A 144,179-nucleotide genomic window follows, 5' to 3' on the forward strand; every position below is an offset into this window, starting at 1 on the left:
ATTGTTTTATTTATGATGTAGGCTGTTGTTTTGTAGTGATGTAATTGTTTAATTTATGATGTAGGCTGTTGTTTTGTTGTGATGTAATTGTTTAATTTATGATGTAGGCTGTTGTTTTGTTGTGATGTAAATGTTTTATTTATGATGTAGGCTGTTGTTTTGTTGTGATGTAATTGTTTAATTTATGATGTAGGCTGTTGTTTGTTGTGATGTGAATGTTTTACTCTGGTTTGGAACCCAGTAAGAGGAGCTGCTAAATACTACAAATACAAAATACTTTTGCCAAAGTGATACACTGCTATTAATTTAAAATCAAATCAAATATTATTCGTCACATGTGCTGAATACAACGGTGTTGACTTTACCATGAAATGCTTGCTCATGAACCCTTCCCAACAATGCAGAGTAAAAAATAGTTTTTATTAAAATAGTAACACAAAAGGAATAAAATACACAAACATGAAGCAATATACAGGGGTACTAGTACCAGATCAATGTGCAGAGGTACAAGGTATTTGAGTTAGATATGTACATAAAGGCAGGGTAAAGTGACTAGGCATCAGGATAGATAATAATAAGGTATGTGGTGTATATATTTACACAAAGGCAGGATAAAGTGACTAGGTATCAGGATAGATAATAATAAGGTATTTGAGGGAGATGTGTACATGAAGGCAGGGTAAAGTGACTAGGCATCAGGATAGATAATAATAAGGTATTTGAGGTAGATGTGTACATGAAGGCAGGGTAAAGTGACTAGGCATCAGGATAGATAATAATAAGGTATTTGAGGTAGATGTGTACATGAAGGCAGGGTAAAGTGACTAGGCATCAGGATAGATAACAATAAGGTATTTGAGGTAGATACGTACATGAAGGCAGGGTAAAGTGACTAGGCATCAGGATAGATAATAATAAGGTATTTGAGGTAGATGTGTACATAAAGGCAGGGTAAAGTGACTAGGCATCAGGATAGATAACAATAAGGTAAAAAAGAAGGGAGTAGGAGCAGCATATTGTGTGTGTGTGTGTGTGTGTGTGTGTGTGTGTGTGTGTGTGTGTGTGTGTGTGTGTGTGTGTGTGTGTGTGTGTGTGTGTGTGTGTGTGTGTGTGTGTGTGTGTGTGTGTGTGTGTGGTGCATGTGAATGTGTGTGTGTTTTGTGTCAGTTCGCCTTGTATAAAGTGTGTATATAAAGTCTTGTCAGTTTCATGTGATACTGAAGATATACAAAACGTAGCAGAGAGAATATCCAACTGACAATCTCTTAGAAACAAATATTGTAACCATGACTTAAAAAGAACTGATGTTGGCACAAGATGGATGGAAAGTTGGAGCATAACTAACACAGTTAGAGTTAACTAAAATGTACACTTAATCCAGTATAAACTAATGTATAGAATTTATTATGCAAGAGACAAATTCTACAGCACAACAGCAGGGGGTCATGTCTTAAGTGTAAAACTAATAATGACTCAATAAACCATGCTTTCAGAACCAATAGAACTAACATGGCTGAGCTTGCTTTATGCAGGGTTGTATCATGTAGGTCTATAGTGCCTTCAGAAAGTATTCAGACCCCTTGACTTTTTCCACTTTTTGTTAGGTTATAGCCTTATTCTAAAATTGATTTTAAAAAACATGTTTTTTTTAATCAATCTACACACAATACCCCATAATGACAAAGCAAAAACAGGTTTTTATAAATGTTAGCTAATTTATAAAAAATATAAAACAGAAATATCACAAATATTCAGACCCTTTACTCAGTACTTTGTTGAAGCACCTTTGGCAGCAATTACAGCCTCAAGTCTTCTTGGGTATGACACTACAAGCTTGGCATACTGGTATTTGGGGAGTTCCTTCCATTCTTCTCTGCAGATCCTCTCAAACTCTGTCAGGGTGGGGAGCATCGCTGCACAGCTATTTTCAGGTCCCTCCAGAGATGTTCAATCGGGTTCAAGTCCGGGCTCTGGCTGGGCCGCTAAAGGACATTCCGAGACTTGTCCCGAAGCCACTCCTGCATTGTCTTTGCTGTGTGCTTAGGGTCGTTGTCCTGTTGGAAGGTGTACCTTCATCCCAGTCTGAGGTCCTGAGTGCTCTGGAGCATGTTTTCATCAAGCACCTCTCTGTACTTTGCTTCGTTCATCTTTCCCTCGATCCTGACTAGTCTCCCAGTCCCTTCCTGCTGAAAAACCTCCCCACAACATGATGCTGCCATGCTTCACCGTAGGGATGGTGCCAGGTTTCCTCCAGCCGTGACGCTTGGCGTTCAGGCCAAAGGTTTCAATCTTAGTTTCATCAGACCAGAGAATATTATTTCTCATGGTTTGACAGTCTTTTGATGCCTTTTGGCAAACTCCAAGCAGGCTATCATGTGCCTTTTACTGAGGAGTGGCTTCCGTCTGGCCACTCTACCATAAAGGCCTGATTGTGGAATGCTGCAGAGATGGTTGTCTTTCTGGAATGTTCTCCCATCTATAGGAACTCTAGAGCTCTGTCAGAGTGACCATCCGGTTCTTGGCCACCTCCCTGACCAAGGCCCTCCTCCCCTGATTGCTCAGTTTGGCCAGGCTGCCAGCTTTAGGAAGAGTCTTGATGGTTCCAAACTTCTTTTAAAAAAACATTTTAAAAAAGGAAAGTTGGTAGGTGCACATTGCACTGTTGGGATGCTGGATTCCCCTAAAGTAAATGTATGTTTTGCCAAAATTCTATATTTACTCCTGTCTAAATAAAATAATTCAAAATACTCATTAGCTTCTTTAAAAATATATATCTCTGCATTGTTTCAAATTACAGGTGCGTAGGACATGCCTATTTTGTTGGGAAGCCCGACATTTTGTTACCACGCGTGGCAATATAAATACTTGATTATCGAATTATGGCTGTCATTGAAAAGCGACTAAAATATGTGTGAAGATAACGTGTTTTGAGTATAATTAAACATTTTGAGATGAAGAAGGGGAGGGGTGTGGCCAAGATATGGCGCGTTTCATTCCAGAATTCATGCACTCAGCTCTCCAGAATGTGCTCAGCTCTCCCAACAATTCTTGCACATTCATTGTTTCATTGTGTGAATTGTTTGCCCTTTGTTAATTTTGATAAATTCTCCATTACATATGTACCAGTAGGCCTAGTAATTGTACTGTTAATGGCCATCGTTAGGTTACATATATATTTCTGTTAATGCAGGTAGTAATTACATTAATTTACCGTTCTCACTCTCAAACTTGAAACATTATTTGCAGAGTTCAACCTGCTACACTTGATTTAATAACCATAATTTACGAGTTTTGTCATTTTTTTCATTTAACTTTGTTTGGAGTGCCCCATGTGCGCAATGAGCACGTGTCTGGTTTCTCTCTCCTGATAATGTTGAGTGAGCGCGCACCTGAGCGTGCATAAAAGTAAGCCTAACTGACCTGCTGTGGGCAGATGTAGGAAAGTTCCCATTAGGGGATATCGGATTTCTGATTGTCTTAATTAACTCACCACGTCCACCACTAATAAGCTGAGCTTCTTCACCTCACACAGTAGACCTGAGTCAACGAAGTCCGTTTTTTTAAACATCCATTACAAAAAATAATAGTTCTTCACAGTATTTGAAAAATCTTTCCAACGCTCGATATTCACCAAGCCTCGATGTGAAAAAGCAACATATCATGATCTGATGATCCCATATATCCAGTGGAAACGAAATTTAAAAATAAAGCTGTCTGTCCGGAGCTCACTGGTTCGGGATACTCTGAGGGCCCAGAATAGGCCTTCTCTAGTTGAAACAATGTTGCAAGTTCACTAGCAACAGCTTCGGCCCAGACCCAGTTGATTTATTTGGTAGCCTACAATGTTGCACTTCACCAGCTATGGCTCAAGTAAAGACAGATAGAAAGTGGGGCAGACAGGCAGAGAAGAGAGATTCATGTGATTGAAAGAACCTGCATTTTCAGCAGGATATTTTCTTCTGTTTTTATTTGTTGAATTTTAATTCTGACGTTTATGATTAACCAAGTGAAAACATTTAGAAAAACAAAAAGGTTATTATTGAAATCGAACTTTTCCACGAAATTCTGTTATAAAAATAATCAACTGGTAGACAGATCGGTAGAAGTTGTAGGATAAGTTGTAAGCTTCCCCAAACTTGAAACTCACGAGCGGCCTGTGGTCTTTACTCTAACACCCATTAAAAAAATGTGTGCACGCGCTTGAGTTGCGTGAAAAACGCACCATAACGTGCATTCCCAGCTAGCACATAACGTTCTGAGAACCATATGTTTGTTAGATGGGAATTTCAGTACTTAAGCATAACGTTTCCTACAGGTTTGCTCATGGTTCTATTAAAAGTAATGTTCTCAAATTGTTCAGGGAACATTAAGAAACAACGTTCTTCTGTGGGAATTGCAGTACTTCAACATAGCTTTTTCTACAGGTTTCCTCAAATTTCTATTTAAAATAATGTTCTAAGAACATTCAGAGAACGTAAAGAAACAATGTTCTTCTATGGAATTTCAGTACTACAGCATAACATTTTCTGCAGGTTTCCTCATGGTTCTATATAAAGTAATGTTCTCAGCACATTAAGAAAACTTTCTATAAAAACCACAAGAAAACATTGGTAACGCTCAAAGAACGTTCTAAGAATGTTATTTAAAAACATATACATTTTGTTCTCAGCGTCAACAAAACTATCTATCCTGTGTGTGTGTCCAGGTGTGTTGCCCGTACCCACTAATTGTCCACACCTTATCTTAATGAGTGTTGTTTTCCTTTGAAAGGGGTCTGTTTGAATAGACTAAAATGAACAGCATTGTATGAGTTAAAAATACATGGCATACTAGCTCCATCCTGGTGGTGCAGTGGTCTAATTCTATGGATAGATAACAGAGCATGTGAGCGGAGCTGGAGCATTCTCAAATCTGACTGAAGCGCGGAGCAAGTTGCCCAAAGGCTGGAGCATCGGCCTTCTCTCCGCCTCCAATTTTGCTCCAGTACCGCTCCAGTAACGCTCACTTTACGAGCTCAGTGCATGCCCGTCCCAGCATGCATTTGTAGTCTACTTGTGTGCTGCTTTAGCCCCTTGCTTTAGCTACTGTCATGGAGTTCGCTAAATATTTTCATTAAGAAACTGATAAAACACAAAGGTGTGAAATCAAGGTGACTTACAAAGATGAGGAGGACCAAGAGCAAGAGAGGGAGTGTGGTGATGTAGTGTCCACAACTAAATAATCATTTTGAAATCTGAAAAGACATCCTGAAAGCATGATGGTGTACTACGTGCACATTCTAACAGAAAGGAACGCGGTGGGTAGCTAGCTAAGTGTGTCATTATAGCAAAGTATTTATAAACAAAAAATAAGTTTGTTCTATCATCTTTACAATAGGCTATTGTTGATTTTGGCCCAATAGGCCTGGCATGTTATCTCTTTCAAAGAGCTTTCCATTTTGATAGGGTTATTTTACCATGAAATCTTTAGGCCTACCTATGAAATAAAAGTTCAAAAAATCTGCATCCCTGCCCAGCCTGGCAGGAGTGGCCCAAAAGGTGTTTTGCATCCTCAGTGGCTCTGCAAGGTCTGAGAGGGTATTCCCCGCTGTTGGCCTGCTCTACAGGCACCATCACATGAGCCTGAAGCCAAACTTGTGTTTCTAAAAGTGAATTCAAAGGCACTGTAGACTTTGTATATAAGTCTAGTAATTCATGTCTGGCTCCTGACCTATTGTCACAACTTCCACTGAAGTCAGTCCCTCTCCTTGTTCAGGCAGCATTTGACATCACTGGCTTTCTAGCCGTCGCCACAATGATGGCCTAGGAACAGTGGGTTAACTGTCTGTTCAGGGGTAGAACCACAGATTCGTACCTTGTCAGCTCAGGAACTTGAACTTGTAACCTTTTGGTTACTAATCCAACGCTCTAACCACTAGGCTACCCTGCCACCCCGTTATTGTGGGCTTGGTATATTGTATTTTATTTTGCAATTACTTGAGTAAATCCGTTGATTACTCTTATCTGCTGTCCTGCGCCTGACTCTCTACACCAGCTTCACACAGGCCGATTACACCTGTTTTGAGTGTTTATGTGCTGTTTAATACTACATGGCCTATTTGAAATTATGAGCGCTTCCTTTTCATGTTGTTTACTAAAATACTTTTCATTCAAATCATATGGTTTGGTTTCGATACTTCCAAACCAAATGGTAGGTCCAGGTAGTCACTACAAATAGATGGGTGTTTGTGATTTGAATGAATGGAGTGAATTTGGAACTGCAGTTTCTTTTCCTATGAGGAGTGGTTTTTAGCACTCAATTCCACTCACATGCTCTGATAGAGAACAGAAGATGCCACATTGAAAAATAAATGTGTTTGTATGATTAATGCCTAAGCAAATTAATTTCCATGTGTCCTTTCTGTGCTTGGTTCAACATTTAACCCAAAATAAGCAAGCAGTGATTTTAAAAATCGTATGGAAACATTTTCTCAGAATGTTCATTAATTACCTTCAAATAACCTAAAATCTAATTCCCAGAACAGGTGAAATGTTCACTACCGTTCTCAGACGTAAAAAAAAACATTTAAAAAAGTTAACGGTCAGGAAACGTATGGTTTCCTTTCCAGAACCAATGGGAAACCAAAAACCTTGCATTCCCACAACTTCCAAGGAACCAAATGTGCTAGCTGGGAGGCTTTCAAATGGCACTTCAGACAAACAGATTGCAATTTTGGTGCACATAGAATGGAGTCTTGAGTATATTCAAGTGCGTGTTCCATGGCAAATCTTCTGTTCAGGACAACCCAGGGCATAATCCATGTCACCCTAGTACGTGTGGATTAAACATAGAGTTCATGAACGTTGACACTGTAAATGACATGACTTTTCAAATATGGAAATGTTAATCCAGAACCACAGCAACTCCATTTGGAAAAATACCCTGCTTAAAGGGACAACCACAGAACAGGCTCAACTTGCCTGGTTGACATAAATTCCATAAATTGTTTGTCTTTCGCCTAAACAATGGCGATGAAACAGAAAGATCAATTTTAGGATATGCCTATTTGAAATTCTTTTTTTAAACACCTGGGGCAACTTTAAAGCAGGCTCAACTTGCCCTACTGCTCAGTTCAGTTCACTTGCCCTAGGCCCCTCAAACTCAACTCTGGACCTCGACGTGAAGCCAGTGCCACTGCATTTTTTTATTGTTCCCCTTTAATCAGGGACTGATTTTGACCAGGGACACAAGGTGGGTGCAATTCGTTATCAGGTAGAACAGAAAACTAGCATGCTCCTGAGCACCATGCACAACAAGAAGATGCCCCGTCCCCCGCTAATTGGGCTACTTTTGCACATTTATTATTGTATGAGTGAGGTTTGATGATGAATACTACCTCCAAACGAATGGAACATCGAGGGCTCTACATTCGCTCCAAGCTATGCTAACCTCTATGTGGGTCTTTTTGAGGAACGGAAAATGAGCTGTCAGATTTTATGGCACTACTCAGTGACATTGACCCCAATCTCAAATTCACTATTGAATGTGACGCTCGACGTGTTCGTTACCTCGATATGTGGATTGAGAAATCAAATGGAACCCTGTTTACAACTCTGTATAGAAAAGACACGGCCAGAAATACTCTATTACAGGGGGACAGCTTCCATCCTGAGCCATTAAAAAGAGGACTTCCTAGAAGCCAGTTTTCCAGACCGTGTAGCCACTCCACAGAGGATTATCTACAAAAAGCAGTGGAGATCCACACTAGTTTTCTAAGAAGAGTCTATTCGCCACAATGTGTGGATGAAGCTCTTAATTTGGCATTGGGAAAAACACGAGATGAACTGCTAAAGCTAAAGAACACTCCGTAATGTTCACAACCACATATACTTTGAACTCGCGAAAAGTGGGAGATGTGGTCAAGAAACACTGGCATATTTTATCATCAGACCCGGCTTTTCAGGCTCAATTTAAAAATCCACCACTTATTGTGTATCGGATCGGTCGCAATTTACGCAATAAATTGGTTCATGCCAACTTTCAGCCACAAAAGAAAATCAGCCGGGCTCTTTTACGCCCTCTTCCAAATGGATGCAGAGGATGCGCACAGTGCAACAATATGATGAAGTGTGAATATTTCTGCCACCCACACACAGGAAAACGGGTACAAATAAATGACATTATTACGTGTTCCACCACCCATGTTATTTACATTATTAAATGTCCATGTGGGCTCTGCTATGTCGGTAAAACCTCTCGTTCTCTCAAACAGAGAATTAGTGAACATAAAAATTAAATCAGGAGAAACGACAGGGATTATCCAGTCGCAGTACATTTTAATGACCTAAAGCATGACATTAGATTCTGTGGAGAAGAGAAAGTTAAGATATCAGACAGGGGAGGTGAGTCGGGGAAATGCTTTAAATCGAGAGGAGTCGATGTGTTCTGAAAGATGAGACCTTGAGGATCATAAGCAATAACGCTTTGATGTCATACAAGCAAACCACACACCTTGAATCCGAATGTGCACTTAATAGAACGCTCAGCCTACCACTGGCTTGGTTCTGACTGGGGAGGAGCTCACAGCCTGCAATAAAAACGGGCTGATTACATCGAAGGGAAAACAGATTTCTAGGTGTTAGTCTGTCTGGGAACATCTTTGAATGTTCTAGTGTGGTTTACAATACAACTGTTCTTTAGCTCCTGGAGTAAACATATCTTACGCGATACATTGTTGATAGATATTTTCCAAAATGACTTGGTCTATAAGCAGTTGTTTCATCACTCTGGTCGTTTTGTTCCTTTGGCGGATCGAAGACGTTGCAGAAGCTTGCAGATGCGCTCCTGTCCATCTTCAACAGGCTTTTTGCAGCGCAGACGTCGGTAAGGAAACTGCCAATATTTCTGACTTCTCAGGTTCTCAACTCCGGTCCTCGAGTTACTCCAACGGTACACATTTTTGTTGTATCCCTGGACAAGAACACCTGATTCAACTAATCATCCCTCAATGAGTTGAATCAGGTATTTTTGTCCGGGGATACAACAAAAAGTGTGCTGTTGGGTGTACTCGAAGGCTGGAGTTGGCAACCACTGGGCTACTACACTGTATCAATGCGCAACATGACCACAGAATTCTTCATGTTTATAATAATAACCATGACATGATCATTATATTTACATAATTAAGTAGGCAACAGTAAGATGGGCTACAGCCAGGGCTCTCCAACCCTGTTCCTGGAGAGCTGCCATCCTGTAGGTTTTTGATCCAACCCTAATGTGCTCACCTGATTCTAATAATTAGTTGGTTGATAAACTGAATCAGGTCTGTTACAACTGGGTTTGGATTGAGAACCTGCAGGAGGGTACCTCTCCAGGAACAGGGTTTGAGAGCCCTGGCTGTAGCCCTGGATGAGACCCTACTACACCAAGTGTTATATTTGCTTCTAGGCCTACACATTATGCCTACAGTTGAATTGTTTCATTTTATATACTACAATTAAGTAAATACATTCTTTCTACATTTAAGCCAAGGCATTCAGTTGTAGTGTAGACTATTTATTTAAATCAAATAGTGGTAGGCTACAGATCACATATCTTAATTTGAGCCAGTTTCACGCATCAGGAACATAATCCTGCAGCAACGTGAATTGTTATGCGATTATAATGAATTGATTTTTAGTTGTTAGGGTTGATATAATTTTCATTCGGGCAAATCAAGTCTGGCATTTTTTTTTGTGGAAATTAATAACTTTAGTTGGCTTTCTAAACCTTGAATACGCTACAAGTTTGCAGTTCCTGATGTGCAGGAAAATCCCTGCAACAGGATGATAAAATTAAGATTTGGCAACTGTCACTTTTCTTGGAGACTTCATTTATTTCATGTGCTCCTTAAAATGAATATCTCTACCTGACTTGTACTTGCATTAAGGAAACGCATATGCTCTGCGCAACTGTGGGCTGTGGCGCCATCTTGAGGTCTGAAACATTTGCCAAATGGTTTTGGAGACTAATGTCCTTTAGCTGGTAAAGCTGTTAGTAAAAACCCATTCTACTGTAGTTTCATTAGATCAGTATGTCTGCAAAACAAACTGTAATTCCAGTGATAAAAGCAACAAGTACTACTCTGGTGTACTGGTTCTGATGATGATGATGATAGACAACATCTGCAGACCAGGCGGGGCAGCATGGTTAACCAAGGTGTTGAATTAAAGGCAGATGACCAGAGTTAGGAATCTAGGACCTGGGGGGGAAACTGACTCGTTTGTTTAGCCCAAACAGTGTGAACTTATCCACAAACATTTTTATGACTGTAAAATCTTGTCTGAAGGATTCTACTGTTTTATTTGATCTCATTACACCCTTAAACAATCAGTGACTGACTGTCCATTAAAGGGAAAATGATGTCAGTAGTTAAACCAAGTTTCTCTCTTCCAGTGATCAGGGCAAAGGTGGTTGGAGTGAAAGCTGTGTCTGGTAACACCAACTATGATGTCCAACAGATCAAGGTATGATCAGCCTTTTTATTAAGTTGTTGTTCCTGACTACATTGAAGCACACTGAACCCCAGTCTGACAGCTTCACTCCTTTCCCCTGGGCTCCAACCCTTCAATGTTTGCAGATCTGGGCTGGCATAAGCAGTGTAGTTGTGGAGCTTCCATCGTATGAAAAGGAGCTTCTGTAGAAATGGCTCATGCCTCTTGCTGGAAAGCACATTATTCAGTCGCCGTTCCTACCAGTCCTAGACTATGGTGACATCTATATGAATGCAGCTGCCATTTCATTAAAGCTTTTAAATGCAGTTTATATTACGCACTGCACTTTATTGCTGGTGATGGGGGTTTGGTAATCATCACTGCATTCCCTACCAGGAAGTTGGCTGGCTCTGTTACATTGGTTGATATATTGCCAGATTTTCATTTACAAAGCCCTTTTACTAAAACTCTCACTGTGGTTAACATTACTACTGACCTTTTAGACTGTCACGTTGTGGCAGAAGTCTGTGTATGTGTGTTCTGGGATGTCTGTTTCGATGTTTGTCTGTTTGGCTCCTGATCAGGGACAGCTGGTTATCGTTGTTCCTGATTGGGAGTCATATATATTAGGAGTGTGTTTGTCATCTGGGTTTGTGGGTTGTTTTCCTTAGCACTGCTATTATTGTAAGTATAGCCTGTTAACCTGTCTTTAGTCGTTCTTGTTTATTGTTTTCCGTGTTTGCTTTATTCATCATTAAAGATGAGTATTCACATCCCGCCTGCGTTTTGGTCTATTCAACAAGGCTACACCTGTGACAGACACTTTAGTTAGTCTGTCTCAGATCAGGATGGTTGACTCTGGATATTACATTGGTCTCTACTGAGTTGGATGAATCTGCCTGAAATATTTTACCATTATTTGTGGAATGATCTTCAAAATGTTCTGAATGTGATGTTGAGTCAGAATTGTTCGACTGTTCTGCTTACATTTTCTAACTTGATGTTTGTAATACGGGGATCTGTAAAAAATACCTTGGTCTTTTTATGACACTCTGATAAAATAAAGGTTAGATGAATAAATATTTGTTGCTCTGCAAACATCAAAAGCTGAGGGGATGGGGTATAGGGAGGGAATTAGGAAAGACTGACAGTGCCTGTGTCATGTCCTGACCCTAGTAAGATGTCATTTTCTATAGTAGATTAGGTCAGGGTGTGATGGGGGGCTGTTGTGGGTTTTCTATGTTTGAGTTCTGGTTCTAGTGTTTCTATGTTGAGGTTGTTTGGGTTGATCTCCAATTGGAGGCAGCTGATCCTCGTTGCCTCTGATTGGAGATCATATTTAAGTGGGGTTTTTTTCTTCCTGTTTTTGTGTGTGATTATCTTTTGAGTAGTGTTTTTGTATTGCATTTAGCTTCACTATAAGTAAAATATGAACACGCTGCATTTTGGTCCGATCCTTGTGACAGCTGCAGTCTGTTAGGTTCCAAACTGTAGATGTTTGACAGATCTTCCTTTCTCTCCTTGTGATTGGCTAGATGTTCAAAGGTCCTGACCGGGTTATCCACACCATCTTCACTTCATCCTCTTCAGCCTCGTGCGGCGTGACTCTGGAACTCACCAAGGAGTATCTCTTCACAGGTGTGGATCTCACTACATTACCCAGGTTCATTGCTATCACTGGTTAAACTGCTCCACCTATGCTTGTAGCATCATGGCCTATTCTAAACTATTACTTCATCTTGTACAAGAAATCAATTGCTTTAAAGAAAATACTTCATCTTTAACCATTTTAATTGAATCTATAACTAGGCAAGTCAGTTAAACATTCTTGTTTGCATTGACGGCCAAACGCAGACGAAGCTGTGCCAATTATGCGCCGCCCTATGGGACTCCCAACCACAGCCGGCTGTGATACAGCCTGGATCTTCAAGTTACGCTTTACAATACCAAATGTTATGAATTTAAATGTTTACAACTAATGCATCACTTATTTATTACGATAAATTCTAGTGTTCCAGGCTGCATCGTTATGTCTTCCTGCTCCAGGGTAAAGTTTCCATAAGGGACAGATTTAGGATCTGTTTTCCCCCTCCCCCAATCCTAATCTTAACCATTTGTGGGGGGGAAAGGGGTAACGGATCCAATATCAGCATCTGGGTTGATCAGCATCTGGGGTTGTTGACTCACTGTCTTCTGTCTTCAGGCAGGATGAATACTGATGGCAGGATGCGCATAGTCATGTGTGACTTTATTCAGTACTGGGAGGACTTGAATCACACACAAAGGAAGAGCTTGACTCAACGCTACCAAAGCGGCTGCGATTGCACGGTGTGTGTGATAGGAATTATAGTAAAATTGCATTACACCACTTTTGTTCAGTTTTCACTTTGTCACATTGAGTATTGGGGTAATGATCAGTCAGTGATCTGGATCTTTCTCTCTCCCTGCTCTGATCTACAGATCATCCGCTGCTCTTCCCTCCCGTGTCCCGTCAGCGCCCCAGATGAGTGTCTTTGGACGGACTGGTTGTTGGCCGATGGCCAAAGCGGACCCCAGGCCAAGTACTCTGCCTGTCTCAAGAGGAGTGACGGGTCCTGTGCGTGGTACAGGGAGATGGCTCCATCCAGGAAGTAGTTCCTGGATATTGAAGACTCCTAAACTCTATAGGCCTTCCTCTCACTGCTCCCTGACTAAAGATGCCTGCAATTTAAAAGCTGGTCACTTCTTGTGCAATAAAATTATAGTGCTCCAAGTGTTAATTTCTTGTGCTTGTCAGTTTTTAAACTGGAACCAAAGGTGTTATTGAAACCCAAAAGGGTGATCTGTGTTGGCCGACATGGTTGTGTTTCTAACTAGACCATTATTCCTGAGAAATGCCATCCTAAAACCTGGGGCATGTTCAGCTGGGCACAATATATTAGAATGAATGTTATAAACATGAGAAGGCTTTGACAAATGCAGGTGTGGTTCCCTTCTGCTCATTGAATGCATTTTAATTAAATTGCTGAGAACCCTCATGCTTGCTGACCAAAAGATTGTCGGAGTTTTCACAACATTTATCTTAAATTAAAAAAAATACTTTTTTCTCAGACTCACTACCCACTGGGGAATGTTTTCCATGTAATTTAACACTTGCATCAAAGTGAAACTGATTTTGGATTTGAGAAGTTAAATCTTTTTAACCTGACTCATTGACATTTGACAACTCAACCAAATGTCAATGAAATCTAGACGTTGAACTGATACATGCTGAGTGGGTAGACTATATGGAGAACCGTTCAGAATATTTTGTAAAGCTATGGAACGCATTTAACTAGGTGAGCAAGTTCAGAACAAATTCTTAATTACAATGATGGCCTAACCCGGACAATGCTGGGACAATCATGGCCGGTTGTGATTCAGCCTGGAATCAAACCATGGTCTGTAGTGACGCCTTTAGCACAGATGCATTGCCATTAGACCGCTGCGCCACTCGGGAGCCCTAATACATGCATAGTTGTCTCCTTTTCAGCACCAGTTGGTAATATGCAAATACTGAATTGTATATTTAAGGTTTAGAAAGTATTTAATAGTAAAGTGTTTTAGACTTGGTGAATTAAAAATACTGTTCTGGATTGACTGGCGGTGTCTGAAAGTAATGATGGACTATCATTTCTCTTTTCTTATTTGAGCTGGTCTTGCGATAATATGGATTTGGTCTTTTACCAAATAGAGCTATCTTCTGTATACCACCCCTACCTTGTCACAACACACCTGATTGGCTTAAATGCATTAGGATGGAAATTAATTAACACCTGTTAATTGAAATGCATTCCAGGTGACTACCTCAAGAAGCTGGTTAAGAGTGTGCAACGCTGTCATCAAGGCAAAGGGTGGCTACATTGAATCTGAAATATAAAATATTTGTTTAAAGCTTTTTTGGTTACTACATGATTCCATATGTGCTATTTCATAGTTTTGATGTCTTCACTATTATTCTACAATGTAGAAAATAGTAAAAATAAAGAAACCCTGGAATTAGGTGTCCAAACTTTTGACTGGTACTGTACATCTGTCCAAATGAAAAATAACATATAGCTGGCTAAGTCAAAATTGTCCAAACCGAAACGGTCACAACTGCAACAATTGACACCATACACTGCTCAAAAAAATAAAGGGAACACTTAAACACAATGAAACTCCAAGTCATTCACACTTCTGTGAAATCAAACTGTCCACTTAGGAAGCAACACTGATTGACAATAAATTTCACATGCTGTTGTGCAAATGGAATAGACAACAGGTGGAAATTATAGGCAATTAGCAAGACACCCCCAATAAAGGAGTGGTTCTGCAGGTGGTGACCACAGACCACTTCTCATTTCCTATCCTTCCTGGCTGATGTTTTGGCCACTTTTGAATGCTGGCGGTGCTTTCACTCTAGTGGTAGCATGAGACGGAGTCTACAACTCACACAAGTGGCTCAGGTAGTGCAGCTCATCCAGGATGGCACATCAATGCGAGCTGTGGCAAGAAGGTTTGCTGTGTCTGTCAGCGTAGTGTCCAGAGCATGGAGGCGCTACCAGGAGACAGGCCAGTACATCAGGAGACGTGGAGGAGGCCGTAGGAGGGCAACAACCCAGCAGCAGGACCGCTACCTCCGCCTTTGTGCAAGGAGGAGCAGGAGGAGCACTGCCAGAGCCCTGCAAAATGACCTCCAGCAGGCCACAAATGTGCATGTGTCTGCTCAAACGGTCAGAAACAGACTCCATGAGGGTGGTATGAGGGCCCGACGTCTACAGGTGGGGGTTGTGCTTACAGCCCAACACCGTGCAGGACGTTTGGCATTTGCCAGAGAACACCAAGATTGGCAAATTCGCCACTGGCGCCCTGTGCTCTTCACAGATGAAGCAGGTTCACACTGAGCACATGTGACAGACGTGACAGAGTCTGGAGACGCCGTGGAGAACGTTCTGCTGCCTGCAACATCCTCCAGCATGACCGGTTTGGCGGTGGGTCAGTCATGGTGTGGGGTGGCATTTCTTTGGGGGGCCGCACAGCCCTCCATGTGCTCGCCAGAGGTAGCATCATGTCTCGCTCCATCCACCAACACCACGTTGCACCACAGACTGTCCAGGAGTTGGCGGATGCTTTAGTCCAGGTCTGGGAGGAGATCCCTCAGGAGACCATCCGCCACCTCATCAGGAGCATGCCCAGGCGTTGTAGGGAGGTCATACAGGCACGTGGAGGCCACACACACTACTGAGCCTCATTTTGACTTGTTTTAAGGACATTACATCAAAGTTGGATCAGCCTGTAGTGTGGTTTTCCACTTTAATTTTCCGGGCAGTCTGGCCGGCTCTGGCGGCTCCGGGCAATCTGGGCAGCTCTGGCGGCTCCGGGCAGTCTGGGCGGCTCTGGCGACTCCTGACTGACGGGCGGCTCTGGCGACTCCTGACTGACGGGCGGCTCTGGCGACTCCTGACTGACGGGCGGCTCGGGCGACTCCTGACTGACGGGCGGCTCGGGCGACTCCTGACTGACGGGCGGCTCGGGCGACTCCTGACTGACGGGCGGCTCGGGCGACTCCTGACTGACGGGCGGCTCGGGCGACTCCTGACTGACGGGCGGCTCGGGCGACTCCTGACTGACGGGCGGCTCGGGCGACTCCTGACTGACGGGCGGCTCGGGCGACTCCTGACTGACGGGCGGCTCGGGCGACTCCTGACTGACGGGCGGCTCGGGCGACTCCTGACTGACGGGCGGCTCGGGCGACTCCTGACTGACGGGCGGCTCGGGCGACTCCTGACTGACGGGCGGCTCGGGCGTCTCTTGACTGACGGCAGCTCGGGCGACTCTTGACTGACGGGCAGCTCGGGCGACTCTTGACTGACGGGAAGCTCGGGCGACTCTTGACTGACGGGAAGCTCGGGCGACTCTTGACTGACGGGAAGCTCGGGCGACTCTTGACTGACGGGCAGCTCGGGCGACTCTTGACTGACGGGCAGCTCGGGCGACTCTTGACTGACGGGCAGCTCGGGCGACTCTTGACTGACGGGCAGCTCGGGCGACTCTTGACTGACGGGCAGCTCGGGCGACTCTTGACTGACGGGCAGCTCGGGCGACTCTTGACTGACGGGCAGCTCGGGTGACTCTTGACTGGGATGACGCACTTGAAGCCTGGTGCGTGGTGCTGGTACTGGAGGTATCGGCTTGGGAACACACACCTCAGAGCTAGTGCGGGGAGCGGGAACAGGACGAGTCAGACTGGGCTGACGCACTAAAAGCCCGATGCGTGGCGCTGGTACTGGAGGTATCGGCTTGGGAACACGCACCTCCAGGCTAGTGCGGGGAGCGGGAACAGGACGAGTCGGACTGGGCTGACGAACTGGATGCCTGGTGCGTGGTGCTGGTATTATCTTCACCAGACAGCTAGCACGCACCTCAGGACTATTAATAAACGCTACTCCAGGTGATAACATTAGGACACGCTCTGTAGGGCGAATGTCGTGCCTAAAACACCAACACAGTAGCTCTCTCATCCTTTTCTCCTCCAATTTTCCCATCAACTCCCTTATAGTCTCTGTTTCTCTTTCCTCCACTTTTCCCCTCACTAGCTCTGGTTCAATCCTCGGCTCCGCCGATCTGTCCGTGTGCCCCCCCCAAAAAAAATTCTTGGGGCTGCCTCTCCGGTTTAAACGCCAGTCGCGTTCCTCGGTAGCGTTCCCGGTCCTCACCGAATTCCCCTTGCTCCTTCCTCTGCTGCTGGGTCCATTTTTGGTGGTGGGAGATTCTGTCACGGTTGTCATTGGTAAAGGAGGACCAAAATGCAGCAGGTATGTGTATGCTCATCTTGACGTTTTAATAAATTCAAAATGAACACAAAAATAACAAAAGAACGAACGATCAACAAAACAGTCTGGTAAGGCACAAGGCTAAACACAGAACAATCTCCCACAAATGACAAACACAAACACACCCTAATATATGGGACTCTCAATCAAAGGCAAATAGACAACACCTGCCTTCAACTGAGAGTCCCAACCCCAATTAACCAAACATAGAAACAGACTCACTAGACTAAACATAGAATACATGAATATCAAACAGTGCCCAAACACCCCGGAATACTTAAATCAAATGCCCCTTCAACAAACACACAACCCCGAACCACATAAAACGAATACCCTCTGCCACGTCCTGACCAAACTACAATGACAATTAACCCTTATACTGGCCAGGACATGACAGTAACGAATAATATTTGATTTGATTTTAAATTAATAGGAGTGTATCACTTTGGCAAAAGTATTTTGTAATTTTAGTATTTAGCAGCTCCTCTTATTGGGTTCCAAACAGGAATAAAACATTCACATAACAACAAAACAACAGCCTACATCATAAATAAACAATTACATCACAACAAAAGAACAGCCTACATCATAAATTAAACAATTACATCACAACAAAATAACAGCCTACATCATAAATAAGACAATTGCATCACAACAAAACAACAGCCTACATCATAAATAAAACAATTACATCACAACAAAATAACAGCCTACATCATAAATAAGACAATTACATCACAACAAAACAACAGCCTACATCATAAATAAAACAATTACATCACAACAAAATAACAGCCTACATCATAAATAAGACAATTACATCACAACAAAACAACAGCCTACATCATAAATAAGACAATTACATCACAACAAAACAACAGCCTACATCATAAATAAACTATTACATCACAACAAAACAACAGCCTACATCATAAATAAAACAATTGCATCAAACAAAACAACAGCCTACATCATAAATAAAACAATATATCATACAAGACATTACTACATTATTACTCTAATATTACACATTTACAATATAAAATGTACAATACTACATTACTACATTTTACAATGTGTGCATGTGTGTCCTCACAGTCCGGGTTGTACCGTGAGGTGTTGTTTTATCTGCTTTTTAATCTGATTTTACTGCTCGCTTGAGTTACTTGATGTGGAATAGTGTTCCATGTAGCCATGGCTCTATGTAGTACTGTGCATTTCCCATAGTCTGTTCTAGCTATGGGGACTGTGAAGAGACCTCTAGTGGCATGTTTTGTGGGGTATGCATGGATGTCTGAGCTGTGTGCTAGTAATTTAAACAGACAGCTTAGTATATTTAACACATCAACACCTCTCACAAATACAGGTAGTGATGAAGTCAATCTCTCCTCCACTTTAGCCAGGAGAGATTGACATGCATATTATTAATGCTAGCTCTCCATGTACTTTTAAGGGCCAGCTGTGCTGCTCTGTTCTGGGCCAATTGTAAGTTGCCAATGTCCCTCTTTGTGCACTTGACTATATGACTGGGCAGTAGTCCAGGTGTGACAAAACTAGGGCCTGTAGGACTTGTTTTGTTGATGGTGATGTCAAGAAAGCAGAGCGGCACTTTATTACAGACAGAACTCTGGTGTATAACACAGTCTAGCCTATGTCATCACTATTTATTGATTTAATATATTTTGGATGAAAGAAGGCTCTTCAGTAAGGTCATTCCACTATCAATGTTTGTCTATGGAGATTGCATGGCTGTGTGCTCGATTTTATACACCTGTTAGCAATGAGTGTGGCTGAAATAGCCCAATCCACAAATTTGAAGGGGTGTCCCCATACTTTTGTATATATAGTGTAGTTGTACTAGGGACTTTAAGGGTTACCCCCTTGCCGCAGGTGATTGGAGAGTGAAAAACTGTGAGGAATTCCAGTAGGCGTAGCATAAAGCTGATCTTTCTGGTTCATCCCTATTGTTTAAGTGAACGATGGACAATTTATGGCATTTATGGCAGCCGGGCAAGTGGAGCCTGTTCTGTGGTTGTCCCAATAGGCAGGGGAATTTTTCAAACTGAAAACAACCAACCTGCAAAGAATTCAAGTAGGGGTGCTGCATAGTACGTAAAATGTCCTGAGCGCTCCTCGTCTCCTGCCTCAGATGAAATAATCGCTCACCCGCCGCCTTTCCCATCCAATATCCTTTCCCATCCAATATCTCCTCCCAAGTCCATTTGTCCTGCTGCTCCATTCCCCGCTGCTTGGTCCTTTGGTGGTGGGTTATTCTGTCACGGCTGTTTGAAGGATCGTACCAAAATGCAGCGTGTTCGTAGTTCCACATATTAATTTATTGTGAAACTAAATTCAATACACGAAAAATACTTGAATACACAAAAAAAAAAACGTGACGCAGAGAGGAAAACACACTACTCAAAAGACAATAACCCACAAAACAGGAAGAGAAAAAACCCTACTTCAATATGATCTCGAATCAGAGGCAACGAGGATCTGCTGCCTCCAATTAGAGATCAACCCCAACAATCCCAACATAGACATAGAAAAACTAGAACTTAAACATAGAAATAGAAAATATAGAACAACCCAAAACACCCCCTGTTACGCCCTGCCCTACTCTACTATAGAAAATGACATCTTACTAGGGTCAGGACGTGACACAGGGTAAAACAATTATTATAAAAATAGTAACACAAGAGGAATGAAATACACAAGAATGGAGCTATATACAGGGAGTACCAGTACCAGATCAATGTGGAGCTATATACAGGGCTACTAGTACCAGATCAATGTGGAGCTATATACAGGGAGTACCAGTACCAGATCAATGTGGAGCTATGTACAGGGAGTACCAGTACCAGATCAATGTGGAGCTATATACAGGGGGTACCAGTACCAGGTCAATGTGGAGCTATATACAGGGAGTACCAGTACCAGATCAATGTGGAGCTATATACAGGGAGTACCAGTATCAGATCAATGTGGAGCTATATACGGGGGGTACCAGTACCAGATCAATGTGGAACTATATACAGGGAGTACCAGTACCAGATCAATGTGGAGCTATATACAGGGAGTACCAGTATCAGATCAATGTGGAGCTATATACAGGGGGTACCAGTACCAGGTCAATGTGGAGCTATATACAGGGAGTACCAGTACCAGATCAATGTGGAGCTATATACAGGGAGTACCAGTATCAGATCAATGTGGAGCTATATACGGGGGGTCCCAGTACCAGATCAATGTGGAGCTATATACAGGGAGTACCAGTATCAGATCAATGTGGAGCTATATACATGGGGTACCAGTACCAGATCAATGTGGAGCTATATACAGGGAGTACCAGTACCAGATCAATGTGGAGCTATATACAGGGAGTACCAGTACCAGATCAATGTGGAGCTATATACAGGGACTACCAGTACCAGATCAATGTGGAGCTATATACAGGGAGTACCAGTACCAGATCAATGTGGAGCTATATACAGGGAGTACCAGTACCAGATCAATGTGGAGCTATATACAGGGAGTACCAGTACCAGATCAATGTGGAGCTATATACAGGGAGTACCAGTACCAGATCAATGTGGAGCTATATACAGGGAGTACCAGTACCAGATCAATTTGGAGCTATATACAGGGAGTACCAGTACCAGATCAATGTGGAGCTATATACAGGGACTACCAGTACCAGATCAATGTGGAGCTATATACAGGGACTACCAGTACCAGATCAATGTGGAGCTATATACAGGGAGTACCAGTACCAGATCAGTGTGGATCTATATACAGGGAGTACCAGTACCAGATCAGTGTGCAGAGGTATGAGGTATTTATGTACATACATGAAGACAGGGTAATGTGACTTGGCATCAGGATAGATAATAATAAGAGTATAATAAAGAGCAGAGTAGCAGCAGCATATGATTAGTGTGAAAGTTTTGTGCGTGTAGTGTATGTCAGTATGTGTGGGTTTTGTGTGAGAGTGCACATTCAGTGTGTATATACTGTAGAGTCATGTGGGTGTGCATATACTCATTGCATGATAGGATCAATGTATGTTGTCCAGGTCACCAATTAATTTACTATTTAGTAGTCTTATGCCTATTAATCAGTTTTATGACTTGGGTGTAGAAGCTGTCTCACAGCCTGTTGGTCCAAGAGCTGATGCATGGACTTTAAGGGTTACAGGGTTAGAATGACCCAAGTGTTGTTTTCTACAGAAAACCACAAAATTGTAAGGAATTCCAGTAGACATAGCCTAAAACTGAACTTTCTGGTTCATACCCATTTTTAAGTGAAAGATGGACAATTTATGGCATTTTTGGCAGCTAGGCAAGTTGAGCCTGCCCTGTTGTTGTCCCATTAGGCAGGGAGGTTTTAACAGAAAACAACCAAACCGCAAAGAATTCCAGTAGGGGCGTCACAAAATACGTTTGTTTTTTTACCTGCTACACTGGAAGTGTAACTTTTAGTCAGGGCGAGCAGAGCTGAGACACATTTATCCTATTACTCCAGCTGAGATACACTATTTAGTGGTAACTCACCTAACCACGCCAGCTTCACCCTCATGTGGGTGCTAACAAACTAGCAAGCATGCTATGTACATGCTACACATTGTCAGTCAATCCAGTAGGGGTTGGAAGCTATGGTGGTTTTTGATTGGTTACTTGCACCATGACCATGACTCAGGGCTTGTAGGCCTGTTGTAAAGCAGGTCCTCATCAGACATCACCAGCAACAACGGTGGGTGTTCCCTATGGGAACAAACCCACCGTCGCTGGACCAGACAGGACTGGCAAAAAGTGCTCTTCACTGACAAGTTGCGGTTTTGTCTCATCAGGGGTGATGGTCGGATTCGCGTTTATCATCGAAGGAATGAGCGTTACACCGAGGCCTGTACTCTGGAGCGGGATCGATTTGGAGGTGGAGGGTCCGTCATGGTCTGGGGCGTCATTGGACTGAGCTTATTGTCATTGCAGGCAAACTCAACGCTGTGCGTTACAGGGAAGACATCCTCCTCCCTCATGTGGTACCCTTCCTGCAGGCTCTTCCCGACATGACCCTCCAGCATGACAATGCCACCAGCCATACTGCTCATTCTGTGTGTGATTTCCTGCAAGACAGGAATGTCAGTGTTCTGCCATGGCCAGCGAAGAGCCCGGATCTCAATCCCATTGAGCATGTCTGAGACCTGTTGGATCGGAGGGTGAGGGCTAAGGCCATTCCCCCCAGAAATGTCCGGGAACTTACAGGTGCCTTGGTGGAAGAGTGGGGTAACACCTCACAGCAAGAACTGGCAGATCTGGTGCAGTCCATGAGGAGGAGATGCACTGCAGTACTTAATGCAGCTGGTGGCCACACCAAATATTGACTGTTACTTTTGATTTTGACCCCCCTTTTTGTTCAGGGACACGTTATTCCATTTCTGTTAGTCAAATGTCTGTGGAACTTGTTCAGTTTATGTATGTTGTTGAATCTTATGTTCATACAAATATTTACACGTTAAGTTTGCTGAAAATAATCGCAGTTGACAGTGAGAGGACGTTTCTTTTTTTGCTGAGTTTAGTACCAGAGCGTGAGTTGAAGCTTGAGCAGCGCAAGCCTCCTGTGGAGCCAGCGTGATCACACCTGGGTTTAATTGAAATTAATAGGCTTCCTTCCTGTTGTATAATTAAGAGACCGACAAGTTATGGCATTTCTGTGTGTAAACAACAATTTTCCCTTTTTCAGGCAAGTTACCAAAATCATTGGTTAACCAAGAAAGACTGCTGGTTTGGCCGATGGGAAAGTCCCTTTCAGACCTTATCAATATCTGTGTAGGGTATGACAGTGATTAGTCAGTTGCTAAACGGTTTTATATAGGCTATAATGAGAACAGAGTTTGTCTAATCAGGTCACCTATGAAATGTATTTTAAAAAAACTAGAAAAGGACATTTACTGAAGTAAATGTGGTGTGCTTGCTAGTCTAGAAGTATTTATTGTGAAGTAGTAGTAGTAGTAGTATTGGTAGCTGGATTTGCTCGAAACATAATGCTTTGTATTTAGATCAAAAAGTGTATTCATTCAAGATGTTTTTTGCAGTATTACTTTAGTGCCTTGTTGCATACAAGATGCATGTTTTGGAATATTTTTATTTTCACTGTCATTTAGGTCATTATTGTAGAGTCACTACGATGTTGATCCATCCTCAGTTTTCTCCCATCACAGCCATTGAAGTCCATAATCATTTTAAAATCCCCAATGGCCTCATGGTGACACCCCTGATCAGTTTCCTTCCTGTCCTGCAGCTCAGTTCATAAAGACGACTATCTTTTATGTCTGGGTGGTGTTATACATAATCCACAGTATAATTGTTAACTTTGTTACCCATCCACCAATCACTGCCCTTCTTTATAAGCCTTTCAAAAAGCTCCCTGGTCTTTGAGGAACCTTGCAGATGTATAAGGAACAGAGGAAGGGTAGTCACTCAAAAATCATGTAAGCCACTCTTTCAGTCCATGTCATTTATGTGATTGGTTAAACCAGATGCTTTTCCTTAACCTAATTTAGACTCGCCTAAACAAAGGCGGTTAATACTTCACAACTATATTTTATTCATTTGTCGGCATTTTTGGATGGGGATTCCTATTTAAAATCTATTTTAATCCCGCTAACAAAATGTAAAAAAATCCAAGGGGTGGTGAATACACTGAACAGGTTGATGTTTGTCATGAGTCTTGTCCTGGAGGCAGACCTGGGCGATTTCCCCTTAGGCCAGCTGCACAGTCAAAATTATAACAATTCATGAAGGAAAAATTGCTTTTTTGTCTTAATTTAAGGTTAGCAGTGTAGTGAAAGTGAAGTTTAAAATCAGATTTTAGGCCGGTGCCCATCTGCAATGTGGTACAAGAATGACGAAAAATGCTAACCTGCACTGTGAACCAAATCAACCAGGTTTACCATCTACGCTGCAGAGAAATTGAATATTTTTGTCCATAGTAAGATAAGCAGATAAGCCATTCAATTGAATAAAGCAGTTATAGTGAATTCAACCCAGTGATGTCAGCCAGTGTGGCACTTTGACCACTCCTGTGCTAATAAAATAATAATCCAACTGGCTAAATATGGCAATTGTATAACAACCAGTTAGCAAGATAACATCAGTTTCCTAATTCAATTAGCACATGAACACAGCATTGTGCATAAGAATTAACAGAATATTCATCCACTGAATATACACCAAGAATAATGTTCTGACTTATAAAGCAAGGAAGAATCGAAGTGGTTTAAATTGGTCAATGTCATTACAGACCCAAACTACTAAAGAGCCATATTCAGTAGACAAATGTAGAATGTTCCAGATAGAAATGCCATTAGGGCCGACATGATTCCTTTCTTCCTGTCAGAGAAGACAATTTGTTCTTCATCTGAACTTTCTACATTGTGCGCTGTTGAACACACCCCAGGATTTAGGATGCCATTTTTCAGGAACTGTTCTATTTATAAACAACCACATGGGCCAACACCACAGAACCATTTTGGGTTTCAATAACACATTTTGTTCTTTTAAAATACTAGTAACAAATGAACAGCAGATGAAAATTAATACTTAGAGCGTTATAATTCATTTGTAGTTTATTTTTATTGCACTTTTAGAAGGGACCAGTAAGCACTTTTAATTCATTTAAATCATAATATATATATATTTTAGCTATTGCAGGCATCTTTAAATCACAATGCAAATAGCCTGTAAACTATAAGGATTGTCAATATCCAGGAACTACTTCCAGGCACAGGAACCATGTCTCTTGATACAGGCAAGGTTTTGGCCGTTGTCAGTCCACAGGCACGCATCTGTGGTGCTGATCGGACAGGGGAGGGAAGTGCAGTGGATGATCTGTGGAGCAGAGAGCGAAAGACCAACATCACTGATCATTATCCCAATACGCCAGCGCATGTGTTTTGACAATGTGACCAGAGTAATATAATCCCTTTTAGAAAATGTGTTGTGTAAATATTGGTGTACAGTAATATGACTATAATTCCCATCACACACACCTTGCAATCGCAGCCGCTTTGGTAGCGGTGAGTCAAGCTGTTCTTTTGTGCAGCACTCAAGTCCTCCCAGGGCGGATTATAGCCACACAGTGTTACGTCCATCCTTCCAGTCTCCAGCTTGCCTACAGACAGAGGAGATAGTGAGTCAATGTGCTGTGGGGAAAACATGGTGGAGTGACATTCGACAATTCTGTGCTTCCATATGTGGCAATAGTTTTTGGGGAAGGCCCTTTCCTGTTTCAGCATGACACTGCCCCAGTGCACAAAGTGAGGTCAGTACAGAAACAGTTTGTCTAGATCAGTGTGGAAGAACTTGACCGGCTTGCTCAGCGTCCTGACCACAAACACTTTTGGGATGAATTGAAAGAGCAATTGCAAGCCAGGCCTAGTCACCCAACAACAGATCAAGCCTCCCTAATACTCTTGTGGATGAATGGTAGTCCCCGCAGCAGTGTTCCAACATCTAGTGGAAAGCCTTCCCAGAAGAGTAGAGGCTGTTATAGCAGGGGGGGTGGGGACCAACTCCATATTATTGAGAATGATTTTGGAATGAGATGTTAGACGAGCAGGTGTCCACATAATTGGTCATGTAGTGTACATGCTTTGTAAATGTCTGAGTGTTGGAATAATAAAACAGCTGCCGTCTGGTTTGCTTAATATAAAGGAATTTGAAATGGTTTATACGTGATACTTAATTATATTTACTTTTGATACATAAGTACATTTAAAACCAAATAGACTTTTCTTCAAGTATTATTTTACTGGTGGCTGTCACTAGAGTAAAAGTACAGATAATGGAGTCATGTTCTTTTCAGCTTTGACAATTGGGTACTTTTTCCACCACTGCTAATTAGTAAGGAACGCTCCTCACCTGGTTGTCTAGGTCTTAATTGAAAGGAAAAACCTGCAGAAACTCAGACCTCCGTGGTATGAGTTTAACACCCCTGCTTTAAGGCAACACATGAACACTTTGAAAGAAGGTGTAGACTTTATAAGCATTATAAACATGTGTAAATTGTTATAACGTGTAACTCCATGTACAGAGAATGTATTGTTTCTATAACACTTGTACAAGGTGAAGAGAATGGTTTAGAGTGGGCCGTGATGCTGGGAGCATTATGTGAAGCAGTTTAACCCAATGAGTCCCAGTTTATGGACTTCTAATCCCTTTTAAAAAGTGTGTTTGAGCTACACACTTCTAGCTTGTAACGTTGGATTAGTCCATGTCTACTGCATCCGTTGGTACCAGCCATTAGTTTGTAATTAACGGGGGCTGAGGTAGAGGGAGGTTTGAGACAAGGGCAGATCTCGAAGGGGCCAAGTGCAGAGTCATTTACAAAAATGTCTGTAGAGTCTGAATGGGTTGAGGTACTACTAAATGCCATTTATGAAAAGCTGACACGCACATCTAATATTTTGCTCTATGACGCTCACAAGCTACACAAGTGTCATTAGAAGGTCAGGGTTATTCTACATTGAAGACCATAGGAAATCCAAGGATAGTGTCTTTAGTACTGTAATATGCGCACATAGTAGCTGTCAAACACCAAACAGTTGTCACTGACTAGTTGCATATTCATTTCCCAGTGAGCAAACACTTTCTGTACTTACAGCATTCCTATAAATTCCTTTTTAAAAATCAGGTTTTTGCTCTGGCAGACCAATTATTTTTCTAATTTGTCAATAAGGGCTGGACATGCAGATAAACGAAAAGCAGATTTTTGCTTGGGTCTCAGAACTGATAAGGTTAACCAGAAAACGCATACGACAGTTTCTATTAGAAAAATGCAGGTAGGTCCCTTCGTTAGCTCTTTAATGAACACACCCCAGGTGTAACCCATTTTACTGTTACAGTTATTTACATAAGTAGGTGAGAGAAGATGTAAAAATAGACCTAATGATCAGGTCTTAAAAATGTTAACATTACAATAACCACAGAGAATTCATAACATGTTTGCATGATGTGCATTGATAGTGTAGTACACAGACCCATCAACATGTGAAGAAACTCTAGATGTAAGAAATGTTGCCAAATTTGCCTTAACGACGGCTGCATTGCAAAAAGCCTGTTGAGGATGTACAATCATGCAAGTGCAAGCTTCTGCGATGTCATCGACCCGCCAGAGGAACAGAACGACCAGAGTAATGAAACAAACTACTTATGGACCAAGTCATTATAGAAATGTATAATTTTACTGTCGACTTTATACAAGAAAAAAACTATTGTGTGGAAGGAAAATGTTTACCCCACAACAATTCACTCCATAACTACGAGAAACCAATTAACACTTCTAAATACTACAAGGAATCAGCTGCCTTTTAATTGCAGGCTGTTAGCTCCTCCCCCATCAGAACCAAGCCAGTGGTAGGTTGATCATTCTATTAATCCAGAACCACAGCCACTCCCCTGCCTAACGGGACATAAATTGTCCGTCTTTCAATTAAACAATGGGGATGAATCAGAAAGATACATTTCATTCCAGACTGCCCGGAGCTGCCAGAGCCGGCCAGACTGCCCGGAGCTGCCAGAGCCGGCCAGACTGCCTGGAGCTGCCAGACTGCCCCAGCGGCCAGGATCTGCCAGAGTGGCCCATCTGCCCAGAGTCTGCCGATGACCAAAACCCAAGGGAGTCTAGCAGCAACCTTGAACTGAGTAAGCCTGACAATTCAGAACTTAAAGAGATTAACTGTTTAATTGCTGAGTCTGCATACAGGGTGGAGAGGTGGAGGTCTGCCCATGATCCGGAGCAGGGGGAGTCTGCCTACGGTCCGAGGCTGATCGGGTCGGTCGGCACTCTGGAGTACAATAGGCCGGAGCCTGAACCGCCACCTGCATAGGTGGGTTGGGGAGGGGGGGTGTAGCACAAGTGCCGTCGGTGACGGCAGCCACCCTCCCTTCCCTCCCTTTAGTTTAGGGGGATTTTTGTTGTTGTTTGGGGTTTTTGTTTTTCTTAAGGGGGGGGGGGGGGGGGTACTGTCACGTCCTGGCCAGTATAAGGGTTAATTGTCATTGTAGTTTGGTCAGGACGTGGCAGAGGGTATTCGTTTTATGTGGTTCGGGGTGGTGTGTTTGTTGAAGGGGCATTTGATTTAAGTATTCCGGGATAGATAATAATAAGGTATTTGGGGTAGATATGTACTGTACATGAAGGCAGAGTAAAGTGACTAGGCATCAGGATAGATAATAATAAGGTATTTGAGAGGTAGATATGTACTGTACATGAAGGCAGGGTAAAGTGACTAGGCATCAGGATAGATAATAATAAGGCATTTGAGGTAGATGTGTACTGTACATGAAGGCAGGGTAAAGTGACTAGGCATCAGGATAGATAATAATGAGGTATTTGAGGTAGATGTGTACATGAAGGCAGGGAAAAGTGACTAGGCATCAGGATAGATAATAACAAGGTATTTGAGGTAGATATGTACATGAAGGCAGTGTAAAGCTACTAGGCATCAGGATAGATAATAATAAGGTATTTGAGGTAGATATGTACATGAAGGCAGGGTAAAGTGACTAGGCATCAGGATAGATAATAATAAGGTATTTGAGGTAGATATGTACATAAAAGCAGGGTAAAGTGACTAGGCATCAGGATAGATAATAAAACGAGTAAAATAAAGAACGGAATAGGAGCAGCATATGGTGTGTGTGTGTGTTTGTGTGTGTGTGTGTGTGTGCGTATGTAGTGCATGTGAATGTGTGTGGGTTTTGTGTCAGTTCACCGTGTATAAAGTGTGTATATAAAGTCTTGTCAGTTTCATGTGATACTGAAGATATACAAAACGTAGCAGAGAGAATATCCAACTGACAATCTCTTAGAAACAAATATTGTAACCATGACTTAAAAAGAACTGATGTTGGCACAAGATGGATGGAAAGTTGGAGCATAACTAACACAGTTACAGTTAACTAAAATGTACACTTAATCCAGTATAAACTAATGTATAGAATTTATTATGCAAGAGACAAATTCTACAGCACAACAGCAGGGGGTCATGTCCTAAGTGTAAAACTAATGACTCAATAAACCATGCTTTCAGAACCAATAGAACTAACAGGGCTGAGCTTGCTTTATGCAGGGTTGTATCATGTAGGTCTATAGTGCCTTCAGAAAGTATTTGTCACGTCCTGACCAGTATAAGGGTTATTTGTTATTGTAGTTTGGTCAGGACGTGGCAGAGGGTATTTTGTTTATGTGGTTCGGGATGGTGTTTCATGTAGTAGGGTGTTTGATTTATTATTTCCGGGTTTTTGGGGTTATGTTCTAGGTTTGTATTTCTATGTGGTCTCTAGTCTTTTGTATTTCTTTGTCTAGTTTATTGGGGTTGGACTCTCAATTGGAGGCAGGTGTTTTCTAGTTGCCTCTGATTGAGAGTCCTATATATGGGTATGTGTTTGGTTAAGTGTTTGTGGGAGATTGTTTCTTGTTTTGCTGTGTGAGCCTGACAAGACTGTTTTGTTGTCCGTGCGTTCTTCATTTTGTTATTTTGGTGTTCGCTTTATTTAAAATAAATAACAAGATGAGCATCCACATTCCTGCTGCGTTTTGGTCCTCTATTCCCGACGACAACCGTTACAGTATTCAGACCCCTTGACTTTTTCCACTTTTTTTAGGTTATAGCCTTATACTAAAATTGATTTAAAAAAACATATTTTCATCAATCTATACACAATACCCCATAATGACAAAGCAAAAACAGGTTTTTAGAAATGCTAGCTAATTTATAAAAAAAAATGTAAAACATTAATATCACATTTACACAAGTATTCAGACCCTTTACTCAGTACTTTGTTGAAGCACCTTTGGCAGCAATTACAGCCTCAAGTCTTCTTGGGTATGGTACTACAAGCTTGGCACACTGGTATTTGGGGAGTTTCTTCCATTCTTCTCTGCAGATCCTCTCAAACTCTGTCAGGGTGGGGAGCATTGCTGCACAGCTATTTTCAGGTCCCTCCAGAGATGTTCAAGTCCGGGCTCTGGCTGGGCCACTCAAGGACATTCACAGACTTGTCCCGAAGCCACTCCTGCATTGTCTTGGCTGTGTGCTTAGGGTCGTTGTCCTGTTGGAAGGTGAACCTTCATCCCAGTCTGAGGTCCTGAGTGCTCTGGAGCAAGTTTTCATCAAGCATCTCTCTGTACTTTGCTTCGTTCATCTTTCCCTTGATTGAAACAAGTCTCCACGTCCTTTCCTGCTGAAAAACCTCCCCACAACATGATGCTGCCACCACGATGCTTCACCGTAGGGATGGTGCCAGGTTTCCACCAGACGTGATGCTTGGTGTTCAGGCCAAAGGTTTCAATCTTGGTTTTATCAGACCAGAGAATATTATTTCTCATGGTTTGACAGTCTTTTGATGCTTTTTGGCAAACTCCATGCAAGCTATCATGTGCTTTTTACTGTGGAGTGGCTTCCATCTGGCCACTCTACCATAAAGGCCTGATTGGTGGAGTGCTGCAGAGATGGTTGTCTTTCTGGAATGTTCTCCCATCTAGAGGAACTCTGGAGCTCTGTCAGAGTGACCATCCGGTTCTTGGTCACCTCCCTGACCAAGGCACTCCCCCCCCGATTGCCCAGTTTGTCCTGGCGGCCAGCTCTAGGAAGAGTCTTGATGGTTCCAAACTTCTTCCATTCAAGAAGGATGGAGGCCACTGTGTACTTGGGACACTTCAATTCTGCAGAAATGTTTTGGTACCCATCACCAGATCTGTGCCTCGACACAATCCTGTTTTGGAGTTCTACGGAGAATTCCTTTGACCTCATCGCTTGGTTTTTGCTCTTACATGCACTGTCAACTGTGGGACCTTATATAGACAGGTGTGTGCCTTTCTAAATCATGTCCAATCAATGGAATTTACCTCAGGTGAACTCCAATCAAGTTCTAGAAATATCTCAAGGATGATCAATGGAAACAGGATGCACCTGAGCTTAAAGTCTTTTAGCGAATGGTCTGAATACTTATGTAAGTAAGGTATTTCTGTTTTTAATTTTTTATAAATGTGAAAAAATGTGCAAAAAAACAGTTTTTGCTTTGTCATTATGGGTTATTGTGTGTAGATTGATGAGAATTTTTATTTATTTAATCCATTTTAGTGTGTAACGTAACAAAATGTGGAAAAAGTCAAGGGGTCTGAATACTTTCCGAATGCACTGTATCTCTTTTCTCAAGTGACAGAACATTCACATTTGTATTCCTAGGCATTAATTAAGCTCTGCACAAACAGACATCAATGGAGCACACAGATGATCGTATTATCACATTCACATTAGTTATTAAAATATTACCTATGATTCTGTATTAATACCAGTGGTAAGAAAAAAGGTGGATCATGGATCATTTAAAAAAAAAATGTATTGTTTGCCTTTTGATTGCTTTTTAATGTAGGCCTATAGGGTAGATAGGCCACGTCCAATGTTCATATTGAAACATACAGTATAAAAATAAAAATAAATCCTAACTTGTTTGATAAGATTAGTACAGATTGTCTCTCGGGACCACACATGAAGCCCCAACCCCAAGTTTGGGACCACTGTACTAACCTCTCTCTCTCAACATGCAACAATTTCAAACATTTGACTGAGTTACAGTTCATTTAAGGAAATCAGTCAATTGAAATAAATAAATTAGGCCCTAATTTATGGATTTCACATGACTGGGCAGAGGTACAGACATGGGTGAGCCTGGGATAGAAATAAGCTTTTTGTGTGTATGGAACATTTCTGTGATCTTTTATTTCAGCTCATGAAACATACTGTAGGACCAACACTTTACATGTTGCATATATATTTTTGTTCAGTGTATTTACAGTCATGATTGGAGACTCTCACTTTGTCAAATGACAAACAAAAGGACACACTTAAACATGTCATTCCCTGTTAGTTGTGCACTTCAGAAGTGTATGCTTCAGTTGATGACATTGTTAGACTCCTTTCCCTCTTCAGGAAGTCCACAATGTGTGATTTGTCCATTACACGAAGAGGACGTACTGTAGCTAACTAACAGGTTTTGACAAAAGGTTGAGGTTGTTTTCACAAAGATTGTTGTCTCTGACAAATTCTGACATTAAAAACATTTGTATCCTTTACATTTTTTTGGGCAACTTCGAGAATGATGAAATGCTCAGTGTGTACCAGTTACTTGGCAGAAAAATAAGAAGTACAGTGTATAAATTAAGATGGATAATATCCGTGTTAATAGCCACCCAAGCAACCTCTTGCAATACTGATTGTGAAATCTGTGTTTTTTTGCTTTGACACATCAAACCACATTTTCCTTTTTCTCAAACATGTCTGAAATCATCCGTCTCTATTTTAAAAAGTTCACATATTTAAAAAATAAATGCACAACAACGATATAAAAAGAGAACTGGCTGAACTTTAAGCCATATAAGGTGCTTTGGTTGTCTCAGCTACACAAAAACAAAATGGTATCTTATTGCTTCACCAATCATCTTGCCTATATCTCTGGGACTTTATTATTTTGGTTGTAGGTTAACATCTGATTTCCTGTGATAACCACTCAACATGTCTTAGTAGAGAGTGAAATATATTTATCGTCATGTGTGCCAGATCAAACCTCTTGATACTGGGCCCAATATGAGATCTCTCTGCAGGAAAAGGCTGTGAGATGGCTGTAGGCCTATTGTACAGTGGCTCTAGGAGAACGTGCCTGTCTTGATAGTGGCGTACTCTGTTTCTCCACCTCTCTCCAGACTCACTACTGCGTTCCTTTTTCCTTTCATGTGGACGATGGTAGAGTATGTCACTGAGGGATCCTCCTGTAGAGAGGGACAGTAAGAGACACAGGCACTGCTGCTGACATCTATAGGGATGCACAGATTCACACTCATTTACACTGTAGATAATGTTTATACTAACAAACACACCCCCTCACTCACTCACTCACTCACTCACTCACTCACTCACTCACTCACTCACTCACTCACTCACTCACTCACTCACTCACTCACTCACTCACTCACTCACTCACTCACTCACTCACTCACTCACTCACTCACTCACTCACTGTACTTCTCTTACTGGAGCACTGAGGGGTGTTGTTGTCTCCTCTTGGTTGTTGTTTCTGGGTTCCTGATTTAGATCTTATCTGTCGGAAAGATATTAGTTTGTCGCTGTGGACGGTTTGTCTTCTGACAAATCATAAATTTCGGGGGGTTCCTCAAGGTTCCGTTTTAGAACCACTATTGTTTTCACTATATATTTTACCTCTTGGGGATGTCATTCGAAAACATAATCTTAAATTTCACTGCTATGCGGATGACACACAGCTGTACATTTCAATGAAACATGGTGAAGCCCCAAAATTGCCCTCGCTAGAAGCCTGTGTTTCAGACATAAGGAAGTGGATGGCTGCAAACTTTCTACTTTTAAACTCGGACAAAACAGAGATGCTTGTTCTAGGTCCCAAGAAACAAAGAGATCTTCTGTTGAATCTGACAATTAATCTTGATGGTTGTACAGTCGTCTCAAATTAAACTGTGAAGGACCTCGACATTACTCTGGACCCTGATCTCTCTTTTGACGAATATATCAAGACTGTTTCAAGGACAGCTTTTTTCCATCTACGTAACATTGCAAAAATCAGAAACTTCATGCAGAAAAATTAATCTATGCTTTTGTCACTTCTAGGTTAGACTATTGCAATGCTCTACTTTCCGGCTACCTGGATAAAGCACTAAATAAACTTCAGTTAGCGCTAAACACTGCTGCTAGAATCTTGACTAGAACCAAAAAATTGGATCATATTACTCCAGTGCTAGCCTCTCTACACTGGCTTCCTGTTAAGGCAAGGGCTGATTTCAAGGTTTTACTGCTAACCTACAAAGCATTACATGGGCTTGCTCCTACCTATCTTTCAGATTTTTGGTCCTGCCATACATACGTACACGTACGCTACGGTCACAAGACGCAGGCCTCCTTACTGTCCCTAGAATTTCTAAGCAAACAGCTGGAGGCAGGGCTTTCTCCTATAGAGCTCCATTTTTATGGAATGGTCTGCCTACCCATGTGAGAGACGCAGACTCGGTCTCAACCTTTAAGTCTTTATTGAAGACTCATCTCTTCAGTAGGTCCTATGACTGAGTGTAGTCTGGCCCAGGAGTGTGAAGGTGAACGGAAAGGCACTGGAGCGACGAACCGCCCTTACTGTCTATGCCTGGCCGGTTCCCCTCTCTCCACTGGGATTCTCTGCCTCTAACCCTATTACAGGGGCTGAGTCACTGGCTTACTGGTGCTCTTCCATGCCGTCCCTAGGAGGGGTGCGTCACTTGAGTGGGTTGAGTCACTGACGTGATCTTCCTGTCTGGGTTGGCGCCCCCCCTTGGGTTGTGCCGTGGTGGAGATCTTTGTGGGCTATACTCTGCCTTGTCTCAGGATGGTAAGTTGATGGGTGAAGATATCCCTCTTGTGGTGTGGGGGCTGTGCTTTGGCAAAGTGGGTGTGGTTATATCCTGCCTGTTTGGCCCTGTCTGGGGGTGTCGTTGGATGGGGCCACAGTGTCTCCCGACCTCTCCTGTCTCAGCCTCAAGTATTTATGCTGCAGTAGTTCATGTGTCGGGGGGCTAGGGTCAGTCTGTTATATCTGGAGTATTTCTCCTGTCTTATCCAGTGTCCTGTGTGAATTTAAGTATGCTCTTTCTAATTCTCTCTCTCTTTCTCTCTTTCTCTCTTTCTCTCTTTCTTTCTTTCTTTCTTTCTCTCTCTTTCTTTCTTTCTTTCTTTCTTTCTTTCTTTCTTTCTTTCTTTCTTTCTTTCTCTCTCTCTCTCTCTCTCTTTCTTTCTCTCTCTCTCTCTTTCTTTCTTTCTTTCTTTCTTTCTTTCTTTCTTTCTTTCTTTCTTTCTTTCTTTCTTTCTTTCTCTCTCTCTCTCTCAGGACCTGATCCCTAGGACCATGCCTCAGGACTACCTGGCCTGATGACTCCTTGCTGTCCCCAGTCCACCTGGCCGTGCTGCTGCTCCAGTTTCAACTGTTCTGCCTGCGGCTATGGAACCCTTACCTGTTCACCGGACGTGCTACCTGTCCCAGACCTGCTGTTTTCAACTCTCTAGAGACAGCAGGAGCGGTAGAGATACTCTGAATGATCGGCTATGAAAAGCCAATTGACATTTACTCCTGAGGTGCTGACCTGTTGCACCCTCGACAACCACTGTGAGAATTATTATTTGACACTGCTGGTCATCTATGAACATTTGAACATCTTGACCATGTTCTGTTATAATCTCCACCCGGCACAGCCTTAAGAGGACTGGCCACCCCTCATAGCCTGGTTCCTCTCTAGGTTTCTTCCTAGGTTCTGGCCTTTCTAGGGAGTTTTTCCTAGCCACCGTGCATCTACACCTGCATTGCTTGCTGTTTGTGGTTTTAGGCTGGGTTTCTGTACAGCACATTGTAACATCAGCTGATGTAAGAAGGGCTTTATAAATACATTTGATTGATTGATTGATTGATTGTTCTATCTATCTTCCTTTTCCATCACTCTCAATGTGATAGAGCTTCTAAATGATTTATTTACCTTTTTCTCTCCTGTTTTGCTCCCACTTCTTTTCTCCCCCGTGTTTTTCTTTCCTGGGGGTTAAAAACAGAGTTTAATACACAATACAAATAATTTCCTCATTCCACTGAAGTCATTGCTTTTCTGAGTGGTTGCAATTATGGAATACATACTGTACCTTTGTTTCTCTTGTATATGTACAAAGCCACTCCAGCGATGATCAGTTTGACTGGTAGAACAGCCAGTAAGATGTATTGGATTGTATTGTTTTGTTGAGGGGAAGCAGATGGATCTTCTCCTGAAGTCCCCACTGTGTCTGACCCTAAAGGACATGACAGTGTTCTGTCAATCTAGAGTGTAACAGATACAGTGGGCTCCAAAATTACTGGCACCCCTGACTGGCAATGCACAAACAATACTTAAACATATGTAAACAACATCATTATAGAGATAAACTCAAAATACCAACATGTGAGAAACGCTGTACTTTATTAATGTTTCAATGGAACCAACCAAAATCATACAATTATTTAATACAATATAAATTTAACCAAAATCAAGGTTTCATAATTATTGGCACACCTCATTTAGTACTTAGTGCAACCACCTCTGGCAAGGATAACAGCATGGAGTCTTTTCCTGTAATGTTTGACAAGGTTAAGGAACAATATCTACAGTATGCTGTTACAATATTTACAGTATGCTGTTACAATATTTACAGTATGTTGTTACAATATCTACAGTATGTTGTATACAATATCTACAGTATGCTGTTACAATATCTACAGTATGTTGTATACAATATCTACAGTATGCTGTTACAATATCTACAGTATGCTGTTACAATATTTACAGTATGCTGTTACAATATCTACAGTATGTTGTTACAATATCTACAGTATGCTGTTACAATATCTACAGTATGCTGTTACAATATTTACAGTATGCTGTTACAATATTTACAGTATGCTGTTACAATATCTACAGTATGTTGTATACAATATATACAGCATGCTGTTACAATATCTACAGTATGCTGTTACAATATCTACAGTATGTTACAATATCTACAGTATGCTGTTACAATATCTACAGTATGTTGTATACAATATCTACAGCATGCTGTTACAATATCTACAGTATGCTGTTACAATATCTACAGTATGTTACAATATCTACAGTATGCTGTTACAATATCTACAGTATGTTGTATACAATATCTACAGTATGCTGTTACAATATCTGCAGATGATTTCCAAAAGTGAGTAGATAATATCAATAATGGTGTTCAAAAAGATTGAAGTGATTAAACAGAATTGTCTGTCTTACTTTGAATATCAATTTTGATGTCTGTCACTTGAGTCTCACTGATTTGGCACCTGTACCACCCCTGATCGTCCTCAGTGACGTGTGAGAGGCTGAGAGAGAGGTTCCCTGGAGCGGTGTTATTAAACATCTCCACTCTGCCTCTGTAGAGATCACTCTGGGTTAGTATTATCTCAGGTGTCTGTTGATCCCCGAGTTTAGTCCATGTGAAACTGGGAGGTTTAGCCTGGGTTTTACTACAGGAGCAGGGCAAGAGAACAGACTGGCCTGGGGATCCATAGACCACCCTTGATCGAGGGTCTGACAGAGTGCAGCCTGTTGAAACACAAAGCAATGTGTTATTGGATACTTCTTTTTCTGATTACAGAAAATCATAGCTCTCTACAACTAACCATAAACACTTAACAAACAATTACAACAAACATTACAAACAATACTACTGCTACCTGTCTTATACCTAATAATCATTTCAAATGGCTGATAGATTTTAAGATGGGCCATATCATTAATTGTGTATAGATTTTTTAATTTAAGTGTGTTTTCTGTTTTACTTTCTATACAGAGTGATGTAAGCCTGATATTAGCAGCGTCTCTTACCTTTAACAGTGAGTTTGATGTCTCTGTATGCATGACTGATTCCACACCTGTACCACCCAACATCGTCCTCAGTGACGTGTGAGAGGAGGACAGAGAGGTTCCCAGGAGAGTTGTTATTAAACATCTTCACTCTGTCCCTGTAGAGAGAATCCTGTGAGGGCTTGGTTAATATCCCAGGCTGCTGATTGAGTTTAGTCCATGTGACGCTGGGAGGTTTAGCCTGGGGTTCAGTACATGAACAGGTCAGGAGAACAGACTGGCCTGAGTAGACAGTGATCTCCTTCTCACCATAGTTAGCGATTGACAGAGTGCAGCCTGTTGAAACACAAAACAACATACGGCAGAATGTTTTTAATGTCATTGTACTGTTGAAACACAAAACAACATACGGCAGAATGTTTTTAATGCCATTGTACTGTTGAAACACAAAACAACATACGGCAGAATGTTTTTAATGTCATTGTACTGTTGAAACACAAAACAACATACGGCAGAATGTTTTTAATGTCATTGTACTGTTGAAACACAAAACAACATACGGCAGAATGTTTTTAATGTCATTGTACTGTTGAAACACAAAACAACATACGGCAGAATGTTTTTAATGCCATTGTACTGTTGAAACACAAAACAACATACGGCAGAATGTTTTTAATGCCATTGTACTGTTGAAACACAAAACAACATACGGCAGAATGTTTTTAATGCCATTGTACTGTTGAAACACAAAACAACATACGGCAGAATGTTTTTAATGTCATTGTACTGTTGAAACACAAAACAACATACGGCAGAATGTTTTTAATGTCATTGTACTGTTGAAACACAAAACAACATACGGCAGAATGTTTTTAATGCCATTGTACTGTTGAAACACAAAACAACATACGGCAGAATGTTTTTAATGCCATTGTACTGTTGAAACACAAAACAACATACGGCAGAATGTTTTTAATGTCATTGTACTGTTGAAACACAAAACAACATACGGCAGAATGTTTTTAATGCCATTGTACTGTTGAAACACAAAACAACATACGGCAGAATGTTTTTAATGCCATTGTACTGTTGAAACACAAAACAACATACGGCACAATGTTTTTAATGCCATTGTACTGTTGAAACACAAAACAACATACGGCACAATGTTTTTAATGCCATTGTACTGTTGAAACACAAAACAACATACGGCACAATGTTTTTAATGCCATTGTACTGTTGAAACACAAAACAACATACGGCACAATGTTTTTAATGTCATTGTACTGTTGAAACACAAAACAACATACGGCAGAATGTTTTTAATGCCATTGTACTGTTGAAACACAAAACAACATACGGCAGAATGTTTTTAATGTCATTGTACTGTTGAAACACAAAACAACATACGCCAGAATGTTTTTAATGTCATTGTACTGTTGAAACACAAAACAACATACGCCAGAATGTTTTTAATGTCATTGTACTGTTGAAACACAAAACAACATACGGCAGAATGTTTTTAATGTCATTGTACTGTTGAAACACAAAACAACATACGGCAGAATGTTTTTAATGCCATTGTACTGTTGAAACACAAAACAACATACGGCAGAATGTTTTTAATGTCATTGTACTGTTGAAACACAAAACAACATACGGCAGAATGTTTTTAATGCCATTGTACTGTTGAAACACAAAACAACATACGGCAGAATGTTTTTAATGCCATTGTACTGTTGAAACACAAAACAACATACGGCAGAATGTTTTTAATGTCATTGTACTGTTGAAACACAAAACAACATACGGCAGAATGTTTTTAATGTCATTGTACTGTTGAAACACAAAACAACATACGGCACAATGTTTTTAATGTCATTGTACTGTTGAAACACAAAACAACATACGGCAGAATGTTTTTAATGCCATTGTACTGTTGAAACACAAAACAACATACGGCAGAATGTTTTTAATGTCATTGTACTGTTGAAACACAAAACAACATACGGCAGAATGTTTTTAATGTCATTGTACTGTTGAAACACAAAACAACATACGGCAGAATGTTTTTAATGTCATTGTACTGTTGAAACACAAAACAACATACGGCAGAATGTTTTTAATGTCATTGTACTGTTGAAACACAAAACAACATACGGCAGAATGTTTTTAATGCCATTGTACTGTTGAAACACAAAACAACATACGGCAGAATGTTTTTAATGTCATTGTACTGTTGAAACACAAAACAACATACGGCAGAATGTTTTTAATGTCATTGTACTGTTGAAACACAAAACAACATACGGCAGAATGTTTTTAATGTCATTGTACTGTTGAAACACAAAACAACATACGGCAGAATGTTTTTAATGTCATTGTACTGTTGAAACACAAAACAACATACGGCAGAATGTTTTTAATGTCATTGTACTGTTGAAACACAAAACAACATACGGCAGAATGTTTTTAATGCCATTGTACTGTTGAAACACAAAACAACATACGGCAGAATGTTTTTAATGTCATTGTACTGTTGAAACACAAAACAACATACGGCAGAATGTTTTTAATGCCATTGTACTGTTGAAACACAAAACAACATACGGCAGAATGTTTTTAATGTCATTGTACTGTTGAAACACAAAACAACATACGGCAGAATGTTTTTAATGTCATTGTACTGTTGAAACACAAAACAACATACGGCAGAATGTTTTTAATGTCATTGTACTGTTGAAACACAAAACAACATACGGCAGAATGTTTTTAATGTCATTGTACTGTTGAAACACAAAACAACATACGGCACAATGTTTTTAATGCCATTGTACTGTTGAAACACAAAACAACATACGGCACAATGTTTTTAATGCCATTGTACTGTTGAAACACAAAACAACATACGGCAGAATGTTTTTAATGTCATTGTACTGTTGAAACACAAAACAACATACGGCAGAATGTTTTTAATGTCATTGTACTGTTGAAACACAAAACAACATAAGCCATAATGTTTTTAATGTCATTGCAGGATTACAGAGATCCATTAACAGTACACTGTCAAACATGACATCTGTATGGAATACATTTATCTGACACTTTTGCTTATGCAGGGTAGGTAGGAGGTTTTCTTTGCTATAAATATTACATAGTCTACATGTTAGGATATTGTAGGACTCACCTGCAGTGCTATGAAGGAAAGAGCTGATCAGACACACAGAGATCCACATGGTGACTGCCTATGATGTTGAGCGATATGATGTAAACCAAGATAGAGACTGTTTGTTCAGTGTTTATTATGCATTAAAGGTTCAATGCAGCTGTTTTTATCTTAATATCAAATCATTTCTGGGTAACAAGTACAAATCTGGCGTCTGAAGTGGCCACACAGCATTTACAGCGATGCAGCCTCCACAGAAGTCAGGGCATTCATACTTCTTGCTTCACGGAGCAGAGCTGTTGTGAAGGAAGTTGTCAAGGACCTGAGTTTATGTTTATACTGGACGTACCGCCCCCACCTACTGTCAACCAATCATGTTAATGTGCAGCTATGCAGAGCCCTCTGCATTGTTACACAATTTGGGAGGCTCATGGCATTACCGTACGGAGCTTGATTTGGCCTCTGCAAGCCTCCGGAGGCTCCGCAATTGCGTCACACCCTGGATACGGAGCCTCCGCATCGCATTGCTGGATCAAGCAAAAATCATGTTTTTACTGTAATCGTTTTCAATTAAAATGGTCAAAAAGACACAAATAGCTTCTTAGCAAAGAGCAATTACTCAATCTAAATTCGTGCTTGAATTTGCAAGGACTGTCTGGGAGTAGTCTGAGTTGTGAGGGAAAAACTGAAAACTAGGTGTTATAGGCAGAGAGGTTTGGAACTCTTTTTCTTATTGGTCTATTAACTAATTTACTGCCTGGTGACCAGGCAGGCCAAAACGCCAACCCACCAAAACAGACTGACATTTCAGGCAGCCTTTTTAAATAGCTATTACACTAAAAGGGCATTATCATAATTTTCACAATTTTACAATATTATTCCAACCTCATAGTGTGGAAATATAAAACACAGGAATATTATGTTTTTGACTGCACTGGGCCTTTAAGGGACTGAATTTGACATACTTCTTCCCCTGAGTGTTGACTGCTAATGGTATTTCTGAACGTGTGACTGTAGTCCGGGAAATAGGTGTATGAAGGCTGTTATTCTTCACTTCCTGACTCTCAACCCACATCAGGTTCCAGGCCTCTCTAACAGGCCTCTCTGCTTCTCCTTTTCTCTAAATAGTGCTATTACTGTCATTAGAGTCAGCTATTCTCAGACTGAAATGTGTCTATGTAGGAGATGATTATCTAACAAGACAACTATCTTCCAGTGTAGTATGCGTAGTATAATGTAATGTAATGAGAGTTACTCGTACCCTTAATCAGTCCCTTTCCTGTGTGTGTGTGTGTGTGTGTGTGTGTGTGTGTGTGTGTGTGTGTGTGTGTGTGTGTGTGTGTGTGTGTGTGTGTGTGTGTGTGTGTGTGTGTGTGTGTGTGTGTGTGTGTGTGTGTGTGTGTGTGTGTGTGTGTGTGTGTGTGTGTGTGTGTGGAATTGTTCTTCTATCCTCGTTGGGACCTGAAATCCACAAAAGTCCCTACAAAGATAGTTAAAAAAGTAAAATTCTCCCCAGTGGGGACATTTCCCAGACCAAGGCTATTTTAAGCTTAGGGGTTACACTTCGGCTGTCCCCATAGCAGAACCCTTTTTGGTTTCAGGTATAACCCTTTTGGGTTCCAAGTATGAACCAAAAAGTGTTTTACCTGGAAGCAAAAAGGGTTCTTCCAAGGGTTCTCCTATTTAGGTTGTAGATAGCACCTTTAGGGTTGGAATCAGAGTTAGGTTTAGGGTTAGGTGTAAGGATTCGGTTTAGAGTAAGGGTTAGGGTTAGGGAAAATAGGATTTTTAATGGAAATACATTTTAGGTCCCCACGAGGATAGAAAAATAAGCATTTGTGTGTGTGCATTGATTTTGTTTGTCATTCTCACTTAGACATGTGTAGCTTTAGAAGTGCAACAAAAATTACCTCTACACAATAGCAAAGTGGGTAGAATTGCGGAAAATGTCCTGTAAAACTCCAAAAGAAACTCTGCCCCATGGCAAAATTTGTAGAATTGCAATTACATTTGTAATATAATTACAAAGTTTTCTCATGACAAAACATGTAGAACTGCAAAAAAATTACTTTAAAAGTAAAATGTTTCTGTCCACCATCAAGAGGGGGGCCACTAAATTGTTTTGCTGCGAGATGGGGGGCCCTCAACCAAATCTCGCTTGGGGCCCTCAAAAGGCTAGAGCCGCGAGGGGACCATTGGGCAATGCAAGCATGGCTGCGGGAGCTGAACATAGCGGGAGCTGAACTTTATGCAAATATTCAGTTATGTGACACGCGAGTAACCAATCGAAGCTCACCAGAGCTTCCAACCCATATTGGATTGGCTGACAAAGGCTGCTGATACGTATCAGTACTTAGCATGCTTGTTAGCGCCCACATAAGGGCGAAGCTAGCATGGCTAGGCAAGTTACTCCTATATAGTGCATCTCGGTCAGAGCAATAGGATAAAGTGGCTCAGCTATGCTCGCCCTGACTAAAAGTTACGCTTCAAGTGTAGCAGGTTAAAAAACATACATTTTTTTGCAGCACCCCTACTGGAATTCTTAGCAATTTGGTTGTTTTCAGTTTTGTTTTAAATTCCCTGCCTATTGCGACAACCACAGACCAGGCTCAACTTTTTATTTTCATTTAACTTTTATTTAACTAGGCAAGTCAGTAAAGACAAATTCTTATTTACAATGACGGCCTACCCCGGCCAAACCCTAACGACGCTGGGCCAATTGGGCGCTGCCCTATGGAACTCCCAATCACGGCCGGTTGTGATACAGCCTGGAATCGAGCCAGGGTCTGTAGTGACGCCTCTGGCACTGAAATGCAGTGCCTTAGACCGCTGCGCCACTCAGGAGGCCCAATAGGGATGAACCAGAAGATCAGTTTTAGGCTACGCCTACTGGAAATCCTTACCGTTTTGTTGTTTTAAGTTTTTTTTAAATCACCTGTGGCAAAAATGCTGATCAATCACTATGTCATACCCTACTCAGAGATGATTTAAGGTCTGAAAAGCACTTTCACTTTGGCCAGGTCAGCAGTATTTTTTGGTTGCCCTAAGAATATGGTCACTTACCCGAAAATGTGAAGATAGTTGTTTACATGCACACATGCCATAACTTGTCTCTCTTGAGTCCGTTTTTGACCTCATGACTACCAAGTATACAAAGAGCCAAAAGTGTTTTTATGAATGTCTATAAAAACAAAAACAAAGTCCCCATTATAAAAACATTGTTACAGAAGAGCTACTGTCTCGCTCTCTCCACAGACCACACATAATGCCAATGCTGTCAAGTGGTCAAGTGGTCAAGCCTCCACCCTTATTCATTGGTTCTGTAATAATTAGATGTACTTTTGAACTTTGTTCCCACAACAGTTAAAAATACATCAGAGTTGCTCTGTGATGCTGAGCTAACCAACCCTGTTGGAGCACTGAACAGCATCTATGACTGACGTCATATTGACAGAGGTTTGCTTGACCAGCAGCGATCACAGTCAGTCTGGACTGATCACAGCTGCTGGAGTGGACAAGTTTACAATAAAATTAATGTAATTACTAAATAGGATAAAGCCCCTCAAACCACGGCAATTTGACTGGTACACTTAATATGGCCGCCGGGCCACCCTTTATGGGTCGTTGACTTAAATGTGAATGTCTGTTCCAGTAATTGTATGGTTCTAATCCTTTAGAGTATCCAGGAGTCCAGTACTGCGCTAATTATGTGCTTCTAGAAACTGAAGGTCTCATATAGGGTCAGAGAGGAGTTTGGTCAGAGAGGAACTCAGCCTGCATAAGGAGTATTTACAACTGAATATGATTGAAGGAAGGACCCCATCTAGTGGAGGAATAATCAACATGGAAAAAACATAATCCTCATCCCTGTATGTTCAAACGCCTTTTATTCAAGTGCATGCATACATTTTATGTTAATATCATTTTTTGCATAATTGTAATCTAAGAACAGTGATACATTTGAATATGCTTTCAGCATATGTAACCAAATCAATCAAATATTGTATTTCCAAAACTACAGTACTGTCATTTCAAACTCTTATTAAAAACTGATTGGCAGCAGGGCAGAATTATTAGATTTGTGGATGTGTGTTAGGAGAATTGTTGCATCTGTGCCAGGCAGTGCTATCAGATGTATTCTGGTCTCACCACGAAGCGAAAGTCATACTGGCCTTCAGGACAGGGGTAGGACAGGGCCAGACTGCTGTTAGTAGGGATCTGGGCCATGTCGTTCTTGAAGTCCTGGACGTGAAAGACATACCTGCCCTCGCATGTTAGGAGCAGTTGGTTGCTGAAGCGAACACTGTTGGTCTGGTTTTGTCTGAGGCTGCTTTGGAGAGAGAGACTGGCAGTGGGGAAGGAAATACACCTGGAACATTCTCGTTGGTTCTTAAAGACTCTTGCTGACCAACTGATGGGGTTGGTTTCCTTGGTCTGGTAAATCACACTATTGTGGTTTGGTGTTGTGAATGACTTGCCATATTCTGGCATGGAGTGGAACTTGAGGAGTACACCACATGATTGGCTGATGCCTGATCATAAGAAAGTCTACTCCAAAAATATAAATCATGTCATAGTCCTACTAACAATGTAATTCACAAATTAACATTACTTAAGTGTGATGAATAGAGAAATGGAAATATCAGATTTCATTGTGTCGTTGGCCAACTGAACTTATCCTGGTCCCAGATCTGTTTGTGTTGTATGACCATGGCATGAGGCATTACAATGACCACAAGAGTTGACTAGACAGTACAAACCAGGCTACAGGGAACTCACTGAACAGATTCCATGTTGCAGAGTCCAGGGACATGGAGAAGCAACAGCAGCCACAGAGGAGTGATTCAAGGCATCAGCATTTTCACCAGCCAGCTTTGGAAACTGACAAACAGATAAGCAATACAGTGAGGGTTCTCACAGTCTAGCCGACGTGTTTTTACCTAATGGTATTAACCATATTAACTTTTGCCTCTGGGGGTGCTCTTGAGCCAAAAGGGGTCTACTATATAGGCCCATCTCCCCACATCCATGAGCAAAACCATTGGCCTAAAGATTTAATGTCTATATGTTATATCATCTTCCCCAACAATAACAACCACCATGAATAGGTTTAGCTGATGCAATAAATGAATTACAACTAAATTAGTTTTATTCGTAAAAAAAGTAGCAAAATTGTATTCTACACAAAAATGACCATGCTGGATCACTGTATCTAGTGAACATGCTTTTCCCACTACAGACATTGTACTGATAAGAAACCATAGCACATTTTGTTGATTTTGAACAAAATCCATTTTCTGTACATAAAGTAAATTTGTGTACAACAGACAATCAAGTATATCCAATATAATCCAATATAAAAGCAAACATATTATATTCAGCACTAAAGACAATAGTTCATCTCGTATTTTCAGAGACATTTGACATTCAGATTGTTGAATATCTTACCTCTTGGTGTCTTGCTGCGCGCGTCGTGGTTCTTTTAAAACCCTTGTAAAATGACACTGCTTATATATATATATATATATATAATTTTTATTTTTATTGAACCTTTATTTAACTAGGCTGTAGCCACATGGGTGAAAGTATTTACTAATGTAATCAAAACTGCACATCTGCAACTGGATTCTCTAAATGTAGTGTGACATCACAGGGGGCTGGTTGGGCAGCTTGTTGTTTTAGTTTGATCCTCAATAGATTAGATTGACTAAACCAAGAGAGGACAAGGATTAGCTCAAACCTAATCTCATTAACCTTTGACAAGAAAAAACAATGGCTAACCCTAACCCTAACCTAAACGTACAATTATTTAATACATTTGCATTATGTTCAATCAATATTCAGAATAAACAGCATTGAACAAATGACAAATGCTTTGTAAGCGCACATCCATATGACATGGTAACACACATGTGCTAATCAATAACAAGGTATATTCATAGTACCCAACCTAAAAGTTGATGTGATAGTTACGTAATGCAGACAAATAGTCATCTTCTTTGAGGTTAATGTCTCCTGATTTTGTATGATTCCCAACCTCACTCAAGATAGATTTTACTCAACAAACACCAGTAAAACAAAACAGGATGTGAGATTCTGCTTTTGTTCTATATTCCTTTAAAAAACATATTTTCATAAAAGGTCAATGGAGTCACGTAGGGCAGGTTTTTATTTTTTGCATTTTCATTGTTGGACATAAGACTGTAAAAACACCAGCAAATCAGCTCCAAGTGATTTTAATTTAAGAAATCTGTTCCCAAGTCTTCCCACGCATAACAGAGAGACACGTGATCATATACAAATGTAAGCAAGGTTTGAAATGATTATGTTTTAGTCAAATATATCTGCTTGGGCTTCTTGTGGTCAATTTCCAGTCTACAAATGATTTGTAATTATATTCAGCCCCACCGACCATCCACTCAAGAACAAAATCATCCCACCACTGAAACTAGTCGATGATCCCTGACGTAGGGTATAGTGTCCTGAAGTACATGATTTTATGTAGTAAAAAGTAAGACGAAACTGTGTTATACATTGGGGGGAAAATACAACAAATCCATTATTTCCTGGATGTACAGTATCTGCAATTTATGAGTTAAATCACATTTTAAGATGAATTGATTATTTGTACATTCATTCTTACAAAGTCTACATTACTTTAGAAGACAGCCGTTGGCGTAGGTAGAGGATGGCCATCAAGAGGACATTCTCAACTAGAGGACTTTGTTCAGGTAGCCTAGGCTACTCTCGGCTCCCATTTACTGAGCAGTTAGAATGTCTTGGCCCTGAAACTTTGAGTTGAGTTCATTAGGGCATGCAACAAAATTATTATTTTAAACGTTTTGCAACATAAAACGAAAAGAATTACAGGTAGCCCCTCCCTGTTTCAGTCCGTTTTCTTCCGTTTGATGGCTAATGAACACGTCCCTGCTCAAACTCAGGTCACACCCAAATGGCTTCTGATCCATGATTGATAGATTGGGCTACGTGTCGTCTTCACAGTCAATTAACAAGCAGCAAGTCAACTTTTGAGTGCATGGAATGTCAACAACTATGTTCCACATAGCTACTATATGTCCTCAAAAGGCATCGGCTCAGTCTCTTCCTTGTTTTCCTAAATGAACTCCAGACCCTCATACTTCACGTCTCCTATCTTGGTTTCAGGTAACAGGATCTGGCCGTCCAGTGTGAATGCCATTATGTACGAGGCGATTTTCCCAGCGTCCTCCTCCGACTTGAGAGCCACGATGATCTGATCGTCCGTGTTGGGGACAAACTTGAAGGAGGAGAAGCCGTGCGTGGGGTTATGCGGGCCCACCCGGTTCACGGTGACGTCCTTGAAGTCCGGGGAGCAGCTGAGGACGAGGTTGGCAGCGCGGCGCTCGTCGGCCGTCTCGTCGTAGCGCTCTTTGCTAGCGCGGCGTGGGAGGAAGAACCAGCGCTGCAGGCTGTCGCTCCACGCGGCCGACTCGTGGATCAGGTAACCTGGGGAGAGAATGTCATGAGAATCTGAATATAATAAATAATGCTAATAGTTTGCAGAGATAACTCAAACTGTATATGCTAGGCTAACACAGTCAGCATAGCCTTTGTAGTTAGCGTTAGCATGGTTAGCATTTGCAACCCTGCAGCTCTCACCTGGAGGTTCGATCCCAGCTGCGGACCTCAGGAGGTTGTACTTGGGAACCCAGTTCTGGTGCTGCACGTCCCCCCGATGGCCCACCACCTTTACCCACTCAGGGTTGTTGTTGACCACCTCCCCCGTGGTGGTTGTCCACTCTTTCCCCAGGCCACCCACGTACAAGTGCTCGTCCTTCACCGCTAGCCACTCAGCCTTGAACCCTGACAGAGGGTCATTGGGACACACATCAAGATCTTATGATTCACTGAACTATTGTACAGACCTTTCAAATGCACTAAAGAGTAAAAAAGTATTTAAGAGAAATATACTCTCCCACTTGGCTTATAAAGGACACATACACTGAGTGAACACAAACATTAGGAACACCTGCTTGTTCCATGAGATAGCTTTCACCTGGTTAGTCTATGAGCCCTCAGTGTAGCTGAAGGGGAGGAGACGGGTTAAAGAAGGATTTTTAAGCCTGGAGACATGGACTGTGTATGTGTGCCATTCAGGGAGTGAATGGGCAAGACAAAATATTTAAGTGCCTTTGAACAGGGTATGGTAGTAGTTGCCACAGGTTTGTGTCAAGAACTGCAACACTGCTGGGTTTTTCATGCTCAACAGTTTCCAGTGTGTATCAAGAATGGTTCACCACCCAAAGGAAATCCAGCCAACTTGACACAACTGTGGGAAGTATTGGAGTCAACATGGGCCAACATCCCTGTGGAACGCTTTCAACACCTTGTAGAGTCTATGCCCCGATGTATTAAGGCTGTTCTGAGGGCAAAAGGGGGTGCAATTTAATATTAGGAAGGTGTTCTTAATGTTTTGTACACTCAAGTGTTTACAAATGAGAATGAGATCCAACAAATTCCATTGCCATGGTTGTGGTCTACCCGAGATAAGGTTCTTCAACAGACCTCTTAGAGTAAATAAACAGATTAAGTTCCAAATCTGCCTGCCTGGTCTACACAGTGAGACACTCACACAATCCCAAATCGACCCCTAACCCCTACTCCATATTCACTTATGGAGATCTGAGAGGATTAAATAGCTATAAGCAATATGGTGAAAATTCTATCTCCCCTATTAGAAGGCAAGATGAATCAATTACCATATAACTTATACCTATTCAATCCTTTCAGATCTACAGGAGTGGCTAGGAATCGATTCTGCACTTGAATTTGGCTCATCTGCCACACTGACCTTTGGAGACGGAGCCGTCCCCGTCAGGCAGGATGACCCAGGGCACAGCCTTGCTGCCGTCGATGTGGTAGACCACGCCCGTTCGGTCATCCACGCTGTACAGCTTCCCGTTGAACACCACCAGCTCTGACAGCTCCATGCCCCGGCCCTTCTCCGCCAGGTGGCTCTCCAGCAGGACCCTCTCCGCGTCCCATTCCACGGCCACCTTGGTGCCACTCTCCGACACCAGCAGGTGGCCCCGGCGCATGTAGCTGAACCACGTCAGCTTCTTGTCGCTGCGCGAGTCCGTGTCCAGGTCGGCGATGACCCCGATGCGGTAGCGCGTGCCCTGCGGCGTCCGCTCGGCGGTGCTGAGCGGGTAAGTGTCATTGTAGCGGTAGGCCGCCTCGTCCACCGCCATCCCCGTGTGGCCAGACTTCCAGTTACGGGAGCTGGGGGCCTCGGAGTGGGAGCCCGGGTTCAGGTGCATGTAGAGGAAGACCAGGGCAATGGCCAGGGTCAGGGCTACGATGGCCCTCAAATTGAGGCGGAATCGGGGGTCTGGGGTGTTGGTCATGGAGGCCAACATGGGAAGTCCTCCGACTGAGATGCGCAGGGGGTTCATAGACGGATCATTCTGCTCCAGTTGGGTGTAGCCTGGAGAAACAGGCATGGGGGAGGGACCTGAAAGGTTAGGGAGAGGAGAATGGAAGGGTTACAGGTCTGATTTCTAAGGGAGAGGCTGCCCTCCTCAGCTACAGTACACAGGTAGAATCTCAATTGTATTTCCTTGATTCCTCTCCTCGCCTCCTTCTCACCCACTCACTCACCTCACTCACACCAGTAGTTAGATAACCATGTATTGTTATTACTTTGGCCTCAATCCTATAGACAATCAGTGAGTTGACTCTATCATCATGCTTATCTCATTGCAATTTTGAGAGAAATATAGCAGCTTTAGAATCTGACGGCACTATAACAACCCCACAACCGCTGAATAACTCCTTGAAGATGTCACATGGATTAGGTGTTTGATTTTACATGTGTTAAGTCTTTCACAAGAGACTAATATCAATGCCATCAGTGAAACACCAAATCAGTACATAAACATTCATAAAAAATAAATCATGTGTGAGATTTCACACCAGACAACATACAATACACACCAGCTTCATTCAGGTCCAGCTTGCCTGTAAAAAACTGAAAATAATTATATAATCTCTGCTCACAAGGATGTTCTTCTTTAAGGCTCACCTCTGTCCATATAGCAGACCACTGAAATAACACTAGCTTACAGATCCTGAAGAGAATGTCTATGTACAAACAATGAGCATCCCACAGCTCAGTTCTGCTGTGAAGGAGGAAGAAGTGGTAGCTACAGGTGAGACCAATAGAAGCTGGCCACAGGTGTGCAGGCAGTGTGTCGACGTGGATCCTGGGAGTGGCCCATTCAGTGACATAAAATGGGACAATATTTCGTGTCGAACAGGTAAAGCAGGAAAGATAGCAAGTAGGCACCCGGAAACCACCCCCACAACCATGTCACTCAAAACTCTGTCAGATGAGGGTGTTCAAAAACTAGCCTACTTTTAGGATTTGGCTAAGCTAACAAGTGGTGAACAGGTAGAGTAGTCTTTATTAACACAAGCGTTACGCTACACCCGCAATAACATCTGCTAAACACGTGTATGTGACTAATAACATTTGATTTGGATTTATTATCCCAGAGGGAGCTAATCTCAGTATCAAATCTCATGTGTTCTGCTTACCAGATACTCAATCGACGTCACTCGTGAGAGAGATAGCCAACAGGCGACAGAATAAGGCAATACAATCCTGCCTAGTTTTTGGTACATCTAAATAAGAAACTGTTTGCCACAGCATTATCGGTGGCTTTTTTGATAGAATCTGTCTCCATACATCTGAAAACATTTATTCTACACTCAATGTAGCCTACATTTTGGCTGATGATTCAAACTGAATTCTTCCTCTTCTCTATGTTTGATACACACTTCAGTCTGAGTCCGCCATCGTTGAAGTCATTTGTGGTGACGTCAAAATGATGGGTATTGTACAAAACACAGTAATTGTAACAGTAACAGTGATTGGATCATTCCTAACCAATCAGAGTAGCAAAGCCAATGACGAATTTTCAAGTATTCTGACTCTGGCTCAACTCATTGGTTTCTGGGACCAATCAGAACTGTTAGAATTTATTTCCATTCTAGAAATCGTCATGGAGGTACTCAGATCCAGATTCATTGCGGAGAAGAACAAATGCATGTGGGCGTGGCGTAGCCTAAATGTTAACTGAAAAAATCTCAAATGTGAATCGGGGTGAAAGGCAGTATCGAAATCTAATGAAGCATCCATTTGAAACGCGCTCTCAGAAATACACCAACATGTACACCCTCAACAATATCTTTGTGACCTCGCTTTGAGTCGGTTCCAGGAGCGACACATCCTGTGACCAGGGTATAATGTCTCTAAAGCCAGCAGCAGCAGCTCCACTTATACTCAAAGGCTCTTTTATACCAGGACTGTGGCCAGGGCCCCTAGCCAAACAGAAGTCCATTATGACACCGTGAGGCCCTCTGCTCTGTGGCAGACTTCCCTCTCTGGCATGCTAGTCTAACACACAGGCACGCACACAGCAGCTGGTTGAAACTAAATCACCAGAAAACAGATTGTTGTTTGTGCACCCACACTAAGAAGTGCCTGAGGTGTGAGCATGTAGGTCCTCAAACACACGGCATCAATTACAGGGTAAAGTATCTGTGATGGATGGAATCCCAACTACAGACATCACACACTATAGTACATATCTCCAACATGTCTCTCCTCTAGCCAGGTCCCAGATCTGTTCGGGCTCTATAGCAAATCCTATGGTCGTTGTCATGCCATACATAGGAGTAGGTGAGGTATAGGCAAGCACGCACAAACTGATCTGGGACCAAGTTACCTCTTCTCCATATAGTACCTCACAACAAACTCCTCAAATCACAGAGTCCATGCAGGATCTGCTGTCACTGAAACAAACAAGAGCTCTGGTAGTATGGAGTTACCCTTTCTTCTCCTCCTCCTCCTTCCTGAATGCTGGCCGACTGTCATCTCAATTCCACAACCGCACCAATGGACCAGCTACACTCTTCTGTTGCCCTAGAGTTAATTGAATGCTGAGCAGTGAACTCCTTAGTTATCAGCTGAAAGGGATTGGCTGTGCAACTGTGACTAAGGGTAACAACAAAGGTAGTGAACTTTAACTAGACTTGGGGGATTAGTATTGATTAACCACCGCAAGTCCAAAGGGGAAAACCTAGCAAGGTAATTAACTACACTTCACCACTCTTGTCTTGCTTGACATTTGTGCATGTGTGAACTGCAAGTCTAGGTAAAGTCAACATATTGTTCCTCTAGTCTGGCCTCGTTCCATACTGTATGATCTGTAGCCTGGCCTCGTTCCATACTGTATGTTCTGTGGCATGTAGTCTGGCCTCGTTCCATACTGTTTGTCCTGCTGAAAAAGTTTATATCGTTCAACTTTTCAACATGACAAGGACTGATAGGCTAAAGAGTTGGCTATAGAACATACAGTATGGAACGAGGCTACAGAACATTCAGTATTGGACAAGCCCAGACTAGAGGCTACAGAACAGACAGTATGGGAAGAGGCCAGACTAGAAGCACAATCTGTTGACTTTACCTATGCTTGCAGTGCACACGTGCACAAAGGTCAAGGTTCAAAATTCACTGATCTAGTATCAGCTATTACTATAAAGACAATCTCCTATTACTATGACAACTTTAGATGCGAGAACACACCAAGGTGTGTCTGCGATGCAATTACAGCATGTCATGATGGCGGTGTATTCAAAGTAGCCTGGCCCTAGATCTGTTCGTGCTACCAAGACAATGACAATAGCAGTTAGTAAGACAGCAAAAACAGACCCGGGAGCAGGCTATATTATTCAAATAGGTTACCTGCAGAGTGTTGACTGGTAAAACCACGGTGGAAGTCTGAAATGCATGGACTATAACATGTTTTGTTTTCATCGTTATAATAGGTCTACTTTGTTATCCACCCATTCTGATCATCCATTTGAATGGTTTGGTGTCATTTTAAAGACTTTGTGATATGTTTCCCTGCACTACAATGCACTTTAAAGTAATTGCCCATTGTGTCTCGATGTCTATTCAATTTGACCTATAATTAATTACAATATGAGTAAAATTGTTTTTTTCCATTTAAAAGAAAAAAAGTAGTATGTTAAAAAGCAGCTTTTCTGTTTTTGAATGATGTGGGCGTACCTTAACCACAGAATAGTGTGGGCGTATGCTGGTCATTAAAAATATTCACAAGTAGACTGCTGATTGGCCAGCTTATCCTCCACAGGAGAATGACATTATCCTCTATGAGGATATAGCCAGCATATCTGAAACAATATATATCTTCTCCAATTTATGCTTTGGCCACAAATACGAGTATAGGATGAGTCAACAACATTATTTGGGTATGAGGTAACAGAATATGAACTTTTAAAAGTGATTTTCAGTGGACAGTTACTTTAAATATGAATTTGAGAATTTCACCCATGTCAGGATAAAGCAAAGGAGAAAGTTAGTTACACGCAGATATCGATTCTAATTGTAAACCACTGTCACTTAGCAACGTTTCAAAGAAAGGCAACATCTGCAGAAATGGTCTTCAACAGCTATATAATGGACAAAGGTTATATGTCATTAAAGGACACAGGTGTATCAAGACGATAAATGGTTCACTGTGACTGCTGTTGGGCAGGGGTTGCAGAATGAGCATAGACTAACTGTTTTCTGCCTTTCAACTGAGCATACCATGTGATGGTACCTGATGGTAGCAAATTCAGGGGTAACCCTGACCGGGACTCAAACTCGGGCCCAGCTACTCAATAATTTATTTGTTAGGCCAAGAGATCCGAACCTCTTGACAATGTTGCTAGGTGATTAACCTCGGGTAGCAACATCGTGGGAGGCATCCCGTCTGTCTAGAGACTACTAGGTGACAGGTTAAGGTCACTATAATAGGTCTCTAGGCCTAGTTGTTTCAAGTTATTTTTGATTGCTGTAGTTTATGCATTTACATTGTTTTGAATATGTTCTGCTGTAGATAAATGGTGTTGAATGACAATATTCACATACAAGCATTCACTATTCAAAGTAGGCCAATCTTCATAATGATTATGACCTTGGCTTTCACATTCCTGCAGTTATAAATGACAAGACTAGATACTGGTTCTACCTACAGTGCTGTGTGATCATGTGGTTGGTTTATAATGGGTTTTACAGCAGTGTTAGACTGGCAGACTTCCACTAGTATTGCGCCTGTATGTCACCCCTTTGCAGTTATAACATTGTCCACTCTTCTGGGAAGGCTTTCCACTAGATGTTGGAACATTGCTGCGGGGACTTGCTTCCATTCCCCCACAAGAGCATTAGTGAGGTCGGGCAATTAGGCCTGGCTCGCAGTCAGAGTTCCAATTCATCCCAAAGGTGTTCAATGGGGTTGAGGTAGTGTTCTCCTGACCCAGATTTGTCCTTCGGACTGCCAGATGGTGAAGCGTCCAATGGCGGCAAGCTTTACACCACTCCAGCCGACACTTAGCAGTGCACCTGGTGATCTTAGGCTTGTGTGCGGCTGCTCAGCCATGGACTCCCATTCCATGAAGCTCCCGTCTAACAGTTATTGTGCTGACATTGCTTCCTGAGGCAGTTTGGAACTTGGTGTGGAGTGTTGCAACCAGGACAGACTATTTTTACACGTTATGTGCTTATAAATACCACTTTCGGCTGAGCCATGCTCCTAGATGTTTCCACTTCAGTAACAGCACTTACAGTTGACCAGGGCAGCTCTAACAGGGCAGACATTTCACAACTGACTTGCTGGAAAGGTGGCATCCTATGACGGTGCACGTTGAAAGTCACTGAGTTCTTCAGTAAGGCCAATCAACTGCCAATGTTATACACCTGTCAGCAGCGGGTGTGGCCGAAATAGCCGAATCCACTAATTTGAAGGTGTCCACATACCTTTATGTATATATAGTGTATTTTAAAACACATGCCAACTCGAGCCCTGATTATCAGACTACTGACAGATTAGTGAGTAGGCCTAGTTCGAACATGAAAAGGGGAAGCACATGTGACAACATATGAATGCTCCCGTTTAACTAGGATATGCTCTAGAATTGTCGGATAATATTAAATAAAGGCGACACGAAGCTTCATGGATGCGCAGCGGTTACAAATAATGTTAGAACGATACTCACTACAAGTGATATGGCACCAAATAACAGTCCGATAATGGTTTGATTGGCGACAACACAGCTTCGTTTAAATCTAGGCTACAGTGTTTAGTCTCCATCGTTGGCATCATTTGGGAAACCATGGGCTACTTCCTTGTTCAGTGACAGTATAAAATAAGTCCCGCCCAGGCAACGACATCTACCTAGCCTACGAATTGAAACGCATTCTGGATTACTATGCGCTGCTTGCGTAAACTGTGGATGAAAGCGTTTCAGTTGTTTGCAACGTTGAAACGTAACTAATATGCGACTTTCATTGCAATGCAGGTGCAACAGAACATCTAAAATCATTGGCCGTGTTCGAGGAACAAAAACCGTAATGTATCAGGGTAAAGTGTGACTGACTGATCAGTAGTTATCTATGATACAAGGTTTCTTGTAGATCAGTCAGTAGGTAACTTAGTCGCATGCAATGTCGAACAAGCGCATGTCCATGATAGCAGTGACGGTGCTAGACTTCAAATAGCACACACTATGTTAGTAGTGAAAGGTTCCTGGCATTGGCATAGATAAAAAATTGACAAGAGTCATGGGATGTTTATGTTGCACAATGTCTGTGTTTTCAGTAAGCTCCGCGTCCAATGTGAAACATAACTAGAGGTGACACAGGGCCCACCCAGAGAGGGAGCACAAATAGTCTTACTAGTTCTAGTTGTAAACCTTATTTATCTACTTTTAACCAGCTCCTTTACTCTCCCTCCTTAGCGGCTGCTCAAATATTTGCCTTTGGAATACACCCTTCTTAAAAAAAAAATTGAGTCTCCACACAGGAAAAGCCTTTATTTGGCAAAGGTTCGGCCAGTGGTGTAGTAGGCTTTTATAAGGCACTTTGTGCAACAGACTGCAAAGCTTCTCAGTGCAATCTTGAAACCCAAGACAGAGGGCAAAATAAGTGGTGAGATCACTTCATCAGAGAGAACGTAAATAAATTAGCTTGTACCAAAGATATACCAAGAACAAAGGCAGGATCATATGTCATTTTTGATGAAGGTTCTTAGTCTGGTACTGTATGGAAGGCATTGTCATGCCCAGGAGGATTAAAAGGCATAGGTCATTTACAAAACAATTTTAAATTTAATATCATCACAACGCTGCCCGAGGAAGACTAGTCGAAACACGTTGCAGTTGTGTGTCCTAATGTAGTATGCTGACTGCTCCCATATGTATTATTTTGTAAATATATTGTTAATAGTTCACTAAAGTTTATTGCGACGTACTGGCCGCCTACTCGTTTTCTTTCTATTGAATACCATTACAATTCAATATACTGTATATATTACCTACTAGATGGTATTTTCTGATATGAGTTTGTCTGAAAAGGGGTGTGTCGGGGACAAGAACACTCCAGAACTGAATAAAACCTTTCCAAGACATGTTCGGGAATAGATGAAGGTAGGAGACAAACAAGTTGAGGAGAGGGCCTTCCTGATACTAAACAACACACACCCTCGTTTACCATATATATTACAGACACGTTTGAAACTACAATAAAAAATTGAATGAAAGGGTTAACATGACCCGGGAGCATGTTCTAGAAATGACATTCAAATGACAAAAAGATAACGTGTTATCCAATTTACCCCCCAAAAATGTACAGCTGGTTTCCCAGACCAAGATTAATAAACCTGGACAAAAATCTACTTGCAATGGAGATCTTTCATTAAGCGTGAGTTTCAGTCCAGGAGTAGGTTTAAACTGGGCACGGGAAATAGGCTCTTAGTGAGTTCAGTGGTGGTTTTTAAAAGCACTGATACAGTAGTCGTCAAGGGTAGCATTTTTCAGACAGTGCAGCCATTATTGGGACAGATAAAAGTATGGGTTTGCAGAGAAAAACAAAAACAGTCTTCGTTTGTCAATAATTTAGCAATACATTTGATTTCTAGATATATGGCAATAAGTTCTGATATCCTGGGCTGGCTATAACATTGAAATACATTGAAATTATCAAAAGGTATTTGTATATGCACTATACCATATAACTGGATTAGGCAGCATAGAAAATACAGTTTGTGTCCATAGCATAGCATAGCCTCATTATTTGCAATAGAAAGCAATGTTCCCAGCGACATATGTTTCAGTGGTTTGATCTGAACTTCAGTGTCCACACGACTGCATTACAAATGTTAGAAGACAAACAGTACAGAGAACAACAGAAATAACATATGGCAGTTACCTCAAGTGGTGATGGCACTCTGAATCTCATTTTTCCATGGCATTCTAGGTTTTACCCTAGTAACAGTTTTCCTTAGATTCTACCTGAAGCTCAGCTCAGGCCCTCTAGTTGTATGTATAAAAATGCAGCAAAATATCCATTCACAATCTAAACTACAATATGAATACCAACTTAAATCATGTCAACACACCCTTCATTATGTAAGCGCAACACCAGCTATGACTTAAACAGTTAGGTAAAGGAGAGGACCAGTGGAGTGCTGAGATCAGTCCACATAGCTGAGGCACCATAGCCTGGTCCCAGATCTTTTTGTGTTTGGCATGACAATGACCGTAGGAGTTGGCAGGACAGCACAAACAGATCTGGGACCAGGCTACAGGCACCAAAGGCAACTTAAAACCCCAAAAACATCCTCCCCCCAAATCTGGTCAATGGTTCAGTCCCTCATTAAGACGGGGGCTGGTATGGTGCTGGATGCTCTTGGTTTTGGGGGGTGAAAGGGGACTGCTGGTAGCCCTCTGGCCCACTGGTGGGGTACGGGGGATAGGCGGAGGTGGATGGGTAAGGGGTGCTGTAGTCATTGGCTGGGTCTGTGTAGCCCTGGTCAATGTCATTCACTCCATGGCGGTATCTTGTATAAGCAAATGTAGTCAATAGAGCCTGTGAGAGGAAATATTGGTAAATACGTTTTTAAAAATCCCATAACGTGTCACAAAGTGCTTATACAGAAACCCAGCCTAAAACCCCAAACAGCAAGCAGATGTAGAGGATTATGTGAATGTTACAATTACTGCCAGAGAGTGTTGTGTGTAAGATAAGTAGAAGATTCTAGAATGCCTGGTGCGCTGGCACATTTGATTTATAAGATCTAGCTGGACAAGAGACAGAGCCATGAATCATGACTGGCAGCCTCATCAGTGATTAGCCTCTCCCCATCTGTAGTTCTATGTGAATATGTGTCTGAAATGCTATGCTACAGTATTTAAGCTATGTACAGTTCCAATTATATAGCTGCATTATCACTGTTAATATGTACATGTATTCTCCTTTCCTTATAGAACCACAAAGATAACTTCTATGTTGTGTGTAGCTGTGTGGTGGTGACCAAGAGATAATAAAGCTCTGGATAAGGACTCATCTGCCTTGTTCTTGCCTGACAGCCTGTGGCGAGTCAGAACCCTAACAATCAGCATTAATTACTAGCGGGTGAGAGCATTCACTGTCGACCGCTCAGACCAGCTGCAGCTAGCAGTTTCAAATAGTAACATGCCAGTTGAGAGAAAGAAAGAGACAGAGACAAAAAAAAACCAGACAGAGAAAGACTGACTCACCCAAGTGACAATGGAGAAGAAGGAGAAGGCCACTACGGCTCGGGCGGCGTCAACAGGGATGCCTGCTACTTCGGTCGTGTGAGACCACTGATTGGCCAGGACACAGAAGCAGATGAACCAGAACAACGTCCACACTCCTGACAGACAGAGGAGGGAAAGTAAAGTTTATGGTAACATTTCCTCGGAATTCCCTCTTCATAATACATTATAAGTGCATTCATAACGCCATATGAGCAACTACACTATGAGTGTAGTTATAGATGTTTATAAGCAGTGCACCTTTAGTAGCTATGTCGTTAAGTATAGTGAGTTATGCATGGCATAAGGAATTATAAACCTGCTTATAATGCATTATAAGGAAGCTCGGCTATTCATAGGAAGTGTTGCCAAGATTATCGTTGAAAAATCTAACCATAAGTCTCAGTTCTGGGTGCCAAACTACAGCCTTACAGATTTAGCATTGGAGTATCACTCAACAAACAAACAAAATCCCCTAACCAGAGAAGACCAAGTCGCCAGTGACAATGTTCTTCCTCTCTTTGGCGTTGCTGATCTGAGGGAAGTAGGCGTCCAGTATGATGAAGATGACGCAGGCGAGAAAGGCCAAAATTCCGATACCCACTCCGAAGCCGCATGCGCTGTCATTCCCGTTGAACATGCATTTGGTGTCAGGCAGGTGTGAAGGGTTGACATAGCCTTCTCCAGTGATGGTGGCAAACACCACTATGGAAAAGAGCTGAACAGACAACAACATGTCGGTTAGAACACCTTGGGGTCCGTCACATAGGCCTGTTATCATATAAGACTGTTATCATATCACATAGGCCTGTTATCATATCACATAGGCCTGTTATCATATAAGACTGTTATCATATCACATAGGCCTGTTATCATATAAGACTGTTATCATATCACATAGGCCTGTTATCATATCACATAGGCCTGTTATCATATAAGACTGTTATCATATCACATAGGCCTGTTATCATATAAGACTGTTATCGTATTATCACATAGGCCTGTTATCATAAGACTTATCATATAAGACGTATCATATTATCACATAGGCATGTTATCATATAAGACTTATCATATAGGCCTGTTATCATATTATCACATAGGCCTGTTATCATATAAGACGTATCATATTATCACATAGGCCTGTTATCATATAAGACTGTTATCATATTATCACATAGGCCTGTTATCATATAAGACTTATCATATTATCACATAGGCCTGTTATCATATAAGACTGTTATCATATTATCACATAGGCCTGTTATCATATAAGACTGTATCATATTATCACATAGGCCTGTTATCATATAAGACTGTTATCATATTATCACATAGGCCTGTTATCATATAAGACGTATCATATTATCACATAGGCCTGTTATCATATAAGACGTATCATATTATCACATAGGCCTGTTATCATATAAGACGTATCATATTATCACATAGGCCTGTTATCATATAAGACACGTTGTACTAGGTGTAGCAGTGTTCGACAACCTGTAACCAATCACATGAGGACATACAGTATGTCCTGGGAAAAAAAACATGAAAGGTAATATGTCTGGAGGGATGCGTAACGGTAGAGGATAACTTCAAGTGGAGTGTGTTCAAGTTTTATTGTCACATGAACAAGTACAGTGAAATGCTTAACTTTCAAGCCCTTGTGTGTGGGTGTTATGATTTTATGACATGGTCACAAGAGTGTTACAGTTCAGTATGTGACTGATATCTCTGGCTCAGGGGTTGACCTGTAGTAGATGTGGACAGCCTTATGAAGCCGACCTGTAGTGGATGTGGACAGCCTTATGAAGCCGACCTGTAGTGGATGTGGACAGCCTTATGAAGCCGACCTGTAGTAGATGTGGACAGCCTTATGAAGCCGACCTGTAGTGGATGTGGACAGCCTACACCCACCCACCGCATTCTATCGGAATTCCCATTGGAACCCTTTGGACAGCTATAGCGGTGCGTGGGTAAAATGCGTGGGCTCGCTCAGTTTAGCTCAACGCTGATTGGCTGTTATTTTTATCAAGGGAGGCCAAATGCTTGCTGGCTTCCCTTGCATTCAATGCTACAGGCGGCAACAATGTCATGCTCCTTTTGACCAGACCGCATCAGATATATAGTGCTCCTCTGTCTCTGTATGTGTAGCCTGTTTCACTCGATCGGATGCTTTCTCCAGTGAGACACATCAGCCACTTGTGAATTGAAGGAAAATTGTGAAACACAGAGAGACGAAAAATACATTTATTTTTTTCTGGGTAAATTTTTTGGGTTGCCTGGGGCAAGTGAACTGAGCAGTTGCAAGTTGCGTTGAGCTTGCTTCGCGGTCGCACGATTGGGTTTTTAAGTGAAAACAACCAAACTGGGGCCCCATGATCTGTATCCCATGATGATTTCCGATTGGTATCTTTTCCGTAAGGGCTTCAGCTTTTGGTTAGCTAGCTCAGTGCATCCAAGATCCATTTCTTCTTGACATTGAAGTGTAATGCAACATCAATGAACATGTTTTTCCCATTAAACTAAACATATTGTCTATCTTATAATAATAGACAGTGGCATGCAAACACATTGTCATCACAGCTATCCTTGCAGAACTTTTACAGGGGTAAGGAAGTTGATGGGATGACCGTGGTGTGGTGGATCTGCCATACTGACAGTTGATCAGATAGTAGCTAAACAAACCTCTTCCAAACCATGCGAGCGAGCTAACGTTACAGCAGCAAGCTACTAACATCTGTAGCTCAACTAACATCATCAACAGGTGGCAAAACGCTTAGTTTGGTTGACAACTAACGTTGAATCTGGTCACGAGGAAAACTTCCCATCTAGAACACAGCTGGATAGCCTGTTAGTTAGCATTAGCCAAGTGTCATTCGCAACTTTTCCACAACTGCAACAACATCACAAACTAGAAAACTCTAGCATGTTCTGTCTTCTTACCTCGACGCGCAATGCTTTTCCATAAAAAGACAATACAACTGTGATGTGTACTGTAGTTAAAAAGACAGCTAGATAACTACTGTAGCTACTTCAAAAGTTTCCCAAGATAACGCGGCTAACTAGCTAGTTAGGCAGTTAGCACGCTGGCTGTCAACCTGGAGTAAATCACTCACCCAGCTCAAGATGCGGACTATGGTTTGAGGTTGTTTAATAAAGCTCATAAAATCGAAGGCACCTCCGGCCAGCGAGGCCCCATAGGCACCAGATTCCATTTTATATGTCTTTTTTTTATGCCGATTAATATGTCCCGACTTCAGCTAGAAAATGACTATGCGCAGGTCTCATTTGTGAAGTTGCAGGTCTTTGGTTTTGTTTTCACTCTCATTTCCCGAAAAGTTAAAGAACCGCCCCCCGACCATGACCACGTCATCTCTAGGAAAACTTTTTCAAAGGACAAATAATTGCTTCAAATAAATAGGCGTACTGCTACTCTCACTGTGGCCTTTTGACCGAAGTGTTCAATATTGCAACCTTATCACACATTTTCAAAGGGTTTGTACAAAATAAATAAGCCTCTATCCTCTCTCTCTCTATGTGTCTGTGTCCCCTTACACACACCCCATTGTGTACACAATGGCTTGTATCTTTATGAACTTGTTATCAACTATTCGTTTTCACACGCTTTGAGAATAATAGGTAGGCTTATATAGCCTACTGGCTGACATCATTGTGGTGTGGAAGAGAGCAAGATAAACAATAATTCTGGCTATAGTGTATAATATATCATTCATCTTTATTGTCAAGGCTATAGCTCATCATGAAGGCAGTATTTGCAATGATACCCCTAGGAACAACCACCTTCCATAGGCTATGATGGTGGCATCCACAGGAGGTTGGTGGCACCTTAATTGGGGAGGACAGGCTCATGGTAAAGGATGGAGCAGAATTGGTGGAATGGTATCAAATACATCAAACACATGGTTTCAATGTGTTTGATGCCATTCCATTTGCTCCGTTCCAGCCATTATTATGGTCCGTTCTTCCCTCAGCAGCCTCCACTGGCCTCCCAATCAGCAAGGATGCTGCCTTTTGATTGGGACACAGGCTGTGTAATGTGCTTTGGGCATGAAAACATTGCATATTGACCACCAAATAGAAAACATTTATTGGTGTTGTTATGAGGTCTGCATATCACTGTTATTCACTTCAATATTTTAGATATCGTCTCAAACAACTGCTATCATATCCCACTTTCCTTTCATAATGTAGGTTTACCACTAGATGACAGCATAAACACACATAAGGGATTCCTGCTGTGAAAGACAGACAGTTTATTGTGGATTATATATTCACTTCATTGTATTCTTTAGTGATGTGCCAATGGACTGTAATGCAGGATTGCAAATAGAATGTTACATTGACTTACAAAATGTATTCAAACTGTTTAGTTTCACATTAATTAGAAAATATTTTATTAACGTTTTCGAAACTTTTCACATAATGAATACACCTCTATTGAGGAGAATGTATTTCATTGGTTGAGTCTGCGCCAGAGAAAGCCGCTCGAGCTGAAAGTTGCTGAGTTGAGAGTGCCATGCACCGTAGGTGTGAACAAACGGGCAGAATCTCTTGCGTTCGATTGGTGTTTTGGGGCTGTGCATGGCAATCTTAAAAAATTAAGTCTTCAAAAATGGTGAGGGGTAGAACATACATCGATAATGCAAGTCTTATGCATCAAAGTTTAGTGTACTGACTGGTGTTGGTTCTATTGTGTTTCCATCTGGAAACATGTGGAAATGGAACTAACACAATGAATACATTCTCAGCTGTTAATCAGTGGAGGCTGTTGGGAACAGCTACAGGAGGATGGGCTCTGTGTAATGGCTGGAATGGAATTTTTGGAATGGAGTCAAACATGAGGTTTCCGTATGTTTCATACCGTTTCAATGATTCCATTCCAGCCATTACAATGAGCCCATCATCCTATAGCTCCTCCCACCAGCCTCCACTGCTGTCAATCACTTAGAAGCCTCTGGATGAATTTTTTAAATACATTTTGTTGGATAGCTTTATATAAAATCCAAAGGTATTCCAGAAACGAGTTATTAAAAATATAAATTCTGTGTTGTTTTTCTTTAGTAAAATGAACTCAACTAGATCCAAGAGGGAGCTTAAAGGGGCAATAAGCAACTGCTACATACATTTTTGAAGAATATAACTTAAATTCCTCATGGGCTTAGCTCAACTGTAGTACCCCACCAAAACCCGAAAGCTTGTTTTACTCGGTTTGTAAATGAAGTAAATGTAAACAAACACTGTATAGCCTTAATGCATGCTTACAACAATCATTTTGATATCATGGATGGTCAGTCCTTGATTGTTTTTATTTTTTTTAACCTCCACAAGTTCCTCTTAATTCCTGTTCAGGAAGTTCCTGATAACATGTGAACATGGCACATTGCCTGTGATAAGGGTCTTTGGGAGGAGGAAGGAAGGAGTACAATAGTGGTCTGTGGGAGGGACCGCTTTCTCTGTCTTCTTTCGATTGTGAAACAACCCTTCCGTCAGTTTTTTTTTCTTCATATTTTCGGTTTGGTAGATAATGACTTTAGAGTGTAAGTTGGTCAGACGAAGTCCTAACCCTAAACCCACCCACTAAGAGCTCCTAATAGTTCTCTCTCCTGGGAACTGGAAGACATGACTGGGACGATGCACTAACTACAGTATATAACACAACAGTACCTCTGTTCCACCAATCCTCTCTTCTTGGTGGGCTCCCCTATGCTTCTGTCTGTGATTGGAAAAAGGTAAGTCCATGATACAGACAGACAGGTGTGGCCACGCAGACTGAAGACCAGGAGGATGGCATACAGTGTGGACTTCAATCTGAGCCCTATAATGGAGCTTGAGTTAGAGTAAGTTGCTCTTTACTCTCATCTCTCTGTTAATGACGGGATGTTAAAGTAGAGCTGTGTTTTGAGCCATGTCTGTCCACAGTTGCATATTTTTAAGGAGATACTGCATTATTGTGTGTGCTTTGTTGTTCCTTGTCGTTAGTTGTAGTTTCACAAACACTCTCTCTGTCTGATTGTACATAGTTGGTGCATAGAACATCATTAGTCAAGGTCTAATCTCAGTTAACCCAGAACAAAAATGCTGTGTAATTTGGTCAGATGCTGGATTATGGTACCATTTATATTTATGCAGTCTGTTCGCAAGAGATTAGTCAAGGTCTAAACATCCCATTCAAAAGTTCCTTTATCGCTGTCCAACTACTGTATGGTTATAAGGGAAGGGAACACTGCCGCTCTCTAACCAAGGTTGATTTTAGGAGCAAACTGAAGCAAAGAGAGCTTTTGGAGGACAGTGGAAGTTGAAAAAAGTGCTTATTTATTGCAGTGACATTTAGGAACTTTAGATTCTCCCAGACTGTCTAGTGTTTATTTTAGTGAATGTTAGATTCTCCCAGACTGTCTAGTGTTTATTTTAGTGAATGTTAGTTCTCAAAGACAGTCTTATTTAAAAAGTATAGCTCCATTATCTGTTCTACATACTTTATATGTGGTTTTAGTAGTTAGTGTACACAGAATTTGTTTAACAGAAAAATGATTTTCAATGTATTTATTTATTTATTTATTTTATTTGTATTTCACCTTTATTTAACCAGGTAGGCTAGTTGAGAACAAGTTCTCTTTTACAACTGCGACCTGGCCAAGATAAAGCAAAGCAGTGCGGCAAAAACAACAACACAGAGTTACACAAAAACAGACGTACAGTCAATAACACAATAGATAAATCTATATACAGTGTGTGCAAATGTAGAAGAGTAGGGAGGTAGGCAATAAATAGGCCATAGAGGCAAAATAATTGCAATTTAGCATTAATACTGGAGTGATAGATGTGCAGATGATGATGTGCAAGTAGAGATACTTGGATGCAAAAGAGCAAGAGGGTAAGTAATAATATGGGAATGTGGTCGTTGGGTGTGCTATTTACAGATTGGCTGTGTACAGGTACAGTGATCGGTAAACTGCTCTAACAGCTGATGCTTAAAGTAAGAGAGGGAGATATAAGACTCCAGCTTCAGAGATTTTTGCAATTCGTTCCAGTCATGGCAGCAGAGAACTCGAAGGAAAGACGGCCAAAGTAAGTGTTGGCTTTGTGAGATATACCTGCTGGAGCGCGTGCTACGGGTGTATGTTGCTATGGTGACCAGTGAGCTGAGATAAGGCAGGGTTTTACCTAGCAGGGTCTTATAGATGACCTGGAGCCAGTGGGTTTGGCCGACGAATATGAAGCGAGGGCCAGCCAACGAGAGCATATAGGTCGCAGTGGTGGGTAGTATATGGGGCTTTGGTGACAAAACCGGTGGCACTGTGAAAGACTACATCCAGTTTGCTGAGTAGAGTGTCGGGGGCTATTTTGTAAATGACATCGCCGAAGTCAAGGATCGGTAGGATAGTCAGTTTTACGAGGGTATGTTTGGCAACATGAGTGAAGGAGGTTTTGTTGCGAAGTAGGAAGCCAATTCTAGATTTAATTTTGGATTGGAGATGCTTAATGTGAGTCTGGAAGGAGGGTTTACAGTCTAACCAGACATCTAGGTATTTGTAGTTGTCCACATATTCTAGGTCAGAACTGTCCAGAGTAGTGACGCTAGTCGGGCGGGAGGGTGCGGGCAGCGATCGGTTGAAAGGCATGCACTTAGTTTTACTAGCATTTAAAAGCAGTTGGAGGCCACGGAAGGAGTATTGTATGGTGTTGAAGCTTGTTTGGAGGTTTGTTAGCAGAGTGTCCAAAGAAGGGCCAGATGTATACAGAATGGTGTCAGTGGCGGCCCAGAATATATTCTGTATTATGCAGTGAGCCTGCATGTTACGGATACTCTAGTTTTAATGGTCTTTGCAGATGTTTTAGTTATTGAAGCCTGCAGTTCTATTTGTCCTCTGGTCTGTTTCTCTCTTTTGGATATGTTCCAGTGACCCCAGTTGCCTTGGGAAAGTTGGAGCCTTGAGTTTGATTAATCATTGTCCTGAGAATTGGAAAACATAACACCGACAAACACGAGCTATTTCTTCCTCAATCGTTGCATAATTCATATTGAATGTGTTTTATATGTAGATAAAACCAGGAATAAAGGACAGGGGATACCTAGTCAGTTGTCCAACTGAAATGTGTCTTCCGCATTTAACACAACTCCTCTGAATCAGAGAGGCCTTGCTCAGGGGCAGAACGACAGATTTTTACCTGGTCAGCTCTGGGATTCGATCCAGCAACCTTACGGTTACTGGCCCAATGCTCTAACCACTAGAATAACACTGCTGTGTGTGTGTGTGTGTGTGTGTCATTTGTTTACGCATTTACAAGTATCTGTCCATTCATCCGTCCAGACGTCTGTTGATGCATGCACGTGTACCATAGCCCTCTGTCTGGTATAACCCTCTTTTATTCCATTGCTCAATGTTCACCAGGAGTCTTAGGGGTGATGATACGGCCCAGGACTCTATGTGCCAGCTCATTAGGGTGACGGGAACAGGTCTGGAGAGTGGCAGTCCTAAAACCCTGGAAATGGACGTCCTTACAACGGAAAGCAGAGGTACTTCTATGTGTGGTTGTATCCCAAATGGCACCCTATTCCCTATGGGCCCTGGTCAAAAGTAGTGCACTATGTAGGCAATCGGTTGCCTTTTAGGACATATCCAGTTTGTTACAAGTGGAATGTTTTCCAGTGAACTGATATGCTCACTGAGGTGAGGACTGATACCTTCTAACCACTACATCCATAACAGTATTAGCCTGGTCCTATACTGTGCTGTAGCCAACTTGTCTTTATCGTTGCCATGCCTACTTGTATGACAAAGAACATAATACACAGAGGAGTTGGCTAAAGCACAAACAGACGACCACCAGGGTCGTGTTCATTAGGCACCAAATGTAACAAAACTGACTGAAACAAGGAGAGGCTACTTGGACTTGTTCAATAACAAATGTTTGCAGTTGAATTTTTTTTTAAAGCATTTTTCCGTTGCATGCCCTAATGAACACGACCAAGGCCAGTGCAGTGTCTTTTACTCAATATATTTTATCATCTGATTAATCATATTCAATCATATGTTCCCCACAGATAGGCTGGCCAGCCAGATGAGTGATGTCAGAGAGCGGGCAGATGAGAGGAGGCTGCAGAGGAGTGAGGAATCCATGCAGACCAACCTTCTGGTCAGGAACCGCTGGTCTGCCGCCACCCTGAGGGTCCTGTCCTCCATGCCCAGTCGCAGCGTCGGTGAGACCATCCTTTCGGTCACAAGCCGGTTTGTTAAGGGGAAACCTCGGGGTTGTGTTTATTAGATACAGAAGGGAAGAAAACGGCTTGAAACTGTGAGGTACTACCTGAATTTGTCCAAATAAGAAATGCTTGTTTTCGTTTTACGTTGCAAACGGTTTTGCCACGTTGTGCTCTAATGAACAAGATCCAGGCCAAAGGTTTTTGTGTGACTCATAAAGAGACTATGGGTGATATTTTGAGAGCGTACAAAAATGTTGCAGTTCCTCTTGTATCTGCCCTGTTACCCATGTGGCTCAGTTGGTAGAGCATAGCACTTGCAACGCCAGGGTTGTGTGTTCGATTCCTACCGGGGATCAGTATGACAACCAATTCACTCACTACTGTAAGTCGCCCTGGATAAGTGTAAACGCACCACACACATTTTAAATATGTACAATGGTTCTGAAATCTACATCTATTGGGGGTATAATCCAATTACCGTAATTTCCGGACTATTAAGCGCACCTGAATATAAGCCGCACCCACTGAATTAAAAAATATATATTATTTTGAACATAAATAAGCCGCACATGTCTATAAGCCGCAGGTGCCTACTGGTACATTGAAACAAATGAACTTTACACAGGCTTTAACGAAACACGGCTTGTAACAAAAATAAATAGGCTTTAACGAAACATGGCTTGTAACAAAAATAAATAGGCTTTAACGAAGCACGGCTTGTAACAAAAATAAATAGGCTTTAACGAAACACGGCTTGTAACAAAAATAAATAGGCTTTAATGAAACACGGCTTGTAACAAAAAATAAATAGGCTTTAACGAAACACGGCTTGTAACAAAAAATAAATAGGCTTTAACGAAACACGGCTTGTAACAAAAATAAATAGGCTTTAACGAAACACGGCTTGTAACAAAAAATAAAAAATGAGCAGTAAACAGTAGCCTACCAAGAAAGTCATTGGTCACTATCTTCCTCCTCCTGTCCACTGAAACCATCTCCTTCGGTGTCGGAGTTGAATAGCCTCAGAATTGCTTCATCCGATATTGGATCGTTTTCATTGTTGCTCTCGTCACTTTCATCCGGAGGCAAATCCCCCGCTGAGCCCTCTTCAACACGCAGCAGTCCAGCCTTTTGAAACCCGTTGATGATAGTTGATTTTTTGACAATGCTCCACGCTGTCAGGACCCACAAATTTGAAAGCAGGAAAAATCCATATATTAGCCGCGTCATTGTTTAAGCAGCGAAGTTCAAAGCGTGGGAAAAAAGTTGCGGCTTATAGTCCGGAATTTACGGTATCTTGTTTTAATACTAGCAATGTTTTTGGATGGTCAAAATGGGGGTCTTAAGTACATTAATGTCATTAGATGAGTTTCCCGGTGCACACCGTAGTGAACCATGTATGCTGTGCAACAAGTTCAGGTTAATCCCTCCCTTTTTTGTCCGTTTGTTTCTGTTTGGTTCCTAGTGAATACACCCCGGTAGAAAATGTAATCTTCCTCCTTTTAAACCTCAGGAAATGGTCTCTCCTCACACAGGGCAGCAGAGTCGTCTTGAAATCATCTCCCAGTGCAACATCCGTTCTACTCAGCTGCGCAGGTACCACCGTCAGACCAAAGATGTTTCGCTCTCCTCCAGACCTAGCATCCGTGGCTATGGGATCGAGGCAGACTCTGAGGATGTCTGTGAGGAAGGTGAATGCCATCCCCATACCCACTTCACCATCCACCCCTGAAGGCAATAGTCTTTCACCAGCTTTGAGGGGCCTTCTACCATCCTCACTACAGACACAGTACAATGTGTATGGCATTTGAAACCAGACAGTTTTAGATCTTTTTACCAGTGCTGTATGAGGTGAGCGCCTCTTGTTCAACCTTTGAATAGAGTGAACATTCCCTGACTGTCCCTCCGCTGGGAGTCAGTGTCTGTTTTGTATGCTCTGCTGAGATGGGCTGTACCAACAAGAATGACTGCTGTTAAAAGTTAAAGATATCAAGGTTTGGTTAGAAAATGCTATACTGAACAAAAATATAAATGCAACATGCAGCAATTTCAAAGATTTTACTGAGTAACAGTTCATATAAAGAAATCAGTCAATTGAAATACATTTAATTCGGCCCTAATCTATGGATTTCATATGACTGGGAATCACAGTAGGTTGTTGGCACCTTAATTGGGGAGGACGGGCTTGTGGTATTGGCGGAGCGGAATAAGTGGAATGGTATCGAACATGTTTTTTGTGTTGGTCACAGATACCTTAAAGAAAAAAAGTAGGTGCGTGGCTCATAAAACCAGTCAGTATCTGGTGTGACCACCATTTGCATCATGCAGTGCATCTTCTTCACATAGAGTTGATCAGGCTGTTGATTGTGGAATGTTGTCCAACTCTTCAATGGCTGTGCGAAGTTGCTGGATATTGGCGGGAGCTGGAACACACTGTCGTACATGTCAATCCAGAGCATCCCAAACATGCTCAATGGGTGACATGTCTAGTGAGTATGCAGGCCATGGAAGAACTGGGACATGTACAGCTTCCAGGAATTGTGTACAGATCCTTGTGACATGGGGCCATGCATCATCATGCTGAAACATGATGTGATGGCGGTGGATGAATGGCACGACAATGGGCCCCAGAATCCCGTCACGGTATCTCGGTGCATTCAAATTGCCATCGATAAAATGCAATTGTTTTCGTTGTCCATAGCTTATGTCTGCCCATAACCATAGCCCCACTGCCACCATGGGGCACTCCGTTCACAATGTTGAAATCAACAAAACGCTTTCCCTCACATCTGCCATCTGCCTGGTACTGTTGAAACCGGGATTCATCCGTGAAGAGCACACTTCTCCAGCATGCCAGTGGCCATCGAAGGTGAGCATTAGCCCACTGAAGTCGGTTATGATGCCAAACTGCAGTCTGGTCAAGACCCTGGTGAGGACAACGAGCACACAGATGAGCTTCCCTGAGACGGTTTCTGACAGTTTGTGCAGAAATTGTTTGGTTGTGCAAACCCACAGTTTCATCAGCTGTCTGTGTGGCTGGTTTCAGATGATCCCGCAGATGAAGAAGCTGGATCTGGAGGTCCTGGGCTTTTGTGATTACACGTGTTCTGTGGTTGAGGCCGGTTGTACGTACTGACAAATTCTCTAAAACAATGTTGGAGGCGACTTATGGTAGAGAATTGAATGTTAATTTATCTGGCAACAGCTCTGTTAGACATTCCTGTAGTCAGCATGCCAGTTGCGTGCTCCCTTAATAGCCAGGCAAATGCAAGCCTGTCTCTAATATTTGCCGGTTGTGTTCAGTGATTGAAGCAAATAAATGCCTGGGCTATTTAATTGAAGTTTTACTGTATCCTTTTAACTTTATGTGTGGATTACAGAGACCAAGAGACAGGAGCTGGTCAACAATCTTCAGAGTCTGTCGGCCGGTGACCGTGTGCGTATGCTGCGTGCCATGCCCCTCAGTCTGGCTGAGAAGACTAAGCTGAGGTGTGTGCCATATTCTCTTCATTGTTTGTAATTGATTATCTTAATTGTTCCAGGACACCATTTGCTTTACATGATGCCAATGTAAAATTTGACAATAAACAAATTACACGAAAGCTACTTAAACCCTTCTCTCTCGTCATTGCTGAATCTTTAAAGACCCCTTTTACAGTCAACATCTCTCCTTAGGAAACTTGCATTCAGTGACAAAGTTGGACAGTCCATCTTGAGCAGCCAGGTTCCATGCTGTAGCCTCCTTAAGCGAGTGAGTATAACTAAGCTATCACTAGCATAAAACATGATGTTGGCAATTTCATGGCTATCATTCAGATGTAAAATCTGAGGAAAGTGCTCCAAGCCTGACGTTAATCTCTGCACAGAGATGTTAGGCATGAAAGTAACTCTGCATCCTGTGTCCACAGACTTTGTATCACATCTTGTTCGGATGTCTCTTCATCCTCAGTTCCCTGCAGTTGTGGCAGGTGGCTTTGAAGAGGCTGGGCGGCCGCTTTGGCACTGGTGTGCTCTCCTACTTTCTCTTCATCAGGACTCTTCTGCTCTTCAACGTCTTCCTCTTCCTCATCAACGGACTGTTCCTGGTCCTCCCCCAGGCCATCCATCCGCCCCTTCACACCCCCAGCTCCCACAGAGTCACAGGCCTGGAGCTGTTCACCGGCACGGTAAGATGAGGGTCATGATTGGTTGGTTGGTAGATTATGTTCATCCACAAGGTTTTGACTTTAATGTGATTCACTCTAAAGTTTAAACTCCACTGATCGTCCTAGCAAAATGTGACCGATTGCGTTGTTACAATTTCTGGCATGCACCAAAATCTCTGCTGTGTGCGGTGAAGTCACAAAGTGGTTGTTGAGCCTCTACAGAGTACACCTAGTGGAGTGTAAATCCAGCATACGCCAATAAAACAACAGCTGCTGTCATACCTAGCTATGTCACAACGCAATGCCCACCCATACAAATGTAAAGCACCTGCAAAAGCACTTCTATATCAAAACACTACATCAGTGTTGTCAGTCTGTTTCTGAAACCACACCACCTCTCTTCCCTCTCAGGGTTATCTCTCTAACTCTCTAATGTTTTATGGCTACTACACCAACTCCACCATCAACACCAGTTGTAGACCTGCTGAAGCCACCACCGGGACTGGCTGCGGCACCACCAGTGACCCACACATGATGGCCTACAACATTCCCTTAGCCTACTTCTTCACCATCGGCATAACATTCTTTATCACCGGCATCGTCCTCGTTTACAGGTTGAACAACAGGCCTCAAATCTTTTGAAGTGCTGATATAGGATCAGTTTATCGTTTTTATGCTGCGTTCACACAGGCAGTCCAATTCTGATATTTTGCCCAATTATTGGCGAAAGATTTGATCTAATTGGTCAAAAGATCAATTACCGGCAAAATATCAGAATTGGGCTGCCTGTGTAAATACAGCCATTGATCATAACGTGAATACGACCCTGATCTATTAATTTGGAATCTCTGTTAGCCTGGTCCCAGATCTGTTTGTGCTCTATAGCCAACTGCTATGGTCCGTGTTGGTGTGAAAATGCCCATACGCCTTGGCAGGACAGATTTGTGACGTTTTCCTCTTTGTTGGTCTTTCATGGGAATAATCAAATGTTTTCATTGTACTTGTCTTAGCATGTCCAAGTCCTTTGGGAGGAGTTTCCGTGTGTTCAAGTCTCAGGGAAACTTGGCCATAAAAATCTTCTGCTCCTGGGATTTCAAAGTCAGCAAGAAGATGTCTGTCAGGCTGCAGTCGGAGAATATCACCACCCAGCTCAAGGTACGGTACAGGATCATGTTCATTAGGGCTCACAATGTAAAAAAAAGAAATTCCAGCCCAAAACTCAAATAAGCATTTCTTATTGGACAAATCCAGGTAGTCCCTCCCTGTTTCAGTCTGTTTATTCCATTTTGTGCCTAATGAACACGACCCAGGGGTTTCCAACTCCAGTGCTGAAGAGCTAACGTCAACAGGTGTGCAAGTTTTTGCACGAGCCCATCACTAATACACCTTATTCAGCCAAATGTGGTCTATGATTCACTGACCATTTGTTTTAGGTGTGATGAGCCATGATCATTTGTTTAAGGTGTGATGAACCATGATCATTTGTTTAAGGTGTGATGAACCATGATCATTTGCTGATCATTTGAATCAGGGATGTTAGTAATAGCAGGAGCAAAATCCTGCGTAGACTGTAACAAACAAAATAGAACAGATAGGATAAAGGCCTGATCAAGCTCTTCTATGCACACAGTCTATTCTATGCACACAGTCAGGGACTGAAGGCCACTCCCAGTCAGTCAGTCAGAGACTGAAGGCTACTCCCAGTCTGTCAATTTGCCTCTGATAGATCTGCATATCTACAGTATCTAAAATACAACTGTTCTAGCTGGTATTGAAATACACACAGGATGTAGGTCTAGGTGTTTGTGGTGTAACGTGCCTATAGAAAGCTACATTCTTGCCTAGTGTCAACAAACAAGAATATGCATCCATTTTAAGATGTGCAAATAAGACTAAGTTAGGAACAAGGAACCACATTATGACGCAGATTAAAATACTGACTGGGAAAGTTATTTTTCAGTGTTGTAGTTTCACTGACTCTACATTCACAAACACTGTTTGGCTACTGATGAAAATGAGCTTTATTGTCGGATTGTTGGTCATTGTGTACTGTCCTTGTTAAATAAATAAATAGACTGTCTCTTCGTTCTTTCCAGGAGCTGTTGTCGGAGGTGAAAGGTGGAGAGGAGAAGGGCAGGCTCTCTGGGATGGCAGTGCACCTGCTAGCATGGAGCATTTCTCTGGGGAGCACCTTCTTCTGTGCACTCGGCATCCACTGCTTTGCCAAGGACATGCACCTGGTTAGTGTGTGTGTGTGGTAGGGAGGAGGGGGGGACTCGTATCACACCATAGAACGCTATGCAAATCCAGCCGCAGCTAAACTGTTGCACCCTTTTCACACTGCTGAGCCAAGCATGAGCTGTACTGCACTGGCCTAGTTAGGCATCCTCTATAGCTGCTGGCACTGTGCTGGAGAAGACAATGTGGAAAGAAAATGGGCTATACGTACCAGCACAGTACAGTTCAGGCTTGCACAATAGGGGTATTACTGCCAGAGTTTTTTGTGGCTGCTCTCTCAAAGGTAGATGAGCCTTTACCAAGGAAAGAGAGAGCTTACTCTGTCACTGACCCACTGCTGATGTTGTCACACCAGCCCATTAGCTACCTTCCAGTTTTCATACTAGCATACCACATAGAATACACTGCCCAACACTGTACATAACTTCCTTTTAAGTAGAACATTAGTGGGTGGATATTGGCAATACATAACTTCCTTCTAAGTAGTAAGTTAGTGTGTGGATATTGGCAATACATAACTTCCTTCTAAGTAGTAAGTTAGCGGGTGGCTATCGGAAGAGGGCTATCGCCACTTTACTTTCAAGTATTGCCACAGTTTTTGGGGATAGGGTTTTTTCAGAGTTTGTCTCTGAGAATCAGACAGGAACGTTTTGTTTGTTGCAGAATTATACTTTGGTGAGTCAACAGAGGAAATCACATTGTGAAATCAGAAAGCAGCTTAAGACATGTTGTTGCCTGCAAATCAAAACAGGGAGATGTCTCGGGGCCTACTCGAATGGAATGCAACATTCTCAATGTTGGAGTAGGTCAGAAGCCTGGTCCCAGATCTGTGGTGTATAGTCCACGTCTATGGACTTTGTCATGCCAAATAACACAAACAGATCTGGGAGGACCAGACTATAGTCAGTGATGTAGAGCCTTGCTTGTTCTTACCTTAATGTCTGTCTGCACTGCAGTGTTTCTATAGCCAGGTCACAGATCTGTTTGTTCTGTATAGCCAACTCCTATGGTTGTACGTTTGACAATGACCATAGGAGTTGAGAAGACTGATCTGCCACCACTGCCCACCCAACTAATATTCATAGCAACAATGTTCTGAACATTGTGCCCAAAGGATAACGCCTCCAGCACACCTGGTCTCTACTGTAGGCCTATGCAACACTCCTGCTATTTTGTTACACTCTCTCTTCTTGACAAGACAGTCCTTTGTTTAATGTTTTTCCTTCAATATGACCAGAGGAGACTTGAGGATGCAGAGGGGGAGGTCAGTTTGGTGCATGAGGCTCGTCTGCTGGCTCTGCCTGGGGTTGTGTCCTGTGGAAACCTGCTCCTCCCTGGTCTCTTCAACCTCATGTCTTGGATGGAGAACTTCAACTCGCCCATTGTATGTCTCTATGTTTCCATCTTCAGGTAAATACGACTAGAACTGTGTTCAGAGATGTTCAGTGTTTGACACATATTAGTACATTAGCATTCTGGTAACTTTCCCCAAGTTCCAATATTTTTCCCAAAATTCCTGGTTGAAGGATTCTGGATTTCCTGCTTATTCCCTCATGATTCTGGGAATCTTCCAACTGGGCTTTCTGGAAAAACAGCTAATTTTGGTGAAAATGACAAATGTACAACCCTGGTTGTCCAACAAGTTAAGTTGGTGAATTATCTTACCAGAGCTAATGTCACAATCCAATATGAATAAAAATATGTAAATTACATGTTGCTTAGCCTATATTTACCATTCATTTTGGATTGTGACATTAATGGGCTCCCGAGTGGCGCATCTCAGTGCTTGAGGCGTCACTACAGACACCCTGGTTCGATTCCAGGCTGTATCACAACCGGGTGTGATTGCGAGTTCCATAGGGTGGCGCACAAGTGGCCCAGCGTCGTCCGGGTTTGGCCGGTGTAGGCCGTCATTGAAAATAAAAATTTGTTCTTAACTGACTTACCTAGTAAATAAAGGTTACATTTTAAAACAATTTGGGGGTTGAAGCATACTGCTAGCTCTACACAACCAGTAGTGTGGAATGTGGACAAATCTTCAGTCTACAGAAAAACATCTGACGAGTGTAATGTCCCTTTTTAATTCAAAGCATGACTGACAAGCAACAAACGTTCTAAGGAGGTTCAAATGTATGCATCTTTCCCCAAAGACGTTCCCATATAATCAAGTAGCACAGGGAACATTTTGTTGGCTCTTACATGGACAGAAAGCCAATCCAACAAGTGCCTGTATCGGTACATGGTGCACAGTGGAACCCAATGGGAGGTATTCTGAATGGCTTGTCAAGTTTCGTCTTGAGTTATTTCAGATGTCAAGTTAACTGGTCTGTACATGAGCCCATAACACAATCACAAGATGTTTCACACAGACACAACCATTGAGTCTTGTTTACTTTTCACTATATTAAAAAAAAGAGATACCGTTTGGAAAGAAGTAGAGGGTCCTCAAGCAACGTGAGTCGAAGTGAAACCTAAAAATGTGTAAACATCATTGGACAGGAAAAGGCGCAACGCTGGCTCACCATTCAAAATTCTTAGTTTTATTAGGCAAGTTTAAAAGATTGACGTTTCAGCCGTCAAAATAATCACAAAGGGAATGGACAAGTTTCATATAGGTGCACGGGGAAGACAATTGGGGAGAACCCGCTTCAGCTGATGGTGCTAATGAGACAGTGGTGGACCATACAGGGTGGTACTCAAGGTGTGGGTTACTATGGTCAATGTCTCCACCTAGTGATGAAATACAGAAGTGGAAGACGTAAAAATCAATTGGAAAACTGGGCAAGTTTTTTTTCAACTGCAGTAGGTGAAATTGATCAAATACATGTTGAATATGTTGGGTATTGGAAAATAAACAGGGCTAAGCAAAACCAGGGATAGCAACAAAGAAACCATCAACAGCTTAGGCAAAGAGGTCTAACAACTGGTTTGGACAACAGTTAGTGAGCTAGAAACTCCCTCCATGTGTAAACAAGAAGTACAAATGGGAGGGTGTTGTCAATGGACCATCAAAGGGGCCCTTCATAAAAGTATACTATACCACAGATACCATAACTTCAGAGTAAACCTTTTTAGATGCTCCTATCAAAGTGGTTAACAGAGGCCCAATTGGGGGGGGGGGGTTGTAATAAAGCTCTCCATCCAACGGCCAAAGTAGTACAGCAGGGTCATGTTCATTAGGCATCAAACGGAAGGAAATGAACTGAAACAGAGGGACTACCTGGTCTTGTCCAATAAGAAATGCTCATATTTGCTGTACGTTGCTGTACGTTTTTAAAAAGCGTGCCCTAACAAACTCAACAAATGTTCCTTCCTCTCTAACAATATCTGGAGCCGTGTATCAAGCTTCTCAAAGTAGAAGTGCTGATCTAGGATCATCTCCTCCCAGGAAATGTAATGTTATTATTTGTGATCTGAAAGGGTAAACCAGTGGATGGATATTGTCATTTTTTGCCGTAGTAACAAACCCCCCCCCCCCTCACAGTGCGACCCCAAACTGTTCAAACCTCTCTTGTTGGCAGAGAGAAAATTTTGCAGTTTTAAAGCTAATTTCCTGCAATTCTACATGTCTAATGTGTGTTCATATGATACCTAAGTGACTCAACAAAATCAATGGGGGGCCCTGGGCACGTAATCCAGCCACGATAACTGCAAGATTTAGATAGGTAAATTAGGCTAACCAGTTATCTAGCTGACATGTAGCTGGTTAGCCTAACTTACCTACAGTGCATTCGGAAAGTATTCAGACCCCTTGACTTTTTTCACATTTGTTACGTTACAGCCTTATTCTAAAATTGATTCAGGTGTTTTCAGCCCCTCAATCTACACACAATACCCCATAACGACAAAGCAAAAACAGGTTTCTAGAATTTGTTTGGAATGTATAGAAAATTTTAACTGAAATATCAGATTTACATAAGTATTCAGACCCTTTACTCAGTACTTCGTTGAAGCGCCTTTGGCATCGATTACAGTTTTGAGTCTTTTTGAGTATGACGCTACAAGCTTGGCACACCTGTATTTGGGGAGTTTCTCCCTTTCTTCTCTGCAGATCCTCTCAAGCTCTGTCAGGTTGGATGGGGAGCGTTGCTGCACAGTTATTTTCAGGTCTCTCCAGAGATGTTCGATTAGGTTCAAGTCCGGGCTCTGGCTGGGCCACTCAAGGACATCGAGATGTCCCGAATCCACTCCTGCGTTGTCTTTGCTGTGTGCTTAGAGTTGTTGTCCTGTTGGAAAGTGAACCTTCACCCCAGTCTGAGGTCCTGAGCGGCCTTCATCAAGGATCTCTCTGTACTTTGCACCGTTCATCTTTCCCTTGATCCTGACTAGTCCCTGCCGCTGAAAAACATTCCCACAGCATGATGCTGCCACCACCATACTTCACTGTAGGGATGGTGCCTGGTTTCCTCCAGATGTGAAACTTGGCATTCAGGCCAAAGAGTTCACTCTTGGTTTCATCAGACCAGAGAATGTTGTTTCTCATGGTCTGAGAGCCTTTTGGTAGACTCCAAGCGAACTGTCATGTGCCTTTTTACTGAGGAATGGCTTCCGTCTGGCCTCTATACCATAAAGGTCTGATTGGTGGAGTGCTGGAGCGATGGTTGTCCTTCTGGAAGGTTTTCCCATCTCCACAGAAGAACTCAAAACGTCTTCCATTTAAGAATGATGGAGGCCACTGTGTTAATGGGGACCACTGTGTTAATGGGGACCTTCAATGCTGCAGACATTTTCTGGCACCCTTCCCCACATCTGTTCCTCGACACAATCCTGTCTCGGAGTTCTACGGACAATTCCTTTGACCTCATGGCTTGGTTTTTGCTCTGACATGCACTGTCAACTGTGGGACCTTATATAGACTGTTGTGTGCCTTTAACACAGGTGGACTCCAATCAAGTTTTAGAAACATCTCAAGAATGATCAATGGAAACAGGAAGCACCTGAGCTCAATTTCGAATTGAAATTTCTTATGTAAAAACTTGTTTTCACTTTGTCATTTATGGGGTATTGTGTGTAAATGGATGAGTTTTATTTATTTAATCAATTTTTAGAATAAAGCTGTAACAAAATGTGTAAAAAGTCAAGGGGTCTGAATACTTTCTGAATGCACTGTATCTAGCTTACATGGGCTAGTAGTTTAACAACTGAACATTTGTCAGTTGTAAATAGCTGTAGGTCTGTCAGTGAATGACTTACACATTTCAAAATTGCACCTTGTGCATTCTATTATAACTCAACAGCAGCAAATTGAAAGCCTGACTAAGTTCCCCCCCAAAAAATTCAGGACCCGCTGTGTGTATTGACCCCGTTCTGGGTCCGGATCCGGACCACAGTCCTCCATTTGAGTATGGCTGGGATAAACTGACCCTAAGCACTCTTACTCTGAGACACTTGATACTGTACATCCTGTTTTTATACAGGAACTTGCTGCTGAAGGTGAGCATTCTTGGAGTACTGTGCTACCATTGGCTGGGGAAAATTGCAGCTGAACCAGAGCAACATGGTCTGCAGGTAAGACACCTGATTCTTGTCACCATGCTGTCTGTCATAAAACAACATGTCACCTTCAAATTAAGGTCCCATTTCATGGAAACATTAGTAGCTAAGAATTTATTGCCCAAAGTAGTAGTAGTAGGGGACAGTTCTAAATGTATTAGGGGGGCTGGTCCAACTCGAGGTGTCATACAAAAAATGTACCTCCCTCCTCAGCTTAACTATTTTCACATGACCCTCCCCTTTTCACTGTAAAATAAATTGCACACCCTCCCCCCTCATAGAATTAACTCAAAATAATGTTTACGACCACAAATAACTAACTGTAGCAACCCTGTGTTTATAAACATGGATATCAATTTTGCCACTTCAGCATGCTTTTGTGGCACGATTGATGCCATGCAGGTTGAGGGTTGGCCGACCACCACGGAGGAGCTCACTCTCCCTGCCTGTTTCATTACACTACAATCAGAGCCGGATGCAGACAATGATCAGCTAGGGCGAAATCAGATTTAACATTTTAATGCCATATGTATAACTATGTCAAATATATGCGACAAATTTTCCACCAACAGGTTTCTGTCCCAATGCACCACACAACCAATAAACAAAGCATACCAATTTCATGCACTTCAACATCATGATTTGCATTTTCAGCACCACAACAAATAGACTGACAATCTTGACCAACTGGAAATACATTCCTCCCTACCTTGTAGTTGTACCCAGTATTGAAGGCTTGTGTTGACAATCTCCGACTGTCATTAAACTGTCATTTTGGTGTTTTGTAACAGATGTCTCTTTCCGTTTGTCAAATGGCCACTGCACAGTTTGGATTGATTGATTTTCTTTAAAAAAAAATTATATATATATATATATATATTTATTATATATTATATATATATATATTATTATATATATATATTTTATTATTATATATATATATATATATATTTTATTATTATATATATATAAATAATATAATATATATATATATATATATATATATATATATAAAAACAATTAAAATTATATTTTTTAAATTGTTTATATATATATATATATATTTTATTATTATTATTAATAACTGGCAGCTTCATTAGATAGTACCCGCAAAACACCAGTCTCAACGTCAACAGTGAAGAGACGACTCCTGGGTGCTGGCCTTCTAGGCGGAGTTCCTCTGTCCAGTGTCTGTGTTCTTTTGCCCATCTTAATCTTTTCTTTTAACTGGCCAATCTGAGATATGGCTTTTTCTTTTCATCTCTGCCTAGAAGGCCAGCATCCCGGAGTCGCCTCTTCACGGTTGACGTTGAGACTGGTGTTTTGCGGGTACTATTTAATGAAGCTGCCAGTTGAGGACTTGTGAGGTGTCTGCTTCTCAAACTAGACTCTCTAATGTACTTGTCCTCTTGCTCAGTTGTGCACCGGGGCCTCCCACTCTTTCTATTCTGGTTAGTGCCAGTTTGCACTGTTCTGTGAAGGTAGTAGTACACAGCGTTGTACGGGATCTCCAGTTTCTTGGCAATATCTCACATGGAATAGCCGTCATTTCTCAGAACAAGAATAGACTGACGAGTTTCTGTCATGTCCTGACCATAGAGAGTCCTTATTTTCTATGGTGGAGTAGGTCAGGGCGTGACTGGGGGGTTGATCTAGTTTATTTATTTATTTCTATGTGGGGTTCTAGGTTAGATTTTCTATGTTGGTGATTTGTATGATTCCCAATTAGAGGCAGGTGGTTATCGTTGTCTCTAATTGTGGATCATACTTAAGTAGAATTTTTTTCCACTTGTGGGTTATGGGATATTGTTTATGTGTAGTTGCATTGTCGTCACGTTTCGTTTGTTCTTTATTGTTTTTGTATTTTGCTTAGTTTCACTTTCTAATAAAAGATGAGGAATGCTACTCGCGCTGCGCCTTGGTCCGTCTATACACACGAACGTGACAGAATATCCCATCAAACCAGGACCAAGCAGTGTGACCAGGAGGAGCAGGGATCCTGGGCACAGGAGAGTGGAGAGCTTCCTGGACGTGGGAGGAGATCATGGCAGGAGACAAGCGCCTGCCATGGAAGCAGGCGGAGGCAGTGAAGGAGGATCAACGATGACTCCGGGGTTCGCAACCATGACGGAAGCCCGAGAGACAGCCCGAAAAAGTTTTTTGGGGGGGGCACATGAAGTGGTCGGCGGAGCCGAGGAGTGAGTCAGAGACCGAGGAGGAATATTGGGACAGATTGAGCGAGGAATGGGCGGCAAAAGTTGAGGAGAGTGATGAGAGAGAGCTGTTGGTTTGGCGTAGTATGCATGGCATTCGCCCTGAGGAGCGTGTTAGCCGTCCGAGGCCACCTGAGTCAGCTCCTCATACTCTTCCTGAGAAGTGTGTTAAAGTTCCTGTACAATTGATGCCGGCTATATGCACCAGGTCTCCAGTACGCCTTCAGAGCCCAGTACGTCCAGTGCCAACTCCCCGTACTCACCGTAGGGAGCGTGTGACCGGTCAGGCACCATGTTTTGCGGTGATACGCACGGTGTCTCCAGTGCGCATCCACAGCCCGGTGCATTCTGTGCCAGCTCCTCGCACTTGCCGTGCAAAAGTGGGCATCTGTCCAGGACGGGTGGTGCCAGCTCAGCGCGCCTGTCTCCAGTGCGCCTCCTCGGTCCAGGATATCCTGCGCCGGCTCTACGCACTGTGTCCCCAGTGCGCCTTCACAGCCCAGTGCGTCCTGCGCTAGCTCCCCGCACTTGCCGTGCGAAGGTGGTCATTTGCCCAGGATGTATTGTGCCAGCTCTACGCTCCAGACCTCTGGTGCGCCTCCACGGTCCAGTATATCCTCGCACTCTCCCTGAAGTGCGTGTTCCCAGTCAGGTATGTCCTGTGCCTGCTCCTCGCACTCTCCCTGAAGTGAGTGTCCTCAGTCAGGTACGTCCTGTGCCTGCTCCCCGCACTCGCCCTGAAGTGCGTGTCACCAGTTTGGCGCCACCTGTGCCAGTTCCACACACTAGGCCTCCAGTGCGCCTTCCCAGTCAGGTACGTCCTGTGCCTGCTCCCCGCACTCGCCCTGAGGTGCGTGTTACCAGTCTGGCGCCACCTGTGCCGGCCCCACGCATCAGGCCTCCAGTGCGCCTTCCCAGTCCGGAGCTTCCGGCGACGGTTCCCAGTCCGGAGCTTCCGGCGACGGTTCCCAAGCCGGAGCTTCCGGCGACGGTTCCCACGGTTCGGGACCTCCAGCTCCAAGGCCAGAGTCTTCTTCTGCATTGGTGCCTAGTCTAGGCACAGCGTCCAGTCCAGCTCCAAGGCCAGAGTCTTCTTCTGCATTGGTGCCCAGTCCAGGCACAGTGTTCAGCCTGGGTCCATGGCTGGACCCGCAGGATGAGCGGGTTCTTCGTCCCGCTCCAGAGCCGCCCCGATGCTGGTGGATCTGCGGGATGAGCGGGTTCTTCGTCCCGCACCAGAGCCACCTCCGATGCTGGCGGATCCACGGGATGAGAAGGTTCTTCGTCCTGCACCAGAGCCGCCACCGACACTAGACACCCCCCTAATCCTCTTTGGTTTCAGCTTTTGCGGCCGGAGTCCGCACCTTTGGGGGGGGGGGGGTAATATCATGTCCTGACCATAGAGAGTCCTTATTTTCTATGGTGGAGTAGGTCAGGGTGTGACTGGGGCGTTGATCTAGTTTATTTATTTCTATGTGGGGTTCTAGGTTAGATTTTCTATGTTGGTGATTTGTATGATTCCCAATTAGAGGCAGGTGGTTATCGTTGTCTCTAATTGGGGATCATACTTAAGTAGCATTTTCTTCCATTTGTGGGTTATGGGATATTGTTTATGTGTAGTTGCATTGTCGTCACGTTTCGTTTATTCTTTATTGTTTTTGTATTTTGCTTAGTTTCACTTTCTAATAAAAGATGTGGAACGCTACTCACGCTGCGCCTTGGTCCGTCTATACACACGAACGTGACAGTTTCAGAATAAAGTTCTTTGTTTCTGGCCATTTTGAGCCTGTAATCGAACCCACAAATGCTGATGCTCCAGATACTCAACTAGTCTAAAGGAGGCCCGTTTTATTGCTTCTTTAATCAGATTAACAGCTTTCATCTGTGCTAACATAATTGCAAAAGGGTTTTGTAATGATCAATTAGCCTTTTAAAATTATAAACTTGGATTAGCTAACGCAACGTGCCATTGGAACACAGGAGTGATGGCTGCTGATAATGGGCCTCTGTACGCCTATGTAGATATTCCATTAAAAATCTGCCGTTTCCAGCTACAATAGTAATTTACAACATTGACAATGTCTACACAGAAACCAAAAAATTGCTTTTCTTTCAAAAACAAGGACATTTCTAAATGACCCCAAACTCTTGAACGGTTGTGTGTGTGTGTGTGTGTGTGTGTGTGCACACAGTACATGGATTTTTAAGTGACCGGTATTGCACAATAAAGTCGGTGACTTATTTTCCATTGTGGTCCCTATTTTTAACATAAATACATATACAATTACATAGATACAGACACATTAGAGAGACAGCAAAATGCTTGACATCCATGTGAGTATGAGGAGGGAGTTTAAGTGCAATTGTTACGAGCTTGTTTTGGCTGGTCTGTAGCTTGTTCTTTAGATGTTTGGGACTGCTGGTGAACCATGATGTGCAGGCATAATCAAAGTTACACTGGACTAGCGCACTTGCCAGAGTCTTTATGGTGTCTAGCTAGGTTTCCATCCAATTGGCAACAGATTTTCATGTTAATATTCTAAAATCTGCATCAAAACTATATGCTCATTTTCCCATCAGAGTTGTGTTTCCATCAAATTTGACTTTTGCCGTTAATTTCCCATGTACCGAATAAAAAATAAAGTGAAATCGGTTTCCATGGCATTTTCATCTCTAGGCCTACTGATGGCTGTGTCACGAAGTATGCGTAGCTGTAGCGAATGTACCCACTCTGTACCCACTGTAGCCAGCAGCTCACAGATACAGTGGGGGTATAACCTACTACATGATGAGAATATTTATATTTGTCAAACATCAGCCAATCATCATGTCACCAGAATAAGATCCTCGATATTTATTGAAAGGAGCATCAAGCTCATCACTGTGCACTTTCACCACCCTGTGAAGTTCCTCATAACTTATTTCATCTGTATCCTAATAAACAGCATGCTTTCCCATGACGCCGTGACATTTTTATCCAACATGTATGCATAAAAAGGTTGGATGGAAACCTGGTTAATGTCAAGCCATTTTGAGGATACTGGAATGATATTCTGGACAAACGTGCGCAGACCTACAGGAGAGTTTAGAAGTAGCCTAATCAGATTAAAACATTGACTGGGTGTGTTAATTCCACATTTAAAAGGTAATGCATGTTAAAAGTAAAATTAGAAATATTTAGGCTACATTAAAGCGTTGGTTCTTGATGTAGATTGATGAGGGGGAAAAAACTATTTAATCCATTTTAGAATAAGGCCGTAACATATCAAAATGTGGAAAAGGGGAAGGGGTCTGAAGACTTTCTGAATGCACTGTAGGTGTGTGAGGAATAGTAGTTTGGATTGCAGAGGAGGCAGAGCGCACATGAAGCTTTCCTGAATAACTGAGCATGCCAGGAGAATACTGTATGTGGCCACATTTTATAATAGGACGACTTGGGAGAATGATGATCTGCAACAGATAACACATCTCAGTATCAGAAGTAAAAATACAGCCAGACTAGCCTACTACTGTGCATTTCTAGACCTTACAGACTGTCCAGAGTAGACCAACAACTGATCCAAATGGAATTAAACATTCAAACCACAGGGCTTTTGCGCCATTATTGAAGTTACTGTACATATTCACTGCAGCCTAGAGTAGAATGTTGTACTTACTTGAAAACAATAATGCAATTATTAATTGTAGTGTTGTAGTCTAGGTGGGATCATTCTATTGTCCCTTAATAACAAGATCAATAGGTGAGCTTTTTGACCTGTGTGTTTCATGGCTTAACTGTTCTTTCACGCGCAATGATGCACCAGGCCTCTCTGCTGCCTATCAGCTGTTCCTTTTTGTTCTTCTGGATTCATATTGAAAATGTATGCAGCTTTCAATGCTTTTATGTGTGGTATGATTGACTATTACAGATATGGACATACGATCCAACTATAACTATTATCACTGAATGGTGGATAGAGCTCAGAAAAGCAAGTGCATAAGGGAAGTACCAAAACTCCTTGATCTAGGGGAGGCTGCTTGCATGAGGACATTTGGCAAGGATGGAAGAAATTATATTATAAAACCTGCAAAAGACCAAAATGTAAATCAGTGGAAAAAAAACTCCCTACCCTCCCTTGTGCCCAATACAAAATATATATAAAAAAAACTCACTACTCTCCCCTGTGCCCAATACAAAATAGATATTTTAAAAAACTCACTACTCTCCCCTGTGCCCAATACAAAATATATATTTAAAAAAACTCACTACTCTCCCCTGTGCCCAATACAAAATATATATAAAAAAAACTCACTACTCTCCCCTGTGCCCAATACAAATATATATAAAAAAACTCACTACTCTCCCCTGTTCCCAATACAATATATATATAAAAAAAACTCACTACTCTCCCCTGTGCCCAATACAAAATATATATATAAAAAAAACTCACTACTCTCCCCTGTGCCCAATACAAAATATATGTAAAAAAACTCACTACCCCTCCCCGTGCCCAATACAAACACACACACACACACACACACACACACACACACACACACACACACACACACACACACACCTCCTAATGTAGGCCTTGCAAGTGAAGCAATTTTGCTGTCCCACAAAATGAGTTCCCATATTTGGGATAGTATAGACTCTTTCAGATGACAATTAGTCTGTTAATGAGTTCCCATCACAGTTGTTGTAATGGAACTTTTGGCTTTGGTATCTTGGTCTGTCTCTACAGTGCTGGGAGAGCTTTGTTGGTCAGGAGCTGTATCGTTTCCTGCTCGTGGATTTCATATTCACGGTTCTCAACACAGTCTTCGGAGAATTTATTTGGAAGTAAGAAGTGTTTTGTGGTAATAATTCCTGTAAGATGTACTGATACTCCCCTCTGTATCCCCATGTTGTGGAGATTTGTTTGTGTTAACCTACAGTACCAGTCAAAAGTTTGGACACGCCTACTACTTTGGAAACGTTTTTCTTTATTTTGACTATTTTCTACATTGTAGAACAAGAGTGAAGCCATCAAAACTATAAAATAACACATATGGAATCATGTAGTAACCAAAAAAATGTTAAGCAAATATTTATCTAAATATATTTCAGATTCTTCAAAGTAGCCACCCTTTGCCTTAATGACAGCTTTGCACACTCTTGGCATTCTCTATGTAGTCACCTGTAATGCATTTAAATTAAAAAGTTAATTTCTGTCATTTATTTTCTTCTTAATGCATTTGAGCCAATCAGTTGTGTTGTGACAAGGTAGGGGGATAGCCCTATTTGGTAAAAGACCAAGTCCATATTATTGCAAAAACAGCTCAAATAAGCAAAGAGAAACAACAGTCCATCATTACTTTTTAAGACATTAAGGTCAGTCAATCCGGAACATTTCAAGAACTTTGAAAGTTTCTTCAAGTGCAGTCGCAAAAACCATCAAGCGCTATGATGAAACTGGCTCTCATGAGGACCGCCACAGGAAAGGAAGACCCAGAGTTACCTCTGCTGTTGAGGATAAGTTCATTTGAGTTACCAGCCTCAGCAATTGCAGCCCAAATAAATGTTTCACAGAGTTCAAGTAACAGACACATCTCAACATCAACTGTTCTGAGGAGACTGTGTGAATCAGGCCTTCATGGTCAAATTGCTGCAAAGAATCCACTACTAAAGGAAACCAATAAGAAGAACAGACTTACCTGGGCCAAGAAACACGAGCAATGGACGTTAGACCGGTGGAAATCTTTATTTTTGTCTGTGTCCAAATGTTTAGATTTTTGGTTCCAACTGCCATGTTTTTGTGAGACGCAGAGTAGGTTAACGGATGATCTCTGCATGTGTGGTTCCCACCGTGAAGCATGAAGGAGGAGGTGTGGGGGTGCATTGCTGGTGACACTGTCAGTGATTGATTTATTTAGATTTCAAGGCACACTTAAACAGCATTGCTACCACAGAATTCTGCAGCGATATGCTATCCTATCTGGTTTACGCTTAGTGGGACAATGACCCAACACACCTCTAGGCTGTGTAAGGGCTATTTGGCCAAGGAGGAGAATGATGGAGTGCTGCATCAGATGACCTGGCCTCCACAATCACCTGACCTCAACCCAATTGACATGGTTTGGGATGAGTTGGACCGCGGAGAGAAGGAAAAGCAGCCAACAAGTGCTCAGCATATGTGGGAACACCTTCACGACTGTTGGAAAAGCATTTCAGGTGAAACTGGTTGAGAGAATACCAAGAGTGTGCAAAGCTGTCAAGGCAAAGGGTGGCTGCTTTGAAGAATCTAAAACCCTGTTTGGTTACTGTATGATTCCATATGTGTTATTTCATAGTTATGTCTTCACTATTATTCTACAATGTAGAACATTTGTAAAAATAAAGAAAAAACCTTGAATGAGTAGGTTTAGAATGAGTGTGTCCAAACTTTTGACTGGTACTGTGTATTCTACTATTTTCATATTCGCTCTACTTGCTCTTTGGAGATTCTATCTGGAAATATTTGAGTGACTGACCAGCTGAGCATGTTTTGAAGATGTTTGTGTTGATAATTCATGTGCGATGTAACTGGTATTCTATTTTCACTGTGCTTGACATGCTCTCTGGGTAATTTCTGAGGAAGTCGGTGGTGAAGTTGTGAGTGCCAGAACTGCTTGAACATGTTTGTTTGTTTCCTATTTACTGTGAGATGTACTGACACTACTATTTTAATGTTGACTGTGCTCTACAGTCTTTTGAAGGATGGTTCAAGAGTTCATTACCTTCATTAGTCAGACAGCTAAACAGTAACCAATACAGGTTTTTGTAATATTTGTATGTGATTGTATTTCTGTTCTCGTCATATTTGCAGTCATTCTGTATAGTATGTTCAAGTTGTAACTGCCAAAGTGTATTTGTGAAATGGAAATTGTAAATAAGTATACCTTTTTTATAGAAGTTGTGCATGGTAGACCTGCTGAACATGTTGTTTAGAATTCCTGTAAAATGTACTGATACTCCACTCTGTTTCCTCCCCATAGGCTGTTTGCTCAAGGAGTGCTGAGGAGAAGGAGGAAGCCAGTGTTTGATATCGCCCGTAACGTACTCGAGCTCATCTATGGGCAAACCCTCACCTGGTAAAATGCCTGTTCGCATGACATGAGTCGTCTCACCTCGTATCTCTGTGACATAATTGTTTTTGTCATGCTACGTTAGATGCTGCAGGTGCCGTCAGCCCTGGGTCGTCTCTCTTTCTTTTGATGATAATGTCATTGAGGTTTCTGTGGTATTTATGTCTCCTTCTGTCATCTTTTCCCACAGGCTAGGCGTGCTCTTCACTCCTTTACTCCCAGCTGTGCAGATCCTCAAGCTGTTGTTGTTGTTCCATATGAAAAAGGTAGATAGGTCCCAGCTCAGAGCTCCACCAATGTAACCATTACACAGTAAAGGTAGGCCCCAGCTCAGAGCTCAACCAGTGTGACTATTTCAGTGACAGTGGTACACTCCTCTAAAGAGGTCATGTCTAAACTCTGCACTTGTCATAACCAGAGGCCCAAAAAGTGTTGACAAACGATTAGGTAAGCTATGGGCTAGGTGGGACGCTTGCGTTAAATGTTAAAAATCCTATTACTTCAATTTCTCAAACATATGACTATTTTACAGCTATTTAAAGACAAGACTCTCGTTAATCTAACCACACTGTCCGATTTCAAAAAGGCTTTACAACGAAAGCAAAACATTAGATTATGTCAGCAGAGTACCAAGCCAGAAATAATCAGACACCCATTTTTCAAGCCAGCATATAATGTCACCAAAACCCAGAAGACAGCTAAATGCAGCACTCACCTTTGATGATCTTCATCAGATGACAACCCTAGGACATTATGTTATACAATACATGCATGTTTTGTTCAATCAAGTTCATATTTATATCAAAAAACAGCTTTTTACATTAGCATGTGACGTTCAGAACTAGCATACCCCCCGCAAACTTCCGGGGAATTCGCTAACATTTTACTAAATTACTCACGATAAACGTTCACAAAAAGCATAACAATTATTTTAAGAATTATAGATACAGACCTCCTCTATGCACTCGATATGTCCGATTTTAAAATAGCTTTTTGGTGAAAGCACATTTTGCAATATTCTAAGTACATAGCCCAGGCATCACGGGCTCGCTATTTAGACACCCGGCAAGTTTAGCACTCACCATAATCATATTTACTATTATAAAAGTTTGATTACCTTTTGTTGTCTTCGTCAGAATGCACACCCAGGACTGCTACTTCAATAACAAATGTTGGTTTGGTCCAAAATAATCCATCGTTATATCCGAATAGCGGCGTTTTGTTCGTGCGTTCCAGACACTATCCGAAATAGTAAAGAAGTGTCACGCGCATGGCGCAATTCGTGACAATACAATTCTAAATATTCCATTACCGTACTTCGAAGCATGTCAACCGCTGTTTAAAATCAATTTTTACAACATTTTTCTCGTAGAAAAGCGATAATATTCCGACAGGGAATCTCCTTTTCGGCAAACAGAGGAAAAAATCCCAAAGGCGGGGGCGGTCGGGTCACGCGCCTAAGCCCAGTGTCCCTTGATCGGCCACTTGAGAAAGGCGATATTGTGTTTCAGCCTGGGGCTGGAATGACGACATTCTGTTTTTTCCCGGGCTCTGAGCGCCTATGGACGACGTGGGAAGTGTCACGTTAGAGCAGAGATCCTTAGTAAATGATAGAGATGGAAAAGAAGTTCAAGAAATGGTCAGACAGGCCACTTCCTGTAAAGGAATCTCTCAGGTTTTGACCTGCCATTTGAGTTCTGTTATACTCACAGACACCATTCAAACAGTTTTAGAAAATTTAGGGTGTTTTCTATCCATATGTAATAAGTATATGCATATTCTAGTTACTGGGTAGGAGTGGTAACCAGATTAAATCGGGTATGTTTTTTATCCAGCCGTGTCAATACTGCCCCCTAGCCCTAACAGGTTAAGGTCCCCAACTTAATTCCCACCCGTTCATGCTCTGTTTGCCTGTCTTCTCTCACCTTGTTCACTTTGGCCCGAGCCACTTCCTTCAATTGAAAATGAATAGGGTCCGCCATTTTGTTGCCAGCTATCGCACTCAGTGGAAACCTCAGCAGTGTTAGACTCATTAGTCTTTCTTCTTTTGTTGCTTTTCGCCCTCCTCAGAGCAGTCTACTGGTGAACTCTCTTGTTGCTTTTCTCCCTCAGAGCAGTCTACTGGTGAACTGCCAGGCACCCAGGAAGCCGTGGAGAGCCAGTCAGATGAGCACCCTCTTCATCTCTCTGCTGTGTTTCCCCTCCTTCCTCGGGGCCACCGTGTCTGTGACCTACACCATATGGACGTGAGTCTGTCCAACACACACACACACACACACACACAACGCTGTCTGACACACACACACACACACACAAATATATCAACCTATACCAATGTAGGCGCACATATGCATGCATACAGTACATGCACCTTTTCGCTTTTGAGTCTATGTTGCTATGTTTCTCAAACATCTTTTTTTTATGCTGAAGTGTGAGTAAGTTACAGTAGTTCTATTAGGGATATAATTTCTGAAATGAACATTTTCAAAAATGGCTGGAAGTCACCTTTTAAAATGCAACAACCCTTCAAAAGTACGCATCTCTGGAATTATGCTGGGAAGGACAACATGAACAGAAAATATATTTCAGCCAGAACAGTACGCTTCAGGTTGACACTGCAGTATGAAAAGGATGTTGTGGTCCAAATGTTGCTTCCACTCTTCCCTTCTCCCCCCCCCATAGGATTAAGCCCTCCTCTGGCTGTGGTCCTTTCAGGAACCTCCCCTTCATGTTCCACTCAGGCAAACAGTGGGCCCAGGAGCTGAAGAGTACCAACCCCAAGCTGGCCTGGCTCAACTGGGTACACAGCTGCTTGGTGGAGAACCCCCTCTTCCTGTTCCTGATGGGAGGTGTCTTTCTGTGAGTCAGCATCCAACAAGGACATTCTTTGGACTGCTCTGGATATTTCTTGTTATGTGCCGTTTGGCTGACACTATTATGCAAAGCCATACTAACAGTATGTTTTAAGTATGTTACGTTCACCTACCTGGCAGTTCATTTTTCCTCTCTTTTTTTTCAGAATGGTCATTTACATTCACACCCAAATTGTAGACGGCCAAAGGAAAATAATCAGTCTGCTACAGGAGCAAATGGAAAATGTGTGTGTGTGTGTGTGTGTGTGTGTGTGTGTGTGTGTGTGTGTGTGTGTGTGTGTGTGTGTGTGTGTGTGTGTGTGTGTGTGTGTGTGTGTGTGTGTGTGTGTGTGTGTGTGTGTGTGTGTGTGTGTGTGGACAAAAAACTTCTGTTTCATTAAATATTCTTACAAAGATTATTGTGATCTGTGTGTTGATGGTTACTCATCTGTTCTTTCTCATCACCAGGAGGGGAAGGACAAGAAGTTCTTAATTACTAGACTGCAGGCCATCCATGAGGAGAGGCAGTACCCACTGTCCCCTTCCTCCAGGCCTCAGCCACAGGGCAGTGAGGTGAGTGACCCTGACTGCGCCGTGTTCATTAGCGTACGCAACGGAAAATGTTCAGCAACAGAAAATTAAAATGTTCAGCAACAGAAAATGAAGTCCAGGTAGGCCCTCCCTGTTTGTGTGCTTTCTTCTGTTTGGTACCTAATGAACATGGCCCTGTTGTATGACCTCCAAGAGCTGCTGCTATGATTAGTCTGTACCAAAACCATGATGTTGTCTTCTGACAGATCTGTCTTGTCCTGCAAACACAGATTCAGGTTGATATGTTAGTCTAAACAGATTCAGGTTGATGTGTTAGTCTAAACAGATTCAGGTTGATGTGTTAGTCTAAACAGATTCAGGTTGATATGTTAGTCTAAACAGATTCAGGTTGATGTGTTAGTCTAAACAGATTCAGGTTGATGTGTTAGTCTAAACAGATTCAGGTTGATGTGTTAGTCTAAACAGATTCAGGTTGATATGTTAGTCTAAACAGATTCAGGTTGATATGTTAGTCTAAACAGATTCAGGTTGATGTGTTAGTCTAAACAGATTCAGGTTGATGTGTTAGTCTAAACAGATTCAGGTTGATGTGTTAGTCTAAACAGATTCAGGTTGATGTGTTAGTCTAAACAGATTCAGGTTGATGTGTTAGTCTAAACAGATTCAGGTTGATATGTTAGTCTAAACAGATTCAGGTTGATATGTTAGTCTAAACAGATTCAGGTTGATGTGTTAGTCTAAACAGATTCAGGTCATTGTGTTAGTCTAAACAGATTCAGGTTGATGTGTTAGTCTAAACAGATTCAGGTTGATGTGTTAGTCTAAACAGATTCAGGTTGATGTGTTAGTCTAAACAGATTCAGGTTGATATGTTAGTCTAAACAGATTCAGGTTGATATGTTACTCTAAACAGATTCAGGTTGATATGTTAGTCTAAACAGATTCAGGTTGATGTGTTAGTCTAAACAGATTCAGGTTGATGTGTTAGTCTAAACAGATTCAGGTTGATATGTTAGTCTAAACAGATTCAGGTTGATGTGTTAGTCTAAACAGATTCAGGTTGATGTGTTAGTCTAAACAGATTCAGGTTGATGTGTTAGTCTAAACAGATTCAGGTTGATGTGTTAGTCTAAACAGATTCAGGTCATTGTGTTAGTCTAAACAGATTCAGGTTGATGTGTTAGTCTAAACAGATTCAGGTTGATGTGTTAGTCTAAACAGATTCAGGTTGATATGTTAGTCTAAACAGATTCAGGTTGATGTGTTAGTGTAAACAGATTCAGGTTGATATGTTAGTCTAAACAGATTCAGGTTGATGTGTTAGTCTAAACAGATTCAGGTTGATATGTTAGTCTAAACAGATTCAGGTTGATATGTTAGTCTAAACAGATTCAGGTTGATGTGTTAGTCTAAACAGATTCAGGTTGATGTGTTAGTCTAAACAGATTCAGGTTGATGTGTTAGTCTAAACAGATTCAGGTTGATGTGTTAGTCTAAACAGATTCAGGTCATTTGTGGAGTTTTCTGTTAAATATTACATCGGTTTCCCTTATGTCATTTCAGGTTTAATATGATTTAATGGAAGATTCCATTTTTCCAGAGTATTCATTGGATGCTGCATGTTGAACTTTGGACTCCCATCACATCAAGGATATTTGGCTGCTATCAACCAGTCAAAGTGAACTCAAAGTGGAGTGATGTGTGTGGTGAAGGACACTGAGCCATTTCTTGTAGAATGTAACTAAGACTGATATGTGTTCAAGACTATCGGAATGTAAAGTAACTGAGACTGATATGTATTCAAGACTATCGGAATGTAAAGTAACTGAGACTGATATGTATTCAAGACCATCAGAATGTAAAGTAACTGAGACTATGTATTCAAGACCATCAGAATGTAAAGTAACTGAGACTGATATGTATTCAAGACCATCATTTTACATTTACATTTTAGTCATTTAGCAGACGCTCTTATCCATTTAGCAGACGCTCTTATTATTTATTTATTTTTGTACTGGCCCCCAGTGGGAATCGAACCCACAACCCTGGCATTGCACACACTATGCTGGCGTTGCAAACACCATGCTCTACCAACTGAGCCACAGGGAGGCCATCAGAATGTAAACTGAGACTGATATGTATTCAAGAGCATCCAAGGTGTGTTTTGTACTAGTATGGTATTTCCAATGTGGGCCATAAATGGCTAATTGCCTTTTGTGAATATATTTAAAAATATATATTTATTGTATCTGGGCTGCCTGTCACCGCTTTCAAGCTTCAATGTATTCTGAACAAAAATAGAAATGAAACATGCAACAATTTCAATGATTTTACTGAGTTACAGTTCATATAAGGAAATCACTCAAATGAAATAAATTCATTAGGTCTAATCTATGAATTTCACATGACTGGGCAGGGGTCATGGGTAGGCCTGGGATGGCATAGGTTCACCCACTTGGGAGCCAGGCCCAGCCAATAGGAATTCTTTTTTTCCCCACAAAAGGGTCTTAGTACAGACAGAAATACTCCTCAGTTTCATCAGCTGACCGGGTGGCTGGTCTCAGACGATCCCGCAGGTGAAGAAGCCGGATGTGGAGGTCCTGGGCTGGTGTGGTTACACGTGGTCTGCGGTTGTGAGGCCGGTTGGACATATTGTCAAAATCTCTAAAACAACGTTGGTGGAGGGCTTATCAAATCAAATCACATGCGCCGAATGCAACAATGCAGTTAAAAAATATATATATTACAAAAAAAAATATGAAGAAGAAATAAAAAGTAACAAGTAATTAAAGAGTATCAGTACAATAACAATTAGGTAGAGAAATTCATATTACATTCTCTAGCAACAACTATGGTTTACATTCCTTCAGTCAGCATGCCAATTGCACGCTCCCTCAAAACTTAAGACATCTGTTGCATTGTGTTTGACAAAACTGCACATTTTAGTGTGGCCTTTTATAGCCCTCAGCACAAGGTGCACCTGTGTAATGATCATGCTGTATAATCAGCTTCTTGATATGCCACACCTGTCAGGTGGATGGATTATCTTGGCAAAGGAGAAATGCTCACAAGGATATTAACAAATTTGTGCTCAACATTTGAGAGAAATAAGCTATTTGTGGATATGGAACATTTTTGGGATCTTTAATTTTGACTCATGAAACATGGGACCAATACTTTACACGTTGCGTTTATATTTTTGTTCAGTATACTATATTATGTTGGTTGTATTTTTGTTCTTTGTACTCAGTTAATATTAAATTGTCACTGTCTATGCATTTCATTTAATACATTTGTCTTACTGACATGTCAAATTAAACTTTATTTGTCGCATGCGTAAAGTGTAGACTTTACCGGGAAATGCTTACTTACAAGCCCTTAACCAACAGTGCAGTTCAAGAAGAGTTAAGAAAATATTTACCAAATAAACTAAAGGAAAAATAATTAAAAGTAACACAATAACATAACAGTAATGAGGCTATATCCTCTCTGGGATATGTGGGACGCTAACAACAGCCAGTGAAATTGCCGGGCGCCAAATTCAAAACAACAGAAATCTCATAATTCAAATTCCTCAAACATACAAGTATTATACACCATTTTAAAGTTTAACTTCTTGTTAATCCAGCCACAGTGTCTGATTTCAAAAAGGCTTTACGGCGAAAGCATACCATATGTTTATGTTAGGTCAGCGCCTAGTCACAAAAAAACATACAACCATTTTCCAGCCAAAGAGGGGAGTCACAAAAAGCAGAAATAGAGAAAATGAATCGCTAACCTTTAATGATCTTCATCAGATGGCACTCATAGGACTTCATGTTACACAATACATGTATGTTTTGTTCGATAAAGTTCATATTTATATCCAAAAATCTCAGTTTACATTGGCGCATTATGTTCAGTAATGTTTTGCATCTAAAACATCCAGTAATTTTGCAGGGAGCCACATCAATTTACAGAAATACTCATCACAAAGGTTGATATAAGATACAAGTGTTTTACATAGAATTAAGAGGACAGACGTTCCGCTAGCGGAACCCCGTTCCACCAGCGGGACCCCTCGCCAACAGCCAATGGAATAGCAGGGCGCGAAATACAAAACAACAATCTCATAATTACAATTTCTCAAACAATCAACTATTTTACACCATTTTAAAGATAAACTTCTCGTTAATCCAACCACATTGTCCGATTTCAAAAAGGCTTTACGGCGAAAGCATAGCATTAGATTATGGTAGGACATCACCTTGACCTTGACAAGAAAAACCACACAGCCATTTTCCAAGCAAGGAGAGGCGTCACTTCAATTGCTAATCTGTGGTCCAGGACCCTATAAATGTACTGGTGGAGGGTATTATAGCCCTTCCCCTTCTATTAATACAACATAAGCATAATCAATTATTAGAATACATCAATCATTTGGTGCAGCCCCTATCATGACCCCAAGATGACCCTCATCATTACCTAGATTGTTACTTAACCTCTCTTGGCTATGTGGGACGTGACCATCCCACCTGCGGGACACACTATTCAACAGTCAGTGAAATAGCAGGGTGCCAAATTCAAAACGACAAAAATCTCATAATTCAAATTTCTCAAACATAGAACTATTATATCCCATTTTAAAGATAAGATTCTCGTTAATCCAACCACATTGTCCGATTTCAAAAAGGCTTTACGGAGAAAGCATAGCATTAGATTATGTTAGCACATCACCTTGACAAGAAAAACCACACAGCCATTTTCCAAGCAAGGAGAGGCGTCACAAAAAACAGAAATACAGCTAAAATGAAGCACTAACCTTTGATGATCTTCATCAGATGGCACTCATAGGACTTCATGTTACACAATACATGTATGTTTTGCTCGATAAAGTTAATATTTATATCCAAAAACTCCATTTTACATTGGCCCATAATGTTCAGAAATGTTTTTCCTTCAAAAACTTCCGGTGAATGAGCACATCAATTTATAGAAATACTCATCATAAACGTTGATAAAATATTAAACTGTTATTCAAAGAATTATAGATAAACATCTCCTTAATGCAACCGCTGTGACAGATTTCAAAAAAGCTTCATGGGGAAAGCACACTTTGCAATAATCTGAGTACGGCGCTCAGAAAACATCAGGTAATACAGATACCCGCCATTTTGGAGTCATCTAAAATCATAAATAGCATTATAAATATACACTTACCTTTGATCTTCATCAGAATGCACTCCCAGGAATCCCAGGTCAACAATAAATGTCATTTTGTTCGATAAAGTCCATCATTTATGTCCAAATGCCTCCTTTTTGTTAGCCCGTTCAGTAAGCTTCTACAAATGTAGGAAGCGCGCTGAAAATTTCACGACGAAAAGTTAAAGAAAGTTCTATTTACGTTCGTAGAAACATGTCAAACGATGTATAGCATCAATCTTTAGGGCCTTTTTAACATAAATCTTCAATAATATTCCAACCGGACGATTACAATGTCTTCAAAAATGTAATGGAACACAGCTACCTCTCACGTGAACGGGCGCCACTGAACTCATATTCTTTTCTGAGTCACCAACTTCCCGGCCTTCTTGTTCGCTCTCTGTTCACAGTAAAAGCCTGAAACAACGTTCTAAAGACTGTTGACATCTAGTGGAAGCTTTAGGAAGTGCAAAATGAACCCTAAGTCACTGTATACTGTAAAGGCAATCACTTGAAAAAACTACAAGCCTCAGATTTCCCACTTCCTGGTTGGATTTTTCTCAGGTTTTTGCCTGCCATAAGAGTTCTGTTTATACTCACAGACATCATTCAAACAGTTTTAGAAACGTCAGAGTGTTTTCTATCCAAATCTACTAATAATATGCATATCCTACCTTCTGGGCCCGAGTAGCAGGCAGTTTAATTTGGGCACGCTTTTCATCCAGAATTCCGAATGCTGCCCCCTACCCTAGTGAAGTTAACATTCATTCCTAGGAGGAAACATATCACAATGGGGAGGAGGGGGGAACAATGCCCTTTTACTCAGAAATGTCTGTGGAATTCAATCCAGTAATATGTGAGCTATGCTGCAGGGTGAGTAACATGGAACTTGTAGAAAGCCAAGAGTAGGATTGCAACATCTTCTTGTGAAGCAGGAAGAGAAACCTTGTACCCACCCCGAATCCACCTGTTGAATTCTATTTTATAATGGGTTTTCCTAGGCAATGCTCGTAGGGCTACCAAACGAACAGGTGGAAGTACATCTCTACGGCCTCTGTTGGTATGTAAGACAATATATATATATCATATACTTCTAGTGAAAGATCACATTTTGGGCTTTTTATTGCAGAAAAGAAAGTCTACTAGTGAAACATTAGTTGTATCTTACTCTAACAGGTTATTTTCATGTTAAGTTAATTATGACAATGATACATTTTTTTAAATATATTTTATAAAGCATAGAAGAAGTTACACTGATCGATTTTGTTTTTGTCTAAAGCAAATATCCAGAGACTACAGCTTTTCACAGAGTTAAATGAAATATTGATTTATTCTGTTTCCCTCTAGTTATGGAGAAAATGGAGCCTCAAAGGAGAGTGTACATATCCCTCCCTAAAAAATACATGGCTGCTTTGGCCGAAAAGTGTAAACTGGTAAACAAACACTTATTTTTCTGACCATCCTAAAACACACTTACAAGTGTAGGGTCTTAATTTGACCAGTTTGTCACAGCAGGAAAATAATCCTGCAGCAACAGGAAATGTGGATTATAATTAATGGACATTTTTAGTTATGCCAAATCAAGTCTTTGATTTGCTGAAACAACAGGGTTTTCAAATTAAGGTCCGACAACTGTAGTTCTTAGTAGCCTATGAATGGATGTAGTGTATTTTCATAGTATTCCTATTACAGACACACAATATAGTTACTTTACTATGATTACTTTTTAAATTCAAATATGAATGGCTTTATTTTGTATCTGTTGGACAGGATCACGGGCTTGTCATTAAGGATCTCATCACTAACATAAATGAAGGATACCTACAAGCTTACTTCCGACAGTGGGGCAGCATTACAGCATGCACGGTAGGCTGATAAGTCATTATATCAATTATTGTAATATTAGCCTCACGTGGATAAGGCCTAAACCATACCTTTTTAAAGGGGCAATCTGTAGTTTTAAACAACATAGCATCCACCCCTCCACCTTTTTAAGTTGCAGTTAGTGGAGTAAAGCAAGCTTATATTTTGCATTCTAATGGGGTAAGACAGTTGAACTAATCTCACAAGAATCATTGGCTGTATATCAGTAATTTAAAAGTCTATAAATGGATGTACCTATCACAGATTGACCCCTTTAAATCAAAGTATTTTCTTGGATTATTGGCGTTTTTATTGGTTATGGTGATGGTCCATCCTTTGAAAACAGATCAAGAAGACTCCACAGAACTCTGACTCAAAGAGTGCCAGTGCGTTGGGATACGTGAGGTTTTCCTCTGATGAGGAGGCAGATACGGCAGACTGGGCGGGTCCTCACTATATAGGAGGCATGGAGGTGGAGGTCAAGAGAGTTGTCAGTCTGAAGGTAAATCAAAACAGAGCATTGGGCAAAGACTTGTTGAATGAATCAGCAGTGTTTCTATGTCATTTCAACCAAAAAAGTAAATATGATGTTGAATCAACGTGGAAAACTGATAGGATTTACAAAAAGTCATCAACGTAAGGGAATTTCCAATTTTTTCACTTCAATCCGCTGACTTTTTGTTGTTGTTGTGATTACACATTGAAAACATGTTTTAATGAGTGTTGTGTTGACATGGTTGTGTGTAGGTTGCTTTTATCCAGCACATGCAGCCAGTCTTATCAATATGTCACTGTCTGGGTCACAGGTCTTTCAGCACCAGTAAAGTCTTATTTCTCAACAGGACGAGTCTGAGTCAAATCTCAAGTCTCTCACTTCAGAAACAGATGTGTGTTATGATCCATGCAGGTTAACATTGCGTTGCAGGTTAGACTCTTCTAGGTCAAAGGTCATTTTGTTTAAAAATATATATACTTTCATTCAATCCTTGACTATTAAACCACTGAGTCAAGTCTAAAGTCATATGCAAGAGTCCAACAGAAGTTACGAATCACTGTTTTTGCAACTATTTTACCATGCTAAAATCTAATCCTCCATATAGATGGATGACCCAGAAGGTTGAGGTCAGCCCAGCCAGGTCTATCCGTGGACGGTCCATGGGTCTGATCATCAATTGAGCATCTTCGAGAATGTATCAGAGACTGGATGATACTGTACCGACATTATTTAAAAAAAAATCACAACTGGATGGGATGCATGATTATTTGTTGAAAAATAAATGTAGATTATAATTTTTTTTCTATGATTTGGTTTGATTGTATCAATTTGTTTTCAGATGTCTTATGTACCTTGATTTACTGATTTGTAATGAAATGCCAATTGTTTTCAATGTTGTAAATATTATAAGGCCTATGTTGCATCATATTCTGTTTTGTAATTTGAGTAAGTTTAACTTTTAGTAGAATAACCAAAGATATTACTAGAAAGGGACATTTCCTAAAGAAAATGTGTGTTTGGTAGAAGTATTTATAATAGTGACAGCAGTAGTAGTAATGATTGATTGATCACATTTATAGGGCCCTGTAAATCCGCGATGTGGAGAACGCTGACAGATTCCGGACATTAAAATGGAATTGAACAATGTTCAAAAATGTATATAACTTAGTAGGGAATCAACAAAATGTAGCCTATTGATAATTAATAAATTTGAACAAGATTATCATGCCATATGACATGCACACAATGCATTTGTGATTCGTATTTTCTGCAAACTTCTAGAGGGCAATGAGAATTGCATTCGCCATCACACTGCGCTATCCAATCTGGACAAGAGGAATACCTATTTAAGAATGCTGTTCATTGACTACAGCTCAGCATTCAACACCATAGTACCCTCCAAGCCCATCATTAAGCTTGAGCCCTGGGTCGATGGGACCGCAGCGGAAAAGGTGTAAAGTTTTTTTTTAAGTTCCTCTGTGTACACATCACGGACAAACTGAAATGGTCCACGCGCACAGACAGTGGGGTGAGAAGGCACAACAGTGCCTCTTCAACCTCAGGAGGCTGAAGAAATTTGGCTTGTCACCTAAAACCCTCACAAACATTTACAGATGCACAATTGAGAGCATCCTGTCTGGCTGTATCACCGCCTGGTACGGCAACTGCACCGCCCATAACCGCAGGGCTCTCCAGAGGGTGGTGCACAACACATCACCAGGGGAAAACTACCTGCCCTCCAGGACACCAGCTACAGCACCCGATGTCACAGGTTTGCCAAAAAGATCATCAAGGACAACAACCACCCGAGCGACTGCCTGTTCCCCCCGCTACCATCCAGAAGGCAAGGTCAGTACAAAGCTGGGACCGGGAGACAGAAGCTATTTCTCAATCTCAAGGCCATCAGACTGTTAAACAGCCATCACTACACAGAGAGGCTGCTGCCTACCTACAGACTTGATATCATTGGCCACTTTTAATAAATGGATCACTAGTCACTTTAATAATGGCACTTTAATGTTTACATATCTTGCATTACTCATCTCATATGTATAAACTGTATTTTATACCATCTATTGCATCTTGCCTATGCCGCTCTGTCATTGCTCATCCATATATTTATATATTCTTATTCCATTCCTTTATTTAGATTTGTGTGCATAAGGTAGTTGTGGAATTGTTAGATTACTTGTTAGATATTGCTGCACTGTCGGAACTAGAAGCACAAGCTTTTCGCAATAACATCTGCTAACCATGTGTATGTGACGAATAACATTTGATTTGATTTGAATTCCTTGTCTGTATGTGTGGTGCGCAAGCCTGCCACTTTGTGTAGCTGTTAGCGAGGATTCTAATGAAAAGTCTTCTGGTAGATGGAAAGGCTTTCCCATAAACCTTTTCAATTAGATGTTAACTACAAAGTAGCCTATGCTTACCTTACCAATCAATACAGTGGGTATTTGTTTTGCGAACACTGCCATCACGTGCGCACTACAAAAACACTTCTAAACTGCCTCTTGCTACTGTAGGTACACACTGGAATTAAAGGGTAAATACAAAGGGTATATACCCCAAATCAAAAATTTGCTAAAGAAATCCAGACCTCAAAAGTGGTCTCTTGATGTTGTTTTGCTTTGGACTTAGAACATCAAATGAAATTGTATTAGTCACATGCGCCGAATTCAACAGGTGTAGACTGTCATGACGTTGGCCTGTGGGTAAGGTTTATGACCCCCCCCCATAAATACCTTTCTCCCTTCCCCTCTCTGACCCTACTGAAGGACTTGAATAGCCTGTGTTAAATATAGAGAGTCTGGGAACATCAAACAAATGGGGAAAAGGAACCATATTTTGGTAATAAAACCAGTTGGAAATATGCTTGGGAACGTAATGAGTATGTATGTCAGTTCGGTTGTCATCTGAGACATTATGACTGATGACAGGACGACATAAACGGTACCTGAGAAAGTATACACCCTCTAGTTATCAGAGTAACATGGAATTGTTATGCAATTGAAATGTTTGATATTGAAATTGTTTGTTAGGAGATTAAATGTAATTTTAGCTTCCAAATGAGAGATTTGGGTTTTCATAAGGAAAGTGCCCTGCTTGATCAGTGGCCCACCCCTGTGAAGAGGAGGGGTTATAAACGATGAAACACATCCTTCCCCCTCTCCACTATATTAGCCTTTGACGAAAAGATAACCACGTTGTTCCAGTACGTGAGGTCTGCAGCCTCTACGTTAGAAGGACACACGTCAAGTACAGAACTAAGCCAACCTCGGCGTGAGCTTTGGTGGCGAATGGTATGAACTTTGAGCTTATTCACTACAGAAGTGATATTTCCTAGCCGTTGAGTTAGCAGCGGCCGCTGTAGACGGGGGCTAGGAAAGGACGAACAACGGATCCAGTCTAACAGACAGACAAAGATACCACCACGTAAACAATTTACCACCAGAGACATTCTTCCGAGGACAGGAAGATCTGTTGGCCAACCCGGCCAGCATCTACGACCAATCTACCGAAGCGCAGCTCAGAGTAAATATTTATTGCATTTTCCTTTTCCAAATGGGCGGTAATTTAGAATGCATAAGATAATGTATTTACGATAGCATAGCTGCTGTTTCTTTATTCCTAAATCTTCCCGCTCTTTCATTCAAGCCCAACCCCCTTTCCTTTGTGTAACCAGCCATCATACAGGTTCCGTCCACCGGGACGTTTTCTGTATGACGTCATTTGTATTCTGTGTATTTGTAATTCTGTGTGCTTGGTTTATTTAGTAAATAAATAATTAAACACAATTTTACAGTGCCTTCTCCACTAGTTAGCAAGAGTATACTCTGCTTCCTAAGAATTTAACATTGTTCAATGATCCGAAAAGGGTCTGAACAGACATAATGACGCCCCGTGTGAGGAATCTAAAATAGGATGACGCTTTCATTTTGATTCAGCCTATATAAAATTGAAAAGCAGATTACATAATATACCAAGTTTATTGTATACATTATGGGAATTGTAGACCGGAATTATTGGTGAGTGTGTGCTCTGGAGAATCGCCTCTGTGTTGTGCTCTGAGCTAGTCAGTGGCGAGCATAAGCTATACAGTTCTGTATGAGGGCTGATAAAGCTATCTGAGAAATAGCGCGTTTGGCCAAACGCTGGGCTATTTGTGCCTCGCGCATTTCAGACGCGTGTTGGCTAGGTCATTATTAATTTCTCGAGCGAGGACAAAGAGCCAGCCGATTGAAATTTAGGAGAGATTAGCTTGACCAGCGATACGTATCTCTCTGTCTCTCTCGCGTTTCGATGCGAGTAGACCACGGTGCATTTCGTTGTTTGCCGCGAGTTCCGGTTAAAACATCGTCAAATATCGCCGAAAAGGGTTTGAACATAATACGTTATAAGTAAAACCTTTCCCTTGCCAAGGGAATCCTATGTTGTGCATTTTTCAGGCATAAAGTAGGATTAACTTACACGAGATGCTAAGCTAACAAAAGGGAAAACAGCCATTTTGTTTTGTGCCACATGGTAAGTCTTGCGGAACCTTCCGCTTGATTTCAGCGTGTGCCAGCAGGGACCTCTGAAGAGTCACCAGTACTTTCCTTCAAGAAGAATTAGTCAGGTGACACTCAAGTCATTACTCATGATATCCAGACGGATATCGATGTCTTATTCAATTGAACTAATAAGTGAAATTGCCAGATTTACATTCTCAAGCGGATCTTTTAAATAATATCCAAATTGATGAGTTTTCTAAATGATACATTGTAATCTTTTTCCCACATTAACCTAGATGAATAAACCTCTCAGGTTAATTAAAGTTTAAATCCTAAATAGCCTATACAGGTTTGATTTATCATTAAAATTGATCAATCAGTAAAATTTGGTTTTTGCAAAACCCATTCAGTAATCCAGTACTGAGAGAAGTCCCGCCCCCGCGGGAATCCCATGAGGCTTCAGCCCAAGGAAGAAGTGTACCATAGTGGGGAGTGTTCCCAACATTTGAACTACTGTTTACACTTATGAAATCCAATCAATGGAGATTGTATGGATTATCGTCTCATTCAATTTAATAAGTTAAATTGTTGAACATACCTTAATGTTCTTCCAATCAAATGAGACACTTTTAAAACTTCTCATATTAACCTGGATGAAGCAACCTCTCAGGTTAATTCAAGTTTAATACCCAGATAGCCTACCCAGGTAGGATTAATCATTGGCATTGATTAATTAATTCAATTTGCTTTTGCAAATTCATTCACGTCCAACTTCCACATTACTGGTACAGTACTGATGGTTCGTCAACATCTATGAATAGATTAAACTTGTCTTTGCAGCTTCCAATGAATTCCAAACCCAAACATTGAAAAAAAAATAGGAACATTTTTCCTCTAAATTTTTCTAATAATGTGCAAGCTACCAAAAGGAGGTGGTCACCACTCCTCCGCTAATTAGTGAACCTCCACCCATAAAAGGATTGATCTCTGACCTCAGCAGGGATACCAACCCTAATTATGACATTAGCGAAAACACAGCTGAAATTGCGAACGCTCTCCAAAATCAACCATCAAACACAGGCTTTGTGACGGTTCTCTCCACTTTAGCACTTATGTATTGCCATCAAAGGTTGGCATCGGTCCAATACCACAGTGCACAGCTGAAGCACGTGCAAGACATGGCTAACATGAGGGCACAGGTGGAGAGAACTGAGCAACTATTGACAAAAGCAGGAAATGAAAACATTCTGCTAGTCGAGGAACTGCGTTTGAAATCGGAACAATTAAAAGTAATTGCAAATACTTATGACGATGAACGAGCACAAACTCTCCAACAAAATCATCGTCTGCAGGAACAACTCGATTTAGCCAAAACTAAATGCGATGTAGTCCACGCCAAACTAGATAAATCTGTCGAGTTATCTACAAACAGGAACGCCGCAATTTGATAACATGCAGGCAGTTTTGTTGAACGTTACTCAAGGTAACAATGTTCTACTCCAAATTCTGCAGACCAAAGACGATCAGTTGATGAACACAATGACAAAGTTGGATGACAAATCAGCAGAACTTATTGAAGTTGCTGACCAAATGAATGATGAGAGAACTCAGGTGATGAGGATGGAAATATTGATTTCTAAGCAAGCAGAGGAAATCTCATCACTGAATCTCTCGCTCCGTACTCGAGACCTCTATCTGCAAACCATGACAGATAAGTTTGAGACCGAAAGGAGCAGGTGTGACACTCACGTGTCCAAAATTGGTACTCTAAGCGCTCAAGTGGACTCTGCAAGGCAGCAGAAGACCACCCTTAGGAACCATCTGGAGGAAGTCCAGAATGGTCACGCTCTACAGCATGACTACCCATCCAAGCAACCGGACTCCGGTACTCAAAGGAGTGAAGACGATAGGTTTCAGACATTGCCTCCATCATGTGTCCCTCAGTCTTCTCCTCTTGGCCATTCGGCACTGAGTAATATGGAGCCTCTTGGCCAACAAGGCCAAAGCTTGGCTTCTCCTCTTGGCCTGTCGGCCCCAATTTCTCCACAGGATGAAGCCAACCCTCTCCGCCCGCTGGGCGCGGAATACCTTGACAAACTCGTCAAGAATTTCCCCACCTTTGACCCCGTTCCAGGTCAGCCAAACGATACTGAGACGTTCCTAGCTGACATAGAGGACGCGTTGGGTGGCTACCCGAATGCTACGGGTTCTGACAGGGTTTACCCGTTGAAGCGAATGTCGAATAGACACGTGACGAGGTTCATTCGCCTACAACAGCAACACGTGCTAAATGACTACGCTAAACTTGCCACAGCTTTGAAATTAGAATTCAGTGGTTCTGCGACTCGCAAACACGATAGCTCACTGGCTAACACGGTCAAACAAGCTCGGAACGAACACCCACAAGCTTTCTATCATAGGCTTCGTTCAGCTTACTTTGGCCTACTCACGGAAACAGGAATGGAAGAGCTGTTACCATTCAAACAAATGTTTCTGTCGAACATGTATCCCACCTTCATTATCTACTTGGGCCCTGCAGCCCACGTTGGCTTGCCTATCTTACAACTCAGAGAGCTTGCAAGCACAGCTTTTGAGGCATCAAAAGCTCGCAACGCTAAGAGCCCTGACCACTCGGTTTTGAAGTTTGACCAGGAGCACTCACTCCAGTTAGAGGGTGCATTATCAGGTATTGGAGCGTCGAGAGATGACACACAACAACAGTTTCTACCACGAAACCATGATTCCAATAACCGCCGCGGTCGAAATAACTGTAAAGTACGTCGCCCTCAAAACGACTACCGCTACAATCGACTTGTTCGCTACGTTCCTGCACCCAACCCACACAAAGTGTCAGAGCACAAGGGTAACAAAGGGTTGAAAGACGATCAAAACGTAGACCAATGTTCTCCAGAAGTCCCACTACGGGAAGAACTAAAGCGAGAACAATTTGAGAAAAGGGTAAAAGATAAGTCACAAGGACTAGACAGGGAATTACCGGACACCAGGTCCGCAGAAATTAACACCAATAGCAAGGACGTTAAAGTTCAAATTTCTCCTGCTCTCATTCAAGACCCTATCCAGGGCCCGCTTGATCAAGAAACAAGCCCCCGGGCTTTGTCTGTAAACTCTGATACAAAAGTTAAGAAGAAAAAAGTCAAACGCTTCGTTAAAGCCAAGCCCACTCAAAATCGGAAAAGTCAATCTGCTTCCACCTTGAACAGAAATGGCACATCACGTCATTGCGAACGACCACTCCACTTTGTGGGGAATATGTCCACTAACCACGAATCTAAACGGCCATACCTGGAAACAGTCCTGGAGGACTGCTTAACTTGTCATGCGCTAATTGATTCGGGTGCGACAATATCACTCATCTCTCAAACATTGTTTGATGATCTCAAAAGGGCTTTGAAGCCAACTAAACATTGGTTAAAAGTGGAGCGATGCGAAACTACACTTCGAGGGGTCACTCAGACTACCTCGCCTCTCACGTTGAGAGTCATGCTGAAACTACACTTCAAGGACGTATCGCTCGTTCACCCTGTGTATGTTACCAGCCTCGAAACTGTACCCCTGCTACTTGGAGCAGACTTGATGGATTGATTACTCCCATTGATGGATTGGAAAACCAACCAGGTATGGTCACAGGCCACAGTGCCTTCTCCACTGACCACACTGTCTTCCCCTAACGCTAGCTGCAACGCAGTCATTCACGAGTGGTATCTGTCGAAAGCACCCCTGGGGAAAAAGACGTTTAGAAACCTCTTGGTGCAGAATCCGATCCAAGGAGATATTACGATATCTCGACACATTCCATCAGCCAATCTGATTGACCATTCTTTTCATGATTTCGAGCCAGCTGTCTCTGTGAATGAGCAACTTCCCTCCTCCTTGCAGTCGTGCAATACGGTAGTTGAGATGAACTTCTCTTGCCCTTCGGACACTTCCGCAAGCACTGCGGCCGTCTCAGCAAGAAAAACATTGATGCGCAGAGTACACTCTGCTTCCGATGATACACCGTCTGCTTTGTTGGGGACTGTCACCCCTTACAATGACACTAATGGCGTCAGTCCAGCAACTGACCCGATGACTCCCACTGGTGAAACACCTTGCGATATCACAGACCGATATCCTCGTCTCAGTTCACAGGTAATGAAGAGGTTGCCACACGCGGACGCGGTGGTGACTGACAGACCTCGACAGCCACTGAGGGTGTTGAAGCACAAACACCAGGAGATTTGGTTGAAAGGTTACAGCCATTCTCATAATAACGCGGCCACTGACAACTCGTACATAGGGTCCGACCTTTTCATTTGCGCCTCGGACACCACCCGCTGGTGGGGGGGTCCCGAGACACAAAGGGGGGGAATAGTAGCCCAGACCCATGATGAGCCTCATCGAGGCCGGTGGGGGGGTCGAGACTACGGACAACACCGTACGAGGCCGCCAGAGCATAAATCAAATCTAGTTGTAAACTCCCCTATGAGAACAGTGAGGAGCAGACAGGCCCCTAGACGGGGATTATCTTAGAACACATCTAAGATAGTACTGAGGTGTACCACACTGGTTGTAAAGGAAGTCCAATGGACTTGTCCACCTCCAAAACAAATGGCAACAATAATCATTCCTTGCCATGTGTAGGTTCAACTACAATACAACTAGTAATATGCTCCAATCATGTGTTCCGGTAGATAATATTTCAGAATAAATCGGTAGGACAACTGGACCCCTTGAATACCAGTACCAATACCACAGTCAGTCCAGCAACACTCAGTAAGAGGATTAGTAACCTCACAAGTTAAATTGCTATTGATAATAGCGACATAGGAGTCACTCAGAGTGCAACACGGGGAAGGGAATCTCCATTACATTCTTCCAATGGTTAACACATGCCACTAATAAATAGAACCCTCCGTTCAGGATAAAAGTTATTAGAAGTCATGAACCATGATCACACCACGTATGACTGGTCCAATACTTAAAGAGTACTTCTGTCGTGAGGTTAGCTCCTCCGTGGATAACATAGCTATGAAATAGACTTCATACCTATCGCCACTACAATAGTGGAAGACACAGTGACTTGTAGAAAAACTACTACAGACTCCCTTGACACCAATTCTGACTGACCTGCAGGCATTGACCTGAAAATTACCTGACTACGTCAGACTCATTCTGAACAAGTTGTAATCTGCCAGGATACTTGGTTTTCTTCCCTTGACATGCGCTATTGTGTAAGCATAAACGCACATGCACAACGGAACATCCAATTAGGATTTATGCTAGGATCACTTAAGGGTCCAAGCAAAATACCAGCCTTAGTAAAGTTGAACATTTACTTCTAGGCCTTTGACTCTACAGCACTCACCAGTTTTCTAACCAGAAGTCCATAGGTCATCCCTGTAGACTGCCCAAAACTAGTGCCTTACAGCTGTAGACTTATCATATAGTTGTCAACTTAGGATAGTACCCTAAGCGCCACCCCGCAAATTAGGAAAGCCCTAAATATGACATTAGACAATGCCATGATAGGGTCATTTTGCCAAGACCATAGATGTAGATAGAATACAGTCCAATTAGATGATTAAGGTGGCATAACAATATTTTGTTTGTTTATGCTTTCATTCATTTTGTTTCATTTTCTTCGGCACATAGAAAGTGATAGAGCCATAAACAACTCCCCCATACAACCATCAGTTAGTGCCACAACGCCGCTCATTTGGGAGGAAATGTAATGATATATTTCATGAGTGTGTGTGCGTTGTTAACATCTGCCTAAGTTACTGCCCAGATATTCCAGTCTGGACGACCAGACGACGGGTCCGGAACGGCGATCCCAATCCGGACATCCGCTGCCGAGCCATGGAACGGACATCTTCATTTGCAGAGACCCCACCCGGGTCGACCACCAGAGGGGGGACTGCAATAGCAACCACCAACTGGACATCTGCTGCCCAGCCTTGGAGCGGACTTCTTCATTTGCAGACACCCTACCCGGGTCGACCGCCAGATGGGGACCACAACGATGATCCACAACCAGGACAACCCACGTTCATTTTTATGTTGGTTTACAACATGCAGTTTAATCGCAAGATTGAACCCAACATGGGGGGGACTGTCATGACTTTGGCCTGTGGGTAAGGTTTATGACCCCCCCCCCATAAATACCTTTCTCCCTTCCCCTCTCTGACCCTACTGAAGGACTTGAATAGCCTGTGTTAAATATAGAGAGTCTGGGAACATCAAACAAATGGGGAAATGTAACCATATTTTGGTAATAAAACCAGTTGGAAATATGCTTGGGAACGTAATGAGTATGTATGTCAGTTCGGTTGTCATCTGAGACATTATGACTGATGACAGGACGACATAAACGGTACCTGAGAAAGTATACACCCTCTAGTTATCAGAGTAACATGGAATTGTTATGCAATTGAAATGTTTGATATTGAAATTGTTTGTTAGGAGATTAAATGTAATTTTAGCTTCCAAATGAGAGATTTGGGTTTTCATAAGGAAAGTGCCCTGCTTGATCAGTGGCCCACCCCTGTGAAGAGGAGGGGTTATAAACGATGAAACACATCCTTCCCCCTCTCCACTATATTAGCCTTTGACGAAAAGATAACCACGTTGTTCCAGTACGTGAGGTCTGCAGCCTCTACGTTAGAAGGACACACGTCAAGTACAGAACTAAGCCAACCTCGGCGTGAGCTTTGGTGGCGAATGGTATGAACTTTGAGCTTATTCACTACAGAAGTGATATTTCCTAGCCGTTGAGTTAGCAGCGGCCGCTGTAGACGGGGGCTAGGAAAGGACGAACAACGGATCCAGTCTAACAGACAGACAAAGATACCACCACGTATCCAATTTACCACCAGAGACATTCTTCCGAGGACAGGAAGATCTGTTGGCCAACCCGGCCAGCATCTACGACCAATCTACCGAAGCGCAGCTCAGAGTAAATATTTATTGCATTTTCCTTTTCCAAATGGGCGGAAATTTAGAATGCATAAGATAATGTATTTACGATAGCATAGCTGCTGTTTCTTTATTCCTAAATCTTCCCGCTCTTTCATTCAAGCCCAACCCCCTTTCCTTTGTGTAACCAGCCATCATACAGGTTCCGTCCACCGGGACGTTTTCTGTATGACAGCATTTGTATTCTGTGTATTTGTAATTCTGTGTGCTTAGTTTATTTAGTAAATAAATGATTAAACCCAATTTTGTATTGCTGATTCAACTTGTTAGCCAGGGTTCGTGAAGATAGCCAAGAATTTACAACTTTCATTATGAAACTGAAAATAAGATAAGGGTTAAGAGTTTATTCGGAAGATAACGGCTCTATAAACGTTCTTCCGTGGTGCCCCGACTTTCTAGTTAATTACATTTACATGATTAGCTTAATCAGGTAATATTAATTACAGAGAAAGGATTTTATAGGTTAGCATGTCATATCACTTAATCCGGCATAGCCAAAGACACGACAAGACCTTTGAGTGAAATTCTTACTTACGAGCCCCTAACCAACAATGCAGTTAAAAAATATATATAGATAAGAATAAGAGATAAAAGTAACAAGTAAAGGACAGCAGTAAAATAACAATGAATAAATTAAAGGGCAGCAGTAAAATAACAATAGCGAGACTATATACAGGGGGGTACCGATACAGAGTCAATGTGCGGGGGCACCGGTTAGTTGAGGTAGTATGTACATGTAGGGAGAGTTACTAAAGTGAGAGAGTTACTAAAGTGACTATGCATAGGTGACAACAGAGAGTAGCAGTGGTGTAGAGAGGGGGGGGGCAATGCAAATAGTCTGGGTAGCCATTTGAATAGATGTTAAGGAGTCTTATGGCTTGGGCGTAGAAGCTGTTTAGAAGCCTCTTGGACCTAGACTTGGCACTCCGGTACCGCTTGCCGTGCGGTAGCAGAGAGAACAGTCTATGACTAGGGTGGCTGGAGTCTTTGACAATTTTTAGGACCTTCCTCTGACACCACTTGGTATTGAGGTCCTGGATGGCAGTTAGCTTGGCCCCAGTGATGTACTGGGCCGTTCGCACTACCCTTGCGGATGGAGGCCGAGCAGTTGCCATACCAGGCAGTGATGCAACCAGTCAAGATGCTCTCGATGGTGCAGCTGTAGAGCCTTTTGAGGATCTGAGGACCCATGCCAAATGTTTTCCGTCTCCTGAGGGGGAATAGGTTTTGTCGTGCCCTCTTCACGACTCTCTTGGTGTGCTTGGACCACGTCCAATTTAGTTGTCTTCTATTAAAACGTAGTTTTTATCTGGGGTTTTTTTCTTGATAAAATGAAGGAGAAAAAAACGGGGAAACGGAAACCTTAAATGGAATTTGGAAAAAGACTAATCAGAATCAGGCAAAAAAAAAATACAGATTTTTTAGGGCCCAACATTTATATAGTGCCTTTCAAGATGATGTCAATAATTTGTGCCAGAACGCTCACCACAGCTGGAGAGGTGAGGAGTGATACATGCCAATTAGAAATGAGGGGAAGGTTAGGTGTGCCATGATGGAAATGTACATGTTAGCAGATGCTCTTATCCAGAACAGGGGCAAATCGGGTTAAGTGCCTTGCTCAAAGGCACATCAACAGATATCACCTCGTCAGCTCAGGGATTCAAACCATAACCTTTCAGTTACTGGCCCAACGCTCTTAACCGCTAGGCTACCTGCCGCCCGGATTTAGCCAGGACACCAGAGTTAACACTCCTACTCTTACGATAAGTGCCATGGGATATTTAGTAACAGAGAGTAAGGTCACACGTTAACGTCTCATCCGAAAGCCAGCACCCTATGCAGGGCGATGTCCCCATCACTTCCCCTGGGGCATTGGGATTTTGATCTTAAGACTAGAGCGAAGAGTGCCCCCTACTGGCCATCCAACACCACTTTCAGCAGCATCCAGGGACCGACCAGGAATGACCCTGCTTGGCTTCATAGGCAAGCCATTAGTGGGATGCACGGTGGTATGCTCATGGTCCTAATAGGGTTTTCATAGGCTATGGGTTCTGGACAAACTGGTTAGGTAGTGAAATATGAAGCTCTGCTCCACTGCTTTGGTTAAAAGGGCATATTAGCTTTCAAATGTTGCCAGTCGTTTGTTTTAATGAAATGCTGAGTGTTCCAAAACCACTAAGGATCAATGTATTTTTCCCCATGTGGACCTTATCCATACTGTGACCATGATCATTAAAAATGTGGGTTGGTGATTCTGGGTAAGGGCCGATACAGTTTAACATGTAGTTCTTCACACTGTGTGTACTTGGGCAGAGCCAGATTTTTTGGAGCAATGTGCACTCTCCGGTTCATGCAGAGATGTTTTTGTTCTCTTCCCATTTGTGGTGAAAGCAAAGAAGAATCACATTGAAAACATCATAAAATGCCACTGTTAGCTAATTTGAAAGAACACCAAATGCGTAAGTCCAACTTCCACACTACGCCACTGCAGGTTTAAACAAGAGCATGGGGAGCTCTGCCTAACACATAGACAGGTTGTTAAAGTTTGGGTTTCGTGGCAAAATAAGTAAGTCTATAACAGTTTACAAGTTTTATTTCTGCTTCACCATTAGTATAAAACCTGAATCATTCAAGCTGCTCTCTTTTTAGCCTGGTTAAAGGGAAGGAGAACACAGCTAATATACAACAAACAAAACAAATTAAAAACAGGTTCTGGTGCAGGTTCAAGGGAATCACAAATTACACATTTATTTAACATATCAATATGACATCAAACAGAACCCAACCGCTCAGACGAGCTCCAGCTACCCGTTGTTACATTGTGTCCTAAAAACAGATTTTCACCAAGTAAAATTAATATATTGTCAGAGGTTTCATGATGCTTGTACTCGAAGTAGATCCTTTTAAGGTTGTTGTATAGATAAGTTGGGGTCTCTTTATAAGCTTCAATATGAGGTCCTAAATCTACCATGAAAGTGCATCCTTGTAGATGTGTGGGCTAATATAGTCAAAATGTTTGCCTTGGGTTAAATTGAGGGTTGGCCATGGGGTAAATTGAGCCAATGGTTGAGCCAAAGGCAAGTAGAGAAAATTGAAGTGTTTTATTCCCAGACATAAGGCAAGGCATTATCACTGGAATATGAGGTAACAACAGGGCCTGGCATATGTTAAAATGTGTTTTTAAAAAGTACAAAGTGTTTGTTGGGAAATAAAGATATACATGGTTTTAAAAAGGTAGTGGTAATATTTTATTCAGTACAGAAATGTGCAGGCAGCTTAATTTACCCTGTCCCGCAGCTCAATTTACCCTGGGTAAGGGGTATATTGTGCCAGGATAACTTTTTTTAAACAAGCTATGTTTTCAAAACTGTAATATTTACATGAATTCAGATTATTTCCAGGGATACACATCATCCTGAAATGTATGCAATTATATTTGTTAGAAATAATACTATGTTTCCCTTGATGTGGTGATGCTGAATGTAAAAAACATTGCTCGACTTACCCCACTCTCCTCTACAATAGGAAATAGACATTTACTAATAAACGCAAGAGCACAGGTCTAACTGTAGTCAGATTAGCGGGGAATTGATTGACCTCTGTCCATGGTGCTGAAACTCTGCTTTAGCAGTTATTTGCTTGTCTGGTTGTTTAGCGCAGCATGCATGGGATATTCAACAGTCAACACAATTAGCGGGTTATTAGCTAATGAATGCCATTTTCACTAGGCTATAATAACCTCATAATATCTTACCAGTCAGCCAACAGTGCTTCATGGGCCTACATTAACCTCTCTAGGGTCGGCGGGACGAAATCGTCCCACCTACTCAACAGCCAGTGGAATCCCGTGGCGCGTTATTCAAATACCTTAGAAATGCTAATACTTCAATTTCTCAAACATATGACTATTTTACACCATTTTAAAGACAAGACTCTCGTTAATCTAACCACACTGTCCGATTTCAAAAAGGCTTTACAACGAAAGCAAAACATTAGATTATGTCAGCAGAGTACCCAGCCAGAAATAATCAGACACCCATTTTTCAAGCTAGCATATAATGTCACATAAACCAGAACCACAGCTAAATGCAGCACTAACCTTTGATGATCTTCATCAGATGACACTCCTAGGACATTATGTTATACAATACATGCATGTTTTGTTCAATCAAGTTCATATTTATATCAAAAAACAGCTTTTTACATTAGCATGTGACGTTCAGAACTAGCATACCCACCGAACACTTCCGGTGAATTTACTAAATTACTCACGATAAACGTTCACAAAAAACATAACAATTATTTTAAGAATTATAGATACAGAACTCCTTTATGCAATCGCGGTGTCCGATTTTAAAATAGAGAAAAAGAAAAATTGGATTACCTTTGCTGTTCTTCGTCAGGACTTCTACTTCAACAACAAATGTTGGTTTGGTTCCAAATAATCCATAGTTATATCCAAATAGCGGCATTTTGTTCGTGCATTCAAGACACTATCCGAAGGGTGACACGCGGATGCGTATCGTGACAAAAAAATTCAAAATATTCCATTACCGTACTTCGAAGCATGTCAAACGCTGTTTAAAATCAATTTTTATGCGATTTTTCTCATAAAAAAGCGATAATATTCCAACCGGGAGTCGTCCTTTCCGTTCAAAGACTCAAAATCTAAAATGGTCTCTTCACGTGCACACCCGTCTCATTGTTCTCAGATCGACCACTTACCAAATGCGCTACTGTTTTTCAGCCATGGGCTGCAAAGTCATCATTCAACGTTCTGGCGCCTTCTGAGAGCCTATGGGAGCCTTAGGAAGTGTCACGTTACAGCAGAGATCCTTTGTTTTGGATAGAGATGACAAAGAAGGCCAAGAAATGGTCAGACAGGGTACTTCCTGTACAGAATCTTCTCAGGTTTTGGCCTGCCATTTGAGTTCTGTTATACTCACAGACACCATTCAAACAGTTTTAGAAACTTTGGAGTGTTTTCTATCCAAAGCTACTAATTATATGCATATTCTAGTTTCTGGGCAGGAGTAATAACCAGATTAAATCGGGTACGTTTTTTATCCGGCCGTGAAAATACTGCCCCCTATCCATAACAAGTTCAAATAATTTATTTACTAATTAAGTAATTCACAGAAATGCATAACAAACAGTAGATATCGTTACAAGAAATGATAGAGGAATGTGCCCTAGTGGGCTAAACCGGCATGGCGGCTTGTTAGACAAAAGGGGAGTGGGGGAGGCTGAGAAGACACTACAGAGTTGATAATTATAACAATTGAAATGCTAATTTTTTTCACATGAATGCTCACTCATTCGGGAATAATTGCAATCAATATATGTATTTACGCTCAGTGTGTCGTCGGGATCTTTGTTGAAAAGTTTGTTTCTGTTGGAGAGTTTGTCCGCACTCTCTCTCTCTGTCGTGGTTAGAATGGATCGTTCAGAGTGACATTCATTCATGTTGTTATAGGACAGATGTTTTGTCGGTCTTTGCGTTCAATGATACCGAATTCCTAGCTGCAGACTAGTAATTAATATCAAAGACTTGTTCTTATTCTGTCGGTATCGATAGTCTAAGAGTTTAACCACGTGGTATGGTTAAAGTTCAGAAAGAGGAATGCATTGTCTCCAACCTTTAGCCATCTCGTAATTGAGGTCAGCTCGGTCAGGTGATAGAAAACCTGGGTGGGGGTTATATTCGGAATAACAGAAAAAGGCTGTCTCATGACGCCAGGTCCCGTCTGTTCATGGGGGCGTGCCGATGACTTAGTGAAACTTTAAACAGAAATACAATTCTCTCACATTAACATCATTGCAAGCATCCCAACATATCCCAAATAGCTTTATCCTTATTCATTCATTTTATACAACCATTAGATGTAAGTCTCACAACTGAGGCTATTATATAAACAGCGCCATAGTAATGTGGCCGTATTGTCTCTCATGAGCTTCACAAAGTTGTACCAAACGGACCAGTTCGTAACTGGATTCTTCACCGATCTTTTATACCTTCTCCAGAACCTGAATATTGTTCGGTTGTCAAGTTCTGTGAGGTAGAAGAATTCTTCCTTTGTTTGGTCTATGAAAACTCACTCTGTCTCCATACTGTGGCTATGAGGCAGGATATTCTCTTAAGAATTTACGAACGCTCTCACAGAGCCTGGGTGTGGGAGACAGAGGTAGGGGGATGGTGCATAGAAAACCCAAAGAGGGCAACGTCATGACACCACTGTTGAAGGACCGTCTACGGGCCAGGACAAAGAGGCGTCTCTACCCCCTCCCCATACGACCCAGCTTCAGACGTGTATCGACAATACCCTCTGATGGCCTGTCCCAACCCTCAGCCTTGACCTGATGATGCTAATGCTGCTGCAGCCGCAGCATGGAACCCCATTGTGTATGTCCAGAGGATGTGGAGACATGATGAAATCAAAGACATTGTAGAAGACCTACCAGACCCAAGTAAGGATGCTGTGAAATATTCAGCAGAGATGAGGGTATTGGTGGGGCAGTACAAACCATCTGCTGCTGAGATAGCCCATATCTGTAAAAAGAAATTGGGACTCAGGTGGGCGGATGTACAGGGACAGTTTGATTGCAAACCTGTAGGCTGAGAATGGTGTGTATCAGGACCAGATAACGGCGCTGCTGGCCAGGATTGTGGAGATGTATCCAACTAAGACCGACTGGAATGCCATCAGAGAATGCAGTATGAAGAAAGATGAGGGCCTGGAGGCTTTCAGAAAGAGACTTGAGACCTGTTTCAGGCTACACAGTGGTATCAGACCAAACGAACATGCATATGGGGACCTGCTGAAAGATGCCCTGGTGAGGGGTCTGACACCAGGCCTGAAGAAAGCTGTGAGGACTACCTGCATCAGTTGGGAGACTGAGCCATTAGCAACGGTGGTACAGCACTGCAAGCATGCTGAGAGACAACAAAGTACTCAGAAGGAAGATGAAAAAGTGAAGACAAGGAAACTGCAGGCTGCCCAGATGATGTTTTACCAGGGAGCAGCCCCAGCAGGGACAGGACAAGGGGGTGGAGCGCGCAAGTGCTACAACTGTGGGAAACCGGGTCATTTTGCTGCTGACTGCTCCGAGCCAACGAATCCACAGAGGAACAAAGGCAGGGGCGGACCAAGAAGAGTGGCCCAAAGGGAGGGCCCAAAAAGAGGAGGAAAAGGAGCACATGCATGGACAGCCCTATTTTAATAACAGCCATGGCAGCCACCTCCCAACCAATGGCAGGTCGGGCTACCTCACGGGGTCCAGCAACAGCAACAGTGGGGCCCACAAGGAGTCCCATCAGGCAGAGGACAACATGAAGCCTGGCAGACGGGGCCGCCGGCACAGACGACCATGTACAATCCAGGACAGGGACAGGAGGAGGTGTTTTGACATGATGAGGAGACAGGGACAGTTGTGCTAAAATCCTCAGAGCAACAAGAGCATTTGTTTTTAAAGTGGCACACCCTTCCGAGAGTAGAGCCAACCGTTGAGGCTTGCGTCAATGGTGAGTCGCTAATATTTATTGTTGATACTGGGGCTGCTATGTCTGTCATTAACTGCAAGGCTATGACAAAGCCTCCCATGTCTAATGAAACAGTCAAATCTGTAGGGGTTTCAGGCCTCCCATTCAGAGAGCAGGTAACTTTGCCTCTGCCTGTCTCCTTTTGTGAGTAGAAGTGTCAACATCAATTTCTCTACTCTGACCACTGTCCTGTCAATCTGATGGGCAGGGACCTCCTGTGTAAACTGGGCATCAACATAACATGTGGCCAAACCGGTTTAACCGTTATTCATGAGGAAGAGGAGGAAGGGGGGAGCAATTGATGTTAATGTCTGAGTTTTGTGACTGGTATTATGCATGGGATGTTGATGATAAGGAGCCCAATATTGCTCGTGTTTTCTCAATGGCCAAACCCATTGGGGCCACGAGGGCAGTTTCATGTTTGAAGCAGGCTTACATTGCACCTCCCATTTTTCACCATTGACAAGAGATCTTAATTATGAGAAACAATGGCTGTGTAATATACAAAAGGAGTGCAGTGTGAGGGTTTATACTGTAGCAGTGATTTCTGTGCTTTAGGGGTTAATCTAACCCCTGCACAGAAAGAGCTTGACCTGTTTGAGGATAGCGCACCACATGTGTCCCTGGCAAAATCAGACAGAGTAGAATGGGTGGATACTGGAATTTGGATGAAATGCTTGGTTGATGCTACAGACTGGGAGATGCGCCCTGATGGGTCAACTTATTCACCCAGCACACTGACAAGTTGTTACCCACTCAGTTGGGAAACGCCAACTGAGAGGGGTGTGCATGGTGTTGATCAGGTTTCTTTTTCTACCAATATCATGTTGTTGAGTGAAGACTCAGCCCTCCTGAGAGGGGTCCCTGAATGCCTATGGGCAAGGGACAAATATGATTTTGGGAGAATAAAGGGAGCTGAGCCAATGGTGGTCACTCCTAAAGATACCAGGCACCCATCTAGAGCACAGTATCCACTCAGTAGGGAGGCAATAGCAGGTATTACTCCTGTTCCTGCATCCCTGTTAGCTAATGGCGCTTTAATTCCCTGTCCAGAATCACCCTGTAACACCCCTATCTTGCCTGTTATTAGAAAACCTTCAGGTGATTGGAGATTGGTCCAGGACTTAAGGCCTGTGAACGATGCAGTTTTTGCCCGTGCCCCGGTGGTTCCTAATGTTACTACTCTGTTGGGGGCAGTACCACCCACAGCAGAGTGGTTCTCTGTGATTGATTTGACAAATGCATTTTTCAGTATTCCTGTGGCACCAGAATCTCAGTTCTGGTTTCTAGGTAAGGGATTTACGTGGACTGTGGCTCCTATGGGTTACGTGGAATCCCCCGCAATTTTTTCAGCAGCTTTAGCACATAATCTGGAGGGTTTTTTACCAGCTGAGGGCAGCACTCTGATTCAATATGTGGATGATTTGTTGTTGTGCTCCAGCTCAATGGAAGCTTGTGAAACTGATACTCATGCTCTGTTGATATTTCTCGCTGAGAATGGCCACAAAGTTTCAAAGAAGAAGTTACAGTTGGTTTCACAGACAGTGAAGTATCTGGGTCATGACATCTCTCCCAATGGCAGGCAGCTGGTTAAAGAGAGGATACAGGCTATTCTCTCCATCCCACAGCCGGTTACTAAACAACATATGATGTCATTGACTGGTATGGCAGGGTATTGTAGGGCGTGGTTACCTGACTATGCTGAGGTGGTGCAGCCACTTGCTGACCTTATTTATGGCCACAAAATGGCTATGAATGACAAAATGAAGTGGACACCAGAGGGACTGACTGCTCTGACCAGACTGAAACAACTCATGACTACTTCTCCCTGTTTGGGACTCCCTGACCATTCTAAACCTTTTAACCTCTTTGTTTGTGAGAAAAATGTCTTTATGTCATCTGTTTTAACACAGGATCATGGAGGAAAGCAGCGCCCGGTTGGGTATTATTCCAAACAGCTGGACAGTGTGGCCAGAGGTCTGGTTTGTTGTTTGAGAGCTGTGGCTGCTGCTACTGAAGCTGTGTTGGCTTGTGCAGACATTGTTGCCATGTGTGAACTCACTGTACACGTTCCTCATGCAAAGACGGCCCATCTAACACCAGCTCGACTGCTCCATTATCAGAATGTTCTTCTGACAATGTGTCATGTGACCCTGAAGAGGTGCACTTTGTTAAATCCTGCTATTTTGTTGCCCACCGAGGACGATGGAGAGCGGCACGACTGTGCTGCCCTGGTGGAGCTTGTCTCTAAACCAAGGTCGGATTTAACTGATGTCCCTTTGCAAAATGCACATTTGGAACGGTTTGTAGATGGCTCTGCTCAGCGTTCGGAGAAAGGAGAACCATTGGTTGCGTATGCGGTTACTACTGCCTCAACCACACTGGAAAGTGCTAAATTACCCTCCCACCTTTCTGCTCAAGCAGCAGAATTATTTGCACTCACTAGAACTTGCATATTAGCTAAAGGCCAGTCTGCTAATATCTATACAGATAGCAGATATGCCTTTGGTGTGGTACATGATTTTGGTACTCTGTGGAAACAGCGCGGCTTCCTGACCTCCTCTGGTAAGACAATCTCTCATTCAAAACTTGTTGATAACTTGCTAAAGGCTATTTTGCTACCTTCTGAAGTTGCTGTTTGTAAGTGCCTTGCTCATACTAACTCTTCTGACCCTGTCTCCAAAGGTAATGCTATGGCTGACTTGGCAGCTAAGGCTGCAGCTGTCTCCTTGGAGGACCCTGTGTTACAGATGGTTTTACTTCCTGATCATAACCTCTTCTCTCCCACTGATATCTCTGACTTGCAATCCTCTGTAGGTCCTGTTGAGTTGAGGAAGTGGAAACGACTATGTACATATGACCAGGTGCAGAAACTCTGGCTGGGCCCAGCTGGGCTACCAGTCTTACCACGTTCATGTTTCCCCTACTTCGCTAAGTTGTCACATGGTAGGGATCATGTGTCAATGGGGGGAGTTGTTGATTTTGTAAATACATTTTGGTTTGCACCTGGGTTTTCTGCTTTTGCTGAACAATTTTGTGCAAAATGTGTGATTTGTATGACTAACATCGTAGGAAGAGGGATTCCGATGCCACTGTCGGCTCATCCAACCCCTGAAGGACCATTTGAACACATAATGATGGATTTTATTGAACTCTCTCCTTGTCAAGGTTATAAATATTGTCTGGTGATTGTGGATGCATTCTCCAAGTGGGTAGAGGCTTTCCCATGTCGACATTCCACTGCTATGGCAGTAGTCAAGAATCTCCTTAGGGAGATCATCCCAAGGTGGGGGTTACCATCTAAATTAACCAGCGACAAAGACTCCCACTTTGTGAACCTGGTGATACAGAACTTGTCTGAGAGTCTGCAGATAGACCTCATGACCCATTGTAGCTATAGGCCGCAATCAGGCGGTTTAGTTGAACACGCTAATCAAACCCTAAAATCTAAGATGGTGAAGCTTATGGCAGAGACAGGGCTTTCCTGGGTCACTGTGATGCCCCTGGCTCTGATGTACATGCGAGGGCAGCCCCGCAGAACGACTGGATTAGCTCCTCATGAGGTTCTGACAGATAGAACAATGAGGATGATCAATTCTCCCTTCCCACAGAACAAGCTGACACTGATGGTCTGTGACGATGACATGGTAAGTTATTGTACTGCTCTAAACAATGTTCTGAAGGCTATTTTCCCAAGGGTGAAAGCGGCTCTACCCCAGCCTCTGGTGGGGATCCTGCACAATCTGCAACCAGCTGACTGGGTGGTGGTGAAAGACCTGAGACGAAAGCATTGGAACCAGCAGAGGTGGACTGGATCAACTATACAGTAAAGACTGAACTGATGTTAGGAAATACTTCCTGTTATGTATGTAGCTTGTTTCCAAATACAGCGATCTCCCCATTCGTACAGTATTCAGTAGAGGTCACCATTAATGACTCTCTATGTGCACTAGAAGTGCTCTTGTCCAATGAGAACAAAGAACAAACCCTCACTAGGTAGAACACTGAGGGATAAATGCATTAATGGTAATTTGTCATCAACAAAAGATTTACGAGGGGGATTTGATTGTTCACATTGGTGCAGTAGAATCATCTTAGAACCTAGATCCCGTGTACCAGAACCTATTCAAGTCCAACCCCGGCGAACCCCATTTAGGACCTGTCATTGTCACAACCCAAGCAATATTTCCATACCACAATTTAATGAATCCTATCTGGGAATGTCAACATGTGTCAATTATAGTGTTTTCCCAATAGAATGTAGCTGGAAGAAGGGAACATACAGTTCTGGAAACCCCATTAGACTGAGGGTGGGGCACACAATTATTGATGCGGAAACTGACGATCGTTCTCCTCATCAATTTGGCTCGGGAACATTTACTGATCATTATTGGATCTGTGGTGATAAAGCCTACCTCTACCTACCAACAAATTGGACAGGGTGCTGTATTTTTGGTAAAATAAACATCTCCCTTGTGGTAATGTATAAAACTAATTCCTCCATTCCAAGCAGGTTAAGACGAATTAAGAGGGGCATCTCGCAATCCAATTATGTCCCCAGTGACTCGCGACGATCCTCGAAATTGGAAAAGTTCTGGCGCGGTTTAATCCCCTGGTATGGGGCATCGGAGAATGCACATGAGTTGGATAGGCTAGGATATCACTTGGAATCCCTGGTAAATTTGACCACTGCAGGGTTTTCTATGATAAGACCAGAGTTGCAAGCCACTCGACTCATGGCAACCCAAAATAGGGTGGCACTTGACATGTTGCTAGCACGTGAAGGAGGGGTGTGTCAAATTATAGGAGATCACTGCTGTACATTCATACCCCAGGGAGATGAAAATTTGAATATTGTAGTGGAACATTTGAAAGAGCTTAGTGGTGTTCTCAACAGGGAACACCAGCCTGACATCGACTGGAATCCGTTAGGGTGGGTTCAGTCAGTGTTTGGTGCTTGGGGAGCGACTATTTTCCACTGGCTCATCTATGGTCTAATATTACTGATTGCTCTGTTGCTAATTATCATTTGTGTGAAGAAATGGTTTAATAAAGTGGTTGATGTTGTTCTTACTATGCCCTTGCTTGCAAATGAAGTAGGTGTAGATGAAGAATCTGAGATTGATGGACGACAATCTTGTGAAGACAGTGTAATATTCTCACTGGACAGTGTAGATAGGGAGGGTTCACAGTATATGAATGATTTCCCTGACCTATTCCCTATTCCTGACTTTTTCTCTGGTGGTGGGCAACCCAATTCTGAGCATGAGGACTCAGAGGGATGACTGTCCTATCTGTTGTGATGAGGACTGTGTTTAGACACTGGTTCTCCTGTAATTTAGGGAGCATTTATATGTTCTGTTGTTTGTTTTTTTACTCAACAATGTATTATTCTGTATGATTAAACATGTGCAAATCTGTCTTGTGGGATAAAGGTTGTTAACTCAGTTTCTGAAGGGAGAATGCTTACATGGAAATAAGGTACTCGATATTAAAGGGATTTGATTCCCTATTTTCTTGAAATGTTTATTTTGTATTTTTGTATTTTTATAATTCATATACTCTGTAACTACTGTTAGTAAGGTACCATGTTACTGTTCTGATTCTCCAGAAGGGATGGCGTCCCTTGAGAGGGGAATGTGGCGGATGAATCAGAATTAGTTGGGTAACATAGATAATTAAGATGTTTTATTTGTATAATATGCTTATGTGAGATACTTGTCATTAGGATGGCGTGCCCTTTGGACTCTGGTGTTGACAGTTGTACTTTTCCCTTAGCTAGGGCTCAGTCACTTGGGGCCCAGAGAGGGAAGAAGTCAGAATGAAACATTGTCTTCATATGTGAATGTGTCTTTACCTATTCTTAAACCATGTGAAGGGATGGCGTGATTAATGGGGAACCAATTACTTGTCGCCACAATGTCTGTGAGCAAGTCACTTCCTCCTTTTCTATGTTGTGGGGAGGTTTATGGCAGTGTCTGGGACCATTGTATGTCCTCTCTTAGATCTTACACTTATCCTGGGATAGTATATGACCTAGAAGCTCACTCCCCCCAGTGAGCTTGTCCAGGAGTGGGCTCAAGAGGGGGTTTGCTTGAGATGGGAGTATTTAGAGTTGACAATTGATATATGCCATTGGATGAGTTGGTGTTTTTGTACTATGAAGTACCAGGGACGAGATTAGAAACCTCGTCAAGGGGACCAAACTGAACGATAATTTATAGCGAATGCTATCTGTCTGTGGATACTCCTCTCTCAAGTAACAGTCTTTCTTTGTGAACTGTTCCTAACTATCTGTGGTTTGTCATGTCAAAAGGGGGTGGATCTTGCTATAAAGATCTCAGTAGCCATTGTGTTGACACGCTCAACGGTTCATTAGAAATGGTGAATCGTTGAAAGTCAAGTGCTAATGCAAAGCTCTTATAATTAAAGATGTAGTTTAAGTATAACTCTGACTGGTGTGTGTTCAGTTTGTCTCTCCTCATTTGGTAATACAGAAATTAGCAACCACAAGTTGAAATGACATTAAAAGTGAAAGTGATCAATGCCATTTGAGATTCTGCGCAGATTATTTTCACATTTGTGAAGATCTCCGCAAACCTTCAACAACCTACTGTAATGTATGCTATCTTCAACCTGCACGCTTTATATGATTACATAAGAAGAAATGTATAGTTACAGTAACTATGGATGTGTTACTCATTTAAGGTTTACTGTTACATTAGTTTGTAAGATAGCCTTAACTTTAGGCTATTTACTGTATTACAAAAGTATTATTGAATTGTGTTTGGTTGACAAGGCAACCACATATCAACATATAAAGGAGATGTGTCTACTGCTTGGATAGTTCCATCTGAGCCACTAGCTTAATAGCATTCTTTAACTTTTATTGTTGGTTGAGTTGGAGACGTGAATCCAACATGTCATTTGTTAACTTGTCGAAAAGTTAATAGGATATTTATTGTATTTCAAAAGTGATTTTGAATTGAGTTTGGTTGTCAATGCAACTAAATATCAACATTTGAAGGATATTTATCTTCTGCTTGGATAGTTCCATCTGTTAAAGCTGTAAATGCACTTTAAATAAAGTTTGATTTGATTTAGTCCTATTATTTAACTTTGATTTTTGGTTGAGATGGAGATGTGAATCCAACATATCAATTATACATTTCTAGACAAACTGGAATAACATGGGTTGTCATAGGCTATGGCTTAGTTCATGAGTTATTTTGTGGTGGTTTGTAGGTGTGGACAGGGGCGAAAATCTGATATCAACTTTGGGGGGGACAATTACATTAAATTTTCTCAAGAGCAATTCCTGAGGGGGACACCAAAAGTAGTGCTGTAACACATAGCCTACATTGTAATATGGTAAATGTATATAGAGGAACCAAAGAAATAAGGTGTTTGCCGTACTCCTAACTGCCGGTACCCAAAACTACACAACTACTCACAACAGCAATACCATTGCCTTTAACAAATCTTAGTTCAGTCACCAGTTTAAGTTGAGAGTGGGGGTATCCATGGCATTTTCCAATTATGTTCCTATTTTACAAGCAAAAAAAATTGAGAACCTTTCATAATGTTGCCAAACAAAGACTCAACAAACTTACCTGAGACTCCCTGTCTCTGCCAGTCTGTCCCTGCATATCTGTCCCCAACTCTGCTGTCTGTGTGCCATCTGTTGCCTGCTCTGCCTAATGACATCATTGTGAAACATTTCCATTAGAATTTCATTTCTTTCTTATGAACATTTTATCAACTAGTCTTTGAGATATTAGGCTACTAGGGTTCTTACTTTGCGTTTTGGTGTGGCTGGCTACACACACACAGTGTGTAGGTTATTTACAGTAGGAGATGGGCTTCTATCATCTTATCTTTTATCATTCTATTTGGGCTTCGATCTAAAAGGTAGCTAGCAAATGTGAAACGGATTACAATGACAAGAGTTGACAGCTGTATGAGTTCACCATTTACACAACATATGCTGCAACCTTTTGTAATTTTAATAGTTTGTTTCATATTGGCTGGCTTCCAACAATAGCTGAATTTGCAAAGCTAGCGAGCACCAATTCAGTTTCAGTGGTGTTTGCTATAATCTTTGCTACCCGGGTTAAATAAAATAAATAAATAAAAGTTCCCTTGCGACATTTTAGCTTTTGCAACGAGACCATTAAATATATTTAAGACAATGGTAGAAGAGAGTGTAGTTCTGTTCAGTTTGGACTTCAGTTTATCGCTAACCTTATCACAGGGACTTTGAAGCACTAACTTACATCATCTGCATGCTGATCTTGGAATAAATTGACGATAGCAAAGATTCCATCTTTGACGAGGCCACATAAATGGAATAGGTACTAGCTAGCTTAATAGTTAATTTTTGCGCGCTAGCTCTGCATATTCAGCTAGTGTGTGTGCGCGATTGACTGGATTAACCTCACGTCAGTTACGTTCATTGAGTGCCTTTCAGACAGTGGCTACAACCCCTCTGTTACCTTGCCAGTGGATCAAACCATTGTGAGGCCTTTTCCTGGGGGGTGGTCGCAATCTTTTTTAAACTTAAAAACGCGCTATTAAGTGTCTATAATCAGCACAATTGCTTTCATTGCGTATTATTAATATTATTTAAATTACATAGTTATGTTTCAGTGATATATTGGGGGGGACAAATCATATTTGTCCCAGGATGGGGGGGTCGTGTCCCCCCGTCCCCCCCGGGATTTCCGCCCCTGGGTGTGGAGTTATTTTAGTGGGTTATACTGTATATTCAATCAATCAATTCATCTTTCCATCTACGTACTTTTTCAGCTATAACCAGCCACTGCCATTACTACTGCATTCACTACCACTACTGTAAGTTATTTCACAACCATAAATAATTTAAAGACAAACTAGCAAGCACACACATTTTCTTAAGACATTTACTATTTTCCACTTTTCTATTTCGTAGTATTTTTCCTTTGGAATAGAAGTGGTCACACCTTGATGGTTTGCGCGATGCGTTTTACGTAAGGAATCACGGACTCGATGCAGCCAATCACTGCTGAGAGCGCGTTGATCGACACAACAGAAAATGGCGGAAAGCAGCGCGGAAAGCAGCACGGAAATCACATTCAAAAAGGTAAGAGAAAGTTGCCAAAATACTATTCATTGTTCTATGTTGTGAGTCACATCATTTCGACTAAAGCAAGATCAGAACCCTCATTTTGTAACTAAAGTAAGATCACAACCCTCATTTTCATGTTAGACTGAACAGACTGTATGGAGCAAATTCAGCGGGGTAGCTAGCTAGATTATCAGCCGACTGGATAATTTTGCAATTCACTACAGTAACTTTAATGTACTGTTGTCGAACATAGTGTTATTCAGAATCATGTTTTTTTTCTTCTTTCTGTTTAGGAGACTGTAAGCAAACTCCTGTCAAGCTTCTTCAAGGAGGAGAAAACTAAAGGTGAGTTTCTTGCTAGCTAGTGGAGTTGTTTAATGTAGCTATCCTGGAAAAGATTTGGACCTGATCATGTTAAGTCAAATGAAGCAACAGTTGTAGGCTGTTAGCTAAGTCATCGCCATTTGACCTTTGTTTCCTTGTTTTTCTCAAGTCGGTGCCGATGCTGTCCTCCTTATGGCAGAGATGCTACATGTGTTTGTTCAAGGTAAATTCAAACGATTGAATGTGTCTGTAATGTACATGGAAATCAATGGAGGTATTTATACAGACTGAGATGATGGTGTTTATATAACTTCAATATGAGATGAAGATATCAGGGCCAGGATTTGTAAAGCATCTTAGAGTAGGAATACTGATCGAGGATCAGATGTGTCCCCATCCATATAATCTTATTCATTATCTAAAATGCTGAATGCGAAACTGTGCCTAGATCAGCAGTCTTTACTCCGAGTTGCTGTTGGAATACAGACCCTGACTCTTTATTTCTCAGAAGCTGCGCAAAGAACGATAAAACAGGCTGAGGCAGAGGACTGTGACAGAATTGACATAGAACACTTTGAGAAGATCCTGCCTCAACTGGTGTGTAAATATACCCATGTATTCTATGAAAGTATCCTCTTCTATTATTGTCATGGAATGACCGTATAAGAATCAAATCAACATATTTAATTTCTTCCGCAGCTGTTGGATTTCTAGTATGACTTCAGGCCAGAAGATGGCGCCAGAGAGCTATCCAGTCCTCCATTCAGAATTCGAGAGATTGACCAACTCTTGGAGGACAATGGAAGTAAAGAAAAAGGCTTCTGTTTTGTTTGTAAAAGTAAAGAAGCACTTAATTTACTTACATTGCCCTCCAAGAGTGGCTGAATCTCCTCTCTACTTTTTAATTCATGCACCTTGGTTGGAGAGAGGAAGGGGCAGTGCTCCATTCCCCCCAGTCCTCCATTCAGCCCATGTAGGATATTATATTGTAATTAGTCCATTATTTGAGTTACATTGCACACGGTCTCTAATGAGCTCTGTACATTTTGCTCTGTGGTTTTGCCTCAGTTTGATGTTTGAAATGATTTGAAACCATTACTAACTAATAAAAGTTGTGTGGGTTTTTTTTACATTTTTTTGCATCAGTCTGTGCATTTTCTGGGGGAAACGTGTATTGTAAACCTAAAAGTGCTTTATTGTAATCAGTTGTGTGATAGGAATTCACATCTAGTACTCCAGCAGCATTGGGGGACGATCTGGTGTTTGACAATAAAACATATACAGTGACCTTATTGGGACAGCACTTTGGATTTGAAATGATACAATCACTATGAGGTTAAGTTGCAGACGTCCGCTTTAATTTGAGAGTATTTTCATTCATATCAGGTGAACCACTTTGAAATTAGTGAGGTTTTTGTACATAGTTCCCCCTTTGTAGGGGACCAAAAGTATTGGGACAAATTCAGTTGTGTATTAAAGTAGTCAAAAGTTTAGTATTTTGTCCCATATTCCTAGCACGCAATGATTACATCAAGCTTGTGACTCTACAAACTTGTTGGATGCATTTGCTGTTGTTTTGGTTGTGTTTCAGATTCATTTTCTGCCCAATAGAAATTAATGGTAAATAATGTAGTGTGTCAATTTGGAATCACTTTTATTGTAAATAAGAATAGAATGTTCCTAACACTTCAACATGATTATGGATGTGACCATGATTATGGATGGCCCTGAATGAATCGTGAGTAATGTTGAGGTTAAAGTGCAGACTGTCAGCTTTAATTTGAGGGTATTTTCCACATTAATGTGGATGATACCATGATTACGTATAGTCCTGAATTAATCCTGAATAATGATGAGTGAGAAAGTTAGACGCACAAATATACCCCTAAGAAATGCTGACAATAATAATACAACACCGTTACAATAATGGGAGGTTAGCATTTTTTGGGGGGGTTATATTTGTGCAACTTTCTCACTCATTATTCATGATTAATTCAGGACTCCGTAATTATGCTATCATCCACATTGATGTGGAAAATACCCTCAATTTAAAGCTGACAGTCTGCACTTTAACCTCATAGTCATTGTGTCATTTCAAATTCAGAGTGCTGGAGTACAAAGCCAAAACAACAAAAATGTGTCCCAATAATTATGGAGTGCACTAAATATGTTTATATATATTTAATACAATAGAAACAGAAACCGGGGGCCATGTTCAGGACTAAGAAACATTACAGAACATTTAGATAGAAATTGTGTGGAACAGATATGATTGTCTTATGCATTAAGGTCATTGTTTGTACATTGCCTACATTGACTTCAGATGATCTTAGCTCTAAAGATGATCTTTATGTTTTTGCGAACCTTTACCCCAGAAGGTTTTGCATAAATGAATACACCCCAGTAGTGCAGTCCTCACTCTTTTATACAGCACCGCCACACTACAGCCCACCTGTGTCTGGCTCTGCAACAACAGGTGCTTGCAGCATGCTCTCTCTGGCTGGCTTCACCCACCACTCCACCCCCCATCAAAGGCTCCTGGAGCAGTTGGAAGCAATTAGAGTAATAAGGGGAGCAGCCAGGCCCTTGGATGATGACAACTGGCAGGAAAAAAGGAGTACCCCCTCCGGACACTTTGAAGTTCCTCTTCTGCTGTCCTGCGATGTTTAGTTAGGAGGGGAGGGGAGGAATGGGACTTCGAGGTACAGGCCAGGGGAAAGTTGAATGGAGTGTGCATGCATGAGTGTGTGTTTTTGTCTCTCTGTGTGTGTGTCAGCCAAACCATTGCAGAGACCACACGCGTAGATCTTCCATTTGAAAAGAAGAAGCAAAACAGAAGGAATTGGAACATGTCCCACAGGGGAAGAGCAAGGTGTAATTGTGGTGGTAAATAAATTAGGCATGGGGGGACTGCATTATTTTACCCTGAGAAAGACTGATGACTGTGGGTTATTCTAACCTGAGAGAGTCTGATGACTGGGTTATTCTTACCTGAGAGAGCCTGATGACTGTGGGTTATTCTAACCTGAGAGAGCCTGATGACTGTGGGTTATTCTAACCTGAGAGAGCCTGATGACTGTGGTTTATTCTAACCTGAGAGAGCCCGATGACTGTGGGTTATTCTAACCTGAGAGAGCCCGATGACTGTGGGTTATTCTAACCTGAGAGAGCCTGATGACTGGGTTATTCTAACCTGAGAGAGCCTGATGACTGGGTTATTCTAACCTGAGAGAGTCTGATGACTGTGGTTTATTCTAACCTGAGAGAGCCTGATGACTGGTTTATTCTAACCTGAGAGAGCCTGATGACTGGGTTATTCTAACCTGAGAGAGCCTGATGACTGTGTTTATTCTAACCTGAGAGAGTCTGATGACTGTGTTTATTCTAACCTGAGAGTCCTGATGACTGGTTAATTCTAACCTGAGAGAGTCTGATGACTGTGGTTAATTCTAACCTGAGAGAGTCTGATGACTGGGTTATTCTAACCTGAGAGAGTCTGATGACTGTGGTTTATTCTAACCTGAGAGAGTCTGATGACTGGTTTATTCTAACTTGAGAGTCTGATGACTTGTGGTTTATTCTAACCTGAGAGAGTCTGATGACTGTGGTTTATTCTAACCTGAGAGAGCCTGATGACTGGTTTATTCTAACCTGAGAGAGTCTGATGACTGGTTATTCTAACCTGAGAGAGCCTGATGACTGTGGTTTATTCTAACCTAAGAGAGTCTGATGACTGTGGGTTATTCTAACCTGAGAGAGCCTGATTACTGTGGGTTATTCTAACCTGAGAGAGTCTGATGACTGGGTTATTCTAACCTGAGAGAGTCTGATGACTGTGTGTTATTCTAACCTGAGAGAGCCTGATGACTGGTTTATTCTAACCTGAGAGAGCCTGATGACCGGTTTATTCTAAACTGAGAGAGCCTGATGACTGTGGGTTATTCTAACCTGAGAGAGTCTGATGACTGTGGGTTATTCTAACCTGAGAGAGTCTGATGACTGTGGGTTATTCTAACCTGAGAGAGCCTGATGACTGTGGGTTATTCTAACCTGAGAGAGTCTGATGACTGTGGTTTATTCTAACCTGAGAGAGCATGATGACTGTGGTTTATTCTAACCTGAGATAGTCTGATGACTGTGGGTTATTCTAACCTGAGAGAGCCTGATGACTGTGGGTTATTCTAACCTGAGAGAGCCTGATGACTGGTTTATTCTAACCTGAGAGAGCCTGATGACTGTGGTTTATTCTAACCTGAGAGAGCCTGATGACTGTGGGTTATTCTAACCTGAGAGAGCCTGATGACTGTGGGTTATTCTAACCTGAGAGAGCCTGATGACTGTGGGTTATTCTAACCTGAGAGAGCCTGATGACTGTGGGTTATTCTAACCTGAGAGAGCCTGATGACTGTGGGTTATTCTAACCTGAGAGAGCCTGATGACTATGGTTTATTCTAACCTGAGAGAGCCTGATGCCTGGTTTATTCTAACCTGAGAGAGCCTGATGACTGTGGGTTATTCTAACCTGAGAGAGTCTGATGACTGTGGTTTATTCTAACCTGAGAGTCTGATGACTTGTGGTTTATTCTAACCTGAGAGAGTCTGATGACTGTGGTTTATTCTAACCTGAGAGAGTCTGATGACTGTGTTTATTCTAACCTGAGAGAGTCTGATGACTGGTTTATTCTAACCTGAGAGAGCCTGATGACTGGTTTATTCTAACCTGAGAGAGCCTGATGACTGTGGTTTATTCTAACCTGAGAGAGCCTGATGACTGTGGGTTATTCTAACCTGAGAGAGCCTGATGACTGTGGGTTATTCTAACCTGAGAGACCCTGATGACTGTGGGTTATTCTAAACTGAGAAAGACTGATGACTGTGGGTTATTCTAACCTGAGAAAGACTGATGACTGTGGGTTATTCTAACCTGAGAGAGTCTGATGACTGTGGGTTATTCTAACCTGAGAGAGCCTGATGACTGTGGGTTATTCTAACCTGAGAGAGTCTGATGACTGTGGGTTATTCTAACCTGAGAGAGCCTGATGACTGTGGGTTATTCTAACCTGAGAGAACCTGATGACCGTGGGTTATTCTAACCTGAGAGAGCCTGATGACTGTGGTTTATTCTAACCTGAGAGAGCCTGATGCCTGGTTTATTCTAACCTGAGAGAGCCTGATGACTGTGGGTTATTCTAACCTGAGAGAGTCTGATGACTGTGGGTTATTCTAACCTGAGAGAGCCTGATGACTGTGGGTTATTCTAACTTGAGAGAGTCTGATGACTGTGGGTTATTCTAACCTGAGAGAGCCTGATGACTGTGGGTTATTCTAACCTGAGAGAACCTGATGACTGTGGGTTATTCTAACCTGAGAGAGCCTGATGACTATGGTTTATTCTAACCTGAGAGAGCCTGATGCCTGGTTTATTCTAACCTGAGAGAGCCTGATGACTGTGGGTTATTCTAACCTGAGAGAGTCTGATGACTGTGGTTTATTCTAACCTGAGAGTCTGATGACTTGTGGTTTATTCTAACCTGAGAGAGTCTGATGACTGTGGTTTATTCTAACCTGAGAGAGTCTGATGACTGGTTTATTCTAACCTGAGAGAGGCTGATGACTGGTTTATTCTAACCTGAGAGAGCCTGATGACTGGTTTATTCTAACCTGAGAGAGCCTGATGACTGTGGTTTATTCTAACCTGAGAGAGCCTGATGACTGTGGGTTATTCTAACCTGAGAGAGCCTGATGACTGTGGGTTATTCTAACCTGAGAGACCCTGATGACTGTGGGTTATTCTAAACTGAGAAAGACTGATGACTGTGGGTTATTCTAACCTGAGAAAGACTGATGACTGTGGGTTATTCTAACCTGAGAGAGCCTGATGACTGGGTTATTCTAACCTGAGAGAGTCTGATGACTGTGGTTTATTCTAACCTGAGAGAGCCTGATGACTGTGGTTTATTCTAACCTGAGAGAGCCTGATGACTGTGGGTTATTCTAACCTGAGAGAGTCTGATGACTGTGGTTTATTCTAACCTGAGAGAGTCTGATGACTGTGGTTTATTCTAACCTGAGAGAGTCTGATGAGTGTGGTTTATTCTAACCTGAGAGAGCCTGATGACTGGTTTATTCTAACCTGAGAGTCTGATGACTTGTGGTTTATTCTAACCTGAGAGAGTCTGATGACTGTGGTTTATTCTAACCTGAGAGAGTCTGATAACTGGTTTATTCTAACCTGAGAGAGCCTGATGACTGGTTTATTCTAACCTGAGAGAGCCTGATGACTGTGGTTTATTCTAACCTGAGAGAGCCTGATGACTGTGGGTTATTCTAACCTGAGAGAGCCTGATTACTGGGTTATTCTAACCTGAGAGAGTCTGATGACTGTGGTTTATTCTAACCTGAGAGAGCATGATGACTGTGGTTTATTCTAACCTGAGAGAGTCTGATGACTGTGGGTTATTCTAACCTGAGAGAGCCTGATGACTGTGGGTTATTCTAACCTGAGAGAGCCTGATGACTGGTTTATTCTAACCTGAGAGAGCCTGATGACTGTGGGTTATTCTAACCTGAGAGAGTCTGATGACTGTGGGTTATTCTAACCTGAGAGAGCCTGATGACTGTGGGTTATTCTAACCTGAGAGAGTCTGATGACTGTGGGTTATTCTAACCTGAGAGAGCCTGATGACTGTGGGTTATTCTAACCTGAGAGAACCTGATGACTGTGGGTTATTCTAACCTGAGAGAGCCTGATGACTATGGTTTATTCTAACCTGAGAGAGCCTGATGCCTGGTTTATTCTAACCTGAGAGAGCCTGATGACTGTGGGTTATTCTAACCTGAGAGAGTCTGATGACTGGGTTATTCTAACCTGAGAGAGCCTGATGACTGTGGGTTATACTAACCTGAGAGAACCTGATGACTGTGGGTTATTCTAACCAGAGAGAGCCTGATGACTGTGGTTTATTCTAACCTGAGAGAGCCTGATGACTGTGGTTTATTCTAACCTGAGAGAGCCTGATGACTGTGGGTTATTCTAACCTGAGAGAGCCTGATGACTGGGTTATTCTAACCTGAGAGAGCCTGATGTCTGTGGGTTATACTAACCTGAGAGAGCCTGATGACTGTGGATTATTCTAACCAGAGAGAGCCTGATGACTGTGGTTTATTCTAACCTGAGAGAGCCTGATGACTGTGGTTTATTCTAACCTGAGAGAGCCTGATGACTGTGGGTTATTCTAACCTGAGAGAGCCTGATGACTGTGGGTTATTCTAACCTGAGAGAGTCTGATGACTGTGGGTTATTCTAACCTGAGAGAGCCTGATGACTGTGGTTTATTCTAACCTGAGAGAGCCTGATGACTGTGGTTTATTCTAACCTGAGAGAGCCTGATGACTGGTTTATTCTAACCTGAGAGAGCCTGATGACTGTGGGTTATTCTAACCTGAGAGAGTCTGATGACTGTGGGTTATTCTAACCTGAGAGAGCCTGACGACTGTGGGTTATTCTAACTTGAGAGAGCCTGATGACTGTGGGTTATACTAACCTGAGAGAGCCTGATGACTGTGGGTTATTCTAACCTGAGAGAGCCAGATGACTGTGGTTTATTCTAACCTGAGAGAGCCTGATGACTGGTTTATTCTAACCTGAGAGAGCCTGATGACTGTGGGTTATTCTAACCTGAGAGAGCCTGATGACTGTGGGTTATTCTAACCAGAGAGAGCCTGATGACTGTGGTTTATTCTAACCTGAGAGAGCCTGATGACTGTGGTTTATTCTAACCTGAGAGAGCCTGATGACTGTGGGTTATTCTAACCTGAGAGAGCCTGATGACTGGGTTATTCTAACCTGAGAGAGTCTGATGACTGTGGTTTATTCTAACCTGAGAGAGCCTGATGACTGTGGTTTATTCTAACCTGAGAGAGTCTGATGACTGTGGGTTATTCTAACCTGAGAGAGCCTGATGACTGTGGGTTATTCTAACCTGAGAGAGCCTGATGACTGGTTTATTCTAACCTGAGAGAGCCTGATGACTGTGGTTTATTCTAACCTGAGAGAGTCTGATGACTGTGGGTTATTCTAACCTGAGAGAGCCTGATGACTGTGGGTTATTCTAACTTGAGAGAGTCTGATGACTGTGGGTTATTCTAACCTGAGAGAGCCTGATGACTGTGGGTTATTCTAACCTGAGAGAACCTGATGACTGTGGGTTATTCTAACCTGAGAGAGCCTGATGACTATGGTTTATTCTAACCTGAGAGAGCCTGATGCCTGGTTTATTCTAACCTGAGAGAGCCTGATGACTGTGGGTTATTCTAACCTGAGAGAGTCTGATGACTGGGTTATTCTAACCTGAGAGAGCCTGATGACTGTGGGTTATACTAACCTGAGAGAACCTGATGACTGTGGGTTATTCTAACCAGAGAGAGCCTGATGACTGTGGTTTATTCTAACCTGAGAGAGCCTGATGACTGTGGTTTATTCTAACCTGAGAAAGCCTGATGACTGTGGGTTATTCTAACCTGAGAGAGCCTGATGACTGGGTTATTCTAACCTGAGAGAGCCTGATGACTGTGGGTTATACTAACCTGAGAGAACCTGATGACTGTGGATTATTCTAACCAGAGAGAGCCTGATGACTGTGGTTTATTCTAACCTGAGAGAGCCTGATGACTGTGGTTTATTCTAACCTGAGAGAGCCTGATGACTGTGGGTTATTCTAACCTGAGAGAGCCTGATGACTGTGGGTTATTCTAACCTGAGAGAGTCTGATGACTGTGGGTTATTCTAACCTGAGAGAGCCTGATGACTGTGGTTTATTCTAACCTGAGAGAGCCTGATGACTGTGGTTTATTCTAACCTGAGAGAGCCTGATGACTGGTTTATTCTAACCTGAGAGAGCCTGATGACTGTGGGTTATTCTAACCTGAGAGAGTCTGATGACTGTGGGTTATTCTAACCTGAGAGAGCCTGACGACTGTGGGTTATTCTAACTTGAGAGAGCCTGATGACTGTGGGTTATACTAACCTGAGAGAGCCTGATGACTGTGGGTTATTCTAACCTGAGAGAGCCAGATGACTGTGGTTTATTCTAACCTGAGAGAGCCTGATGACTGGTTTATTCTAACCTGAGAGAGCCTGATGACTGTGGGTTATTCTAACCTGAGAGAGTCTGATGACTGTGGGTTATTCTAACCTGAGAGAGCCTGATGACTGTGGGTTATTCTAACTTGAGAGAGTCTGATGACTGTGGGTTATTCTAACCTGAGAGAGCCTGATGACTGTGGGTTATTCTAACCTGAGAGAACCTGATGACTGTGGGTTATTCTAACCTGAGAGAGCCTGATGACTATGGTTTATTCTAACCTGAGAGAGCCTGATGCCTGGTTTATTCTAACCTGAGAGAGCCTGATGACTGTGGGTTATTCTAACCTGAGAGAGCCTGATGACTGTGGGTTATTCTAACTTGAGAGAGTCTGATGACTGTGGGTTATTCTAACCTGAGAGAGCCTGATGACTGTGGGTTATTCTAACCTGAGAGAACCTGATGACTGTGGGTTATTCTAACCTGAGAGAGCCTGATGACTATGGTTTATTCTAACCTGAGAGAGCCTGATGCCTGGTTTATTCTAACCTGAGAGAGCCTGATGACTGTGGGTTATTCTAACCTGAGAGAGTCTGATGACTGGGTTATTCTAACCTGAGAGAGCCTGATGACTGTGGGTTATACTAACCTGAGAGAACCTGATGACTGTGGGTTATTCTAACCAGAGAGAGCCTGATGACTGTGGTTTATTCTAACCTGAGAGAGCCTGATGACTGTGGTTTATTCTAACCTGAGAAAGCCTGATGACTGTGGGTTATTCTAACCTGAGAGAGCCTGATGACTGGGTTATTCTAACCTGAGAGAGCCTGATGACTGTGGGTTATACTAACCTGAGAGAACCTGATGACTGTGGATTATTCTAACCAGAGAGAGCCTGATGACTGTGGTTTATTCTAACCTGAGAGAGCCTGATGACTGTGGTTTATTCTAACCTGAGAGAGCCTGATGACTGTGGGTTATTCTAACCTGAGAGAGCCTGATGACTGTGGGTTATTCTAACCTGAGAGAGCCTGATGACTGTGGGTTATTCTAACCTGAGAGAGCCTGATGACTGTGGTTTATTCTAACCTGAGAGAGCCTGATGACTGTGGTTTATTCTAACCTGAGAGAGCCTGATGACTGTGTTTATTCTAACCTGAGAGAGCCTGATGACTGTGGTTTATTCTAACCTGAGAGAGCCTGATGACTGTGGGTTATTCTAACCTGAGAGAGCCTGACGACTGTGGTTTATTCTAACCTGAGAGAGCCTGATGACTGTGGGTTATTCTAACCTGAGAGAGCCTGATGACTGTGGGTTATTCTAACCTGAGAGAGCCTGATGACTGTGGTTTATTCTAACCTGAGAGAGCCTGATGACTGGTTTATTCTAACCTGAGAGAGCCTGATGACTGTGGGTTATTCTAACCTGAGAGAGTCTGATGACTGTGGGTTATTCTAACCTGAGAGAGCCTGATGACTGTGGGTTATTCTAACTTGAGAGAGTCTGATGACTGTGGGTTATTCTAACCTGAGAGAGCCTGATGACTGTGGGTTATTCTAACCTGAGAGAACCTGATGACTGTGGGTTATTCTAACCTGAGAGAGCCTGATGACTATGGTTTATTCTAACCTGAGAGAGCCTGATGCCTGGTTTATTCTAACCTGAGAGAGCCTGATGACTGTGGGTTATTCTAACCTGAGAGAGCCTGATGACTGTGGGTTATTCTAACCTGAGAGAGTCTGATGACTGTGGGTTATTCTAACCTGAGAGAGCCTGATGACTGTGGTTTATTCTAACCTGAGAGAGCCTGATGACTGTGGTTTATTCTAACCTGAGAGAGCCTGATGACTGGTTTATTCTAACCTGAGAGCCTGATGACTTGTGGTTTATTCTAACCTGAGAGAGTCTGATGACTGTGGTTTATTCTAACCTGAGAGAGTCTGATGACTGGTTTATTCTAACCTGAGAGAGCCTGATGACTGGTTTATTCTAACCTGAGAGAGCCTGATGACTGGTTTATTCTAACCTGAGAGAGCCTGATGACTGGTTTATTCTAACCTGAGAGAGCCTGATGACTGTGGGTTATTCTAACCTGAGAGAGCCTGATGACTGTGGGTTATTCTAACCTGAGAGACCCTGATGACTGTGGGTTATTCTAACCTGAGAAAGACTGATGACTGTGGGTTATTCTAACCTGAGAAAGACTGATGACTGTGGGTTATTCTAACCTGAGAGAGCCTGATGACTGGGTTATTCTAACCTGAGAGAGTCTGATGACTGTGGTTTATTCTAACCTGAGAGAGCCTGATGACTGTGGTTTATTCTAACCTGAGAGAGTCTGATGACTGTGGGTTATTCTAACCTGAGAGAGTCTGATGACTGGGTTATTCTAACCTGAGAAGCCTGATGACTGTGGGTTATTCTAACCTGAGAGAGTCTGATGACTGTGGGTTATTCTAACCTGAGAGAGTCTGATTACTGTGGGTTATTCTAACCTGAGAGTGCCTGATGACTGTGGGTTATTCTAACCTGAGAGAGCCTGATGACTGTGGGTTATTCTAACCTGAGAGAGTCTGATGACTGTGGTTTATTCTAACCTGAGAGAGTCTGATGACTGTGGTTTATTCTAACCTGAGAGAGTCTGATGACTGTGGTTTATTCTAACCTGAGAGTGCCTGATGACTGGTTTATTCTAACCTGAGAGTCTGATGACTTGTGGTTTATTCTAACCTGAGAGAGTCTGATGACTGCGGTTTATTCTAACCTGAGAGAGTCTGATGACTGGTTTATTCTAACCTGAGAGAGCCTGATGACTGGTTTATTCTAACCTGAGAGAGCCTGAAGACTGGTTTATTCTAACCTGAGAGAGCCTGATGACTGTGGTTTATTCTAACCTGAGAGATCCTGATGACTGTGGTTGATTCTAACCTGAGAGAGCCTGATGACTGGGTTATTCTAACCTGAGAGAGTCTGATGACTGTGGTTTATTCTAACCTGAGAGAGCCTGATGACTGTGGTTTATTCTAACCTGAGAGAGCCTGATGACTGTGGGTTATTCTAACCTGAGAGAGTCTGATGACTGTGGTTTATTCTAACCTGAGAGAGTCTGATGACTGTGGTTTATTCTAACCTGAGAGAGTCTGATGAGTGTGGTTTATTCTAACCTGAGAGAGCCTGATGACTGGTTTATTCTAACCTGAGAGTCTGATGACTTGTGGTTTATTCTAACCTGAGAGAGTCTGATGACTGTGGTTTATTCTAACCTGAGAGAGTCTGATAACTGGTTTATTCTAACCTGAGAGAGCCTGATGACTGGTTTATTCTAACCTGAGAGAGCCTGATGACTGTGGTTTATTCTAACCTGAGAGAGCCTGATGCCTGGTTTATTCTAACCTGAGAGAGCCTGATGACTGTGGGTTATTCTAACCTGAGAGAGCCTGATGACTGTGGGTTATTCTAACCCGAGAGAGCCTGATGACTGTGGGTTATTCTAACCTGAGAAAGACTGATGACTGTGGGTTATTCTAACCTGAGAGAGCCTGATTACTGGGTTATTCTAACCTGAGAGAGTCTGATGACTGTGGTTTATTCTAACCTGAGAGAGCATGATGACTGTGGTTTATTCTAACCTGAGAGAGTCTGATGACTGTGGTTTATTCTAACCTGAGAGAGCCTGATGACTGTGGGTTATTCTAACCTGAGAGAGCCTGATGACTGGTTTATTCTAACCTGAGAGAGCCTGATGACTGTGGGTTATTCTAACCTGAGAGAGTCTGATGACTGTGGGTTATTCTAACCTGAGAGAGCCTGATGACTGTGGGTTATTCTAACTTGAGAGAGTCTGATGACTGTGGGTTATTCTAACCTGAGAGAGCCTGATGACTGTGGGTTATTCTAACCTGAGAGAACCTGATGACTGTGGGTTGTTCTAACCTGAGAGAGCCTGATGACTATGGTTTATTCTAACCTGAGAGAGCCTGATGACTATGGTTTATTCTAACCTGAGAGAGCCTGATGACTGTGGGTTATTCTAACCTGAGAGAGTCTGATGACTGGGTTATTCTAACCTGAGAGAGCCTGATGACTGTGGGTTATACTAACCTGAGAGAACCTGATGACTGTGGGTTATTCTAACCAGAGAGAGCCTGATGACTGTGGTTTATTCTAACCTGAGAGAGCCTGATGACTGTGGTTTATTCTAACCTGAGAGAGCCTGATGACTGTGGGTTATTCTAACCTGAGAGAGCCTGATGACTGTGGGTTATTCTAACCTGAGAGAGCCTGATGACTGGGTTATTCTAACCTGAGAGAGCCTGATGACTGTGGGTTATACTAACCTGAGAGAACCTGATGACTGTGGGTTATTCTAACCAGAGAGAGCCTGATGACTGTGGTTTATTCTAACCTGAGAGAGCCTGATGACTGTGGTTTATTCTAACCTGAGAGAGCCTGATGACTGTGGGTTATTCTAACCTGAGAGAGCCTGATGACTGTGGGTTATTCTAACCTGAGAGAGTCTGATGACTGTGGGTTATTCTAACCTGAGAGAGCCTGATGACTGTGGTTTATTCTAACCTGAGAGAGCCTGATGACTGTGGTTTATTCTAACCTGAGAGAGCCTGATGACTGGTTTATTCTAACCTGAGAGAGCCTGATGACTGTGGGTTATTCTAACCTGAGAGAGTCTGATGACTGTGGGTTATTCTAACCTGAGAGATCCTGACGACTGTGGGTTATTCTAACTTGAGAGAGCCTGATGACTGTGGGTTATACTAACCTGAGAGAGCCTGATGACTGTGGGTTATTCTAACCTGAGAGAGCCTGATGACTGTGGTTTATTCTAACCTGAGAGAGCCTGATGACTGGTTTATTCTAACCTGAGAGAGCCTGATGACTGTGGGTTATTCTAACCTGAGAGAGTCTGATGACTGTGGGTTATTCTAACCTGAGAGAGCCTGATGACTGTGGGTTATTCTAACTTGAGAGAGTCTGATGACTGTGGGTTATTCTAACCTGAGAGAGCCTGATGACTGTGGGTTATTCTAACCTGAGAGAACCTGATGACTGTGGGTTATTCTAACCTGAGAGAGCCTGATGACTATGGTTTATTCTAACCTGAGAGAGCCTGATGCCTGGTTTATTCTAACCTGAGAGAGCCTGATGACTGTGGGTTATTCTAACCTGAGAGAGCCTGATGACTGTGGGTTATTCTAACCTGAGAGAGCCTGATGACTGTGGGTTATTCTAACCTGAGAGAGTCTGATGACTGTGGGTTATTCTAACCTGAGAGAGCCTGATGACTGTGGTTTATTCTAACCTGAGAGAGCCTGATGACTGTGGTTTATTCTAACCTGAGAGAGCCTGATGACTGGTTTATTCTAACCTGAGAGAGCCTGATGACTGTGGGTTATTCTAACCTGAGAGAGTCTGATGACTGTGGGTTATTCTAACCTGAGAGATCCTGACGACTGTGGGTTATTCTAACTTGAGAGAGCCTGATGACTGTGGGTTATACTAACCTGAGAGAGCCTGATGACTGTGGGTTATTCTAACCTGAGAGAGCCTGATGACTGTGGTTTATTCTAACCTGAGAGAGCCTGATGACTGGTTTATTCTAACCTGAGAGAGCCTGATGACTGTGGGTTATTCTAACCTGAGAGAGTCTGATGACTGTGGGTTATTCTAACCTGAGAGAGCCTGATGACTGTGGGTTATTCTAAC

The 144,179-nt window shown here is 42.1% G+C and overlaps 6 protein-coding genes across 12 annotated transcripts; 4 read left to right on the forward strand and 2 right to left on the reverse strand.

Annotated features, from left to right (window-relative positions):
* The first annotated feature begins 8,526 nt into the window (after positions 1-8,526).
* LOC106592142 (metalloproteinase inhibitor 2) lies at positions 8,527-13,210 on the forward strand. The gene is made up of 5 exons (XM_014183453.2): positions 8,527-8,862; positions 10,414-10,484; positions 11,987-12,089; positions 12,655-12,779; positions 12,912-13,210. The coding sequence occupies exons 1-5, from the start codon at positions 8,733-8,735 to the stop codon at positions 13,083-13,085; spliced, it is 603 nt and encodes a 200-aa protein (XP_014038928.1). The 5' UTR covers positions 8,527-8,732; the 3' UTR covers positions 13,086-13,210.
* Positions 13,211-46,436: 33,226 nt separating this feature from the next.
* Positions 46,437-56,192, reverse strand: LOC106606400 (soluble calcium-activated nucleotidase 1). Of its 6 annotated transcripts, none has more exons than XM_045719836.1 (4): positions 56,022-56,192; positions 49,744-50,406; positions 48,552-48,755; positions 46,437-48,398 (listed from the first exon to the last, which is right to left on the reverse strand). In XM_045719836.1, the coding sequence occupies exons 2-4, from the start codon at positions 50,393-50,395 to the stop codon at positions 48,028-48,030; spliced, it is 1,227 nt and encodes a 408-aa protein (XP_045575792.1). In that variant the 5' UTR covers positions 50,396-50,406; positions 56,022-56,192; the 3' UTR covers positions 46,437-48,027. The 6 variants fall into 6 exon arrangements, with proteins under 6 accessions (XP_045575792.1, XP_045575791.1, XP_045575790.1 ...); XM_045719835.1 differs by lacking the exon at positions 56,022-56,192 and adding an exon at positions 55,002-55,032; XM_045719834.1 differs by lacking the exon at positions 56,022-56,192 and adding an exon at positions 52,788-52,976.
* A 630-nt stretch (positions 56,193-56,822) lies between these two features.
* On the reverse strand, positions 56,823-62,951 carry LOC106606401 (synaptogyrin-2). The gene is made up of 4 exons (XM_014202567.2): positions 62,702-62,951; positions 60,060-60,297; positions 59,562-59,698; positions 56,823-58,890 (listed from the first exon to the last, which is right to left on the reverse strand). Exons 1-4 carry the CDS (start codon positions 62,798-62,800, stop codon positions 58,678-58,680), a joined length of 687 nt encoding a protein of 228 aa, XP_014058042.1. The 5' UTR covers positions 62,801-62,951; the 3' UTR covers positions 56,823-58,677.
* A 2,042-nt stretch (positions 62,952-64,993) lies between these two features.
* Positions 64,994-96,671, forward strand: LOC106606399 (transmembrane channel-like protein 6). 2 transcript variants are annotated; one of them, XM_045719840.1, is made up of 20 exons: positions 64,994-65,443; positions 68,000-68,124; positions 68,653-68,808; positions 70,347-70,502; positions 72,192-72,300; positions 72,487-72,562; positions 72,720-72,977; positions 73,368-73,570; positions 73,967-74,111; positions 75,053-75,196; positions 76,432-76,604; positions 80,612-80,702; positions 87,628-87,725; positions 89,900-89,995; positions 90,180-90,255; positions 92,060-92,235; positions 92,672-92,848; positions 93,009-93,087; positions 93,310-93,414; positions 94,957-96,671. In XM_045719840.1, the coding sequence occupies exons 1-20, from the start codon at positions 65,391-65,393 to the stop codon at positions 94,960-94,962; spliced, it is 2,502 nt and encodes an 833-aa protein (XP_045575796.1). In that variant the 5' UTR covers positions 64,994-65,390; the 3' UTR covers positions 94,963-96,671. The 2 variants fall into 2 exon arrangements, with proteins under 2 accessions (XP_045575796.1, XP_045575797.1); XM_045719841.1 differs by having other exon boundaries at positions 64,995-65,443; positions 92,102-92,235.
* A 2,915-nt stretch (positions 96,672-99,586) lies between these two features.
* roa2 (Heterogeneous nuclear ribonucleoproteins A2/B1) lies at positions 99,587-102,160 on the forward strand. Its single transcript, NM_001146669.1, is given in 5 exon segments — positions 99,587-99,634; positions 99,922-100,007; positions 100,345-100,440; positions 100,784-100,939; positions 101,538-102,160. Coding segments are annotated over 4 exon segments (357 nt in total). The 5' UTR covers positions 99,587-99,634; positions 99,922-99,923; the 3' UTR covers positions 101,559-102,160.
* Positions 102,161-128,925: 26,765 nt separating this feature from the next.
* On the forward strand, positions 128,926-130,504 carry LOC106606518 (centromere protein X). Its single transcript, XM_014202777.2, has 5 exons — positions 128,926-129,065; positions 129,344-129,395; positions 129,544-129,597; positions 129,883-129,971; positions 130,074-130,504. Exons 1-5 carry the CDS (start codon positions 129,018-129,020, stop codon positions 130,086-130,088), a joined length of 258 nt encoding a protein of 85 aa, XP_014058252.2. The 5' UTR covers positions 128,926-129,017; the 3' UTR covers positions 130,089-130,504.
* Positions 130,505-144,179: the final 13,675 nt, after the last annotated feature.

The sequence above is a fragment of the Salmo salar genome, chromosome ssa06 (genome assembly GCF_905237065.1).
Source record: "Salmo salar chromosome ssa06, Ssal_v3.1, whole genome shotgun sequence".
In the NCBI taxonomy this organism is placed as follows: Eukaryota; Metazoa; Chordata; class Actinopteri; order Salmoniformes; family Salmonidae; genus Salmo; species Salmo salar.

Bases quoted from the DNA above. Each gene is read 5' to 3' on its own strand.
- LOC106606401 (XM_014202567.2), bottom strand. From the start codon at position 62,800: ATGGAATCTGGTGCCTATGGGGCCTCGCTGGCCGGAGGTGCCTTCGAT. The intron at 59,699-60,059 runs GTTAGGGGATTT...TCTGTCTGTCAG, and splicing joins TGGCGACTTGGTCTTCTCTG to GAGTGTGGACGTTGTTCTGG. The intron at 58,891-59,561 runs GTGAGTCAGTCT...TTCCTCTCACAG, and splicing joins TCTTCTCCATTGTCACTTGG to GCTCTATTGACTACATTTGC.
- LOC106606518 (XM_014202777.2), top strand. From the start codon at position 129,018: ATGGCGGAAAGCAGCGCGGAAAGCAGCACGGAAATCACATTCAAAAAG. The intron at 129,066-129,343 runs GTAAGAGAAAGT...CTTTCTGTTTAG, and splicing joins CGGAAATCACATTCAAAAAG to GAGACTGTAAGCAAACTCCT. The intron at 129,396-129,543 runs GTGAGTTTCTTG...GTTTTTCTCAAG, and splicing joins CAAGGAGGAGAAAACTAAAG to TCGGTGCCGATGCTGTCCTC.
- LOC106606400 (XM_045719834.1), bottom strand. From the start codon at position 52,833: ATGACAGTCGGCCAGCATTCAGGAAGGAGGAGGAGGAGAAGAAAGG. The intron at 48,756-49,743 runs GTCAGTGTGGCA...ACCCTCTGTCAG, and splicing joins GGACGGCTCCGTCTCCAAAG to GGTTCAAGGCTGAGTGGCTA. The intron at 48,399-48,551 runs GTGAGAGCTGCA...TTCTCTCCCCAG, and splicing joins AGCTGGGATCGAACCTCCAG to GTTACCTGATCCACGAGTCG.
- LOC106592142 (XM_014183453.2), top strand. From the start codon at position 8,733: ATGACTTGGTCTATAAGCAGTTGTTTCATCACTCTGGTCGTTTTGTTC. The intron at 12,090-12,654 runs GTGTGGATCTCA...TTCTGTCTTCAG, and splicing joins CAAGGAGTATCTCTTCACAG to GCAGGATGAATACTGATGGC. The intron at 12,780-12,911 runs GTGTGTGTGATA...TCTGATCTACAG, and splicing joins AAAGCGGCTGCGATTGCACG to ATCATCCGCTGCTCTTCCCT.
- LOC106606399 (XM_045719840.1), top strand. From the start codon at position 65,391: ATGGCATACAGTGTGGACTTCAATCTGAGCCCTATAATGGAGCTTGAG. The intron at 72,301-72,486 runs GTGTGTGCCATA...ATCTCTCCTTAG, and splicing joins GCTGAGAAGACTAAGCTGAG to GAAACTTGCATTCAGTGACA. The intron at 89,996-90,179 runs GTAAAATGCCTG...CTTTTCCCACAG, and splicing joins TATGGGCAAACCCTCACCTG to GCTAGGCGTGCTCTTCACTC.